Source organism: Paramormyrops kingsleyae, chromosome 20 (assembly GCF_048594095.1).
Source record: "Paramormyrops kingsleyae isolate MSU_618 chromosome 20, PKINGS_0.4, whole genome shotgun sequence".
Lineage (NCBI taxonomy): Eukaryota > Metazoa > Chordata > Actinopteri > Osteoglossiformes > Mormyridae > Paramormyrops > Paramormyrops kingsleyae.
The window spans coordinates 1,652,245-1,796,423 of record NC_132816.1 but is presented as its reverse complement, the minus strand read 5'-3'; the positions used below and the strand labels follow the sequence as shown (position 1 = coordinate 1,796,423).

The following is a 144,179-nucleotide window of genomic DNA, read 5'->3' as shown; positions in this document are numbered from 1 at the left end:
ATGTGCCTAATTAGATTTGTTGTTCTACATGACGCTCTGTTGTTTCCTCCTTTTGAAAGGATGACATCGCAAACATTGCAGGTGGTTGTTGAGCTACCTTGAGTTTCCAATTTAAATTATTTCCACACGGCGGTCATCTTGATAGTTTGTAGTTTGAAGCTATTACGACAGCCGTACTATAGCAAGGGTGGCCAGTCTTATCCAGAAAGCGCCACTGTGTATATGGGTTTTGCCATAATAATTGGATTACTAATTAGTGGACTGATTGGCTGAAGAGTCCTCATACCTGGGTTTGAACAGCTGACCCAAACGGTTAACCCAAAAACCTGCATTCACTCTGACCCTTTGCGGATAAGATTGGCCATCCCAGTACTACACCGTCTGGTGCAACCTTACAATCTGCACAGTTGACGTGAAATAGATGGACATGTGATATTAAGTGGGCTGGATTGGGCTGTGGTAGTAGATGCCAATCAAGTAAAAAATGCCTGTATCTGTCCGAGTTCTGATCTTTGATATCGCCTTGGCACATCACTGACTAGAATAATGGAGATGATTGCTTTGTTTGATTGCATTGGCCATTTTCCGTAATGGAGGACAAGGGATTTCATTGGTTCATTCACCATTTAGAACCTGGTTTCAGTCTCCCAAATCAATGCTGCTTTGCAGATGTCTCACTGCCTGCATTATATGATGTTTGTTACACAGATTCAAAGCATCTTGGGTTGGGACATCACCGACATCATCAGTTTCCCTAAAGATTTGTGGATTTGTGGAGGTTAGCTGGTTATTGATCTTAGTAATATTAGACGAAAATGTCCTGAGTCTTAATACTGACCAAAATTTCTACACCAGTGCACCGCTAATTTAAGATGGACGATAAGTGGGTGCACAGGGTGTGTCGTCATTTGGCCAGCACCGTTTCCTGGAAGCTAATTGAGGGGCTCAGTGAAGTGCATCTTATCTGGGTGCCTGGGATTCCTGTGCGATTGTTGGCATGAGTGCAGCGTCCCTTCTAGCCCCTGGGGAGTCTGCCGTGAGCCTTTCTCACAGCTGCTGTTGGGGGTGAGGAATTTTAATAAGCTGCCTCTCATTGCCGAGACACTAGCACATGTGATTCTAGCAAATAATACCGCAGTGTTAACACAGAGTTCCTATGCAGTGTGGAATTTTTGATTTTAGCATTTTCCAAATATGGATAAGTACAGAAAAGGAAAAAATGGAAGTATTTTGGTGTTTAGAGGCAAATTGCTCTACTATGTTTTCTTACAAAAAATTTGAATTCAATTATTTTTTTGATGAAATCATCAATGTGAGCTGGGTACCAGTGCCAGAATGTGCACAGAGAAAACACTGAAGATCAACGTCCCAATTGACAATGCTCACAATGGGGAGATGCTAGGTTTGCTAATCCCAGGTATTGTAACTGGTGGGCTAAGTGTCCTAAATGTGAACAGAAAGCAAACTGCAAAGTTTCTGTACAGTTTTGACATTTCAACATGGGCTAGGAAGCAGAAACATTGCAGTCTAGATGTGGCTGATGGGGGGGTTCTGGCAAAGGCAAGATAGTCAATTAACCAAGATAGCGACATTTGGGGCGAGGGGGCAACCACCATCCTCCTTGCCCCAACAACTGTTGCCATCCAACCCCCACCACCCCCAGTCTGAAAAAGTATGGGATTTTAAAATTGAAAGTATATAGGGACCATGGAAATATGGAATTCTAAGTAACTGTCAGCTTTACAAAACTTAAATCGTAATTAGCCATTTTGTTTTACGTTAGCTAATCTTGCACCTGCCGTAAGATGATTTAATTAAACCTTCTGGTTATACATTTTAAATATGGTCTTTTCTATTTTTTCCTCCCCCCCCCCCCCTCAGTTTCCCCTACCTGCATGAAGTCTTTGGCAGAGGAGAGGTCATGCTGTCCTGGTTGTGGAAAGGTTGTGTACTTTGGTATGTCACGTCTAGCAGAAAAATAAAGGCCATTTAAGTTATCAGTCTATTAGAGCAGTGTTTCTCAAATCGGTACTTGGGGGATCCTGAGTCCACGTTTTTGGTCCTACCCGGAGCTGGAAGGGAGTAAAAACATGGACCGACTGGGGGTCCCCTAGGACTGGATTGAGAAACACTGCTCTATACTGTAGTAAGACTGAGGTCAGTGCAGTAATTACACGTTGTTGAAATGGCTACTCTTTAATTTATCCTTTGTTTCAGACACTTACAAGCAGCTTCTGAATGTTTTCAGCTTGGTTGAGTTTCAAACCAGAAGCCTGGGATAGCTTTTTTTTTCCCCCGCATAATGCTTAGCTTTACTGAACCATTGTGTTTTGGAACAGGAGTTGGTATCCCAGGGCACAAAATCCCCTCATCTGGCATTTATGTTTACCCCTTTAAACTGATTTTAGGTTACATTCAGACAAAATGCCTACTCAAATTCCTAAGAGCACAAATCTGTCATGGAGTCTCGACTTCAAGGAAAATATTACAGACCCGGTACTTAATTTTGTAAATGTTTGAAAATGTATTTTGCTTGGAAAAAAGCAGCTTTTACCATCGCCAAATAGTTCACGAAAGTAAGTAACTTTAGAAAAACTTGACACAAAGTCAGGGGTGGCCAATCTTATCCGCAGAGGGCCGGTGTGTATGCAGGTTTTTGGGATAACCTTTAGGTCAGCTGATCAAACCCAGGTGTGAGGACTCTTCAGCCAATCAGTTCTCTAATCAATAATCTAATTAGGGAGTTGCAGCAAAAACCCGCATACACTGTGGCCCTTTCTGGATAAGATTGGCCACCCCTGCACTAAGTGCTTTCAGGAATCAAGGCTTTGGGAAAATTCCTCATTTTAGGTCAAGTTAAAATGTATTAAGAAGCTCTTTCTACAGAATATGAAAAGGTCTTCACCTGAAGTTACTCTCACATTAACTGCACACTTCTCAGATAAACTTGCTTTCCGGAGCTATGATTTGCTCTCTTGTGTTCTGATCCATAGCGGAGAAAGTGTCGTCTCTGGGCCGAAACTGGCACCGGCCATGTCTCCGCTGTGAAAGGTGTAAGAAGACGCTGACCCCTGGTGGACATGCTGAGGTGTTGGAATTTTTCTGGCTTGCTGGTTTATAAAATGTTTATACTAATATTTGCTCCACTTTTGATTTATAACACTTATCCTTTATGAACCGTATGCATCGAAACAAGCTCCCTCTGGGGGAAGATGCATGAATTTGGCATGAAAGAAGCCTTGTATTAGTTTTACCAAATGTGTGTAATGTGTGTTTTTTTTCTTTCTTTGTTTAGCATGATGGAAAGCCTTTCTGCCATGTACCATGCTACGGATACTTGTTTGGGCCAAAAGGGGTGAACATTGGAGATGTTGGCTGCTATGTCTATGAAAGAGACAAAGAAGAAGCTGCAGTCACAGACCATTGAGTCGGGTTATGCATAATAATATCCATCACCATATTATCTGCTCATGTTTCGTGAATGCTAATGCTAATGCTAAGTGTACCTTTTCAAAAAAAAAAAAATTCTTTAGCTTAATTTGCACACTTGATGTATAGGATTGTTGCTTTTGTTTGAGATAATAAAATATACATTGTATCAATTTCTAACCTTGTACATGGAGTATTTTTTTCTAAAGTAATATTAAACCTTTTTGATGCAGATAATTAAATATTTGAAAATAAACATTGTACTATTGCTTAAATACTCTTTCTATGTCAGATGGTTCACACCAGGCCTGTTAATCTGCAGCTTAAGGCAGATTCTGCCATTGCTAGAGGAGAGCTTGATGATTTGTATTTATTACCAGATGCTGTTGAGAAAGCAGGGTGTGCCAGCATTCCTGGAGGAACTTGGGGTTAAGGGCCCTGCTCAAGGGCCACTACTGCTCAAGTAGTGATATTATTCAACCTGCCCTGGGATTTGAACCAGCAACCTTCTGATCACATGCACAATCATCAGCCACAGAACTATACTTCACCTGTTGTGATGATGTTGCTGGCCATGGCAGTCAGATGGTTTCTGTCCAGGTGTTTACATCCGGGCTGTCTGGTGCTCTGCGAGGTTGGCATCAGGAGCGAAAGTAAGCGGCACAACATCTGTACACCAGCCTCCCTCTGGACCGCTGCTGCCTGTGGCCTGACGTTGTGCTGATGTAGCGTCGGCTTGTGGTGTTGGCTGTCTGCTCGTCCCAATAACGCCTTGACTGTTGAGCCTGCTTCTGGTGAGGTGGAATGGTGTCAGCCTATATGCTCTCTGCCTTCCTTCCCACATGTCCAAATGCTGCCTGCAGTGGCCCTGGTTTAGTCCCATGGAAGAGTGACTTCGTGGATGTGACTGCAGTCCATGATAGGCTGGTGTGGCTTTGCCCTTGACCACAGTTTACACCTGGCTTTTAGCAACAAAGCCCACTTTTACAATAATGTCAGCATGTCTGGGAGGGTGGGCAGCCAGCTGACCTCGGATGCCCAGAGGTTTTTGTTTTTTTCTCCCTACATGGGAATTTTTAATTCTTCTCTTCTGTTGTCATCTGGCTTTTCTTTCGGTTTTCCCTTTTTCCCTGTTTTTGTATTATTCTTTGTTAATGATGTAATGTATCACAGCACACCCATGTAAAGCACCTTGGGTCGACTGTTGTGAAAAATGTAAAATAAATTGAATGTCAGCCCATACCACCATCTCGTGTCCTCCGAGTTCCTGTCTGAGTGGAACAGGCCGAACCGTGACTCCTAAGAACATAAGAACTATACAAACGAGAGGAGGCCATTCGGCCCATCGAGCTCGCTTGGGGAGAACTTAACTAATAGCTCAGAGTTGTTAAAATCTTATCTAGCTCTGATTTAAAGGAACCCAAGGATTCAGCTTGCACTACGTTATCAGGAAGACTATTCCATACTCTGACTACACGCTGTGTAAAGAAGTGCTTCCTTAAATCCAGTTTGAAATGTTCTCCCGCTAATTTCCACCTATGGCCACGAGTTCTTGTATTTGAACTAATGCTGAAGTAACTATCCGGTTGAACAGCATCCAAACCTGTTAGAATCTTATAGACCTGGATCATGTCCCCCCTCAGTCTCCTTTGCTTGAGGCTGAACAGATTTAGCTCAACTAACCTTTCCTCGTATGACATTCCTCTAAGACCAGGAATCATTCTTGTGGCCCTATGCTGCACCTTTTCTAAGGCCTCAATGTCCTTTTTAAGATATGGTGACCAAACCTGCACACCAAGGAATTGTATAATCTTAGCATTATCTCCCCTGACTTAAACTCCACACACCTGGAGATATACCCCAACATCCTATTGGCCTTTTTTATTGCTTCCCCGCACTGGCGAGAATGAGACATGGAACCATCAACATACACACCAAGGTCTTTCTCATAATCAGCTACCTTTATTTCAGTAGGTCCCATAAAATACCTGTACTTTATATTTCTGCTCCCTACATGGAGTACCTTACATTTGTCTATGTTAAATTTCATCTGCCAGGTGTCGGCCCAGTCACTAATTAAATCAAGATCCCGCTGCTGAGCCGCTAGTTCAGTATCTACTACACTACCCACCTTGGTGTCATCTGCAAATTTCACCAGTTTACTGTATATATTGGTGTCTATATCATTTATGTAAATTAGGAACAATAGTGGTCCTAAAATTGAACCCTGCAGTACCCCACTATGAACACAGGCCCACTGTGACATTGTGCCTCTTATAACTAGTCGCTGCTTTCTATCTGTTAAGCAGTTATCAATCCAGGTCGCTACAGTTCCTAAAATACTTGTCGCTTTGAGTTTAAGTAAGAGCCTCTTGTGGGGGACAACATCAAAAGCCTTTTGGAAATCTAAGTAGATGACATCATAGGCCTTCTTATCATCAACTTCCTGAGTAGCTTCCTCAAAAAACTACAACAGATTTGTTAAACAGGATCTACCTCTCCTAAATCCATGCTGGCTATCCCTCAAAATGTTATTTTAGTCCAGGTAATCTACCATTTTCTCTTTGATTATAGCCTCCATAACTTTACCAGTTATACAAGTTAGACTGATTGGCCTATAGTTTGACAAATTACTTCTATCCCCTTTTTTGAAAATGGGCGTTATGTTGGCATGCTTCCAATCAGAAGGTACCACACCTTCAGATAAGGATTTTTTGTTAATCACCACAACGACCTAACAGCACCACCGCTGACGAGACCATCACCACCTGTCAGGTGTGACATCGAAGAGGCGTGAGGAGAACGCCTCCCACAGGTCACCTCGCAGTGGTGCACCTGCCCGTCACTGTCCTGACATTGATACAGCCATTCAGTACAGGCATCACACTGTTTGGTCTGTCTGCTGTTGGTGTTTCTCGTGTAACTCCTTATTCCCAAACAGGTCGTTTTTACACCCAGAGTGACGAGCCCCGGTTATTTATTACAAATTGTAGTGAGAAATGTCCATTTGCGTGGTATTGTCAGTATTGCATCATTGTGAAATGCAATAATGATGCAATAACGACTGTTTTACTCTCCAGCCTAATAAGCTATTGATCTACTAATTGTATTGCACAAATGGTTTGAAGTGTTTAAATCAGACCTGAATACTACTGTTAGTAAAAATGAAACAAATAACATCAGAATCAAGTCACTAATTCAAAAATCAAGATACCGCTTAGAAAACAATACTGGAGATTCAGAGATATCAGGTCTCCATGTTAATAAGAGAAATGTTTGCCATCAGTTTCAGGGCCGCTAGTTAATTTAGCATTCTGGCAGGTGATATAAAGGTTGTCTCAGCTTTGAGGACATTCTATGTTACTGAATGTCTTCTTGTATGCCTGTCCTCTCTCACTGGCATGCAAACCTGCTCCCCACCTGCTTCTCACTTCCTCACCACCCCTAGGTGCTTCTGTCCAGACTGCATATCCTGCACTAATAGCACAGGTGTGGTGATCCCTCAGTCTGACCTCACTGCACTCCTAAGAGGACTGAATGGACAACCATGAATCCACTCCAACCTTTAACACCTACACATGTATTTCTGAATTTTATCAACAATATAAACATTAATTGAATGATATGTTCATCTTTTCAATAGTCCATTTTGCAGCCCAAAATCAGTCTGTCCATTCCTTTTCTCTCCCACGTTGCTGCAAATTTACCTCTTTCTGTCAGAAATACAGTAAGAAGACCCTCTAATGAAGTTCCATCAGTTGCACCAAAGCATGCAGACTTCATTGTTAACATTCTATTGGTAAAGGGACCCATGTCAGCATTTTAGTCAGAATAAGTCACATACTGATGTTTCCTGTACAGAGAGGAATCAATGATTGTGAAAATCTGCCCCCATTTCTGTAAAAAGAACAGCAACCTTTTTGTGAGCCACATCCTATACATCCCTCTAAATTTTTACTTAACATCTCCTCATTATTCTTCATCTTTCTAAGATAAAAAGTAATGCCAAATCACCTCAGCTTTGGGTTTCTGTCAGGTGGTAATTGTCTTACTAAAAACTGCTGGATTCATGGCTTCAGAAACATATCACATTATATTGTATAATGTACAGACCAACTGCAAAATCAGCTATCTGCATGTCTGTGGAATAGAAGTGGTGCAGGGATTGCGTGAGTCATAGTGTAATCAAGGTGGCAGGTACAGGGTTTGTGGGTGTTCTTTTTTGGGCTGAATCTTCTTCCATGCCACCAGGTTACCAAACCTTGACTTCTGGTACAATTTCCCACCCTGGACAGACTGTTATCGTGCTACCATCCATCTGACAGGATGTAATTTGGCAGAAGCAGCCCTGTAGACCAGTCCTAACCACCCTCTTGATCAGTTGCTAACCCAAGGCATTTACCCACCATGTTCTTCCTATCACAACAAGGTCTTAAATTTCTCCTATCACTGTGTGAAATGCTCATTATTCAATGACATCCCCACCATTTCCCTTTAACACTCCTTCTCTAAATTTATACATAGGAAGCTGTGATGTTCACATTAATAGCTCGTGAAATGACAAGCCCTCTCACACAGAAGAGAGCAAGGTACCCATCACCCACCCAACCCCCCAACACCATCCTCTGAAGATACATTTGCTCATCTTCTTCCTGCAAAATGCAGCCCTGTTGCTGAAATATCTGTCCATGCCCCTGAATTTGCAGGAAAACAAATGAGACGGCTCTTGTTAAAGCTTAAAGCTGCAGGAATTTTAGGAACTGTGGCAGCTTGGATCAAAAACTGGCTAACTGATAGGAAGCAGCGAGTAGTTATTAGAGGCACTATGTCACAGTGGGCCTCCGTTTATAGTGGGGTACCGCAGGGTTCAATTTTAGGACCACTATTGTTCCTAATTTACATTAATGATATTGACACGAATACATACAGTAAACTGGTTAAATTTGCAGACGACACTAAGGTGGGCGGGGTAGCAGATACTAATCTAGCAGCAGAGAGGCTTCAACGGGATCTGGATTTAATTAGCGAATGGGCTGATACTTGGCAGATGAAATTTAACACAGATAAATGTAAGGTAATCCATGCAGGGAGCAGAAATATACAGTACAGATATTTTATGGGTTCCACTGAAATAAAGGTAGCTGATTACGAGAAAGATCTCGGTATGTATGTTGATGCTTCCATGTCCCACTCTCGCCAATGTGGGGAAGCAATAAAAAAGGCGAACAGAATGTTGGGTTATATCTCTAGATGTGTGGAGTTTAAGTCAAGGGAGGTGATGTTACACTTATATAATTCCTTGGTAAGACCCCACCTAGAATACTGTGTGCAGGTTTGGTCACCATACCTCAAGAAGGACATTGCTGCCTTAGAAAAGGTGCAACGAAGAGCTACGAGAATGATTCCTGGTCTTAGAGGAATGTCTTACGAGGAGAGGTTAGCGGAACTGAATCTGTTCAGCCTTGAGCAAAGGAGACTAAGGGGGGATATGATTCAGGTCTATAAGATTCTAACGGGTCTGGATGCTGTTCAGCCAAATGACTATTTCAATATTAGTCTAAATACTAGAACTCGTGGCCATAAGTGGAAATTAGCGGGAGAACATTTTAAAACAAATTTGAGGAAGCACTTCTTTACACAGCGTGTAGTCAGAGTATGGAATAGTCTTCCTGCTATTGTAGTGGAAGCTAAAACCATGGGTTCCTTTAAATCTGAGCTAGATAAGATTTTAACAACTCTGAGCTATTAGCTAAGTTCTCCCCAAACGAGCTTGATGGGCCGAATGGCCTCCTCTCGTTTGTAAATTTCTTATGTTCTTATGTTCTTATGAGACACACATGCAGTTTCTAACTTGTTAAAAAGCCTTTTCCCTTTTGTAGCTTGGTCCGCATTGCCGGCAGTAAGTCGGACTCGTTCCCGGTGAGGGTTGGACTCCGCCAGGGCTGCCCTTTATCACCGATTCTGTTCATAACTTTTATGGACAGAATTTCTAGGCGCAGCCGGGGCGTTGAGAGTGTCCGGTTTGGTGACCTCAGGATTGGGTCTCTGCTTTTTGCAGATGATGTGGTTCTGTTGGCTTCATCAGACCGCGACCTTCGGCTCTCACTGGAGCAGTTCGCAGCCGAGTGTGAAGCGGCTGGAATGAAAATCAGCACCTCCAAATCCGAGACCATGGTCCTCAGCCGGAAAAGGGTGGAGTGCTCTCTCCGGGTCAGGGAGGAGGTCCTTCCCCAAGTGGAGGAGTTTAAGTATCTCGGGGTCTTGTTCACGAGTGAGGGAAGGATGGAGCGGGAGATCGACAGGCGGATCGGTGCGGCGTCAGCAGTGATGCGGGCGCTGCATCGGTCTGTCGTGGTGAAGAAGGAGCTGAGCCAAAAGGCAAAGCTCTCGATTTACCAGTCGATCTACGTTCCTACCCTCACCTATGGTCACGAGCTTTGGGTAGTGACCTAAAGAACGAGATCGCGAGTGCAAGCGGCCGAAATGAGTTTTCTCCGCAGGGTGGCTGGGCTCTCCCTTAGAGATAGGGTGAGGAGCTCAGTCATTCGGGAGAGACTCAGAGTAGAGTCGCTGCTCCTCCGCATTGAGAGGAGCCAGATGAGGTGGCTCGGGCATCTGCTTAGGATGCCTCCTGGACGCCTCCCTGGTGAGGTGTTCCGGGCATGTCCCACTGGGAGGAGGCCCCGGGGAAGACCCAGGACACGCTGGAGGGACTATGTCTCTCGGCTGGCCTGGGAACGCCTCGGGATTCCCCCAGAGGAGCTGGAGGAAGTGGCTGGGGAGAGGGAAGTCTGGGTTTCCCTGCTGAGGCTACTGCCCCCGCGACCCGACCTCGGATAAGCGGAAGTTAATGGATGGATGGATGGATGGATGGATGGAAAATACTTAGGAACATAAGAACATATGAAATTTACAAACGAAAGGAGGCCATTTGGCCCATCAAGGTTGTTTGGGGAGAATACAACTTATAGCTTAAAGTTATTAAAATCTTATCTAGCTCTGATTTAAAGGAACCCAAGGTTTTAGCTTACGCTACACTAACAGGAAAACTATTACATACTCTAACTACACGCTGTGTAAAGAAGTACTTTCTCAAATCCAGTTTAAATCTCAGTTTAAATTCTCAAATCCCACTAATTTCCACCTATGGCCACAAGTTCTTTTATTTGAACTAATATTGAAGTAACTATTTGGATGAACAGCATCCAGACTTGTTAGAATCTTACAGTCATGTGAAATAATTAGGACACCACATTATTTAATTCTTTATTAAGAAATATAAAAATATCAATATTAAATCTTCTTTCGAATTATATCTGTAGATAAAGGTGATGTAATTGCATCACCTATGCAAAAGCAAGAAAGAAAAAAACTTATTTAACAAAGGAAACTAAGTAGTCCCCCCTTGGCTGAAATAACCTCAATGAGACGTTACCTATAACCATCTATAAATCTCTGGCATCGATAGAAGTTTTCCCCACTCTCCAATGCAGAATTCCTTAAGCTGTGTGATGTCTGAAGGGTGTCTTGCATGCACTTCCGCTTCAAATCACCCCACAGCATCTCTATAGGATTCAGATCTGGGCTTTGACTTGACCATTCCAGAACTCTCAATTTCTTTCTTGCAAGCCATTCCTTGGTAGATTTACTGGAATCCGCCACTTCGGCTTCAACTTCTGGACAGATGTTTTCACATTGTCCTCAAGCACCTCCTCATAAGACCAGGGGGTATTTTTTGTACGTGGATTACTCGTTTGCTGATGATTTAGCATGACCCTGGATCTGTCGGTTTTTCAAAACTCATGCTGGATGTGTTGTCATAGCAGCACATCGAAATCCTCAAACCTGCTCGGAGCTGGTTTGTTGTGTGTAAACAAGGGTTAGCTCGCACACGTAATCAGTGTCCGTGCAATAAAATCCAATCAGCCAAGGCCTCGCCATTCATGGATGAGCGACCAGTTCACATCGGTGCGCAAATTATAAGAGAATTTCATACAGAGAGGGTTTTACGCGATCGGCAAGATCCTTTATTGCTCCCGGAGGAAATTGTTTTCTTAAGATACCGTTTTAGCCGAGAGGGAATATTGTACCTCAAAGATTTATTAGCAGCTTATATTCAAAGTCAAACTGGGCGAAGTATATATACATGTATTTAAGTAAGTGTGTGTAGGGCTGCAACAATTCATCGAGTAGCTCGAATAATTCGATTACAAAAAAATCCTCGATGCAATTTCTTTGCTTCGATGCTTCGTGTAATCTGTACGACTATATACCGCTGTGATCAGCGTGTTTCACTCGTAGGATTATTACTGTCACACAGTGTGCTTACGCTGCATTACGTGTAGCAGGTTTGATTTGTTGGCACGTTGGAGGAAGACAGGGAAAATAGTGAGGAAAATAAGAGAAAAAGACGAAAAATGTCTAAAGTTTAGGACCATTTCAAACAGAAGAAAGGCGAAAATACTGTATAGTGTGTCCATTGTAAAAAAGAGTTAGCTTACCACAATAATACGACGTCAATGATTCAACATCTCAACAGAAAGCACCCAGTCTATATGCATCCATTCCACAGAGCGGAACCAATACAAGGTAAGCGCGAGCGTTTCACATTTGCAGCTAAACAAAGACCTGCGATAGAAACGTATTTATGGGCATATGTGTAAATAAAAAAGTATACCAGGATTCAGCCCAAGCAGCCCCCATTTTTCCTCAACAAAAACACCTGATAATACAACAGCAGTGAAAATTATGCTGTCGTAGTTTAATTAACAGAGGCGGCATCTCCTGAAGTAACGGTGTCTAACCGCTTTCAGGTGCTTTCAGCTTTAGAGCCGGAAGAGACTGGGGAGGCAGGTGGGCCCTTGGGCACCAAGGAGCCGCCTAACCCCAGTAGGAGGGAGGTTGTGGTAGTAGGGGATTCAATTATAAGAGGTGTAGATAGTTATGTGTGCACCCGTGATAGAGGGTCCCGTACGGTGTCTTGCCTGCCTGGTGCCCAGGTAGGGGACCTTCCAGATCGAGTGGACAGGCTTTTGGCCCCAGCCGGGGTGGATCCAGTGGTCATGGTGCATGTTGGCACCAATGACATAGGAAAGGGCAGGAGGGCTGTTCTGCAAGATAAATTTATAGAAGTCGCGGATAAGCTTAGAAGCAGAACATCCACGGTGGTATTCTCTGGAATACTTCCTGTGCCACGTGCAAGTCAGGCTAAGTTAGCTGAGATAAGGGGATTAAATGCGTGGCTAAAATGGTGGTGTAGGACAGAGGGTTTCAGGTTTATGGGGCACTGGAAGACCTTCTGGAACAGGTGGGACCTGTTCAAGCCGGATGAGTTGCATCTGAACCATAGGGGAACCAGTGTATTGGGGAGGCGTATGTGCAGAATAGTTGAGGAATGTTTAAACTAGGGACTGGGGGGGCAGGGAGGTCAGTTAAGAATTTATGTGGGGAGACACGGAAAGCCCAAATAAATATTAAAAGTAGACACTGTAAAAGGCCTTCCAACCAAGGTGGTTTACTAAGGAAATTAAGAATAAAGTCAGGAGGAAAAGGGCTCTATTCCACAGTTGTAAAATAACTAATGATTTCAAAATTAAGCAGGAGTATCTAAGTCTACAGGCAGAATTAAAAAATAACATTAGGCTATCCAAGAGGGATGTAGAAAGAAAAATTGCATTGGAGGCTAAGGATGACAGTAAACATAAGAACATAAGAACATAAGAACTATACAAACGAGAGGAGGCCATTCGGCCCATCGAGCTTGCTTGGGGAGAACTTAACTAATAGCTCAGAGTTGTTAAAATCTTATCTAGCTCTGATTTAAAGGAACCCAAGGATTCAGCTTGCACTACGTTATCAGGAAGACTATTCCATACTCTGACTACACGCTGTGTAAAGAAGTGCTTCCTTAAATCCAGTTTGAAATGTTCTCCCGCTAATTTCCACCTATGGCCACGAGTTCTTGTATTGGAACTAATGCTGAAGTAACTATTCGGTTGAACAGCATCCAAACCTGTTAGAATCTTATAGACCTGGATCATGTCCCCCCTCAGTCTCCTTTGCTTGAGGCTGAACAGATTTAGCTCAAATAACCTTTCCTCGTATGACATTCCTCTAAGACCAGGAATCATTCTTGTGGCCCTACGCTGCACCTTTTCTAAGGCCGCTATGTCCTTTTTAAGATATGGTGACCAAACCTGTACACAATATTCTAGGTGAGGTCTCACCAAGGAATTGTATAATCTTAGCATTACCTCCCTTGACTTAAACTCCACACACCTGGAGATGTACCCCAACATCCTATTGGCCTTTTTTATTGCTTCCCCACACTGGCGAGAATGAGACATGGAAGCATCAACATACACACCAAGGTCTTTCTCATAATCAGCTACCTTTATTTCAGTAGGTCCCATAAAATACCTGTACTTTATATTTCTGCTCCCTACATGGAGTACCTTACATTTGTCTATGTTAAATTTCATCTGCCAGGTGTCAGCCCAGTCACTAATTAAATTAAGATCCCGCTGTAGCTGCTGAGCCGCTAGTTCAGTATCTGCTACAGGTTTCTTCCAATATTTTAACTCCAAGAGAGCTCTAAAAGCTGAAATCACTCATTTGCAGGATAGTAAGTACCTTATAATTGATAACGAAATTGATATAGTAAATGAGTTTAATGATTATTTTTCAGGGGTGTTCACAGTAGAGAACACAAGTAACTTACCACCAATTAATACGAATACAGCATCGTCTATGACCAATACTGTATATGTATAACTGAGGTTAATGTGATACTAAGCCTAGCTAAACTCAAAATAAATAAATCACAGGGCCCTGATGGCATCTTACCTATAGTCTTAAAAGAGATTAGGGATATTATTAGCCAACCTTTAACTTTAATATTCCAGAAATCGTTATCTGCGGGTGTGGTACCATCAGCTTGGAAGCATGCTAATATAACACCCATATTCAAAAAAGGGGATAGAAGTAATCCAGCAAACTATAGGCCAATCAGTTTAACTAGCATTACTGGAAAAATAAGCTATAATTCAAGTGAGATTACCTAGATGCAAATAACATTATAAAGGATAGCCAACATGGATTTAGGAGAGGTAGATCCTGCTTAACGAATCTACTTGAGTTCTTTGAGGAAGCTACAAGTGAAATTGATCACAAAAAGGCCTATGATGTGATTTACTTAGATTTCCAGAAGGCCTTTGATGTTGTCCCCCACAAACGGCTCTTGCTAAAGTTTAAAGCTGCAGGGATTTTAGGAACTGTGGCAGCTTGGATCGAAAACTGGCTAACTGACAGGAAGCAGCGAGTAGTTATTAGAGGCACAATGTCACAGTGGGCCTCCGTTCATAGTGGGGTACCGCAGGGTTCAATTTTAGGACCACTATTGTTCCTAATTTACATTAATGATATTGACACAAATACATACAGTAAACTGGTTAAATTTGCAGACGACACCAAGGTGGGCGGTGTAGCAGATACTGATCTAGCAGCAGAGAGGCTTCAACGGGATCTGGATTTAATTAACGAATGGTCTGATACTTGGCAGATGAAATTTAACACAGATAAATGTAAGGTAATCCATGCAGGGAGCAGAAATATAAAGGACAGATATTTTATGGGTTCCACTGAAATAAAGGTAGCTGAATACGAGAAAGATCTCGGTATGTATGTTGATGCTTCCATGTCCCACTCTCGCCAGTGTGGGGAAGCAATAAAAAAGGCGAACAGAATGTTGGGTTATATCTCTAGGTGTGTGGAGTTTAAGTCAAGGGAGGTGATGTTACACTTATATAATTCCTTGGTAAGACCCCACCTAGAATACTGTGTGCAGGTTTGGTCACCACACCTCAAGAAGGACATTGCTGCCTTAGAAAAGGTGCAACGAAGAGCTACGAGAATGATTCCTGGTCTTAGAGGAATGTCTTATGAGGAGAGGTTAGCGGAACTGAATCTGTTCAGCCTTGAGCAAAGGAGACTAAGGGGGATATGATTCAGGTCTATAAGATTCTAACGGGTCTGGATGCTGTTCAGCCAAATGACTATTTCAATATTAGTCTAAATACTAGAACTCGTGGCCATAACTGGAAATTAGGGGGAGAACATTTTAAAACAAACTTGAGGAAGCACTTCTTTACACAGCGTGTAGTTAGAGTATGGAATAGTCTTCCTGCTAGTGTAGCGGAAGCTAAAACCATGGGTTCCTTTAAATCAGAGCTAGATAAGATTTTAACAGCTCTGAGCTATTAGTTAAGTTCTCCCCAAACGAGCTTGATGGGCCGAATGGCCTCCTCTCGTTTGTAAATTTCTTATGTTCTTATGTTAACATGGAGCTGGAGCCTGTCTATACACTAGCAGCATCGAGACGGTTTCGTTACACGGGTAGCGTGAAGGAAAATAACAGCAGTGCTTGTAATTGGTACTAAAGCTGTACTGGTAAAGAGCTGGCGAGAGTCCTTAATCAAACCAGCTGTTCAACAAGCTGAAAGGTGAAGAAAAGCGATGTTTTCAGCTGCTCATATCCACCGCCGTTTGTCTTCCACAGCAGCAAGGCTACAGTAAAGCTATACAAGTTAAAATAGAAGCTGTTTGTATGCAGATAAACTGTTAGCTTAGTTTGACACAATATTTAAATTTGGCAACTTGCAGCAGGCGGCCACAGCCGTCACACTTTGTCACAGTGATACCTGCAGAATGCAGGGGTGAGTCTAAAGGGGAGCATGGGGTGTGCTCAACTAGATCTATTTCAAGGCTTTAGTAATATTATTTTGGATATTTAGATTAATATGAATATTACGTAATAATAATAATATAATGTAAATATTATATAAAAATTAGCCACCCCCCTCCCCCAACAACCTTGGGCCTGTAAAACTCGGAGACACTGAATTATCCGACTGCCACATGCTCCTTTAAAGGCTTACACACGCACTCATTCTCTACACTAAAACACTTAAACACACACACACACTGTCACTCACTTTCACTTACACACACATGAACATGCACACAAAATTCCTACCTCATCCAGGAGATACAATCCTGTCAGAACTTCTTTTTATGCCTCCTATAAATGTACAAGAATACAGAGAGTAAAGGCCATTTATGCCTTAGTTAAGGATATATGTGTACCTTTTTTCAAGAATTTTATTTGGCATTATTTTACTTATTTTTGCATTTAAGAAAGTGTTCTCTGTAAAAAAAACATAACAAATATGTACATAAATGCATTAAAAGAGTTTAGTTCTTTTGTCAGTTGTTGTATGGAGTTCAATTATTAAAAATGTTCCTGAAAAGGAAACCCATGAGTTCTTCATTTTAAGTGACCTGTCTGTTTTTTCTTTTTTGAATAGTTACTATTGCTCTTTAATAAAACAAAAGTATTTCTTATCCGATTACTTGATTAATCGATGGAATAATCGATAGAATACTCGGTTACTAAAATGATCGATATCTGCAGCCCTATGTGTGTGTGTATTTAAATAGTTATATACAGTATTTACCAGTTTGAAGTATATTCTTGTACTTCACTTTAACATGTTCCCATGTTCTCATTGTGCTTATGTTTGATCTGGAATTATGACATACAGTAAAATCCCGTTATAGTGGACTCGCATATAAAGGAATTTCACATATAACAGACAAACAATCTGGTCCCCAGGGCCGCTTTTAGCTGTAGTTTTGTTCAGCTATAACGAGCATGCAGGCTCCGCCCACAAGGCGCGTGGCGTGCTGGTGATATCCAGCGCAGATATGTACTCGGGATAGTCACGCATTAATAGTTTTATTAATAGTCATAGTCAATAGTCAGCATCTGATCAGGTAAAGTTGGTTTACTACCTGTATAATATAATAATCTATACCACAAGTGTGTCTGCTGGAGTGTGACATGAGTAAATGGTGTCCTGTAGTTGTGTTCTGGCCATAGAGCAACTCTGGACATAACGGACTTTGGATATAACGGACTGTTTCACCAGGTCCCTTGAAGTCCGTTATAACTGGATTTTACTGTATTAAATAATAATTAATCTGACACATAGGAAATGAAATGCTGCATTCAGTAAGTACAATGAACACTACTTTTGCATTTAATTTGTCGGCCGTCTTTTCTGGTTTGGGCTGCTTTTGCCATGTTACCCCTTGTGCATTGCATATTGGTTCTTGAAATTCTTCATATCCTTCTAATACGAGGTCCTGCTCCGCTTGTGTGAAAAGGTGCGCCCTTCCTTTTGTCATTTTCTACCAGTCTATCAAAGACTTGCTAGACTCGAACTAGACTCGATATATATGGGCTTTCCAAGCAGCGCGGGCGCGCACAATCATCTCTGATGAATGGATCCAGCTAGACTAATCCACTACACAGCTGCATTTGAAAAACCAACTTATCCCGGATAAATCTCACTCGCATTAACTCATCCAGCATGAGGCATCTGATCTCGGATGATTTAAGCGACGTATGGAAAATACCCCCAGGAATCATTCTTAGAACATAAGAACATAAGAAATTTACAAACGAGAGGAGGCCATTCGGCCCATCAAGCTCGTTTGGGGAGAACTTAGCTAATATCTCAGAGTTGTTAAAATCTTATCTAGCTCTGATTTAAAGGAACCCATGGTTTTAGCTTCCACTACAATAGCAGGAAGACTATTCCATACTCTGACTACACGCTGTGTAAAGAAGTGCTTCCTCAAATTTGTTTTAAAATGTTCTCCCGCTAATTTCCACTTATGGCCACGAGTTCTAGTATTTAGACTAATATTGAAATAGTCATTTGGCTGAACAGCATCCAGACCCGTTAGAATCTTATAGACCTGAATCATATCCCCCCTTAGTCTCCTTTGCTCAAGGCTGAACAGATTCAGTTCCGCTAACCTCTCCTCGTAAGACATTCCTCTAAGACCAGGAATCATTCTCGTAGCTCTTCGTTGCACCTTTTCTAAGGCAGCAATGTCCTTCTTGAGGTATGGTGACCAAACCTGCACACAGTATTCTAGGTGGGGTCTTACCAAGGAATTATATAAGTGTAACATCACCTCCCTTGACTTAAACTCCACACATCTAGAGATATAACCCAACATTCTGTTCGCCTTTTTTATTGCTTCCCCACATTGGCGAGAGTGGGACATGGAAGCATCAACATACATACCGAGATCTTTCTCGTAATCAGCTACCTTTATTTCAGTGGAACCCATAAAATATCTGTACTGTATATTTCTGCTCCCTGCATGGATTACCTTACATTTATCTGTGTTAAATTTCATCTGCCAAGTATCAGCCCATTCGCTAATTAAATCCAGATCCCGTTGAAGCCTCTCTGCTGCTTGATTAGTATCTGCTACCCCGCCCACCTTAGTGTCGTCTGCAAATTTAACCAGTTTACTGTATGTATTCGTGTCAATATCATTAATGTAAATTAGGAACAATAGTGGTCCTAAAATTGAACCCTGCGGTACCCCACTATAAACGGAGGCCCACTGTGACATAGTGCCTCTAATAACTACTCGCTGCTTCCTATCAGTTAGCCAGTTTTTGATCCAAGCTGCCACAGTTCCTAAAATTCCTGCAGCTTTAAGCTTTAACAAGAGCCGTTTGTGGGGGACAACATCAAAGGCTTTCTGGAAATCTAAGTAAATCACATCATAGGCCTTTTTGTGATCAATTTCACTTGTAGCTTCCTCAAAGAACTCAAGCAGATTCGTTAAGCAGGATCTACCTCTCCTAAATCCATGTTGGCTATCCTTTATAATGTTATTTGCATCTAGGTAATCTACCATTTTCACTTGAATTATAGCTTCCATTATTTTTCCAGTAATGCTAGTTAAACTGATTGGCCTATAGTTTGCTGGATTACTTCTATCCCCTTTTTTGAATATGGGTGTTATATTAGCATGCTTCCAATCTGATGGTACCACACCCGCAGATAACGATTTCTGGAATATTAAAGTCAAAGGTTGGCTAATAATATCCCTCATCTCTTTCAAGACTAAAGGTAAGATGCCATCAGGCCCCTGCGATTTATTTATTTTGAGTTTAGCTAGGCTTAGTATCACATCAACCTCAGTTATACATATATTGGTCATAGACGATGCTGTATTCGTATTAATTGGTGGTAAATTACTTGTGTTCTCTATTGTGAACACCCTTGAAAAATAATCATTAAACTCGTTTACCATATCAATTTCGTTATCAATTATAAGGCCCTTACTATCCTGCAAATTAGTGATTTCAGCTTTTAGTGCTCTCTTAGAGTTAAAATATTGGAAGAAACCTTTACTGTCATGCTTAGCCTCCAATGCAATTTTTCTTTCTACATCCCTCTTTGATAGCCTAATGTCATTTTTTAACTCTGCCTGTAGACTTAGATACTCCTGCTTGATTTTGAAATCATTAGTTATTTTCCAGTTGTGGAACAGAGCCCTTTTCCTCCTGACTTTATTCTTAATTTCCTTAGTAAACCACCTTGGTTGGCGTTTCCTAGATTTAGTTTTGCTGGAAACAGGTATGAAGTCCTCTTGCACTTGCAACAATGTGCTTTTGAAAAATTCCCATGCCTCTTCAACTGTTTTGCTATTTAACTCTGTCCAGTTTACAGTTTCTAATTTCCGTCTCATACCATTAAAGTTAGCCTTCCTAACATTGTATACTTTTAATTTAGACTTTGCTCTTCGGACACTAAAATTAACCTCGAATTTAACCATGTTATGATCACTACCGTACAATGGGTCTAAAACCTCTAATTTTCCAATCCTATCCTGGTTATTACAAAAAACGAGATCAAGAAGGGCTTCTCCCCTGGTAGGAGTATTAACAAACTGAGTAAAAAAACAATCCTGTACTAATTCCACCATCTCAAGTTCATTTACAGAAGAGCCAGAGACTGTGTCCCACTGTATCCCAGGTAAATTAAAATCACCCATAACCACCACATCATTTTTATTACTCATAATCCTGATATCATCATATAATATTCTGCTTTCCTCTACAGCTACATTAGGTGCCCTATAACAAACCCCGACAATTAGGCCATTTGAATCTTTAGCATCAAGTTTGATCCATACAGCTTCTGAATTTTTATTTTTATCAGTGAGTTCCCTTGCCTGCAAGTTTTCTTTTACGTATACTGCAACACCACCTCCCTTCTTGCCTATCCGGTCTCTACGGAACAACGTATAACCATCCATATTATATTCATCACCATCATTGTCACTCATCCATGTTTCAGTTATTCCTATAATGTCGTAATTGTCTGAAGAAATTAAAGCCTCTAAGTCATTAATTTTGTTTCTAATACTCCTAGCATTCAAATACAGACCACTAATGGTAGGCCTTTTACATTGTCTACTTTTAATATTTATTTGGGCTTTCCGTCTCTCCCCACATAAATTCATAACTGACCTCCCTGCCCCCCCAGTCCCTAGTTTAAACATTCCTCAACTATTCTGCACATACGCCTCCCCAATACACTGGTTCCCCTATGGTTCAGATGCAACCCGTCCGGCTTGAACAGGTCCCACCTGTTCCAGAAGGTCTTCCAGTGCCCCATAAACCTGAACCCCTCTTTCCTACACCACCATTTTAGCCACGCATTTAATCCCCTTATCTCAGCTAATTTTGCCTGACTTGCACGTGGCACGGGAAGTATTCCAGAGAATACCACCGTGGATGTTCTGCTTCTAAGCTTATCCGCGACTTCTATAAATTTATCTTGTAACCCTAAGTTGAACCATTTCTAAAGCAGCAATGTCCTTTTTAGCCCTTGTGTTGTTATATGCTGGTTTAAGAGAACTGGATTATCCAGAATGTATAGCGCGCTCACGGAGTGTTGGTGCGTTCCATTTGCCTTCGGATCCGGGATCCTCTGTGCTGCTCCGAGATATTTCTCAGATCTCCGAGAAACGGGAGCGCGCATGTCATCACTTCTGGCTTCAAAACTCAGGTTCCGAGTTCCGAGGGCAAATGGAACGCACAATGTACCTGGTGGTTGTTGTACAGGTGAATGGTGGCAGTAAAAGTTATGTTGAGAAACCCATACAGACTGTGTGAGTGTGTCATTTAAAAATGCCCTACACGGCATAACATGGTGTCAGAAGAGGGATAAAATCTACAAGACGAACGAGTAAGACACACTGGAGTGACTTGTGAGCGAGTCTGAGTGGTACAAACAAACAGGCTACTGAGGCCACAAGAGAGCTAGTAAATGCTAGCGACAGAGATTAGCAACAGCGGCGGAAAAAGGAGAACTTGGCGAAAACGTGGGAGAAGACATGCCAGGAGCCAACCAATATCTATGCTGTAGATTTCATCAAAAGAACAGACTGCACGGAGATCTACAGCCATGGATAAGCTAAGTCCACCGTTACCCATGTAGTTTACTGGCATTCTCGCTGATAACTAGAAACGTTTTAAGCAAAGATTTGAAATTTATTTAGCTGCTAGTGGAGTAGGAAACGGAGACACGAAGGTGCAAGCATAAATCTTTCTGCAAGTAATTGGGAAAGATGCACTGGATATATACAGGTATGCAGTATATATAATAGTTTTCATATCGAACCAGCACAACTAATCCTAGAGACAGTGATGCAAAAATTTGAAGCCTACTTTGTGCCTACTAAAAACATAACGTTTGAGAGATACAAGTTCTTTTCCTGTGCCCAAAAACCTGGCAATACTTTCGATCATTATTTAGCTGAGCTACATGAGTTCAAAGACCTCAAACATTCACCGATACAAGATCGCATCGTTTGCTGATTTGCAGACAATGGATTGAGAGTGAGATTGCTAAGGGAGAAAAATTTGATTTTGGACAGGACTGTGGACTTGTGTAGGGCAGCGCAGAGCTCTTGTGACGGAAATGGCAGTGCACACTGTAAAATCAAAGGAGCAGCCCAAGAAATGTCAGGCTAGACAAAACAGAGAAAAGGGGGCAGAAAGCACTTGTAAGAGATGCGCAGGCAGCCATGCTCCAAAATCATATCCAGCCTAAGGAAAAACATGTATTAATTGTGGTAAAAAGAACCATTATGCGAGATGGTGCACGGTTAGTGACGCAAAGAGAAAAATCCATACAGTGGATGAGGAACCAGAGGAACTTTTCGTAAATGTAGTGCAGGCATCCCATGTAGACAAAAAGGAATGGATTATACCAGTGACTGTAACTGGGACTATAATACCATTTAAGTTGGACACCGGAGCCCAGGTTAACCTGTTGTTATTGGCTGATTACAAAACGTTCAAAGTGAAAAATAAAATACATCCAGAAAAGATAAAGGTGACTGGGTACACTGGAGAAAGTGTGCCAGTCAAAGGCAGCTGCATAGCGACTTTTCAACACTGGGGCCAGATCTTAAAGGCACAGTTGCTGATTGTTGAAAAGAAAGTACAACCAATATTGGGCCTAACTGCATGTGAAAGACTAAATTTAGTGAAAAGAGTGTTTGTACCAATAATGATAGAGAAGCACTCATGATAAGAACATAAGAACATAAGAACATAAGAACTATACAAACGAGAGGAGGCCATTCGGCCCATCGAGCTCGCTTGGGGAGAACTTAACTAATAGCTCAGAGTTGTTAAAATCTTATCTAGCCCTGATTTAAAGGAACCCAAGGATTCAGCTTGCACTACGTTATCAGGAAGACTATTCCATACTCTGACTACACGCTGTGTAAAGAAGTGCTTCCTTAAATCCAGTTTGAAATGTTCTCCCGCTAATTTCCACCTATGGCCACGAGTTCTTGTATTTGAACTAATGCTGAAGTAACTATTCGGTTGAACAGCATCCAAACCTGTTAGAATCTTATAGACCTGGATCATGTCCCCCCTCAGTCTCCTTTGCTTGAGGCTGAACAGATTTAGCTCAAATAACCTTTCCTCGTATGACATTCCTCTAAGACCAGGAATCATTCTTGTGGCCCTACGCTGCACCTTTTCTAAGGCCGCTATGTCCTTTTTAAGATATGGTGACCAAACCTGTACACAATATTCTAGGTGAGGTCTCACCAAGGAATTGTATAATCTTAGCATTACCTCCCTTGACTTAAACTCCACACACCTGGAGATGTACCCCAACATCCTATTGGCCTTTTTTATTGCTTCCCCACACTGGCGAGAATGAGACATGGAAGCATCAACATACACACCAAGGTCTTTCTCATAATCAGCTACCTTTATTTCAGTAGGTCCCATAAAATACCTGTACTTTATATTTCTGCTCCCTACATGGAGTACCTTACATTTGTCTATGTTAAATTTCATCTGCCAGGTGTCAGCCCAGTCACTAATTAAATTAAGATCCCGCTGTAGCTGCTGAGCCGCTAGTTCAGTATCTGCTACACCACCCACCTTGGTGTCATCTGCAAATTTCACCAGTTTACTGTATATATTGGTGTCTATATCATTTATGTAAATTAGGAACAAAAGTGGTCCTAAAATTGAACCCTGCGGTACCCCACTATGAACGCAGGCCCACTGTGACATCGAGCCTCTTATAACTACTCGCTGCTTCCTATCCGTTAACCAGTTATCAATCCAAGTCGCTACAGTTCCTAAAATACCTGTCGCTTTGAGTTTAAGTGAGAGCCTCTTGTGGGGAACAACATCAAAAGCCTTTTGGAAATCTAAATAGATGACATCATAGGCCTTCTTATCATCAACTTCCTGAGTAGCTTCCTCAAAAAACTCCAACAGATTTGTTAAACAGGATCTACCTCTCCTAAATCCATGCTGGCTATCCCTCAAAATGTTATTTGAGTCCAGGTAATCTACCATTTTCTCTTTGATTATAGCCTCCATAACTTTACCAGTTATACAAGTTAGACTGATTGGCCTATAGTTTGACAAATTACTTCTATCCCCTTTTTTGAAAATGGGCGTTATGTTGGCATGCTTCCAATCAGAAGGTACCACACCTTCAGATAAGGATTTTTGAAACAGTAATGTTAAGGGTCGGCAAATAATATCCCTCATCTCTTTTAACACTATAGGTAAGATGCCATCAGGGCCCTGTGATTTATTTATTTTGAGCTTAGCTAGGCTTTGCAAAACATCAGCTTCAGTTATATATATATTAGTTATAGACGATGTTGAATTAGTAATAAGAACTGGTAAGTTACTAGTGTCCTCGACAGTGAATACCCGTGCAAAACTATCATTGAACTCATTTACTATGTCAATGTCGTTTTCAATTATAAGACCCTTACTATCCTGCAGATTAGTAATTTCAGCTTTTAGAGCTCTTTTAGAGTTAAAATACTGGAAGAAACTTTTAACGTCATCCTTAGCCTCCAATGCGATCTTCCTTTCGACATTCCTTTTAGCTCGTCTAATGTCATTTTTTAATTCAGCCTGTAGATTTAGATACTCTTGCTTTATTATGTCATCATCAGTTATTTTCCATCTCTGGAACAAAGCCCTTTTCCTCCTTACTTTATACTTTATGTCCCTATTAAACCACCTAGGTTGCAATTTCCTAGATTTATTTTTGCTAGAAACAGGTATGAAGTCCTCTTGTACTTGCAATAACGTGCTTTTAAAAAATTCCCATGCCTCTTCAACAGTTTTGTTATTTAACTCCATCCAGTTCACGGTTTCTAGTTTTAATCTCATACAATTGAAGTTAGCCTTCCTAACATTATATATTTTTGATTTGGACTTTGCTCTTCGGGCACTAAACTTAACCTCAAATTTAACCATGTTATGATCGCTACTGTCAAGTGGTTCTAAAACATCTAATTTACCAATCCTGTCCTGGTTATTAGACAAAACAAGATCAAGAATGGCATCTCCCCTGGTAGGGGTGTTAACAAACTGAGTAAAAAAACAATCCTGTACTAATTCCACCATCTCAAGTTCATTTTCAGAAGAGCCAGCAACAATGTCCCACTGTATCCCCGGTAGATTAAAATCACCCATAACTACCACATCATTTTTATTGCTCATAATCCTAATATCACTGTATAACAATCTGCTTTCCTCAGCAGCTACATTGGGTGCTCTGTAACAAACACCGACAATTAGGCTATTTGAGTTTGTAGCATCTAATTTTACCCATATAGCTTCCGTACTTTTACTTATATCAGTAAGCTCCCTTGCCTGCAAGATTTCCTTTACATATACTGCAACACCACCTCCCTTCTTACCTATACGGTCTTTACGGAACAATGTGTAACCATCCATATTATATTCTTGTCCATCCTTATCACTCAACCACGTTTCAGTTATTGCTATAATATCATAAGAGTCCGATGAGATAAGAGCCTCTAAATCATGAATTTTATTCCTAATACTCCTGGCGTTTAAATACAGACAACAAAGGGTAGGCTTATTACAGTGCCTACTTATAATATGATTTTTTTGGGCTTTCCGTTTCCCCCCAGTTACATACTTAACTAACCTCCCTGCCCCCCCAGTCCCTAGTTTAAACATTCCTCAACTACTCTACAAATACAAGGATGTTTTTGAGGGACTCGGCTGCTTACCAGGTAAACACAAGATGGACATTGATGAGACAGTTACACCAGTAGTGCATACCTGCCAGAAAGTTCCATTTGCACTGAGAGAGAGACAAAATGACGAGCTTGCATGCATGGAAAGGCTGAAAGTCATAAAGAAAATTGATGAACGGACTGATCAGGTGAGTTCACTCGTAATAGTGCAAAAGAAAAATGGTGCATTGCTGATATGTTTGGATCCCAGAGATCTTAATAGAGCAGTCAGGAGTAAGCATTTCAACTTGCCAATGCTTGAGGAGATCATGTCCAACTTTTACAAGTGGTTTAGTAAACTTGACTCATCCTCTGGGTTTTGGCAGATGAAACTCGATGACGCCAGCTCCAGACTGTGCACCTTTAACATGCCAGAGGGGAAATACCAATTTCTTCATCTTCCATATGGAAAACTGTCAGCTCCAGAGTTGTACCACAAGATGATTCACACCATATTCAAACACATTCCAGGAGTTACAACTATGATGGACGGCATCATCGTCTGGGGATCAACAAGAGAGGAACATGACACACGGCTGAGACAGGTGTTAGAGCGAACAAGAAGTGTCAACCTAAAGTTGTACAGGGACAAATGTGAACTGGCTGTAAAGTCACTGACATTCATAGGAGATGTGGTGTCTGAGGAAGGGGTGAGTCCTGACCCGAGAAAAAGCCATAGCCAATATGGAGAGACCTCAATGCAAAGATAATGTGAGACGTTGCTTAGGGATGGTGACTTACCTGGCAAAGTTCATCCCTAGGTTGTCCACCATATCAGCGCCACTTAGGATGTTGCTGGAATAATGAGTAGATGTGGCTACAGCAGCAAGAGGATTGTTTCCAGAAAATGAAGAAGATTCTCATCTCAGAGCCTGTGCTAAAGTTCTATGACCAAAAAAGAGAGACAAGAATTTCATCAGATGCATCACAGTTAATACTAGGAGCTGTCCTTCTGCAGTTGCATGATGAAACATGCCAACTAGTGGCCTATACATCTCGGGCTCTCACTGGGGCCGAGGTCAATTATGTGCAAATCGAGAGAGAATTGTTGGCCACCACATATGCATGTGAATGGTTCCATCAGTATGTATATGGACAGACCATTGAAGTAGAGACTGACCATAAGCCATTGGTCGCTATCATGTCCAAGCCATTGGACTGCCCAATGAGGATGCAGTGCATGTTAATACGCCTACAGAAATATGATGTGAAGATGATGTACACACCTGGAAAATACATGTATGCTGCAGACAGCCTCTCGAGAGCAGTCAACAAACACGAAAGACCTGACAAAGATAAATGTGCTGACATACAGGAATATATGGATATGATTATGGCATCACTACCTGTGTCAAGTGAAAGAACAGAACAGATCAGACAATAAACTGAGAAGGAGGAGGCATTGAAAGAACTCAAAAGGATGACTGCAAGTGGAAGGCCTGAACACAAAAGTGACTGTTCACTAAAAGTTCAAGACTACTGGACATGCAAAACAAAGCTGTCAGTGGTTGATCACATTGTTTCAAAGGCCACAAATTCAAGATTCCATCTTCAATGCGAAAAGACATGCTACAGCTGATACACAAAGGGCACTTGAGTGAAGAAAAGTGTAATCACAGAGCTCGGGAAGTTATGTACTGGCCACGAATGAACCAGGACATTGGCCACGTCACTGATTGATGTGAATTATGCTTGACTTAATGATCAAAACAGCAAGCAGAGCCACTCATGACATACCCAGTGCCAGATAGACCATTCTACAGAGTGGGAGCAGATCTGTTTGACTGTGATGGTAAGAGTCATATACTGTAGTAGTGACAATCTAATTTTCAAACTACCCAGAAGCTGCAATACTTCAGTCAACATCTAGCATAGCAGTCATTACATTCTTGAAAACAGTATTTGCAAAACACAGTGTTCTATTTGAACTTATATCAGATAATGGTCCATAGTTTTCAAGTAGTGAGTTTGCTGACTTTGCCAAAGAATGGGGGTTCAAGCATATAACATCTAGCCCACATTATCCCAGATGAAAGCTCAGTAAAGGTGGTCAAAGGTCTCATGAAGAAAGCACGAGATGGAAAAGAAGACTTTCATCAGAGCCTGATGATCTACAGGACTACACCACTACAGAATGGGTTGTCTCCAGCTCAGGTCAGGTCAGAAGAACTTTGTTTATCCTGTGGGAAATTCTTTTTTCTTAAACATGCTCAGTGCAACAAAAGGAATAAAGATAAGACCATAAAGGGCAGCATGTGGCTCAGTGGGCTAAGCCTGTGTGCCTGTAATTAGAAGGTTGCCGGTTCAAACCCAGCCTCAGCACATCTGTGGGTCCTTGAGCAAGGCCCTTAACCCCCAGTTCCCTGAGCACCCCAACAGGTGGTTGCCCTTCATGGACAACTTACTCTACAAAGAGCAAGTTGAGGGAGATGTAAAAACAATTTCCCCATGGGGATCAATAAAGTATCAATTAATTATTATTAAAAAGAACAGTAGTAGTAGTAGTGCAAAACAGAATAACAAAATAAAAGTAACAAATAACTATAAGATAACAGATAATTAGTGCAAGTGGTTATGAAAAGTGACTTAGCATTTTTGCCATGAATTAAATGATAGCAGCTTGTGATGAGGGGATGAAAACAAACATTCAATAGCATACCAGTGAGTAAATAAAAAGTAATATTGAGTAATGAGTAATATTGAGTGATGAGTAGTATTGTTCAATCCGAATGAGAACCTAATGACAGCTGCAAAAAACACCACACACTCTACTACAGAGTGATAGAACATAGTCAGCATTTTACTACAGACATTGAAAGACCTGAGCCTCCTCAGGAAGTAAAGCAGGCTCTGCTCTTTCTTGAAAACAGTGTCAGTGTTCTTGGACCAGTCCAGTTAACTGTCAATGTGCACCCCAGGTACCTGTAGTCCTCAACCACCTCAACATCCGTTCCTCTGTTGGGTACAGGGGTGGGGGGAGGAGTCTGCCTCCTAAAGTCCACAACCAGTTCCTTTGTCTTTGTGATGTTAATGGTTCCGCTCACACCACTCAACAAAACTGTCCACCACACTCCAGTATTCATCCTGCTGTCCATCCCTGACCGCCACAATGGCAGAGTCATCAGAGAATTTCTGCAGGTGACATGACTGAGACCTGTACCTGAAATCAGACGTGTAGAGGATGAAGAGGAAGGGTGATAGGACAGTTCCCAGTGCTGCTCAGGATGCTATCAGAGTGGCAGCTTTTCAGCCGGACATGCTGTAGTCGATTGGTTCGATAGTCCGTAATCCAACCTACCAGTGGGGTGTACACCAGCATTTCTGTGAGCTTATTTCCCAGCAGTGATGGTCTGATTGTATTAAAAGCACTGGAGAAGTCAAAAAACATGACCCTAACAGTGTTCCCAACAATGTCCAGATGAGAATAAGCCTGGTTCAGCAGGTAGATGATGGCGTCCTCCACACCGATACTAGGCCGGTAAGCAAACTGTAGGGGGTCCAGCCAAGGCTCCACCATCAGACGCAGATGTTTCAGAAGTCGTCTCTCCAGCGCTTTCATGATGTGTGAAGTAACTGGGGGATCTTTTTGGGGACAGGAACCAGACAGGATATCTTCCAGAGTGACGGGGCTCTCTGCAGTTTCAGACTCTTGTTGAAGATCAGATGTAGAACTCCACACAGCTGAGCAGCACATCACCTGAGGGTCCTGGGACTGATGGCATCAGGACCAGCAGCATAACTAGGATGGAGAATACACAGTTGCCTTATGATGTCATCTGCTGAGAGGGACAGAGAGAGACAGGTAGAAGGGGAAGGAGAATGGAAAAGATGATAAGAGCTGAGTGTGGGGGTGATGCTGATGGGACGACGCTTACACACCAACTTAATAATAATAATAATAATAATAATAGACATTTTTATTAATCCCCGTGGGGAAATTCTTTTTACGCCTCCCTCAACTTGCTATTTGTAGAGCAAGCTGTCTGCGAAGGGCAGCCAATACATGCAGATCTGCTGACATCCAAGGGAGCACACAGAATTAAACTGGACAAGGAAAAGGAAAACAGAAACAAAAACAACGACATAACAAAAGAGCAAAGCCGTTACGTGACTTGAAATCAGGAAAACAGGTTAGAATCTGAGATCGTGTGTTCGGTAACTGGAACATGCAGGGTTCAGTGCAGAGAGAGGTGGAACCATGCTCATAAGAGATACAGACAGAGCATGGAGGACCTTTGAGAAGGAATTGCGTTGATCTCAAACCACAAATGTCAAGCCCGACTGGTCTGGAACAGCCCTACAAGGAACAGCAACTAGGAAACAGCACAAGTGACCTGGCTGACCAGACTACAGGGAAGCATGCTGCAGATCCTGAAATGCCAACAAATGGGAATCTCTCTCCTATGAAAACACCTTGCAGACCAAAGTGAGTTGTTCAGCCTCCTAAGAGACTCATTGAAAGCTGTTGATTACTAGAGACTGTAAATATGTTGAAGTGTGATTGCAAAGGTTTGTGACATTACATGTTCAAGTGTGTAAAGTGGAGTCTTACGGTAAGATAAGCAAGGCCTGTATGGTTTGATAGGTTTGGTAAAAGGAAATATGATTCTTTTTCTAAGAGGGGAGATGTGTTGTTATATGCTGGTTTAAGAGAACTGCATTACCCAGAATGTATAGTGCGCTCACAGAGTGTGTCTGGTGGTTGTTATACAGGTGAATGGCAGCAGTAAACGTTCTGTTGAGAAACCCACACAGACTGTGTGAGTGTGTCAGTTAAGAATGCACTGCACGGCATAACGGCCCTTTGAACCCTATACATTTTTTAATGTTTCTCTGTCCCTTTGATTTTAGGCTTATTACATTGTATGTGCATGGGTTCGCCACATATGCTGTATATCTTTATTTTCAGGACATTCTGGGCTACTCAGATATGTCATAATTTGATGTGCAAATGCTGACATAGTCTTGATATAATCCTTTTTATGAGGAAAAACTACTTGTGCCTGTTAAAAATGATAAATTTTTAGTCTCATCTATTAAAAATTGCAGGCACTGCAAATATAATCTTGAAATGTTGAGGCTGGAGTCTTAATGATGTGAGAATGCAGTGGCTTAGTAATACTATGGCTTAGTATTGTGAGGGAATACATAGATAGTTAAAGGCCGAAATGAATATCTGATTTTGTATCCATTTGGTAACTTGTTGAAGTTAGACAGCGATGCATGCTTTTATATATATTTTGTTTGATTTATTGCTTTATTACATCTGAAAGAAACTGAAATAGAAAAACATTGTTTAGTTCATGATGCACTGAAGTGAAGAAATATTGAAACACACACACAAAAGCATTCAACAATGCACACCAAATCCTAATATAAGCTCAAAACAAATACTTTAAGAAGTAACATACATTTGTTTTATTTATATTTACTGTTCTGACAATAGTTGGTAGTGCGAGGATCATTACGAAAGCGAATATGTGCTTTGTTTTCCAGAGTGCTTTTTAGTTGAAAATATTTAAAAGATATGCCTCATGCACACAGGATTACTCTGGAAGACTTCAGCACACAACACTACAACTTGGGCAACCGGATTGAGTAAATTCTCTCAATTCCAAAGATATGTGAAGCATGTCTGTGCGTTATTCCTTTCCAAAGTTACGAGCCTGAGATTAATGGGTGCAAAAATCAAAGCATTTTACATCTCTTGGGTTCTACGGGTTAAGGTAAGGTGACCAAAACTGCACACAATATTCTAGGTGGGATCTTACCAAAGAATTGTATAATCTTAGCATCACCTCCCTTGACTTAAATTCCATACTGCTAGAGATGTAACCCAACATCCTAGCGAGAGTGGGACATGGAAGCATCAACATACACACCAAGGTCTTTCTCATAATCAGCTACCTTTATTTCAGTCAGGTTAGGTCAGGTTGGGGAGCATGCGCTGATGCAGTATGTTGCAGCACCCACCACACAGCGAAACTCCTTGGGATCCCGACTGGATTCCCACACTCTGGAAATGGCCATCCATCTGCTGCAGCCAGGTGCTACTAGGGCGTTCCCTCGGCCTGGTCTAGCCGCTTGGGTCCTCAGCAATGAGCTTCAGTTATACATATGTTACTTATGTATACTTATGTTCTTATGTTCTTATATATTAGTCAAAGATGAATCTGAATTAGGAATAAGAAAATTTAGCTCCCTAAGAATATGACAGACAAAGAGAAAAGATAAAATTTAAAGCAGCATCTCGTTTTTGCGAATGAAGACTGATGCAAAGGAATGCAGTATGATTTTTCCTCTGTAAATGGATTTTACTGCTATGATGTATCACGGTTAAATGACACTGCAAACTTCACATGACTAACAAGTGGGTCCTGCATTTCAGCTCCTGTGCAAACCTCTCTGGTCTTCCAGTAAGTCTGCCAAAGCCTTCTGGCATTACATACCCAGACAAATTACTTGTGCCTCAATTATCAGCACACCTATAATCAGTGACTTAATCAGTTAATCACCTGTTTTAGGGCTGCAGCTATTGCTGGCAGTCACGGATGCTAGTGATTAAGGAGCTGCTAATTATTCTTTGTAACTCTTAGTCCTTTCTGAGTTGGCAGCTGTGGAGAGTGGGTTTCCAGGAGTGAGCAATTTAATCATCTCTCTTTGGATGTGCTCCCAGTACACTCTATATCAGAGCTCTGTTTCAGTGTGGGATGCTCCACAGGGAGTCACAATGTTGACTCCACCGATCCACAGTTTCCTAAATGATGCCCAGAGACCCCGAGTTCTGTCAGTAACACAGACACCATAACAGGCAGAGCCTCCAGTGCTACCGAACCCCCGGGAAGGGAGAGTTACATCCCCAGCTATGTAACACCTTCATTGGAGGCACATCTTCCTGGGCTGATTCCTCTCTATGTTCAAGGACTGCTAATAAAACAGAGGCATGTTGTTGTGATTATAAGCATGAATGGATAAACAGTTGCTTATCATGACTATAAATATCAGGATTAACAATGGGGCAGGATTGGTCAATTTGTCACATGTCAAATGTTGCTTTTCCACTGGCATACTGTCACCAAGCTGTACCCAAGTCGTGCGATGCATAATTATTTACTGTTCACTCAGTGTACATCATGATTTACCATGTGCAATTATTATTATTTTTTCTTACTCTGTGCTAATTTCCACTAACATGTTTGTAAGAATTGCAGTATTATGCAAGCATGAAGCGCTAGCTGAATTTGTCACACCACACGGGGAACATGGATCAGGGAAGTAGGAGAAAGAGCCATAGGATCAGGGAACGAGGGATTTATTAGGAAAACAATACGGAGCATGAGGAAAAAACAGGTAGTAACATCAATGACAGGACTGGGGAAAGACTAACATGGAAGCACTTAAATACAGGAATTCAATTAGACAAGACTAGAAACAGCTGGTAACATAGGGATTCCACACATGGTTAATGAGAGGGCATGGCACATATTTGTTTGCCTAAATTTGCATCATGAATTCATTCCATTCCGCTGTTCTGTAGCACTTTTTTAAGTAGGAAGTTGGAAATTTTCAAGTTCTGAGCTTTTGCGTATTAGCGATAGTACTAATAATGAATAATATATAGGATATACAATTTTTTTTCCCAGATAATTCACATGCAAAACATTGGTGTCTCCATACATTTCAATCAATCAGATGGAGGTGATGGAACCAGCTCCATTTGCTCACACTTTCAGCCCTACCAGTAAGTAGGGCCATGTCAGCGTGGTTATGGCTCGGGTACAGCTCACATTCATTAAAATGCAAAACTGCATATTCACAGTATGGCTCGAGTATGGCTCGGTTTTTAGTGGCAGTGGAACAGCACCAAAAGATGAAAGTTCAAAGGGCAGTGGTGAGAAGAACAACAGGAAATTTACTTCATATAATGCCAATGTAATGAAAACATCCTGGCTTAATCTCTTCTGTGGATCAAGTGTGCAGCTCATCTTGCCTCTCTATGTGTTTTGTTCCTTTTATGTTTCTCAATACATCTAAATCATAGTTCTGAAACAGTGAAAGAGAGAAGAGACATAAAATAGGCTAGACACACACACAGTCTTCTACTATCCATTTCCATAACTTGTAAAATATTTGCATATGTGCACTTTATGGCACACCTACAGTGAGATTTATATCTTCACAGTGTAATCTGTATACAGTGCAATTTTACTTTAAATACTTTATATTTATACTTTCACAGTGCAATGTCATGTATACTTATGTGTAATGTGCAGCTATAACTACATGTGACAAATAAAGAATCTACATCTACATCTAAGATTTGTCAGGCTTTTGACAAACAGATGGACTTAATAAAGAAATCCCCACAGCTGGATTGTGGGTGTTTTCTGTGTTTTTCACTAAAGGTGAAACGCCTGGCACACCTGTCACTGTCTTGGCATTCTCTGCCACACAACCTCTGGTAGGGTACACTTACCTTATATATCCACATACAGTCTTTGCACTGATATGGTGCTTTGCATCCAACAGGTTAACACAGACAATCACACTGGAAAAAATGGTCTAACATTCAACAAATAAATGCAAACAATTCCATTCATGATACTGTTTTACATACAATGGGAAAACATAGACATTCACACTTGATTATTATTATTAGTCAGAGAAATATTATTTGGCATCCATTATTTACTTACTCAAATTGAGAGGGTGCAGTATTTTCATTATGTTTTATTCAGAACTTCAAGATGTAGATGATATTTAATGTCATTGACAATAGATCTCAAAAGGTCACAAATCATCTAAAATGGTCCCCTATGTTCTTTGCTATTGACCATTTGATGGTTCCAGTTCTGCCTGCAGTGATGTCTAATCTCTGAGCCTAGTTTTCGTCTTTTAGTGTATGAGCGAAATGAGCCAGTCTGTTAAATTGAACTGGAGCAAAATTTACCTCTCAGTAGGACAAAGACCCAGTGCTCAGGGCCAAAAATATACCATGGCTGATGGAAAGTAAAGCAGTAAATGTCCTTGAGAAGTTCATCCAAGCCCTGACTAGTGACCCCAAAGAGACACAGGACATCCGGAGGGAATCTGCAGAAGCCGGTGATTAAATTTGAAGGTTATAAGCAGACACTGTGCTCTACTGACCATTCTTCTTATATCTCTGAAGCAGTGCCAGCTGTGATCAGCATCATTAAGCAATCTTATTTGACCTACTGAAAACAAAGCTGTTAGTTCACTGTCCACAAACTGGAAGTAACAACGTGTCTCCCAGTGGACAACCAGAATGATTAGTGCCAAAATGACATGGGTAACATGTTGAAAGATCCAGACTGCCTTTTCATTACTGACTTTAGTAATTATTTTTTAATGTTTAGTTTTCAGTTGCAGCACTAGTCACTAAAACAACTGTTGAGGAGCCCAGGAACCGTGTCTCCCGTGTGTTTGATACATATTCTGTGTTTCTGGTGTCCCCTGTCTGAAGGCAGCCCCCTATGCTGCCTGGGAAAGGCTTCAGGTGACCCTGGTCAGGACAAATGGTTAGAAGATGGATGGATGGATGGATGGATGGATGGATAATGTTAATATTCAAGGTAGACCTATGTGGGTGCTTTTGCATTCTGCTTATTTCTAATGCATGAAGTCTTTTCACAAATCTTAACATTCACCCCCTGAAAGCTGCAGCACAATATATTATAGAACCATAATGGTAACATGTCACATGTATATCAAGTATACCGAGGCCGCACTGTGTATCATTCAGTCTGTGAGGTTAATTACACCTTAAAACACACACTTCACTGGCATGCATTAACTATCATGAATCTTAACAGAACTCTCAGGAGGTGATTTTAATTGAACTTACGAAAAGACTGAACTTAATTATTTATTTCAGATCTTTTCTCCAATTAATCAGAAATGACCCTGACTACTGTCCTGCATTAATTCCTGATTTTAATATGCATCTGTTATATTCCACTGCTCATAGTGTGTGTCAAAGCAGAAAGGCCCTTATGACGACCAAGTGAGCTGTCTGGACAACTCTGTGACAGAATTATGTGGACCAGATCTGGAGAGAGATGTGAAGAAAATAACATTAAGATCGTCAAAGTTACTAGGGACACAGTCAGTAGGTGCTTTGCTATTGAAGTTCAGGAACCTAGTTCCAAGTTCTGAGCTCCTGGGCCATCTCAGCTGGGAACTTTTGCAGTTCCTGGCCATTTTCATGTGTTGCTTTGCCACCACACAACAGGAGCTTTATGCTAAATAAGCACACTAGATGCAAAAAGCTTATCAGTGAAGCTTCACACATTATTTCATATGAAACTACACCTCAACCACAAAAAAAAAAAGAAAAATTAACAAATCATTTTCCATTTCTTCATTTTCCACTTTCTTACATTAAATTTGATGTGGGGTTGAATGGAGTGGTGTTGAAGTTGTTTAAATCCTATTTGACTAATCGATAGCAATATCTTCAAATATCCAATAACTGTATTCCACTGTCTATGTCACTAGACAAATATGGAGTGACACAGGGATCAGTGCTTTGTCCTTTGTTGTTCTCTCTTTACATGTTGCCGTTAGATAACATATCAAGAAAACATAATGTTAATCATTGCTCCTATGCCGACGACATATTTCATGCTTAACAACCCCACATCAGTTGTTATTTTAGCTCTTGGATGACTTGGATGACTGAAATCTTTTTGTCACTCAATGCAGAGAAAACCGAGGTTCTGTAGTTTGGAGGTAAGTCTGTGGATACGTCTGCCATAATCTCCACTCTGATAGGCTGAACTTTTCCCTCAGCAGCTCAGCCCATAACCTAGGCATTACCTTAGATACAAGCCTGTTATTCACATCGTTTGTGGATGCAGTATGGAGTGTGCTTCCTACAGCTGCATAATATTGCCAAACTATGATGTTTTCTTATTATTGAAAACACTGAGAAACTAATACATGCTTTTGTATTACTGACTGCTATAATGTTCTGTCATCTTGCAGCGTTTTCAAAATGCAGCAGCTTGAATTGTCACCAGGAGTAGGACGTTTGAACATGTAACCCCTGCTCTTAGTTCCCAGTCCCAGGTTCAGGACTGACTTCAAAGTTTTCCTGCTTACATATTAAGCACTCAAAACTCTAGCACCCTAACAGAAATGATCCATGTTTACAAGCCAGATCATACACTCAGATTAAAGAATGCAGGCTTCCGTGTCATCCCATGCATAAATGAAATAACTTTTGGTGGTATAGCCTTCTGCTAGAGGGTCCTTATATTGTGGAATAGCCTGCCAGCAGATGTTCGGGATGCCAAATTGGTCTCAGTCTTTCAATTTTGACTGAAGACCTACTACACCAGTTTACCTAACTTGACAAATACGCCGTAATCATGGCTGCTGGTGCTGCTGTACATGCCATTTCGATCTACGATGCTTGTCCATTAATGCGTCTATGGAAGTTCTGACCACCCATGCTCTCTGCCTTCCCACATGTCCGGATGGTGCCCGGGATGGTCCTGGTTCAGTCCCATAGAAGGGTGATATCGTGGTTGTGACTTATGAACCCTGACATTGTGGGTGCAGCCTACAATTTGCTGACTCACGCAGGCTGGCGCGGGGAGCCGACTTGTTGGTGAACTTTGACCATGAACTCAGTGTATATCTTGCTTTTATTAAAACAGACCCATTCTCTCTTTTTTATAACGTTAGCATGCCTGGGGGGTTGGGCAGCCAGTTGACCTTGGACCCCTAGAGGTTTTTGTTGTCACTACTTGAGAGTTTTTGGTTCCTCTCCTCCTTGTTTCCTGGCTTTTTCTTTCTTTCTTTCTTTCTTTTTTAAAAATGATGTGATGATGGACTGACACTCTTGGGACAACTGTTGTGAAGGGCACTATATAAAATACATGACTGAATTATGCAAAGTATCTCAATGGGTAGCATTGTGTCCTCACACCTCTTGTGGGTTTGCGGGTTAGATTTGTACTCAATCCTTTATTCCAAGTCCTAACCACAGAGCAAATTTCCACAACAATCACACAGCATACATTTTCGAGAAATTTCTGTGGACTTCATGAGTTTTGGAAATTTACATGAGGACTGATTGAGTTTTGTTCCCAATATTGTAACAGGAAGCCTGACTTTAGGTCCATTGGTGGTCTCATCTTAATCACAAAAAAATGGACTGAGAGAGTTTTGGAAATTTGCTCCCCAGTTATTCAGACTGGGTTTGTGTGGGACTCCTCTGGCTACTCCAGCTACCTCCCACAATCCAAAGACATTTAGACCAGTGTTCAAAGTTAAAAATACATTTTATTTAGTTTATTTCTGTCATGTCTTCATTCAGTATATGTGTTATTGTCAGTGGTATTACTGACAACATTATCTAAATCCAGGGAAGACACTCTAAGCTCCCCCAAAATCTAACATAATTCGGCTCTATACAATATTAAGATTGTCTAGATTAAATACATGAATGAAAAGGCACAGAAATGCATTGAACAGAACATCTTCCCTCCAATCAGCTCATTATTTTGAATTCTCCCTAAACACTAATCGATGTATTCCATTATGTACAGCAACTAAAATACTATTGCATGCTAATATACAAGTAAATGTAACTATTCTATGATGCATTTATATACATTTGTGAGGTAAAAAGCTTAAACCATGCTTTACAAGCTTTACAGTAATAGAAAACTACTTCTATGTTTCAAGTCAAAAAAGACACCCACGGATCACCCAGCTCAGAATTCTGTGTAGTTGTTTCTGAACCCTAATTATGATGATGCAGATTTTACTGTCATTTCAGGGGCTGCGGGATGGAGAACTGGGCACATTCTCCAAACCATTTGCACAGAATCTGGTGTTGCAGCATAAAAGCACCATAACATTAAACACGACAGCAATGTTCATTAATAAAAATCTAGACAATCTTAAGATTATCAATTAATTTCTAATGTTTTACAGGAACAGAAGCTTGTTTGAAGCATTGTAATATTTAAACACCCCTTCTGTTTTTATATTTTTCTGGTTTTCTTCGTTAAATTTCAGAACATTACTGTTATACAAGTTTAAATGACTCAGGTTAATTTAGGCACCAAGGCAATGATTGTACAGTATGTTACATTATACAGTAAATTCTGTACACCTGTGTACAGATATCTATGAATAATAATCAGTCATCTAATAACAGCAGTGGTCCCATGTAGAGCTAAAACAATGCTCTAGATAAAATTATACATTATATCAGGTACTGGGGTGAAATACTTATATAAAAACATATAACAACTCAGCTTTAAAGACAATATCACTGAAAACTACAAGATGACTTCAGTGCTCTATTCTGACCTGGTTAAGTCTGTGCTGTTTAATAGATAAAGACCAATCTACTGTGCATTGATTTCAAATATCATCCTTAATTGTTGCCCTAAAAATGACCAGATCCACTGAGCTTTGACTGCAATAAGACATAAAAGGGACCTGAACCATTGAGGTCTGAGTTAGATACAAACAGAGCTTTTGTCTCACATAATAAGAAAGCAAGAGAATTCTGGCAGCATTTGCAGAACAAATGATAATTATTTATAAATGCAGTGACTGCAGTAAAATTCACGACTGATCCGTGAGTGTCTTTACCACACAGTAGTGAGCTAGTGTGTAATCGCTTGTTACAACGGATCCCTTCGACACCCTTGTGCCATGGGAGGTTCTACTGAACACACATTCAGAGATGTGCTCGAGAAGCAGCATGGTCACTGCAAATGTGGACAACAAAAAAAGAAAAACACGAATGAAATGAGAGAATGGTTTGAAATCGATACCTTTTACATTTTCAGGTGTAAATTAAGTTTGAATGTGTGAACAAAATGTGAAATATATCATATTATACATGTAAACAGTGCATTGCACATGGTTTAAAATTGAACATACACACAAAACATTTATGTACAGGGTGAAGGATAAAAAATTGTTAAAAACTACAGCAATATTTTATACCTCACCTATAATCTACAATGTAAAATATAAAAGTTGAATTGACTTGTGAGACTCCACAATGACTTTGTTATGGTTCCAAATGATTAGTCTGAAATTCTGCCTGTTATTCAGTGCAGATAAATAAAAAAGCCACATATCACAAAAATGGCCACATTCGTTAAACAGTGGGTTATAGGATACATACATTTTTTAAATGAAAATCTTTGTCAAATTTTAATTCAAATCCCATCCACCCATAAAACAAAACTTGAATATTATTAATGACCGTAATACATTACATAAACGTAACATATAATATAAAAATAAACATTCCATTCAAGGAGCTAAAACATCTGTAGTACTAACAGCTGGAAATAATGTTTATCTTTGTGAACAGTATTGCATACTCTTTCTCTATAGCAGCAACATAATTTGTAGCTGTTGCATGGTTTTCCTACGTCCTGAATACAATTTTCTTTGGAAATGATCATACTGGATAATGGTTTTGCGTTTTATGAAATAAGCTGATTTTACCTTTTACATACGATATGGGATTAATAAATGAAAGGCATTTAATCAGAAACAGTATAGACGATACAATAAAATAGGTTACTGTACAATATGAGCAATCCACTGCGTAGAGAAACAAAATTTCACTGAAATATCAGCCTTAACTGTATTTTTCCACATTCACACAACCAGGGGTGTTTCCCAAAGCCTTCTTGATGCTATGTCGTTCATAAGTTCGGTGTTAAAAAATAGAACTTATGAATGACTTAGCGTTAAAAATTCCTCTGGAAACTCACCCCAGGATGGCGTGAGGTTTACAAGATTTATAGGTTTGCCTATAATAATAGTTTATAAGTAGCAGTATCATGTGATGTAATACCTTTTGCATTCAAGGCTATAAACTATCATTTTATTATTTTGGTGTGGTTGCTAAACGTAACATCTTGGTTTGATGTTTGCCTTATACTGATAATACTGACTTCTTGTAGCGTTGCTATTTTTACAATAACAGCAGGTTGACCGGTCGATATAGAATATCTGATTTGTCATAAAATAACCTCACACTGCTGTTAAATCAAATTAAATTAAATTAAATTTAAATAAATTAAATTAAATTTCAATGGCTACATGGAAAGTTGATCTTGATTTATTTCTTAAAAATACCCAAAATAGACAGTGGTGTAGTGGTGTCTTGGTAGGTGGATTTATAGGTATCATCCGCTTGATGGATGCTCGTTTTACGCCACTTCGGTTTTACGAAAGAGTTACATTAGCAGTTGTTTTCGGTAAATGAAATAAGTCCAAAGAGAATTTTTGCTATTACAAAAAAATGAGAAAAGCGAAAATAGCATTTAGCATTTGTTTATCAGCGAGCTAGTCACAGATATACACCCATTAGCCACATAACAACCTTTCGGTCAACAACGGGCCAAATAAATTACAGTGGGCCCATAAAATTATAATAGATCTGAAACATTCCTATCACCTATTGGCATCATAGCCGTCAGGAAGCTATAGCACTATGGATTACTCACATGTTTCTGTTGATGCTGGTTTATACAAACAAACAAACTGCCAGTGGTATAAAAGTGTAGTACATACAATTATGTACAGCACATAATACAGTCAGACCTCGGACATTCGTGAGGTTAGGTTCCAGAACCCATCGCAAATGAGCAGGAGTCGCGGATGTTTGGTAGAGTCACTAAAAATGGTAATATGTGCTTATTTCTATAGTTTAAACCCTAAATATGACCCCAGTCATGCCCCCAAAACACTTTTAATTTCATTTAAAAGTTAGCTTAATACATTACCTTTTTAAAATGTTTGATGTAAAAATAGAGTACAGTATCGCCTAACGGATATTTGTCACACTAGCACATTTACAGTACAGTATACTAATGTTACCCCTACTAATTCAAAGAACACGGCATTGACTGTCGTTTTCTTTTGTATTCACAGTAAAGTAAAATGAGTAAAGGAATGGGACTGTAAACTTATTGACAGAAGTCATATACATAACCAAGGTACAATTTAAGAAAATATGTAAAGGAAACATGTACTGTACGTACAGGATACAGGTACTGTATTCAATTCAATCATTTAAAAATTACGTAAAGACATACAGAAATAAGTTGTAAAAATACTATGTGTGTGCTAACCATGAAAAAGAGAGATCAAAAATACATACACACATTAAAAATATTTAATAAAAAACAGTAGAATGAAATTTTCGCGGATTTGTGAATTCGCGAATCATGAAGCACGCATGCATGAGGACTGACTGTACTTTATAACATTGGAGGTTCTAGACCATTTTAACTTTGGGGGGGGGGCAACCTGGGGCCAGTTGTTCTGTTATGGGGGCCAGATGCATTTAACCTTAATTTCCTCTGAGCATTACTTATACTAGATTGCCAGCATCAAGGAGCAAAAAACAATTTTGAGAACTTAAGAGTTATTTGTGCAATGCTTTGCTTCCACAAGCCTGAATAATTTTTTCCATCGTTAACTATGCTTTTTACCAACTGAAGCAACTTTACCACCCAGTGCACCCACGTTAAGAGTCTGTCAGGAAAATGTGCTCACGTTTTTGTATCACTTGTTCCCTGTGCACAAAATTTTAGCCCACATACATAAATAATAATAATAATAATAATAATAATATGAATACATTTATTTCAGACCCAAGTACCATACGTATTTAGGGGGGCCACAGGAGGGGCATGCATGTTGTCACGGGTGCAGTGTCCCCCACCTCTGCTTAATAAGGATAATAAACAACTATGTTACTGTTTTTTGTATTTACTGTACTATACTTGTTATCGTTATTTAGGCTACACCATATAACCTAGACGTGCAGCAGGCTATACTATCTAGGTTGGTGTAAGTACACTCACAATGGTGAAACCGCCTAACGTCGCATTTCTCAGAATGTATCCCTGTTTAGCGACAAATGACTATTGATTCTGGTAGGTGAAAATACACCATACATGTCTTATTTCTGCTTGACATGAACTGTGTATTTATCATTCCTGCTTTTACTGAGTTATATGTTATTTTTAAATGTTAGTGTAATTTTCGGTTTATGTGTTATTTGGTATGATTTAGTAAGCCATTTTTTTTGGTCTCGGAACACAAAAAATTCCCATATAAATGAATGGTAATTGCATCTTCGCTTTGCGACATTTCGGCTTATTAAAGGTTTCACGGGAATGCTCTACATTCGCAAAGTGGGAGATACCTGTACTATTACACCGTATACTTGTGTCTACGCACTTCTCCTCTGACTGACACACAGTTTTGGGTTTGCTTATGGTAAATCCATATCTTTAGAGGTGGGTATACCTCCCCCTCCCCCCCACCCTGGTGCCAACACTGCTACTCTGCAGCACCGTTAACCAGACCCAGAATTTCACACATCCAGTGCTCTTAATGGTGTACTGACCTCACTTTTATGACCTTTATTTTTCATTGCTGCCCAGTTTATTTTGGCAATGCCAATTCAAATAAAAAACAAACAATGCAGCAAACCAACAAATGAATCAATCTGCTCTATACATAACAGCGAAATCCAAACCTAAACAAATCTTGAATTAAGGTAAAATCTGGGACCTATAAAACAAAATGGGGTCTTTTCTTTCCAAATCGATAAAACCAATGTATTACATTTCATTTACAATTGAAACAGAAGCTACTCTTCAAGGAAAAGTTACCAGATTATACATACACAAAACGTTTCTTAAAATTTTGTCAGTGTAGCCCTTAATATTGTAAAAAAATGGAAAAAAAAAAGGTTTAAAAGGAGAGAGAAAAATGACAGCAATAAATAATACCAATGGCCCTTCTCAAAACAACATATCAGTTGCCATCATACACATTTTTAAAATAACAGAGATCTAGAAAAAAAAACATGTCCGAAAAAAAGAACAAAACATCTCCTACAATGGCTAAATATTCCAATGTAAGGTGCAGTTCATAGACTTTATGTCAAGATCTACTGATTAGTTTTTGCACTGACGCTATCAGTACAAACAGCAAATGGCTTCCCTGGACAACTATTCATATTTTTTTGTTTGTTTGTTTATTGTGTTTTCCCAGTGTTTTTTCAGAATCTTTTGACCAAACAATAAATGAAATATAATACAGTCTATAGTCTTCCAACAAATGACAGCTTCCTTTAATGAGTTACTTTTTGTATTATTTTAACCTTTTCCAGATGCCAATCACAGAACAGCAATTGTTTCCATTAATCCTGATATTAGAGTGCGATAGAGGGCACTGTATTAAACTGAAACCGCCATTTTGATAGTTTAATATACAACAGTAATATCACTGTAACCATTAATAAATCCGGAGCCCATGACAGCTATATCCTGTTTACAGAGCGAGTGACATCTGGGTACCTTATTCATTCCTGCCTGCCACTCAAGTGCAGGCTCAACGTTATGTTTAAATGATACATTAATGAGTGAAATCAGAAGTTTTCGGGTCTCTTGTTGGACAGCGTTGTATTTTTGTATATTTGCCCAAATGATGTTACCTGTTAGTCAACCTGCAGAAAAACATAAGCACTCCACCCCACTCCTCCTGTCCCAACATTGATCAGGCTCTGCTGTCCAAGCACCAGATTCACATTTGCTAAGTTTAAAGACATTCAAGAGAAATGTTTCAAGCAAAAAAAAACAAACAAAAAAAAAACATCAGATCCTGCATAAAGATATAGTTTACCCATTTAAACTTTTTATCTCAAAGCCTTTTGACAAATAACTCTCATCCCAAATAATGTCGCATTTGGTTGTTTAGGATTTGCTCATATTTTTCTCAAAGTAAATGACAAAAGTTGACAATAAAAAAAGTCAATAATATAAATAAAAGCAGCGATTGTAGGCGATGTGTAGGTTTTGACAATGTCCTTTGACAGTGTTCTTGTAGGTCTTGTAGGTCTTGCCAAATTGTCACACGTGAGCTGACAGAGCCTTACGCAGCTATCTGCGTCACCATGGCAACACAGTGGTAAATAAACATTAACTAACAGAAGTGATGAGGATACAAGCTCTAGGCCGTCCAGGCGATGACAGCTCCTCTCACATCACTCCTCTTGTACATCTCAGGGCTGCCAATTGTCCTTAGTTTCATCTGCCCTGATCTACTCTGTGTTCAACTCCAATGTATAATTAGCTCATAACTGTTATATATTTTTATACATTGGTATTAGATATTTAGTTGTGTATTCAGGAAATCAGTATCGTACATAAATGTGGTATTTGGGGGAGATGAATGTCCATAAACACATTATAACACAACTAAGAATTTATAAATGAGGGAGATGGACTGAAAATCTAGACCCTAACTTCAGCACACCATTGGCAACCCTGTTTGAACACAAGCACCAACTCACGTTCAGACTAGTTACACACATCTCATTACTTATAAAAAAGGACGCTATACAAGAACGGAAATGTCTCTTGGATCACATAGTTATTCCCTTTCATTTAAGAAGTCAGCACCCAATCGATGCCGCGGCACAGCAGGCAAGCACATAGCTGACTTCGCCAAGCCACGCCTGCCCGTGTTTCAAGCTCACTTACGGCACACAAACCACAAACCAAACTTATTGCATGAGTAAGAATTTATTTCGATTCATTGAGGATTATGTGGTCAGGTTGTGGGGGGGGGGGGATGTTAGGCGCCAGCTCACATCTTGTTCAGCAGCTTGGTCAGCATCTGCTGTAACTGTGACCTGGACATGTTGAGGCCTAGTGGCCTGCGCCGAGACGACCCCCCGCCCAGGGCTGCGTGCCGCCGTGAGGTCATGCGCGCCGGGCTGCTCTCAGCTGAGCGGCTCCGCTGGATGAAGGTGCCCCCCGCGTGGGGGTACTGCTCCGTCTCCAGGGTGGATGAGGAGAAGACGTAAGAGGCCAGCCGCCTCAGCTGGTTGGGTCTCGGGGTGGTGTGATGTGATGGAGGCCTCTCTTCCTCCAGCTGGAAAAGACCAATAAGAGTGAGCCTGGGGGTGACATCATTGCTCCTGATATGGTCATTACATTTAAGGCCGTCTCGGCGGGCCGTCATGTGCTGCTCGCGCCTGGAGCAGAATGATCGAGCACGGGTGCAGCGGTGCGTTTAAAACAGGTCACAGTGCCGGAGAGCTGCAAATCACGTAGCCGGGATGGGGGCGAGGGGCAGAGCAAGAGGCAGGGGACACCATTCACTACTTACATCGAAAAGCAACATTCTTGCCACCAAACAGAATGTGATTGAAGTCTTACAGAATTATTTAATATTGGCAATGTGGACCTCGGTATGGTGCTTTTCTACTGTGATGCAGTACTGATCAGTCGCTGTGACACCCACAGCCCTTTCATGCCCATAAAAGTATAAACATCTTAAATCAGTCAAAAAGCTTTAAATTAAGGAATAGAAGGTCACACAGACAGTCACTATTTAAAGATATTTTCTACTGCGGCTGATCTCACGCACATTTTGTATTTTTTGGCAGCCAACTACGATGGCAACTACGAAGTTTTACTGAAGTGCCCTGAAGTAGTACATAACTAAGAAGATATATCATTTTACCTACCCAAACATGTCACCAAAACAAAATTAAACTAAAACAAACTCCAGCAGTCTGCAAGCTGTGCTCATGGTGCTCTAAACAGCTGTCTTCCACTGAATTCAAGGCTCATCAGTTCCTAACTGTTTCAATTGTTTCATGGAGTCACTCATGCTTGTTTTGAAATTTTGGTAGCGGAAAATGAATATTAACCAGTGGTGACGGTAAACACAGCTGTCAGATGAACACCTTCCTGTAACCATGAAGGCTTCAACCACTGAGGCCCTGAAGCCAAACATCAACAGATTGACAGAGCAGTCAGGCATGTACCAAACACAGAAAGTCATTATATAACGTTTTATGGGATTTTCCACACAGAATTGGAGCTACGGAAATTCTTTATTGTTTTTTCAACAGCCTGGTTGTACAATTTGAAAACTGCTCCTAACCCTAAAGCAGAAGACTGCTGTGAGATTACTCTACCACAGGCCAAAAGCTAAACAGTCTTATGATGGACGAAAGACCAGCACAGTGGCTTGGTTGCTAACATGTAGCTACATCCTTGCAGGTCTGTGGTGCTGATTCTTGTGTGAGCGGAGTCTGCATGTTCTCCCTGTGTCTATGAAAGTTCCCTCCAGATACCTTAATATCCTAAGGATATGGTGTCTCCCTCAAAATGACCTGGTGTGTATGTCAGTCTGTTCTGGGATAGACTGCACCCATCCAGCATGTTGCCCTGTCTTCCTGGCTTTTTGCAATCCCCCCCACCCCATTGAATAAACAATGGATCTATTTTTCACTGCATCCACTGATCCAAGGTGCATCTGATTGGGCTGGATGAATTCACCCCCAGATGATGCAATGTGACCAGATCAGAGTAAAGTTCAAACAAGTAAAGGCCCAAAAACCTTTATGAATGTCATTGCACATATAGGGTCTGACACAGCACTGATGTTTATATGTAAATCAGCAAATGTAACACATAAACAGACACAGGAAAGTACACAGGACACCACCACACGTGGGTGCAAACATCACATATCATTCATCGCAGAACCTGGCCCCGGTACCTGTCTCTGAGGCCGAGACGGATCGGACTCCCTCCTCTTGGGGCGGGTGGAAGGCAGTGTGTGGCAAGGCGACTGGCTGGCATGTTCGGGGGGGGCCTCTGGCTTGGCCTCAGATGCCGAGTGCCCGCGGCCATTGCTCCTGCGGGACGAGTCCTCCTCAGCCACAGTGAGCATGGCGCGGCCCCGGAATTCACGAGTCCTGGGGCGCACGGCCACCTCGGCGCCCAGGCCGCGCCTCCTGCGCTCCTCATTCTCCTCAGCAAGCCGCAGCTCCTCGGGCTCCTCGTCTGTGGTGCCGGAGGTGGTGGGCTCGGCGCCCGGCTGGAAGTCCTTGAGCTCGGTCTCCTTGTCAATGATGACCCACTCCTTGCTGTCAAAGTCCTCCTCCTCGGCCAGTGGCACGGAGCGGATGAAGGCGTTGCTATGCGCCTCGTGGTCCGCTGCCGACACCTCCAGACGCCCACTGGCCTGCCGCTCACCCTGCCCTGCATCCACGGAGAGCATCTGGGCCGGTTGGGAGGAGTACACCTGGCGTGACGGGGATAGCAGGGCGTCCACACGGGACCTGGCACAGAGTGACCACCAGGGGGGCGTCATTTCACACCCAGGACAACAATCCCAAAACTAATCACACTTTAATTATGGAAGTAATACACATCTGAGACTGTTCAGAAAGAGGGATGACCCAGGATCATACCTGTTTTATGAATGTCTAATTGAGAAGTTGTTTTTCTATGAAATCCATTAATGAATATGAAAAATCAGTGTTTTTATCCTAAAAATCTTTGTTAATTTTATGTGAATTTTCCATAATTTGTTAAAAACAATAATATCAGGTTATAAGTTCAAATACAAGGCAAAACAGGACAGAACAGCACTATAACTGGGCCCCTGCCCTTGAAACGGGGCTGCACTCTGTAGACTTAAGGAGCCACACATGGATCTGCAGGTCATATGGTGGGAGGGTGTCCAGCTCGGCCCGCCGCCACTAAGCTGTCCTCCCGAAACATCCGGAAGCAAAATAAGCCGCGGCTGGCAGCCCTCCCCCCCAAAGGGTGTCTCAGTCATTTGGGAGACACTGCAGGGGGTGGAAAGAGCCAGGCGGGTTTGCGCTAATGCTCCTGATCTCCCGCCATACACAGAACACCCTCCCCCCGCTCATCTGCAGACAGCCTGAGGCTGCAGACGGCCTCCCCAGCTTCCACCCCCCACCCCCCGCGGACCCCTCACTGTTAACCTATATTCCTCACCACCTACCTACCTGTATAACAACAACTTTGTGTACTAAATAAAAGCAGTTTTTCTTTTTTTTACAGTTACAGTTGCCTCCAGAGTCTAGATCCCTCTGCCTGTTTGACCGCTGTCTCCGACCCCTGTTTATTTGATGAACAAAAAAAAAACTGCAGAACTGCAAATATGTTTATATGCTCACATTGTACTGAAAAATTCCCAGTCTGCCTTCACTCACAGCTACACCACAAAACCTGCTCCAACCGCAGATGTCAGTGATGTACTGCTATCCACTGATATACAAACTGCAGTTCAGCTTTTGCTGTGATTGGCCATTTCTTCTTTAAGTTGTCCTCAGATAAATCACTGGAATTAAATTCAGAAATGTAATAACTGCACTCTGTTGCTGTTCTAAGTGGTAAAATACAGAGTTGCATAAGGATCTGTTTCTGAATCAGTATTATTTGTTCCAGAACGATATATTTTGGGATCAGTGTTATTTGTTCCACAGGGATCAGTTTTGGGATCAGTCTCATCTGTTCCACAGGGATCAGTTTTGGGATCAGTCTCATTTGTTCCACAGGGATCAGTTTTGGGATCAGTCTCATTTGTTCCACAGGAATCAGTTTTTGAATCACTCTCATTTGTTCCACATGGATCAGTTTTGGAATCATTCTCATTTGTTCCACAGAAATCAGTTTTGGAATCACTCTCATTTGTTCCACATGGATCAGTTTTGAGATCAGTCTTATTTCAAAGTGATCTGTTTTGGGATCATTATTATTTGTCCTTTGTATGGAGTTAATTTAGTGCCAAAAGTACCAATCAAAATTTTGAAAACCGCAAGCAAATCATTAAGTATCAGAATGAAAATTTGTATTCCAAATATCAAAAAAGTCAAATAAAATAATTTTATCCTTCTTCTTCTCTAATTTGTTTTGCTTTTGGAATGTTTTTCTTTGCTTTTGGGATTTTTTTTTTTGCTTTTGGAATATTTTTCTTTGCTTTTGGATTTTTTTTTTTGCTTTTGACTTTTGGCACTGTTTTAACGGGTGGGCGGGCCTTAGCAGCTTACACGTCTATTGGTCAGCTGGAATTTGGAGTGAACACGCCTTTAACCATCTGAGCACGTCCACTCCATGACGCATCAGAACATCGCAACATAGCGGGAAGCTCCGGAGCCAGTTTACAGCATGGAATTGCATCTTTGTAGTTGTATAATAGTGTACTTTTATTAGGAATCTGTGTATGCAACACATATTTCGCGTTCATAAAATGTCACCAACCCATCCAATTCAGTAACTTTCGCTATTCCACCAACGCGCTGACCAGGGAAGTTTCTAGCTATTGAAAAGATGAGAGGCTAAGTCAAGTTTACCTGGGGCACCGCAGTTAAGTTAGCTTCATATTCGATATTCAGTTTTCAGGCTTTAATAACATTTAACGGAAGTAAGGTGGGGCGTTTTAATGTCAGAATCTTGATGTCCAGTACACAGACAACGATGCACACCGATTCAAACCATTTCGTGATTTGTGCAAAATCGTGTTAATAGCTAATATAATAGGCCCTGTCAGCTATAATGACATGGTGGTTTAGCATTTTGGGCTCATGGTGACTGTTGCACACCCCTTTCTTTCCCAGATTGCTTTACATACGATTTTTAATTAATTTTTGAATGTTCGAAGGTATCCGTATAATGTGCAATGGGATAATACATGAATGGGTTAATAACTTTAAAACTAGATAAGACAGGCACACATCTAGTGAAGTGTGCTTTGATCAGTGGACTACAGGGAACAATGCACACCCCTTGGATTTTCAGATTATTTTTGTCTGTAATAGTTACTAATTATTATATTGCATCCATTTAAAGTGCAATGGAGCAACACACTATAAGGGGTTAACAGCTCTGAAACAATTTTAAAATGGGACAGCCATGTCCTATGAAGTGTGCCTTGATCAGTGGACTCTGGAGGACAATGCACACCTCTTGCATTTTCAGAATAACTTATATACATATATACAGAATAAGTTATTAATTAGTACGCTGTATCCATATTATATATGGTCGATACCCGATATAATCATGGGCGTCGCCGCCATTAAATCTCAAGGGGACGTGTCCCCCTCACATTCCATAATTATTCGTTTGGACCACCCCCCCCCACATTTAACATAAAATATTAGTTTTATGCCAGTGCGTCCCCCTCCCCCCCTCACATTCAAAATGCTTCTGACGCCCATGGATATAATAGAGATAACACATATTAATCAATAAATAAGTTGTAAAGTGTGATTAAGGCAGTGCACCGTACGTGGGACAAAGCAAATGTACCGCAGCTGAATTGCTTGATTATGTGTTTCGTCACATTTAATACATTAGCAATAAGCTTTAGTGTGTTGCCTCAATGACATGTAATATGGATACAGCGCACTAATTAATACCTGTTAGAGAGAAAGTTATTCTGAAAATGTAAGGGGTGTGCATTGTCCCCCAGGTTCCCCTGATCAAGGCAAACTTCAGCTGGAAGCTAGAAGCTTTAGCTAGAAACTCCCTGGTCAGCGCGTTGGTGGAATAGCGAAAGTTACTGAATTGGATGGGTTGGTGACATTTTATGAACGCGAAATATGTGTTGCATACACCGATTCCTAATAAAAGTACACTATTATACAACTACAAAGATGCAATTCCATGCTGTAAACTGGCTCCGGAGCTTCCCGCTATGTTGCGATGTTCTGATGCGTCATGGAGTGGGCGTGCTCAGATGGTTAAAGGCGTGTTCACTCCAAATTCCAGCTGACCAATAGACGTGTAAGCTGCTAAGGCCCGCCCACCCGTTAAAACAGTGCCAAAAGTCAAAAGCAAAAAAAAAATCCAAAAGCAAAGAAAAATATTCCAAAAGCAAAAAAAAAAATTCCAAAAGCAAAGAAAAACATTCCAAAAGCAAAACAAATTAGAGAAGAAGAAGGATAAAATTATTTTATTTGACTTTTTTGATATTTGGAATACAAATTTTCATTCTGATACTTAATGATTTGCTTGCGGTTTTCAAAATTTTGATTGGTACTTTTGGCACTAAATTAACTCCATACCTTTGGTACTTCTACACGGGAAGGTCATTCAGACACATGAAGTTAATTTTCACTAATTGTCTGAGAGCATCTATATCAAGTGTCTTGTCGTGTCATCTCCTAATTCTGAAGACTATTTTACCAAGCTGACCTTATCACAGAGGCAGGTCTTTCAGCAGAAACCAGTTAACTAATGTTAACACGTTATCACAGTCATGCCTCTGTGAGCTCAGAAATACTGCAAGTCTTACAGAACAGATAACAATAATAGAAATATATAAATATGTCTACAGGTGATTACACCACTGCAATGGTTTACAGTACAGATCACACACCATCTTTAGCAAATTAAAAATGCAACACAATTTTGAACAGAAGCTGAAAAATGTGATCACATTGGATCACATCATCACTGGTTTCCCAAGAAATTCAGACCAAATGTTAAAATGATTCTCCATCCTTTTATGGGACAGAAAAGCCTGTGTCCTGCTTATCTAGCTCTGCAGGACATGGAGAACACTCTCAGATCACATGATGCAGGCCTCTACCACAGCTTGAGAATACGAAAAGTCAGCCATAAAGCCTTCAGCTATTGCACTTACAGGTAATGGAACAGTCAGCCAGACAACATAACGGATGCCACCCAGACTTAGGATTCAAACTGACATATTACTTCACTGCAGTAGTCTACTTTGAGTTTAGCTTACTTTAAATAAATCTAGTGCCACTATATGTATGTCTATCATATATCAACATCAATACATCAATATCAGAGCATTAATCTTTCCATATTTTGGGTGGTATGCAGCTCAGCAGGTTAGTGGTCTTTGCCCATGTCCAGAAACTTGTGGGCTCAAATCCCAGGACCGGCAGAGTAATCATATCATTGGTGGGTTCTTGAGCAAAGCTCTTGGCCCCAACCACTCCAGGGATGCTGGCTGACCCAGCTCTCTGACCACAAATGTGTGCCACCTGGGATAAAAACGTCTGCCAGATAAATTACAAGCGTACCTGTACTTTGTTGCTCTGCAGTGTTAGGTCCGCTCACATTAACCTATGATCTGCTGATGCTCATCATGCACCATATAAAGAAACAGCACTGAAGCAGCTCCCAAGGGCCTCACCTTTGCCCGTGGCCCTCTGGTCGTCCCTCAGCCGCGGAGAGGTGCTCGGTCTCAGGGCTGTTAACCCGCCGGTGCAGGGGGGAGCGGGCATTGGCCGAATCGCTGGCCGCCAAGCGTACTGGAGAGGTGGGACAGCCCCCTCGGCCAGCTTCCTCCTCGAGGGTGCCCTGCTGCGGAGACACAGGCATCATCGTGCTCATGCTCGCATGCACTTCTGAAGGACCCATATTCACCCTTCGCTTTACTTTCTCTGTAACATAAATATCTCTTACAAAATATCATAATATTACTTCAGCAGAATCCTGATACTTTCAATTTTAATAACGCTCTGTGCTAAATCTACTTAAAACAAGTGTTTACAATGTTTCTAAAATATGTTACAGATTAATAAAAAAACTGCAACATGTGTAAGAATGAGTCGGAAGATGAGCAGACCCATGAGGTATGGGAAGGACTGGGTAATGCCAAAAGGAAGCTGTTACAGAGCCACAAATACACAAAGGACACAAAGCAGGTGCTGGGGTGTGGGGCGCCCCCTAAGGTTGGATTTAGGGATGGATATCACTGATTTATATGGACCAGAAGGAGTGAACTGGCCAACTGAATGAGTGCACTTATCACCTAACTCACACTGCCCTGGGATGCCCTATAATACATTTATTTTTAGAAATATTATAGTCCAGACACCAATAGTATCAATAAGCATTTAATATAAGGAGGTTGGTGTAATATTACTACTCTCCAGACACAATTCAGAAATTTGCAACACTACACATTTATGCTGTATTAATATGAGGTGTCTTAAAGGCACAGTGCTCTTTTTTCCACTGGCTGTTATAGTCTCCACTTTACATGGTTGAAGAAAAGCACCTTTCCGTTGCTGACCCTGAGCTTGTTGCGGTTGATGTCGGTGTCCTCCCAAGCCTCTCCCTCGGCAGGCAGCTGGCCGTTCTCTCCGTGACGGACATGCACCATGGGCGGGGCATTGTCCTGGTCACTGAGGTGCTCGTCCTGAACGACGTCCTCGGTGTTCTCCCTCTGAAGGTCTCCAGGGATTGGGGTCACATTGACAACCCTGCAAACAACGGGCAATCATTTCTACATTATAATAGAATGCAACAGTCAGCTTGACCATACTCTTTAGACTGCATGCACACAGGGATCGATATAAGCATACTAATCATTCAAATCAGGACAGTAAAATTCAAAGTGTCATTGTCTCAATTATACAGATAAATTTCTGTACAATGTACTAAACCTGGTCTTGGCTATAAGCCAGAATACAAAGCACAGAGTTTACAGTACATAAAATTAATAGATGAAAATTGCAACATAGTAAAATTCATTCCAATTGCTCTTTTGAGATAATATCTAGGGGTGGAATGGTGGTGCAGTGGTTAGCACTGTTGCTTCGCACCTCTGGGACCTGGGTTCGAGTCTCCGCCTGGGTCACGTGTGTGTGGAGTTTGCATGTTCTCCCCCTGTAGTCGTGGGGTGTACTCCGGTTTCCCCCCACAGTCCAAAGACATGCTGAGGCTAATTGGCGTTGCTAAATTGCCCTTAGGTGTGCATGTGTGAGTGAATGGTGTGTGAGTGTGCCCTGCGATGGGCTGGCCCCCCGTCCAGCGTTGTTCCCTGCCTCGTGCCCGTTGCTTCCGGGATAGACCCCGGACCCCCTGCGACCCAGTAGGATAAGTGGGTTGGACAATGGATGGATGGATGGAGATAATATCTAAACCAGGGGTCTTCAACTCTGGTCCTGGGGAGCTACTATCCAGAAGGTTTTCCATCCTACCTGGCAACACCTGTTCTCAGATAAATACCAGGAACAGTTATGGTTCATTAGAAGCCAGGTAGACAGAAAACCTACTGGACAGTAGCTCTCTAGGACTGGAGTTGCAGACCCCAGATCTAAAGAATACACACTGATATAAAAACAGTCATGTACTAAAAACACTACATAATATAAATAATATACTTCTTGAGTAATGCTATTCTGCTGTGAGAGTAAGTTTGCATGTGTGGGAGTATATAAGTGCAGTTCATTGTATCTGTTATAATTCTAATCAATTAAAAATTTCAGGCATCAGCAGGACTCAGTGAAACCCCGTAGTGCTGCCATAGTCACAGGGGCGTATACAGGGGTGGGGCCACAGGTGCAACTGGCCCCAGTGTGCCATCTCCCCTGTCACTCACAGATTCAAAACATATCATTGGCTAATGAAAAGGTTGGCCCCTCTCTATGAATCATGGCTGCTATTATGCCTCCCACCATTAAGGAATCGTAGAATCACTCCTATATAGTCACACAGATGCAGTATAAATGCATAACGCAGGGTTGTGCCGCCCTAATGGCCTCCGGGTCCGGCGGGGCAGCGCTCACCCCACCATGGCGGCCGTCTGCCTTGTGTTCTGCTGCGGCGCGGTGGACATGCTGGTGGAAAGCAGGGCCTCACACTCCCCCTTCTCCCAGTCGAACGGCTCGTTCTCCAGTATTATTCGCTCCCTCATGCTGTCATCAAATACCGACATTAGAAGCTGTGAAAAATATTAAGTAAATTAGATGAATAAGTGACAGACAGTAGAGCTTTAGTGCATCGCTGGCAGATTCAGGTCCTGATTAGGCTACTACGTTCATGTTTATTTCCAAATGTATGTTTTTTATAGGTGAACTTATATAATACACATATATAAATTATATAATCTCCCTGCTGCAGGACATCATAACTTCATAAGCTGTAAAGGAAGTTGATTTTTAGAGAAAACATCACAGAACTGCATTGAGAGTGTGACACATTGATACATTGCAGGCTGACAAAGGGCCCAAAGGAGCATGAATGATTTAGAGGGGATGTCCGTTCCCCCCTCCGCGGCACACCCCGTGCTACCTGCATCATTCTGTGAGTGCACAGCTAATTTTTGTTGCACCATGAATGTTCCAGCTCTAGACGATATGTCACTTGAAGTTAGCTGAATTACTTTACCGTGACAGCTTCTGCCCCCAGGACATGAACAACGAGAAATATCTCTGGACTGTGGAAGAAAACCCACATGCCTCAGGGATAATCAGAGGTGGATAATTGAGGTGCACAAAGTAAAAGTCCATGCCAGGGGTTTGTTTCAACCAACCAGCTGAGTACTCTGTGGCTGTGACCCTTTACTCAGCTGGTTGGCTGAAACAAAACCCTGGTCTGGAATTTTACTCTGGATCTGAACTACCCACCTCTGGGGAGAATGTGCAGAGGTCACACACACAATGTGCAGATTCGAACCCAGGACCCCAAGGGGTGAGGTGGGAGTGCAAACCACCAAGCAACCCCCAATGGGATATGGCAGGTAACCAAGTATATTTCTGAAGGACACCAAAAAGGCGGAGTGGTACCTGGTAATCCGGTTTGGTGAAGTAATCGAGGCTGACGACATGATCGAGGAACGTACAGAACTCAGTGGGCATGTGCTTCAGCAGCACCTTTTGATCGTATCTTTCTTTTATTTGGCCCACTTGCTCCTGTTAGAACATAAACACAAACACTCATTACTGACATTTAAATGACTTTTAAGTGATCAGATAAACAGGTAAAGACCTGGGCCGGTATGCATAAAGCTTCCTAAGAATGGTCTTAAGAATGGTCGTACACTTTGACTTAAAAGTTAAAAAAGCTGCTAAAAGTAACTTTCAGCAAAGTCTAAGCCCAATTCCTAAGTGCTGACGGAGCCAGCATTTAAGTGTCGTGAAATGAGGACTACAAATAAAATCCCGCCCCAAATACTGAGTTCAACCAATAGAGAAGCTGCACGGTGAATATATTAGTGACATTAAACCGTTAATGTAGAGCTTTATACAACATACCTTTTTGTGATCATACCTTTAATTCGTTGTACGAAAATCTACCTAGCACACCACCAATCAATTTCCACTAATAGATGCACATGTAGTATACATTATGGGTCAAATGCAAAACTCATAGCAAGACATTGGATCCTAAAAGAAAACCAACTAAAAGAAACTCCGTAAATGCTGCGTCACCTCGGACAATGCGTTCATCAGAGGAATGTGAAAAAAGGTGGTATAATGTTCTATTGACCTCGCGAAAGGAAATCACAGTTTATAAAGCAAGCATGCAAGCTACAGGTTTGTGTCATTACTTATACTGCTCTTATGACCCTCGCTATAATAGATGATGATGATAATAATAATTATTATATTTTTCCAGTTGCCAAAAACGTAGCATCATTATCACCTTCAGATCAACTGTAAGTGCATTTTTAGGTAACGTAGGAGATTGTATCCGGTTCCTAATTAGGTTGGTAACAAAAAGAATGCCCTCATGATCGAGCCTGTACCTTTTTATCAATTCATTATTGGCGTACGTCTGCAGTACGCCCTTTCTTTGACGGAAAGTGCGCGGTCTCCGTCTTCGGGCGCGTAGTGCAGCTGCCGTCATTCAACTCCTAACTGGCTTAGGAGTCCTCTCCAGCTCTCTTAAATAATTTAGGAGCTGAGACCAAGTCTTAACACTTAAGAATGTTTATGCATGCCACTCATTCTTAAGTCTGGGAGTGGGAGCAAAATCACGTCACTCTTAGAATTGTGACGCATTTAATAGTGAAATTTTACTCTGAGAAGTTTTATGCATACCGGCCCAGGTGCTCGTTTATTAGGGAAGCTAATATTCAGCTATTGGCATTGGTGCGCTGGCATGGAAGTGTGCACCAGATACAATTTGGAATGATCTCAGGGCACATTAATTCTAACATCCTTATACCCGTAAAATCCAATTTATTCATATACAATTATTAGTAGAAGCCCTATGCCATTATTATTTAAAAATGTGAACAATAATTTTTGAACAATAATTTTATATTTAGATTGATTCCCCCCCCCCCCCCCCCAACTGCTTCTCAAGCGCAATCTCTCTTCTCCAGTTCTCCGCTACTGTCAGTGGCCAATTCTCTGCACGTCTCGCGGTCAAGTCTCGTGCGACTTGGAGGCGTGTCTGGCGATGCATCATACTGCATCGTGTTGAATCAAATTGTGTCAAATCCCACTATATCGCAATAGGAGTGAATCATATTGTATCGCATTTGTAGTTGCTTAATACATATCTTTAATCTATCAGATTGTTAGGCAACTTGCACCGAGATGTGAATGGCATCGGCCTCAGTGGGTGGTCTAGTATACTTACCTTATCTTTTATTTTCCGCCAAGGCAGCTGGCCAACCACAAACTCTACTAGCATGTAAAACAAGGACCATAAGTCGTCATGGCGACCCATCTCCTGGTAGAACAAAAAAAAGGAAAGATTAATGTTTTGAAAAAGAATGGTGTCTAAATTAAACTCCAAAGCAGCAATCATAGGTAAAATCCCACATTCTGAGCTGTACACCTTTCACATATTTCAAATGATAATATTTCACTATTTAACAGCATTCGCCTAAATGTGACCTACACTTATTTCAGAAAGAGTTCAGCACTTTGAATAAGTGCAATTTGCATTACATCACAATGCTTTGAAATGGCTTTATTTTGCACTAGAAAGTATGTCAAAGAACGTCCAGAAATATGTTGGTTTCATTATATAAATATATTTAAAAAATAAGAACAAAAGTAGATTTATCTAGTCTATTACACTGTCACAGTTTTTCTGCTAATTATGGTGCATGCTCTAGGTGACCTCCCTCTGAACAGGAAGTTCAGATTATGGGTCCTACTCAGATTGAGCAGCACACTCTGCTTACAGCTTGTTCGCTCAGTTCAGTTGCTAGACTTCTCTTCCCTGGTTAACAGAGATGATTCTCTTCATTGGAGTTCTATCTCTAGGTCTGTCTCTCTTCTTTGCTGGTGTGGCATTTGGATTTGTGGTTCTGTTGCTCTTGTCTTGTTTCTACGTTTCCTGGAGTCTTGCACACATGGTGTTAGTTTGAGGCCTGTCTGTAGGCTTTGTAGTATTGTTTTCAGTTCTTTCTTTGCATTTCTACTCCTCGGCTACTGTGTTGAAATTCCTGTTCCTCCTGTACTCCATGTTCCGGAGCCACACAACCCATTTCCTGCGGTGCTATTTGAGACAGATTCACAAACCATTGGTTGTGATTCCTGCCATTAAAGGTGTTAATGGTCCAGTTCATGATGTTCCTTGTATTTCCACATTTGTGTAAGTTGTGGAATAAAACGTTTTAATAAAGTCATTAATTTTCAGAAGCAGTTACTTCTTCTTGGGAGTGTCTGTATCAGCTTGGTAACAGCTGTGTTAACTATAATCTTCAGATCTTTCCATATATTTTCAATAGGACTGGTGCATGGCCTTTAGTTGAGCCACTCAAGGCCTTCCTGTTGCTTGATTTGGAAGTCTAGGCTGTCTGATTCACCTTATTGTCCTGTTGGACTCTGGAGTGGCTTCTGTTAAACAACCTTCTCATACAGGCTAGAGCTGCAGTGCTGCAGAGGTCATTCTTCTCCAGATGCTCTCTCCACTCAGCCATGGAACGCCACTGACTTCTCACTCACTTTTCTAACTTGCACTCTGCCTTGGACGGCCAGCTCCAGGAGAATTCTGGCTGGATCATTCTCTTCTTTTGCTACCGATGGGTGTGAAACAGTAAACCGTGGCTTTTATATTTTGTTCTGTTAGCCAACTCTTTCATACCTTGAGGGGTATGAATGTGCCTGTTCCTTCATATAAAAATATCTCCATGTATCATGGATGTTTGCCATCATAAACAGGCAAATCTTTCAGAAAGGACAAAACTGTGCTCTGAGTAACTTTGGGGAAGAACATGTATTTTTTCTTTACATCATTCTCCAGGTTGTCACAGAGATGAATCAACAGCTCCCTTGGTTTTCATGGCAGCATCTAACTGTACACTCTCAGAAGTGGAACCTTACAGAGGGGTCATGTGAACCCATCTAGTCAATCAAAGGTGACATTAATGCCAACCGGGCTGAACCTGTGCTCATATTATCAGCATTATAGCAAAAATGGTATTTGAATGTTCTACATGTATTGTGTGAATTATGTGAAAATTAAGTTATTTAAAACAAGAATAAAAGAAGCTATTAAATTTATACAAAATTAAATTTTGTCTAGGGGTGACTACTTCATGAAGTTGCTAGATACATCGAACTATAAAATGATCAATGCCATGTTTGAGTGTGTGTTCAATATTATGTATAGCACACTGAGCCATACAGGAAGGCTGTACAGTATGTTAACATTACAGCACTCTCATGATAATTTGCTAAAATACCCTTTTAAAGGCATTTGCCGAATTCTTGCTTGACAACATTAAATCCTAAGTTACTTATAAAAGAGTATAAATGTTGCAGAGATTGATGGGACATTAAAAAGATTAAATGGATTACACCAGAGTCCCATTTATATAAGATTAACCACACAAATGGATTATAAACGAAACCGCCAACAGTCATGGTACCATGAAGAATTATAAATGTTTGACTTTTTTTAAATTTTCCATTTCATAAAACTTTAATCAAATCACAAAAAACTCTTGATGGGGCCATTAGGAAGATGAACTGAAAACTGTTTTTAATATCATCAGCGTAGTAACCGCCCGTGAGTTTTCAAGACAAACAGAATAAAGAACAGCACGTGTAGCAGAAAGAGCACGTCTGCAGTGCCTACCTTGTTTTTATGGGCATTTACTGAGGCATAGCGTACAGTCCCACGGAATCCTGCTATAGGCCTGGGCTGAAATCAGAAAACAAAAATAAACAATCAATACAGCCCTGTAGGCACATGCACACACAAGCAATCACTAATATTAATACAAAACAAATATGCACACACACAGAGTAGGGCTGCTATGGTACACATACATCGTTTTTGGGTCGTATGCACAATGAAACGAAGGAAAATAATTATTGACATGGGTGGAATCTAAATTTATATTCACTAATTCTGGCTATAAGTTAGTTACATCTACTGCCGATGACATTCAGTATTTATCAGTGGTTAGGAAACATTTTGGTTTCCAAATAAATTACACCAGTACTGGAGAGAGAGTAGCTGATTAGACTGTCGGTTTTGTTATACCAAACTCAGATATGTTGCAGAAAACACATCCAACCTGCTAACTTATTTGTGACTATCATGTGAGTGTGTGTACGACGGGAGCAAGACGGAAAACAACCTCTGCATGTTAGTCTCTCTGTAGCATTTAAGGCGCTTTTGCCTGGAAATTTAGACTACAAAATAATTATGGCTGTGGGGGTGTTTATCGCTACAGATATATGACCATGCTCTGTAGCAGAGAACACAGTATTTAGTTCATTATGATTATTATGATGTTTATATATATATATATAATGAAAAATAATGAGCAAAGAAAAAGGTATTTTGAATGGGAGGTTCAGCTTCAAAACTCAGATGGGTCAAGACCAAACATACAGTTACTGTTGATGTGAAATAAGTTACCACCTAAGTACATCTAGTCTTAAATACCATAGCAGGCTGTGGCTCTTCTCAGAACGACAGACGCATTCGCATTTTCATGTCTTAACATATGATAATACTTTTGTAAATATAAATTATTTATTTATGGGTTAATATTATTTTTCATTTAAGTATTTCAGCTATATGTGAATGATGCGATCCGTCGCGCACTTCTGAGATGTCTTAACAGCATAATTTACTTTTTCATCAAAGTCATTCTCTGCAAGAGTACATCTCCGGTGAAATGGTATGCTTTCTTCTTTCTTGGATGTAGGCTTATTAAGTTTATTGGGATTCCTAATTTTCATATACTTTTCGTAGTAAATCGTCACCAAGCCTTCCCTGATCTTCGTAAAATTATTATATTTTCTCAGATTTACATATTATAGCCAGCTGATTTCAGGACATTTTGCATTGCTCGGTCAGCACAGTTACAAGTAGTGAAGTGAAGGGCAGACAACTGCGGAGCCAAACGAACTTGGATGAGGGTGTAGACTATCGCTACAGAACTGAACGATATTGTGATATTAGTCACCTTTGCGCTGTTATGCGTCCGAGTGATTTAAAACTGAGAGCCCCCTCCCCCAAAATTGTTTTTCTTTATTGTTTTTGTGTTAAATGCATATATACCGATATTGCATTAAAAATCATAGCGAAAACCCTCTTCTCTATCCATTGGGGTTCTTTGTAAATCTTAAGTCAGACATTTAGGATAAAATGGCTTTTTGCTTTAAAAAGGTTGCTAACCTCTGATCTGTACTTAGTTATATGACTAAGTAATATGTAATATTTAGCAGGTCAACGTGCTAATCTGTTGTTGGGCTTGAGTTTTTCTTAAGTGATGAAGGGTTTCTGATGACCTTTGGACAATCTTTGTTGTTGCTTATTTTTGGTGATTGATTTCCAATAATAAATGCATACATTTGCATAAAGTAATCATGACTTGCCAACTCTAATATTGACAAGAAAATTAACACCTGAAAAAATCCCTTAATGGTAAATGTTGAATAAATTCATGATTTAATTTGTGATTCATTTGTGATTAACTATGGACAGTTGTGCGATTAATCATGATTAAATATTTTAATCTATTGACAGCCGTAATATATATCTAAGTTTTACATATTTGTTTTTACAACTTATTGTTTATAGCATTCAAGTAAGTAAATCTTAGGTTTTGCTATTCAGACATGTCGAGACACATTGCTTTTGGTTTATAACTGTTCCTAATTAATTGTACTTTAATAATAAATATTTTCTAAACAAATTCTGTTTTCCCTGCTGTACTGAAACTGCACTGAACCGTTAACCCAAAACTAAGGTTTGTACAGAACTGTAAATATTGTGTACCGTTCCACCCCCAAAATACAATATAATTCAGAATGAAACACTCAGTATTCTGAGTATAGTACACTGACACAGTGCTGGAAAAAAGTATTTCTTCTATTTATGTATGTCACTTGTTTTGGATCTTCAAAAAAATATATGTATAAGACAAAGACAACCAGAGTAAATACACAATACAGTTTTAAAATGGTAATTTTGTTTACTGAACAGCAAAAAGGTTATCCAGCACCAACCAAGTAAAGGTCTCTGCAGGCTGGAGTAGTGGGCACGTCGAATGGTCTGTGGGCATGTTGAAAGGTCAGTAGGTGTGTCGAAAGGTCTATGGGCATGTAAAAAGGTGGGTCAAAAGGTCAGTGGGCATGTGGAAAGGCCAGTGGGCCTGTCAAAAGGTGTGTGGGTGTGTCGACAGGAAAAGTGTGTGGTGAGGTGGGTGAAACCCTATGTGTAGTTTCCATTGCACTCTCTGGAAGTATGCCAGTAAACGCAAGTAAGCATAGGAAATGTCTTGCGCTATATGAACCAATATGAAACAAGCATTTCATTATAGATGTCATTGCTTGACCTACAATATGTCTGGTGAACGCCTGGTCTCTATCTGAAATAACATTTATTGACAGTAATTTTGGCTAATAGATATAAACTCTTAACACACCTGTGGCCTGTACTACGAAGCAGGGTTACTGGCTTATCGGGGTAACTATCGGGGTCGGATTTAAGGTACCACAGTTTAAATGGACTTCATATTCGTTCACTTACATTTCGCCCAGACTACCTTAAATCCGACAAGTTACCCCGATAGGATAGCAACCCCGCTTCGTAGTACAGGCCACTGCTCTATTGCACACGTCACCTTTCGACACGCCCTCTACTCCACCCTGCAGAGACGTATGTCTCGCACCAACTGTCCCTGGAAGACATAGTGAGACTCAAGCAACCAATTAACCAAATTTAATAGATGACTAAATTCAATGACACTAGACGTATCCAGCCTTGATTACTGCCAGGCTGTTGAATTTAAACATCACTTAACCTTTTTCAGCAATGTGAAATAGGCTAAAAAGTCTCAACCATCAGCATACTATGCTGCGATCAAAAGAAGTCCTGAGAAAGAGAGGAGAAAGGAAGTTAACGAATTGTACACTGGTTACAAAGCTATTTTTAAGGCTCAGCGACTCCTGTAAACCACTGTGAGAGTCACTGGCCCAATTTCAATGTCCTTAATCATGAAGGTGTGTTCCCACCAAGTCTGTGAGGTCTTAGGGCTGTCCCACTGTCAAACTGTCAAGTACATGAGGGCTCTCTCACAGGTATTTTGAACCTTTTATGCACACTTTCTGTAAGTCTGCATATTTGTAGACTTTGCTTGAGGGAATTACTCACAATTTGAATCGTTGTCGCATGAGACACAGGGTTATCAGGGGAAGCCCAGAAGCGTACTGTTTACTGTTGCTGTATTGACAACAGGATTAAATTGATTATTTGAAAATTACCTCTCATCCACTCTGTATGCCAAGAGCCTGGAACATGTTCAGATTAGGAGGATGATCCATTGACTGTCTTGACCATGAAGAAAATGCAAATCACAAAATAAAATTTTCCAAAACCACAACAGAAACACGTTTTGGCATTGTCAAGGCAACGTCACAATGTGCTGGCCCATTCCTGTTCATGCCATTTCATGCCCTTGCAGCCTCTCGCACTCAGTCACTTACCAGGTCACGTCAGTTAAGTCTGGAAGAGTTTAGGAATTAGGTCTTAGAGGGGGTATTGGGATTGGGCCATTATCTGGAACAGTGGTGAACCTTCCCAGGAGTGGCTGGCCTACCCAAATTCCTCCGAGAATGTGCTGAGTCTCATCCAGGAAGACACAAAAGGGGAGTTCTGCTTATGCAAAAATGTTGAGGGCAGAATGAAAAATGACTTGTTCAGAGAAATAACCAATCAGATCGTAGAGGTAGTGGGTTCAAGCAACTAGAGGAGGTGAGACTAAGATATCCTATTGTGTGGGTCCACCACCTTTAGTTGCTTGGACCCACCTCCTCTACAACCTGACTGGTTATCTTCCTGAACCAATAATTTTTCATTCTGCCCTCAGAACATTTTTGTGTAAGTGAAATTCCCATGAGCCAAAAGGACCAAGACTAGCATCTATGGAAATGCAGGCCACGATCGGCTCAGGTCATTTAAGAACTGTATTTTGTGTTTACTGAGGTTGTCTTTGTCATATAAATTGTTCTGTTTGAAAATCTGAAATAATTGTGACAAATATGCAAAAACAGAAGAAATAAGGAGGGGAGAAATGGGTAGAAATGCAGTAACAATTGTATACTCAACATTCTTCATGAAGAAACGGTGGTAAAGTCAAAATTGTTCCAAGGCCCTGGACCCATTCTAATTCTGATTAGCGCTCAGCAGTGAATGTGTACATTGCCCTTTGTACAGTGCACGGAGACATCCCTGAGACGGCTGTATGTGCGGAGCCCTGCTGTCCCCCGGGCTTGAGGGAACAGGACGAGCGGCGGGTGCAGTCCCTGCCCCGTGTGGCGCAATCGATGGAACTCACAAACAGCAACAGTACTGGACTGTGACAGGGATGGAAGCAAGCAGGAGACGGATGGAACGAGTTTCATGCATGCTCTAAAAAAAAGAAAACAAAGAACAAAAGGAAACTGTAAAACAAAACCAAACAAAACAAAAAGTCAGACAAAACAAGTTTACAAAAAAAAAAACCACATGATGTATACGCAGCAGTAAAACTTATCAGTAATGTCTAGGTAAGATAAATAAAAATGGCATAGTATCTCCCTATAACTTAACTTATTAAACATTTAAATTTACTCATTTAGCAGACGCTCTTTTCCAAAGTGACATACATATAAGAATGCTGTATATATAAACAATTATTCTGTGATCAGCAGAATGATTTCACCATGTATATATTTGCATATGCATGTGCATGTGTATGTATATAATATTATGACCACCCCCATGTGATGTGAATAATGTTGACCATCTTGTAAAAAGGTCTGGGGTATATTAAGCAGTAAGGTAACATTTTATACTTGTAGTCAATGTGTTGAATGCAGAAGAAATGGGCAGGGATAAAAATCTGAGTGACTGTGTCAAGGGCTAAATCGAAATGGCCAGAGCATCTCTGAAAGGGCAAAGCTTGTGGGGTGCTTCTAGTCAGCAATGGTGAGTATGTGCTGAGAGTGATCTGAGGAGGAAAAAAGCATGACCTGCCAACAGGGTGCTGAGTGGCCAGGACTCATTAATGTGGGATGTGAATGAAGGCTATCTCATCTGGTACAAATCAAGAGAAGAGTTTTTGCAAGACACCGGCCTTCTCGTAGAGGTGGTCATAATGTTTTGGCTCAACAGCGTATGTATGTATATGTATATGTGTGGTTTAAAAAAAATCATGCTTATTTTCATGACACAATAAAAAGAAAAAAATGTTCATGTTAACCAGAGGCGGCACTCTGCACGGGAAGTCCGCCTGGGCCGCTAAGCGCCCGCCCTGTAGGTGGCGATCTGCGCTCTCCACCCCCCCACCTCCGGGAGTATCGGAAGCTGGACGCCTTCCTGCTCCGCAGCACAGCCGAATGTCCGCGTCCAAATCCGTGCCGAGTCAAGCCGCACCCAGAACCGACAGCTGATGCTATTTTAAGCATGCATGCAAAGCCCCCACACAAATGTTCACTCTGCGAGGGAATTAAATCATCCCCGAAACCATGAAACATTACCCTACGCATTTGCAACGGAGATGCTGACTCTGCGTGGTCGTGTATGATGCACCCTTCCTTATTTCACGACGTTCATATTTTAGTCAACGTAAATTTACTGTAAGCATCAGGGTGACAAGCAGAAAATAGATCCTGCAAACCACGACGTTACGCACATGATATCTACAATAAGCGTGCCTGCTGCTACGAGCAATGTCGCTCCTGCTATGATTTATTATAGTTTTTTTTAATCTGATTACAGGCCGTTGTCTGCGGCGTTACCCGCACCGCCGGCCGAGGGTAGCTTTCCCCACGGGTGCTGTGTCACCGTGACCCGGGCGGAACTCCGGCCGTGACACCGCTGGGCGGCCAAGAGCCGGAGATGTGCCGCAGTAACGCCGGGAGACGGGTCGGGATTCTCCGTCACAGAGCAGCAGCTGAGTCAGCGCCGGAGGGAAACAAAAAAAAAGACGAAAAAACAGCGCAGCCCGCTTACGCATACAGGTGCATTAAATATTAATGGAATGCAGCTGCAGCCAGCTGCGCGGTGCAGGGAAGCTGGCCGGGAGGCTTCATTCATACGGCTGATGTGTATCGGCAGCGGGTCTTCGCCTGGATCCCCGTGGTCGCGTAAATCGAAGTTTTAGCGATACTGTTTAAAAAGCCCTTGCAAGACTTTCTGAAATTATAACATTAATAAGACGGTGTCAGATTTGAGGTTATTCAGAAATTCATTAATTCATTTGTGACTTACGTGACGTTACATTTTGATTAGGGGGGTGCAAGATTAGATTCTCCGGAAACTCAATGTTGAAGTTTTAGCTCTGTAACTGCAAGTGATTTCGATATCCAAATAACGAAAGAAACTATGTTACTGTTAAGGTAGATCTTCAAATTCCTACAAGAACCAGAAGATCTCTGAACATGCTATATTTACAAGGTAATATTTTTAAAAGATATCCTTGCCTGTGGAATGTTTCCCATAAAATCACCAAAATGTAACAATTTCTGTCACCCACCACGTTTATAGCGATAAGAATCTTTAATAAATGACGAGAGAAAGGTGAGCATTATCAGTGAATAGCATGTTCCTTATTAAATGGCAATTTCCTGCTTTTTATTATACCTATATACAGACATATATATTCAGGATATGGAGCTTACAGGCTTATAAACTATACACCGTGATGAAGGACTGGCATTATAAGAGGATGAAATCATCGACCAGCAGAAGGAAAACAGTAACACTGATATTGACGCTAAAATCAGAAAATGCGAATCATCTACACATCATAACCCGTGCTCTGGTGGCTCAGTAGGTAGGTAGTACTGTTGCCTCACACCTCTAGAGCTGGGAGTTTGAACCTCACGTCCAGTCTTACCATGTGTGAATGTGGGAGTCTCGTATTGGATTGGGATCCTATTCTGGCGGTAGTCCAGCAGTGTGCCCTATGCTGCCAGGGATAGGCTCCATCCCCCACCCCCCCACCCCAACCACATGGTTAGGAGATTGATTGGATGGGTAAACTGCTCTCTGTGTACTCCCAAAAAAATCTTGAGAAATGTCTCCTTAATGACACAGTGCATTTCTTTTGGGTAATCAGGAAATTATCTGTTTATGGATGGTATTCACCCTTAAGACATATCCTACGTATATGGGATATAATCCGACAGAGCTGTCAACATTTCACACCAGTCAAACAGATATACACAGCATCACCAGAAACCCGCACACACAATGTCAGCTAAAAATCATAAACTGTGATATTAAAAGTGTTATATTTATATGCAATTAACAGTTCAATTTTTTTAAAAAAAAAACATTCATATAAGACTTTCATAAAGGCCAATCTCGGGGTCACACTATAGCCCCTCGCCTCCTGAGTTAGGGGTTTAAATCCAACCGCTCTCTAAATGCCTGCATGGAGTTTACATTAAATCCCGCCCACAGTCCAAAAACATGTGCTTCAGGTGAATCGGAATCTGTAACCTGCCTGGCATGTGTCACTGCAGGAATGTGTGTGTTTGTTTTGTGCGAGGTTGGCGTCCTGTCCAGGTGGTGCCCTCCTTCCTGTTACCGGTTCAGGGTCATAGCGACCTTGTACTGGCTGTGGAAGATGGAAGAGTGGCTGTGGGTGATAACCTGCTTCAATAGGACCATGGTCTGATGTGCCTTTGTGCAAGTATAATATCCAGATTTAAATACAATCACTGCTTCACATTCACGAAATTTGAGGCAGAAGATCCCCATGAATGTGACAAACCGGGAATAATACTTGGCCACCCCTAACCTCAGCCCATAACAGGCTGTTAGGCTGAATGCTACCAAGAAAAGTCTACTTATTACCAATTTCTCAGCAGCTACTACTGTACTGTATACGCTGCATGTTAAATTGCTTTGTCATGTCTTATCTAGACCTTTTTATATAAAATACAAACCATCTAAATTATGCCCTTGTTTGGACACTGTTACTGCTGTACGGACTCATTATTAATAACGCAATGTTACCGGCATTGAAAATCTACCGCAAGAAAAGATTTCACGGTAACAAAGGCAGTTAACACATGAATGAGGCTGGTTGCTGAAACAAATGATGCACGGCGTAGCTAAGCCAAGACTTTTAATATTAATGATAAAGCATGCACTTACACTAATAAATGTTATTAGTGATCCAAATCATCTTCAGTATTTTTTGGCTTATGTGTCATCTGTAATCTTTCAGCAAGCTCCATAGATAGTCTTTTAGTTGTTCACAGCCAACTCGCAAATAACCAAAGCCGTGAATATCAAGTCCGTCAATATGAAGAGGTCACTGTAATTGCCTTTTTGTATTTCATTCTGTATTTCTGTTCATCTAATTCTGCATATCTCAGAATAATTTTTTTTAAACAAAATAATTCCTTGGGTTTATCAGTGGAATGTTTGCCCCATCGATAAAGCCTCTGAATAAATAAATACCTCTGCTCATTAAGTGATTACTTGATGGCTGCATTTATCTGTGAACATGCCATGTACAATCCACATCTTTTTCAGTTAGAACTGGAGCAATTAATAGTGCAATGAGCTTATCAATACCAACTGGATTTATATTACACTAGTGTTTCTCAACACGGTCCTTGGGGACCCCCATATGACGCAAGTTTTTGCTCCCCGCCAGCTGCCTATCAGACAGTTCACATTTTTGCTTTCTACAGGAAGCTGGAAGGGCGAAATAACATTAACTGTCTGAAGGTCCCCGAGGACCATGTTGAGTCACTGTGATAGGCCACTGCTGAAAAATCTCTTGGTAGTTGACTTAACCCTACAACTCAGGGGGCCTGTGATAGGTTTGAAGGTAACTAGTCGTCAGTAATTAATTTTGCTTTTTACACCCTCAGATAATCTGGGATAGGAGGTAATGGGGTCGTGACCCTAGTGGTAATAAATCTATCTAAGCTCAGATCCCAGCATCTATTTTGTTTGATTTGTTTAAGGACAGGAGGGATAAAATAGGTAACATCCATTCATTTATTTTCCAAAAATGTTCACCCATTAAAGGTCACAGCAGGCGTGTGCCCGTTACAGGGAGCGCGGGGCAGGAGGCAGGGGACACCCTGGGTGTCACGCCAGTTTGGCGACCATTATAATAAGTGTGTCAGGAGTTGGCCCTCTAGGGAGCATCCAGTCCAAATTCTGCTTCAAAGACATGCTGCTGCAGGCATGATTCTCCTCCACGGCCAAAGCCACCCCCTAACAGTCTCATTCACTAACACCTGCTGTTACTCAACATATTCAGGTTCACTCTGGATCTCAAGCTTGCCATTCTGGTTTCATGTTTTTGGGATCTTTCTCCTTTATCTGTTTCTCGATTGTGGATTTGGATTTATGGTTTCGACTCTGCTTTTCCGAATGAGCTCGGTGTGGCAGATTCTGGCTGCAGTTTGCTAGATCCCACTCCGGGTCCCAGTCTCATTGCCTGCACTTGAGTCCCATCGAGCTGCTTCGTCTGCGCAGCTCAGAGCCAATAGCCCTGTCACTACTCATATCATCCTAAATAAATACAAATATCTGCTTATCCTATCAAAGAGGGGAAAAAGAGCCATAAGACCTGGCACCATAGCTGTGTAAAGGCTGCCACATGCCCATTTTCACAGGATTCCCATCTTCATAATAAACCTTTTTTTTTAGTCATCTGGATCCATACTGCATTTTCTGACAATCTGCTATGGCACTGACTTTAGACATCCATCCATTTTCCAACCATTTATCCCAGTCAGAGTCACAACTCGGTCTGGAGCTTCCGGCCCAGGATGAGGTTCCAACGCTGCGCAGACATCTAATCAGTAATGAGACACCATCTCACCCAGTGGCATGTCTTAGCACCACCAGAGAAACCCTACATGACACGGGAAGAACATGCTCACTCCATACACATACAGGCACGTTTGTATCCATATCTTTGGGACTCTCCATCCGTTTATATGGGGAAAATCCTAATCCCAACATGATGACCTTAACCCCTACCCAGGCCTAACCTTAACCATAAGTAACCAAACAAAATACGAGACTTCTGGCATTTTTAGTTTTTTGATTGCAGTCACAGATTTTCAGAAAATTGAATTTCCTCTTGTGGGGACCAAAAAGTAGTTCCCACAACATCAAAATAATAGGTTTTTATCACACTGGGGGGACATTTGGTTCCAACAATGGAAAATATACAGTACAGAACCCACACACACAACAGAGATGGGATTCAAACCTGCACCCCAGGAGGTGTGAGGCAGCAGTGCTACCCCCCATCTTCAGATATCATGGACTGAAATAAAATACAACATAAAACAACTTGTGTACAAATACATACTACAGCTTCCAAATACAGTCAGCCCTCCGTATCCGCAGGCTCCACATCCGTGGACTCAACCAACCGCGGATCGAAAATATTTGGGGTGAAAAAAAATCCAGAAAGTTCCAAACAACAAACCTTGAATTTTCCGCACACCGAGCATTAAGCGTTGAATTCATGTGAATGATGTGTTGTGTAGTTCTGGGTGTTGGTGAATGTTAACACATTGCAGGCGCGAGCGCGCGCGCGCGTGTGTGTGTGTGTGTGTGTGAGAGAGAGAGAGAAAGAGAGAGAGAATGAATGTATATTTTCTCCATCTATAATTATATTTTCTATATGTACTATGATAATTGTGTCTGTATTAAACATGTCATTAAATCTTGTCATTATTCCCTAAAAATGAGTATAATAACCATTAACAGAGCATTTACATCATATTAGGTATTACAAGCAATGTAGAGATGATTTAAAGTATATGGGAGGATAAGCGTAGTTTACATGCAAATACTGCGCCATTTTATATATGGGACTTGAGCATCTGTGGCTTTTGGTATCCAAGGGGGTCCTGGAACCGATCCCCCATGGATCTGGTGGGCCGACTGTACTATATTCTTCCCTAGTGAAGGAAATGTGAAATTAAAAATGAGCAGTTTTTGGGCACAGCTAAGCTGCTGCAGCTAACAGTGCTACAGGCTGTTAGGAAGCAGCCTAGTACAGAATCGCTCATGGTCAGTGTTACGCTGCCCACTGCAGAGCCAGTGAGCATGGGTACTTAGGTATTACTGGGCCCCCCATAGTAACGTTCAAGGTATAAGCTGAGCCAATTTGATTTTTAAAATATGTAGTATTTCATAATGTAAAATGTAGGTAATATACTACTAATTTAAGCATGAAAAGGACAGAAGTATTTTCTAATAAGAAAATAATATTGTAGAATGCCACGTTAATACTGTACATCTAACTACAGGCAGCTGCATATATTAAAAAGTGTAAATGAAATTAATTCAATTACACAACAATGAGACAAATCACACAAAGCCTTATCTGACATCATAATAAAGCACACATATTCCTTCCACTAAATGAGTAAAACTGTACATCCAATAATGAGATTGCTGTTGTAATTTCTTAAAATACTGACAAAGCAACTAAGCTGCTGTAAACATATTAATTTTAAAATTTCTCCCACCGAAAATTTCTCAAAAACTTTCTGATACAGAGAGTCACGGCTGAGAAAACATACTGACTCTTACAGGAAATCCTCAGGTTACAAACGACATCTATCCCGAGTCTGTCATGAAGTGTAATCTCAAGCATCAGTCCATTGGCAAGCTGGAAGTTGTTTTTTTCGCATGCAGCATGCTAAAACTTAATTCCTTAATTTTTAAGGGAAAACATCATTTATAAAATTAACATACAAAATGTTTAACATTCAAGGATTTTTTTTTACCAGTTTCCAATAAAAATAATGTACAAATAATAATATTGTATAATGTTTCATAAAGGCTGCCAGGTAAAATATGCCTTCCGGTTTCTTTACTTGTATAGAATGCACCCACCTCTCAAAAGTGACCATTTTTCAAAATCCATTGTCATTCTTTATCCACAAAACAAGCTAAATTTGCCAAACATTGCAAAAACTACTTCTAAATATAATGTCCCACTCACACCTTGCACTTTAGGGAGGAAGAGTGGAGGTGGGGGTAATACGAGTAAAAAATATAGGTCAATACAAACAAACAGAAGTTTTTATTTTATTTCAATGGTATTCTAAGTAATTAAACATGAGGGAGATGAAATAATGTGAAAAAAGCATTTTTTTGTTCAAGCGTTTGCAAATGCGGCACTTAAAAAGCGCACGTAAAAATACAGACACTTTATCAGAATGTGGATTTTTTCTTTTTAGCAAATAAATAAATTGCCATAAATTTGGTAGTAAATTGACTGAACCATATGACCCGAGGAGAACTGTAAACGATTTTAATCGGGTGTATCAACATGGCAGCAGTGCAGCTAACTGTTATCACGAAGCCGTTGATAACCAGAACAACATTGTCGTTACCCCGCGTCAATAGTAGTTGACAAAATCATCAGTGATTAATTATAAACATTAACAGCTAATACCGAGCACATACACAAAAACAACATAATATTTAGTATATTAATGACACCTAATGTATTAAATGTTTTTTTTAAATATATTTTATCAACATACCGCTTAAAAGTGCTTCGTTAGCAATGGAAGTGAACGTGTTTCTATGCCGTGAATGTCAACGTTTGGAACTATTCAACGTCCCCAAGACCCGGAAATTTCCTATGTCCCTATGGGAGTTTCGCCACTCTGTTTTTCTTTCTTTTTTTACCACTCTGCTACACGTAATGCGCCGTAATAACACTGTGCGACAGTAATAATCCTCCGTGTGAAACACGGTGATCACTGATGCGTACATAGTTTTGTGGATTAAACAAACCATCGAAGCAAAGAATTTGCATCGAGGATTTTTTGTAATAGAATTATTTGAGTTACTCGATGAATCGTTGATGTCCTGTATTATTGCTTTGCACTTTTAAACTTCACTAAACACAAAATACTTAAATTTGTCAAATTCCAAAATCAATATCTTCTCAAAACCTCAAAGAAGACAGATTTTCATTTGTTTGGCTAATAAGTAGCAGAACAAGTAATTATTACAGATTATTGAACATTAATTACTTAGTACCTTACTGATGCTTATCAAACACTGATTTATCCAAACTGAAATAAATCCAACTTCTTGACAAATTACCCTATTAAAGTTAAGGCATGTTTTCTTCTTACGGACACAAATATACTAAAAATAGTCCATCTCTCCTTGCAATTAAGTGGTGCAATTAGGTTGCTGCTTCATAACAGGCCAATAAAATGGAGTTAATTAAGAGCCTGGTCAGAACAGAAACCAACACTGCGAGCAGAATCCCCCAGGAGCAGATCTGAAAGGTACCGCACTGGGCCAGAGCTACTAATGCACTGGGCTGTCAGGGTAACTCTGCTACTGGTAAGCATTAGCCCACATTACAATAGCAGGTAAATAGCTGGAACAAGGTAACTTACAGGTCTGACTTCTCCACTTGTGTTTGTGTATTGTCTCGCAAGGCCGAAGTCCAGCATAAAACACTTCCTGTATGTAGATGGCAACCGTCCCATTGCAAAGTTCGACTGTAAATGAAAGAACAGGATTTTTAAAATGATAATCATTCATAAATAAGTATGAAAATAAAGAACACTGGGAGCAAACTTTGATGGCCTTGTTTTCAATAGTGCAAGCAGTTATTTATAAAGACAAACCAATCTCATTATCATGGTTAACTAATAGATACCTGATGGGATCTGTCTCTGCGATTACACAAAACACAAAACATAACAAAATAGTTGGGACAACCAAAAATAACACATATTAAGTCCCACCCTAAAAACATTGAAAATGACATACAGTACAATCACCAACTAATGTATCCCCTACATTGCCTGGGAAGACGGGTGGACAGAGATAAACATATTTATAATTTCGGGGGGGCGGGAGTATAAAATGTGTTGATGATTTTGCCTTTAGGGTTTAGTCAAATTAGGGCATTTTTAAATAAAAGTGTTTTATTGCTGTTGTTAACAGTGCATAGAGTACCATTTTCTCTGGATACAAAGGAAATCATATGACAGTGAATAAAATGAATCAACCCCCACATTAAAATTTTATTAGCCTAGTTTAAAAAAATGTACACTTCCATTTATCATAAAAGCCCGTTTGTCCATTTAGGGTCTTGGTGATCCAGAGTCTAACTAATGATATAGGTCAGGATACACCTGGAAAGATCAGCAGTCCATTTCTCACACACACACACACACACACACACACTCGCACATGTAGGGTAAACATATACTTATGCATCATTCATTTCAATGGGAAAAATGCTAACGCTAACTATGACAACCTTAACCCCTACCCTGCCCTAACGATAAGTAACCTAACAAAATACAAGAGTTTTTGCATTTTTAGTTTTTTCATAGCAGTCACCGATTTTTATAAAATAGAGTTTTCCCTTATGGGGACCAGGAAACCGGTCCCCATAAGGGGAAAAAAACGGATATTTATCACGTTATGGGGACATTGTGTCCCCATAAGGATAGGTAAACCCGCTCGCACATATGCACACACACACACGCACACACACACACATGCACATACACTCATCACACAGGACCCCTGACATGAAAGGTGTGTCTTTGGTCTGTACAAACATAGCCATACAGATTCTTCTGACATAAACTTAGACCAGATTGAAGCACTCCACACCATGACATCTAAATCCACAACATCACTTACCGACTCCATTTTGGTCCAAATATTATGGTAATTCATCTTTTTTTTCTAACTATACAGATCATACAAAAATCATCACTTGAAGCTAATGTAACAAATTGTTTTTTATGACTGTACTGCTTGTTCCATACCAAAGCTGAGAAATGACAATTTTATGAAGAAATGTTCATCTGAAATGGTTTATAATGGAAGGTGTTCACCCTGCTCCATGTATCACATCCAACTCATTTACTGAGAGGATAAAGTCACAAAAGCCGGTTCTCTGGGACCTCATGCTCCATTTCTGAGGTGGCAGCAGCCACCCTACGGCTGGTTTTATGAACCTCTGGACCTGCGGCGTTTATAGAAAGGAAATTTGCAGAGAATTCAGACCCGCAGATTTCTGCCTTCTTCGGGGGGAGGTGGGGCTGCTAGGGTCAGCAGCATGAGACAATCCAAGGTGACTGAACTTCAATGGGATTATAACAAAGAACTAAACGGACCCCAAAATCTGCAGCTACTGCAGCACTCTGTGGGTTTGATTGAGCGATCACGTCGTTGTGATTATCGATACACATACACATGAGGAATCCTCCTCATAAGAGCTCATAGGCCGTGTCTGCAACTTATGAGGAATAGGAAAGTTGTCCATCTTCCATAACCTCTTATCCGCTACAGAGGGGCAGTGAGTCTGGAGTCCTTCCCAGAAAACACAAGGGCACAACGCAGGAGACACCCTGGACACAATGCCAGACCTGTGTGAGGCGCGCGCACACACACACACACACACACACACATCATTATGGGAATTCTTACCCAGCCCTAACCTTAACTATAAGTAACCTACCTAAACACAAGACTTTTGACATTTTCAGTTGATTTTTAGTTGACTGCATTTGCATTGGTCCCTCAATGTCAAAATAATAGGTTTTTATCACAGTGTGTAGACATCTGGTCCCCACAATGTAATATATACCTGACTCACACACACTTACCACTTACACACACACATACATATACTCGGACATTAAAGGCAATTTAGAGAAGCCAATTCACCTAACTCCTAACTGACTGTCATTGGACTGCTGGAGGGAACCGGAGTACCCAGAGGAAACCCATTGGTAGCACAGGGAGAATACGCAGTCTCCACCCACACTGAGCATGAGAATTCAGAACCCCAACGCTGGAGGTGTGAGGTGACAGTACCCACTGAACCACTGCACCATCCTGAATCTAGGATCTCACTGAAAAAAAACTACAAAATAAGAATTTAAAATAAACATAATTTACAATTTTCCTTGGGATGACATGCTCCACACAGCACCTTCACAGTTGTCCGCTTCCTGTCTGTAGGTTCCAGTTCACCGAAAGAGCAGATAACAGAGAGCTACTGGGCAGCTTTAGAAAAATACCAACCGGTTTGATGTCCCGGTGCAGGAACCCGACAGAATGAATGGCTTCTATTGACTCGAGGATCTGCTTTCCTAATCTCAGGGTAGTGCTCATGGTGAAGATTCCCCGTGGCTGGCTTCTTCTGAGGTCTGCAAGGTTTCTACCCTGGAGAGGAAAAGCGCGGACCCTTCTCACATGACGCTCAACCTATGTCAACTCTGTATACAGTCAAATGTCTGTTTTGAAGGTTGTTTTCTAATGCTGGTCCATTACTTTCCACTAAAGATAACCACACTGAGAGTAACTCAATCAACATTTTGCTCTTCAAACATACAGTCAACCAGAATGAAGCTGTGCTGATGCTAAATCTAGCAGCTGTACCTGACACTTTATCATCCTGCCCAATTCTAAACAGTGTCTCTTGGCTTATATGAACCATCTTAAGTCTGGATAACCTAAATCATAATAAAGAATATAAATAAAAATTCTAACGTGTCTGAAGTACTCAGCTCTTTGGAAGCCAATTTTCTAGTATGACTTGCCATCTTATACTCAAACTTTGTATAAAAATAATATAAATAAAAGGGCATTTTTGTTTATATGATACCATGCTATTGAAGGGGGCAGGGAAAATGTAAGTAAATGTACCTCTTAGGGTACAGAATTGGACTCTGAGGAACGTCCCCAAAATGGGTTTGTGGATTTGTGTTCTTGTTGCCCAGGGACTTTAATTAGATCATTTTCTTTTATTGCTTTTAGTAATTTTGTTTTGGAGCCAAAACACATACATTTGCTACTGAATCCACTGACATTCAGCTGTTTCTTCGTTCATTATCATTTCCTAATGACTGCTACGGTCTCATTTCTGTGGTTTGGTCAGCTGCTTCTGTGAGGAGAACAATGGCTTTCCTATTATTGTGGTTTGCAAATACGTATTTAATATGCATTTAACAATTGTCTGCAACATTTACCATTTAAGAGGCTTAGAGACAGAATACAGCATTTCTGAAAAGAGGTTATAATGTAAAAAACAAAGTAACACTTTATCCACAAATGCACAATTAAAAAAATTCAAATAAAATAATTAAAAAGGCAAAACTTTTAAAAGGAAGTACAAGAAGCATAAAATCATGTACCTGAAGTTGCATGACTACGTAGTTGAACTTGTCGTTTCTCCCACATCCAATAAATTTACAGACATGATTTTTTCCTGAAACACAAAAATTTTCATTAAAAAAAACATAGAAATATAAAAACACAACCATGAACCATAGAAACAAAAAAATCTTTTACGTTTCTCTACATTCAATTGATGCTTAATATATTCAACAGAGATGGTTGGAAGGTGGGTGGATAAAAAATGTTGTTGTATGTCTGATGAAATTAAAGTTATATAACATATAAACGTTTCATAATTATTATAATGCTTAAAACACCTGTGCCCAGATGCAACAAAAACACAAGAGGCCCTTCCTCAGGTTAACCTGAAAGCATGGCCTGGGTAATTGCAGCAGCTCTGGCCCAACTTGCCTTGCAGTTTCTTCAAAACCGCCACTTCCATCTTGAGGACCTGTTTGGGCTGTTGGGCGGATTCCACTTTCAGGGCCACGATCTCTCTCGTCAACAAGTCAACGGATTCGTAGATCTCCCCAAAACCACCTCCTCCAATCTTCTTCAACTGAGTGTGTCAGAGTTAAATATCCACTTCAAACCCCACAGTTCGCTTCACAGGCAAAGCACCCACCTTGGCAGCAGATCTGGGCTAACAGACACCATTTCCACATCCCTCTACTATTTCCTGAGCTGGTAGCACCTCAGTATTTCTTCTGAAACTGCATCTTTTTGTACGAAATTAAATCATGGTGTCTCGTCCCACAGACGTCTGCTTCAGTGTAGCTTATTAAAAGGCCTGTTTTCCTGTGGTACCGTGGCTGTGCATTTCTACTGCCCTCAAGAAATCGTTATAAGTCACTTCAAGGTCCGTTCCACTGAGGACCCCTCCTAGTGAGTACGTGTTGAAAAAAGGACCCATACTGTTATTCCACAGCTCTGGATTTCCATCTAGTTTCAAAGGGATGATCTTAAGCTTCTAAGAGTTTTGGGTCTTTGTAGTTCACTTCTGGCATAAAGATGGTTTTTCTCTCGTACTGTCCCATTTAAAAAAATCTTAGGCTAGTAGAAAACATGCTATTCTAAGAAATACTGTGCTTTTGTTCTGGTACAATAGAGATGCAGATTTCATCGCTTTCTACCTACTGGACTAAATGCTAAATGTACAGTGTAGATTAGACTCATCTAAACATCTATTGATGATGATTTATAAAAGTAAACAAACTGAAATGAAGATCTGTACCCACTGTAATCATCTCCATATTTATCAATACACAGAACACTAAATAGTACAATTAGCGTAAAGCAACTAAATGTTACCCGAACATTCACACACGTTATTCAACATATGTCAATGCAATCAATTCTCATTTGTTTTATATAATTTTACACAATAGAATATCTATTCTCTGATTTAATTTTAAGCATTTTTCCAATTAATAATGATCCATGTTTCATTATTCATTGCTAGGATACACCTAAGTCAAAGTTTCAGAAGTAGTTTGGCATCTATTTACTCTTTTTGTATGTTTATGGTATATAACTCAGTATGCAATTAAGCATACTAGAATTTTGGTAACTGTTCAATGAGTCCTACATTAATTTAGCCATGAAACACACATACTTTAAAGCACATTCTCTAAAGCAGGATGACCCAGGGTCTCTGACAATGGGAAACGGGAGTTTGCAGCTACTGACCACTTTCCATCGGTCCCGGACCATACAGTTGGGTGCCAGGATGTCCGCCTGTTCCCCGGCACCATTCATGTTTTCTTGATCCTGGTTGGCTGGCTCTTGGCGCTGCATTTGCCGGCCAGTGAGTCCTCAAGCAGCTCCACACTTAAACAAGCCACATTTACCTGTAGGGAGTTCAGCAAGATACCTCAGTTTTGCCCGGTCATCCTCTGTGAAGCAAATTAATGCACTTAGGGTGTGTTTCCTTCTGTTATTGAGCGCTAGGTCATTTTCCATTCACCTTCTCCATTTTAAGACTCGGAGCACATTCATCTCTAATGGCACAGTAGTGATCAATTACAGATGCATTTGTTTTGTGCATACCCAAAACTGGAGCAAATATGAAAGCCAGTCAATGTAATAATTTGGACAGGGGTAGCTGCACGAGGTCATTCCTGCATCCCATCCGGGGTGCTGGATACAAGCCTACAACCCTGATGAGGATGAGCAGTTGGAAGACAGATGGAAGTTGAAATCTACAGGTGCTAATTCATATGATACAAGCTAAAGCTTTACACAGAGAGCTCTCCAGTGCAGTTCCATAATGAGCATGAAGTGTATCCCAGAATGCACAGGGCATGTGACACTAGGATAAGAATCACATGGTATAGAGAGAGTGCAATTCAAAGATACCATCCAAACTAATCCACGTGTTTCTGGACTGTAGGTGGAAACTGATGTACTCAGAGGAAACCCACACACAGAATAACGTGCAAACTCAACACACAAGCTGGACTCTGGAGGCTTGGAGGAGAAGATGCTCCCCACCGAGCCTCCAGACTGCCTCAGGAGCCTCAAAGCTCTATACAAATTTATATTATTCCCATCTCAAGATAAACACCTCACCCAAGTATATGTCTGCTACCTATGAATATATTATTGTCATATTTTGGCATTCAAAACACAAGACTGGACTCTCCCTTCCACTTTTAGTTTCAAACTTTTTGTCCATTCAGGATTGCATACAAAAATACACAGTAAAATCAGTCATCAATACCGTTTACCATCCAGATAATGAACAGATAATAAGAATTATAATAATGACTTTGTTTCTAGTGCAAAAATATTGGGTGGAGCAGAAACCATATAAAAACTAAAAAATGCAAAAATCGTGGTGCTTCACTGCATCCTGGTAGTGGTCACTGCTAAGTCCAGTGTACAACACCATTAAACACTGGTCTATAAGATGGTAGAGAAGTTATTGCTGATGTAATAGAATGTAACAATGTCTGTTGGTACTTTCATTTAATGTTAAAGTGGCAAGTTATAAAAAAGCCACCAGTCAGGCTAATATAATCTTACCTCAACATGCACATGGATCGCATTTACAAAAAATAATTATGTCTTGAAGGCCAAATAACAGAATATGCAAATACAACCTCTTCAAGCTTAGGAATTCAGCATTACAAAATACCAGCCTGATAGTGTCAAGCACGAACTTGCGTAGTAATTTTAACACTTTATTAATATCGTAAAGAGGAAGTATCGGATCGCTGCCGTTGTCCACCTCTTGTAAAACAGGACACTGCAGTTAGTTAAAAAATGTAATCTTCTAAATTCTGTTTACTATGTGTATGGCAGCTAATGACGATATTATCTCATGGGAAAACACACTGCCCTCCCACTGTGAGTAAAAATGCAATACTAATCAGGAATTAGTATCAGGTAACTGAGGACCCCCTTTCCTGGTTTCACAATCAACCATCTGATATTTTAGCAGGTCAAACAACCGTAAGCAAAGGTCAGGAAATCTGAGACACATATTAATAGGCTTTGACAGGAAATGAGGTGCATGAGGATGATGCAGAGACGCCATATGAAATATTTTCGGCTAAACATATAATGATCCAGCCTCTAAAACACGTATTTCTTGCAAACAGGTTTTGTGTAAACTGAGCAAGATCATGAATTTCTCTGAAAACCTCATCATACTGAAAAACTACATGTTTTTCACACAGTCTTTCGTTCCCAGTTACATTCCAGGCTGAACCTTTCACTGGGCAGGCCAAAAGTCGAGGCTACTGGAACATCTGTTAAACTCGCTAACGTATCATACCCACGCGGACTGAAGACAGCTACTAGTATCCTTTCTAGATGTACAGGGCTAAGAGAGAACCAGGGATAGTTAAAAATACTTAATACACACTACTTAATATTTTAGATATACTGATATACTTCCTTACCATCACTAATATGTGTTTTTATTTATGTACATTAATATTTTCAGTATAGGATAACAATGATGTTACACGATTGATCAGTGGTAAACCACTTTCTGTTTGATAGGAGCAGGTGTTTAATGAATCATTGTCAGTTTATTTAATCAGTGTACTTGTCCATTTTTATTTTTAAAGTGCTTTGATGACTTATTTCCGATATTTCAAACATCACAATTTAGTGACACTCAGTATGGACAGTAATGATCAGGACACTCAGAACACAGTAATCAGAGTACAATAACCATATTACAGATCAGGACACAAGGGACATTGCTGTATATATTTTATAGTTAAATTTAACAAAAACAAGACTGGAAAGATGGAAAAAGTCGTTTAAAATATTAAATCAATAATGGTCATAAGATTTACCTTCAATCACAAAGACAATAGCTAAATAAAATGCCATAAATATGATCATTATTCATGGCAGCACAGTACTTAAATATTAATAAATATTCACACATTGCTAGATTATAGCCGTGTAACTAGGCGGACACTTGGCCCATTTGTAGTTGTGACCATGCCATCACTATCTGTACTCATGATAGCCCATCGCTGCCTGCAGAGTTTACATGCACCGTAAATTAAACGCCTACAAAGCATGACATCATGCATGTTATACTGAATGGATGCTTAAACCGCCACATTAGGATACTGATCACCAACCGCTACATTTACGACTGGATCAGCATTCACACCCAATGCAACTTGTTTCACCTTACAGATGCGTTAACCTTCAAGTGCATGCCGGTAAAGGACGCATATGTCCCGTTAGGTGTGATCTTACCTGGCGCAGAGAATAAGGAAGTCGGGCGCTGCTTTCCGTCTTCTTTTTGTAACCTTCATTTGGGACTTCATGGGACCGCGAAACGTCAATGCAGTTTCCCAACACTTCCTCTGTCTCCCATTGACTTTGAACCAAAAACGGCCCCTCTGCCAACTAATCGTTGGGCTCATTCAATTTCGCACGATCGGCCGGATTCATTTTAATAAAAGAGAGGTCAGCTCATTCAACCGGAGGAAACTAAAGAAAAATCTGAATCAAATTCGGCAAACAAGCAAAAACGCATGCATCTCTAGTCATTGTACAATAGTGCAGGGCTATACCACCTAACGTGGAAATACGTGAACACTTCGTCTAACGTAATTTTAAGGAACAAAAATCAGCGACTGCCATAATAACAGAAATCAAATTTGCTAGTAAATATCAAGTGCAGATATCAAATCTGGACAATGCATATTCAGATCAATTCAGGAAAATGTATTTTATTGTCAGCTACAATCTATAATGAGCACCACGCACATTTTGCGGTAAGATAAAATAGTTACCAAGTTTATCCTCATTGATATCTCTGTTACATATTTAAAAATCTACTGGCCACATAATAAATGTCAGTATCATTACCTCACTCTTTTACTGAATATTAACGCTGCCGCCTCAGTAAAATGCTCCCTTCACGCCTGAATCTTAAATCAGGCAAGGCGTGTTTTAAAAAGGACTGAGATGTAGTGAAATAGGCGAATCCTCCTGCGTTTTACTTCCCCTTCTAATGTCACAATTTTTGTCCGCACTGCAGCGCAGCATCCCGTCCGGCAGACACCCAAGACACCAGCGACTTGTGCGCGACAGGCGGCGCAAGAGGACACCGCTTCCCACCCCCGCCACCCCCAGCTCCCTCACAAGCCGCCACCCCCACCCCCATACATCGAGCCCCTCACTCACATACACACTCACGCACGCACATGCGTGAAGCCTCCGTATCTCACACATACAATGCCGGTCCCCGCCTCTCATAATAGCGCAGAATCAAGCCATATAATAATAATAATGATAATAATAATAATGATAATAATAATAATAATCGCCTGGTCAAAATTAACTTCTGCTCTTGGGTATATGTCGTTCATTAACAACGTATGTGACTCTAGGACTACATTCCCCAAAACATACCGCCACTAGGTGAGTTTAAAAACACACAATTGCAATGCAGTCTCCATAAAACAGAGGGACGTGTCTGCCACGGAGCTAAAATATTAGGCTTCTCTTAGTGGCTTTTTGAAATTATTTTTCTGTTCATGTGTAATAGGAAACATGCTGCATGTCGCTGTTACACAGGCATGTGGCTCGGAGAGTCACACTGCTCCGAGAGTTACCACTGCTCTCTGCCGCTTCTTGCATCATTTCCCAGCCTTCTTTCCTTCCTCTTATAACAGCGTCACATGGAGAACCCACAATGCAACGCGAAGCTCTCCCAAATGTTACATCATGTTATACACCTTTTATACAAAAATAGCCTGCAGTTGTAATATGGAGAAAAATATTTTAATTTGGTCCACCAGTGTTTCATTTTATGAAATTGCAAGTAAATATTTCCAATGAAATATTGAATCCTGAAAAAGAAATGTTATTCAAATATCAAAAACAGTATTGCACATGAAATACATTAGTTACTTAGGGCATCGTTTATCATGCAGTAGGCAGCAGTGTTGAATGGTTTAGTGTCTTTTGAGTGCTTTTCAATGTACTGGACTGGTATCCTGTGCAGGACGTACCTCTGCCACGTGCCCTTTTACTGCCTGGCATAAGCTCCAAACCCTCCTGTCTTCCTGTCCTTGATTGATGGAATTATTTGGTGCAAACAATATATCACAGCCATGATTGATAATCCATTTATTTGTCAGTGGGGTAACACTGGCATGTTATGATTTGTTCACACTTTACCAGGGAAGTTGGGGGGAGGGGAATTTTTCTTCTGTGAAATTTAAGTCAACTCAGTGAATGGTGCACTAGAACTCATTCACCTTCCCAGAAAATGAAAGGCCCCCAAGTTCTGGGTCATTGTTCTGAAAGGTGGAAACCTGTCCTAGTTTTAGGTGTCTGGGCCTAACAAGCCACTAGAGTAGGTGGCGGGGAAGGGGGCAGGCGCCAGCAGCTGGCTGCTGATTAATCTGCCAGAGACACAGCCTCACAGCTCCAGAAAAGCAGCTTCCTCCACCACCATGCTCTGCTTCAGTCACGGTGTTGTCTTACACTTCCTCTACCCAGAATCCCCCAGGTCTCTCTTCTCAGGACCCAACTAAATAGTTCTGTTCACTTAAAAAGGTTTTTAATTCGGCTACCTGGCTATTGACATGAATCTGGTGACTGTGTTTGATAACAATATAATCAATATCATAATTTAGTCCTGCGCTGCTGCTCTGACTTATGAAAGCTTACAAAAAAAAAGAACTGATTTTAGTATTCCAAATTTGATATAACTTTATTGCGTATATTTTCTTAAGGTAAATAAAAGTCAAATCAAACAAACACTATATTATAACACATAATATGCTAATATCCAGTCATCTACTACAGATGACATTAACCTGGTTAGGTTTTCCTCAGTTTATGGCATGTATTAGCTTTGCTTTACAGTGTACTGTATGTGACAAATTGTAACTGCGTGCATGTATTCCTCCAGGCAAGTGAAATATGTCAACTCTCTGTAAATAACTATTCTGCTCAACTAGGAACAGCAAAGAAAATACTTTTTGAATTAATTATTGAATTTTAATATCATTCAAAAAATTATACTGAATACTGAACCTCATTGTCTTTTCTGGTGTTTTCTACTCACACCTGAATTTTGAATTTGAATTATTTTAGACTTCATTAAAAGATTACATAAAACATATCAAATATTAAAACCTTTATATAAAGCCAAAGAAAACTATGGCATCAGCATCACTGAGGGAAAGCGCAGTTTCTATATTTATTTATACATATACAGCTCTGTGAAAAATACAAAGAGGCTACATCATGATTTTTTTGTTTCACTCATTTCTCAATTTATGGGTGTGTATCTGTGAAAAATACATATTTTTTTGCAAACTGCAGCCTGGTTCTTCCCTATTTCTCATTAATGAAGGGCTTCTTCCTTGCTTTATGGGACTTCAGTCCTGCTTCTAGGAGCCTGATATGAACTGTCCTAGCAGTGCACTTCACACCTACACTTCTTTCCCATTCCTTTTGAAGGTCACTTAAGGTCATTCTCTGATTCAAGAGAAACTGTCAGATAAGTTAACAGTCACCTCTGGCATTAGAAAGTTGCTTCCGTCCTTTACCGGGCTGGTTTCTGGTCATTCCAAGTGTTTCCTGTTCTACCTTTTTCTTGTGTACTGCTGTCTTAGAAACTTTGAACATGGAAGTAACTTGCTGCTCAGAATAGCCTTCTGCCAGCATTTTTATTGTGCATTTAAAAATGCATAATAAAAAGAAATATATTGAGTGGTCTCAATTTTTTCCAGAGCTGTATGTACATATATATATATATATGTGTGTGTGTGTGTGTGTGTGTGTGTGTGTGTGTGTGTGTATGTGTGTGTGTGTGTATGTATACACACAAATACAAAAATAAGCAGATTAACAGTATACTGTAACATACATTGCAAAAAGTATTCCATTAATATACAAAATATTCCATTTCATTGACTATACAATATATGTGCATTATGCTGATTCCACATAAAAACAGGACACAAAGTGAATATACATATATGTATATATATTTATATGAATATGACAAGGTACACTTTTTAAAGCATTTAAACCCCCTTTGGTGAAAGTCATGTGGTGTTGAAGGCTGGATTTGGGAAACTCAACTCTGGAGACAATGAATTATCGTGATCTTCATCATCTGCATCGTCCTCAGGGCTGAGGTCAGCTTCGAACATCCTTTGTAACAAGGCCTCGATGGTTCTATACCCTGGGGGACAGAGCAGTGGAAGGACAGGCAGATTATAGAAACGATGTTCTATGCAACCAAACACCCATATTTGTGATGCCAATTCACTGAAGAGATGATAAAAGGTCTCATAATTCCATGATGACGAATCAAGCCACACTCACTCTTTGAAGCAATTGTGAACATGACTGAAGGCTTCCCCTTATGCTCTCCAGAAGGACCAAGGTCATTGTCATTGGTTTCCAAGTTCTCAATCAAGTTTCCTTCCAGCTGGTCCCTGATTTCACACAGACAATGACACAATGGGACCTCTTAAAACAGCCAATTGAGGTCTTCAAACAAACATGGAACTTGTGCTAATTTCTCTAGCGTATAAATGAACAAAAACATACTTTTTGAGAATTTTACAACTGAAACAGTTTGGTCACGTGTTTCCTGTGGAGCTCCACTTTACGCCCCTTAAAATAACGTATTTCCAGTGAAGGTGACGTATTTCCGGTGGAGCTCCACTCTACAGGCGTCTGCAGCTGGACACTCTTGTGCATCTTAAGTGTTACGTGGCGTAAGTTTAGGAGGATGCCTGCAGGTCCTTCGGACGTCCTGCCCACTCGCCGATTGGTCAACCGCCCCCTCGACTCCGCCCTCTGGACCTGACCCCGCCTCCCTTGCCCTCGGAGCAGTTTCCGGTTCATCGGCTGAAGAGATTGCCGCTTCGTCCCTTCGTCTGCCCGCTACTTGCTTCTCGCCTGCTAGCTCGCTCTACTTTGTATGACTGATTTGCCCTCGACTTTTGATTCTCGCCTCGCCCTTATTTGTACTTTCGCCTTGGTTTCTGATTGCTTGATTGGTTTTGGACTTTCGCCTGTGTTTCGACTTCGCCTCTCGGTTTTCCCTTTTGATACCTTTGCCTTGGCTTTGTGTTTCGTGTTTCACTAGGTGTGTAGGCAGTGTCTGCCTTTTTGTTTATTCGTTAACGTGGGGATTATTGTTTGTTTGGTCAGGGAGGTAGATTTAGGCATTGTTGTTTCGTTTCACCATTTTCTTTGTGTTCCCTTAGGTAGTTCAGCTTGGGTTACTGTTTGTTTGTTTCTTTGGCCTTTGTCACTCCTGACGTTCGTTACACCTAGTGTTTGTACTGTGTTTGTGAAAAACTATAAAAAAAGACTCCCTCTGTGTCCCGTGTTCCCTTCTCCTAGCCCTAGTTGTCCTGTCCTCCCCAATCCCTCCTTCCCTTTCACTTTGTTGCGGTCCAACCCTAGACTGGATCGTAACATAGATTATCTGCAAATACACCTACTGATCTATACCAAGCTCCAGTTCCTTGATTTTCTTTTCCAGCGATGTCTGTAAACCACTCGTGCTGACGTTGTACTCCACAAAGAAAGCCTCCAGTACAAAAGCCACAAAAATGCTGAGGACAGAACAAATATGGATTACTTTCAAGTCTTTCAGAATGACTACTGCAATATTTTGCAAATATTTGCTAAATATTGACAACAGATTCCACACATTTAACACACAAAACAACCAACCAAAGTAATAAAGTAAATAGATAACAAGAGAAAGTAATAGGGAAGTTCGAACTATTTTGGGGGTCAGTTTAAACCATATGCAAAGATGCAATCAGTGGTCACCTTAAATATGCCTAGTCAATACCAGGAAGTACTCGGCCTGGGCTATATGGCAAAATATTTTATACCGATAATTTTTTTTCCCCTAACATCAAACAATATTGATAATTATCACAATGTAATTGAAGTCGTTACTTCTTCACTTCAAAGCTCAATTTTTTTATTAAAAATCCCTTAGAATTGCCCTTAAACAGATTCAAAACATGAAAACTTTCACAGTGCAATGTTATGTTATGTATACTCATGTGTATTATATATATATACACATACTATATGCACTTTATTTTTCTGTGATGTTGGTACTGTATAGCACAGCCGGGGTACTTTTTGCCAGAAAAAGCATTTCACTGTATGTTGTAGCAGCTATAACTACATGTGACAAATAAAGAATCTACATCTACAGGTTGCAAACTTACGGAAGAGGATTAGGGCCACCATGAAAATATTATTTGAATTCTGACTTTAATCTCAGAATTCTGACTTTAATCTCAGAATTCTGACTTTTTTCTCAGAATTCTGACTTTAATCTCAGAATTCTGACTTTAATCTCAGAATTCTGACTTTAATCTCAGAATTCTGAGATTAAAGTCAGAATTCTGACTTTTTTCTCAGAATTCTGACTTTAATCTCAGAATTCTGACTTTAATCTCAGAATTCTGACTTTAATCTCAGAATTCTGACTTTTTTCTCAGAATTCTGACTTTAATCTCAGAATTCTGACTTTTTTCTCAGAATTCTGACTTTAATCTCAGAATTCTGACTTTTTTCTCAGAATTCTGACTTTAATCTCAGAATTCTGACTTTAATCTCAGAATTCTGACTTTTTTCTCAGAATTCTGACTTTAATCTCAGAATTCTGACTTTAATCTCAGAATTCTTACTTTTTTTTCTAAACTCAGAATTCTGAGATTAAAGTCAGAATTCTGACATTAAAGTCAGAATTCTAAGAAAAAAGTCAGAATTCTGAGATTAAAGTCAGAATTCAAATAATATTTTCATGGTGGCCCTAATCCTCTTCCGTACAAACTGAATGAACTGCATACTGAAATCTAAATTTAAAAAGTAAATCATAACAAAATAAACTTTGTCATAGGGCGTAACACTAGAAAATGTTGACAGTATGTTTTGTTGTTTGTTTTTTTCTCTGATTGCCTAGCTGTTCGTTCCTAGTAATGGGTTTTGATTGAAGAGCTGTTCGTTCCTAGTAATGGGTTTGAGTAGGGCTGGGCAATATGCCCTAAAAATATCACAATATTCTAATATTTTCGCATTATTGATATTTATCACAATATTCTAATATTCATATGTAGAAACCAGTAAAATATGACTAGTATTTTTGAGTTTTTCTGATCACCGTTTTACTGTAATAGTTATGGAGCACGTGACAGGTATGCAGTAACCCTATCACATTCGCGAGGTGTAGAGGCACACCAATGTGAAAATTAAGGAATACCCGGGCCCCCTAACCTCTGCCCATAACAGTCTGCTATAGCCTGAACGATAACATAAAACATCTATTAGCAATTTCTAAAACGGTGCTGTACAATTCATTTGTCAAATTACTTTTATGTGCCTATATAGCAAGACTTTTTTCGACATAATATATAAACCATCTAAATTATGCCCCAGCCAGGGGCGGATTAAGGTGCACAGAGGCCCCTAGGCTACAGTAGTCTGTGGGCCCCCCAACCCCGCCCCCCTCCGCGCCAATGGGGCCCCCCTTGCAGGCTGGCACACGTGGGGCCCCTAGGCTTAAGCCATATCTAGCCTGTGCGTTAATCCGCCCCTGGCCCCAGCATATAAAAAGTCACTACTGTACATACTGGGAGCACTACATTTGGACCCATTATTAAAAATACTAAATTACCGGCAGTGAAAATTTCTGGAAGTTACTACGAGAAACGTGAGATTTCATGGTTGCATAAACATGTAACACTTGAGTGAGGCTGTTTGTCGAGATAAAAGATGCGCGTGGCACCCAAGCCTCGACTTTCAATATTAAAGATGAAGCATGCATGTACACTAACAAATATTATGTATTACTAATAATGCGGAATAATTTTTAGTATTGCTTTTGGCTTACGCGAGTTTCTGCGATCTTTCAGCAAGCTCCCAAAACTATTCCTGTTTAATTGTTCACGGCGAATTCGCGAGTTGTAATAGCGTGAATGCGTATACATACATATTTTATGTGCATTTGCGCCGATATGACAAGAAATTATTGTGCATTTTAATCTTTGTATGCTAATTTGTACTTCATTTGCATTATAGAGGTTAAAATGCACGATAATGTCTCGTCATATCGGCGCAAATACACATAAAATATGTACGCATTCACGCTGTTACAATAATCGATTGCCGCACGTATCGCTTTTTAAAGGTGAAAGCGTACCAGCTATGTCAATCCCTGATTAGAACCCATTTTTTCTTCTTCTTTATGTCTCAGGCAGATTACAATATAATTGGAATTTGTATATTACATGCATATAAGGTAGCCTAATAAACCGGACAGCGTCGCTATTATACTTAATGTTATTGACAATTTCAAAATACAGTACAGCTTTTTGAACTGCTTTTTAAATTATAGTATTGTACAAAATGAATTACAGAACTTGTATAATTCAAATACTGTACGCTATAATACAGTACGTTATATAAATATTCAGTTCAATTAAATTTTATTTATACAGCGCATTTTCACAACATTACATTATCTCAAAGCACTTATTGTAGTTTGGCTGCTCCATCTCGGTGGCTCGGTTTTGGCAGTTTAGCATGTACTTTGATGAGTCTATATTTGTCATTTAGAGAAAATGACTTTCTTTTTCCTGTTATGTTTTCTGTGCACGCCACATTAGCCTCAGGTATAGCTACCCAGAAGCAGACTGGTTACCACAAGGCAGTTTTTTTTTTTTTTTTTTTTTTTTAAAACAAGAATTACCGCAGTTTAAATTTTTTTCCATATGTTCTCATGCTTAAAAAGCCCCAAAGTGCACATGAAGTGGACTATTTGATTACTGTAAGCAAATTATTTAAATGGTATTTGTACAAGAATGATTCTGTTCCAAGCTTTTTCATCCATATATGCGGTTGATCACTATAACTATATAAGCAGTTTCCACCGTATAAGAATTAAAAAGTTTGAACACATTCTACTGTATTCCCTTCACTGAGATTTCACTCCCATAATCAATAAATTTGAAGAACTAAGATAATATGTCGTCTATGGTGAGCTGGTTATAGTTATGACACATTGTCCAATCTGAGTAATGCAAAGTTGGCCTTACTTTATGATGATGATGACCACAACGATGTGGAACACAACAAAGTAGATCCTGGCAGCGTTACTCGTCACTGTGGTAAAACCGCTGGCCAGAAGTGCACTTGTATTAAAGACAAAAAACTTCAGTTGTTTCCCCACTTGTTTTTGAGCTAGTCTTTCCTCATATTTCAAGGGTGCCTATCTCAATACCATCCCACATCAATGTTGACAAATAAGGATTAAAAACACACAATAGCTGATATTTCAAAAGATAACTTATATTCGCAAAATCTACCAATTCCAACAATCCCCAAATTAAATATTAACCATGCTTTCTGTTGCACTGGGTAGTTCCAACATCAAAAAGGATATCGTGCCACTGGTTGACCACTGTGAGCTCGAAGAGGAGAATGAAGGAAGAAATGACATTGTTGAAGTTGTTCCTGCAGTAGTTGTTCTTTGCAAATGCAGATCCATTCAGAAGTGGGTTTCCACAGAACTCGTGTCCAGGCTTTAAGGCACCATTTTCAAAAAACTGGATTGTACCCTTGAAGAGTTCCATTCCCACCATGGCAAATATGTAGTATATCACCTACATGCAGTACCACAGGCAATTAATGAAATTCATTGTAGTTCATTGTAAAATAGGTAATATTTCAGTGTATATGAATCAGAATGTCTGGAAAATGCTGTCAATTTACGTTAAAATTAAATAGGATACTTACAATAATAAGCTGTCCAAATGTGAGAATCGTTGGGCCAATTTTAATAAGAGTATTAATGATGGCCCTGAACCTGAGAGCAAGGAGTGACAGAAAAACACATGTAACAAACATTTATCGGGTAACATGTGCTCTGAATTGGCTACTTTTTCTCTGTTTCTACAGGCTAATGTTTTAATATTGGGATGTACTCACACTAGGCAATCCCTGGCGTGCCCAAGCACGTTTTGACCCCCAAAGTCCAATGTGATTGCTATACCGTGTCAGGGCCCACCTTGCTAACAGTGCCTGAGCACGGAACTCAGACATGACGTCAATAATGTGACTGGCCATTTATCAAATGTGATTACTTTGGTCTACAAAAGAGGTGCAGTGTTTGCTGGAAATCTGGGCTGATGAGAGTATCTAGGAACAACTGGATGCAACACACAAAAAACTCCAAGATATTTGGTAAAGTGAGAGGGAAAATTGCTGCATTGTGTACTTGATAAATCTATTAGGGAGTCGTGTGTCATCAGCTTTTCAACAGAAAAAGTTGCACGGTGATGATAAAAGCATGTTGGGTCCATCTGTTAAGAGTATTGTGACCGCAGACGAAAAGGGGAGTGGGGACAATCGTGCTCAGGCACAGTACAAGGCAGCCAGGCATATTGTTAGTGGTATCAAGGCCATCTTCAACCATAATAACCATAAAAACCTCAAAAAAAGGTAGTAAGATATTAAAGTCATCTCAGGTCATGAATATCTCAGGTCTGGAAGTCTTGTTCAGTTACTGTCTATTGTAATTCCATCCATCCATCCATCCATTATCCAACCCGCTTATCCTACTGGGATAAGCCTAGAGTCTAAGTCTAGAGCCTATACTGGAAGCAATGGGCACGAGGCAGGAAACAATGCTGGACAGGGGGCCAGCCCATCACAGGGCACTCTCACACACCATTCACTCACACATGCACACCTATGGGCAAATTAGGAATGCCAGTTAGCCTCAGCATGTTTTAGGACTGTGGGGGGGGGGGGGGGGAACTGGAGTACCTGTAGGAAACCCCACGACGACATGGGAAGAACATGCAAACTCCACACACATGTAACCCAGGCGCAGACTTGAACCCAGGTCCCAGAGGTGTGAGACAACAGTGCTAACCACTGCACCACCATGTCACCCCCCCATTGTAATTCCCAATCCAATATATTTTAATCACATAAAAAAAAACATTGATTATTAGAAACCAACTGCTTACCTTTTAATGCTGTCCACCACACGGATGAGCCTCAAGACACGCAGGATGAAAACGATATCCAGGATTTCACGGCTGTTGTAGTTGCTACCTGAAAGGCGACACAGTGAGTACAATTTGTCACCACATTACAAAGGATTCTGAAAGTGTGCACAGACAAGCCTTTTCTTCAACAGTAGAAAGGTATGAACCATTTACTGCCTGGATTTAGACAGGAGAAACCTTTGAGAGGTTGCTTCAACAGTGGGAGGACTTTTCAGATGCATCACACAAGGGAAACCAAATGATGCTTCTGAGGTATATACGAAAGCAAAGCCCAATGCCACAAGAAAAATATATCCTCAAATAATTCCTTTTGAAACCAAAGGACTCCTGACCCTGTAGGAACTGACTACAGAGACTACCATGGGTATATTACCGGAAATAACTAAGTTGTCACCAGGGGCTATGTTGGAAAATTTTCAACAGAACATCTGAAATCAAACAGTTCAACATCATTGCACAGACATCAACATGTTGAGTTGTATTCAGGTAGCTGCAGGTAATGCTCAAACTAAGTGACACAGATCATAGTCTGAATATGTCAGTCCCCAATATACTGGCCTCCTTTTACTATAGGAGGAAAAACACAGCGTGCATTAGGGGGGGCAGTAGAGAGCAGATAATTTCTCCTCAAAATGGGTGCTTTTCCACTGCACCAAGTATGGTACCATCAGTCCTTGCGCTTTTCCATTGACTTCCAGTCAAGTGTCAGTACCAAAAGCTCCAGTACCGAAAGTGCCAAACCAGCAGGGGTACTTCTTGGTGCTTCGGTACTTTGGGGTTGGACTTGAAGCGCTTTCTAAGTGAATTGGTTATGTGAATAGCCTGCTGCTGAAAGACAATACAAATGCTGCCTTGAAAGCAGTTGTGAACTCAGAAAATAATTTTAAAAAATGCAATTTGGCTGTAAGAACATATACAACAAAAAGATCAGGATGGCATGACAAGAAATTAAAAAGTACTTTGTTGAATAGACTAATACAGTAGGCATATAGCGTGTAGTGATGTGATTTTGTTGTAATAAATATTGGGGTATTTCTAAAACAAAAAAGTTTTTTTGTAAATTTCTCACAAATCTGTCAAGTGATTTAAATGGCAAGGACGAAAATTATTACGATTGTCTCAGAGCAGCGGAGGTAATACTTTAAACTGATTTTTAAAACATGGAAGAATCAATAAAAAAAAAATTATTGAAAGCTTTACTATGACAGAGTAACAGAGTAAAAATATTTTAGCGAAACTTTAACCCTCTGTGCTATAATGTCCATACAGAATTGAAAGTAAGAAAGAATCTTATTTTAATATAGCTGACTAGTGATGTGAGAATTGTATGTGCATAATATGCAATGCTGTTATTAATATTGCACATTGCCAAGCCGAATAATATGTTACAGCCATTTTTCAAATTCAGTACAAAATACCCCGCCTTGCATTGTGATGTCATTACTTTCTCAAAAGTACCAAAAGAACAGTGCCTGGTGCAGAGGAAAAGCACCCTAAGTGATCCAATATAGCCACTGGTAATCCATGGTGAAAGCATGAACAAAGCAGGAGAGGACCAGAACCAGAGAAACAGACATCAGCTATCATCTGAATCCTGACAGCATATTAAGCTATCAGTGCGGAGAAATATTCAAGACAATAATTATTTACTGGATACCCACTTAAGAATGACAGAAACACTACAGGTAAGTAAACTACTCCAACATCCAGAGGTTTTAGGTACTGCAAGCCAAACCTAAAAAACACACATTTGGGGGGCGGGGGGGTGGTGGCTTTAGCATCACTTTTGGGAGAGGAACCCAGCAGAAGCATCACACAAAGGTTAGCAGTTCCATCACCATATCAGTCGGCACCACAAATAAACACCCCACGAGACCATCTCACCTTCCGCCTCTCAGATTTAGGACTCCATACCTTCATTTTAAGAAATATGGGAGATAGGCTGCAAGTGGGTATGTTGGACTGGCACTCAGCTGCTTCACAAACAGCACAAACTGTTCTTTTCTGACTCTAGTTGTTAAAAAATGCACTTTCAAAAGACTATATGCAAAATTCATTTTCTCACTATACACACTAAAAGCAGCTCAAAACTAACAAATACATGCAGCATTACATTCTTTAACATCTCTTTGGCAAAGTATTACTATTACAGTAATTGTAATGCTATAATTCAGCCTATTCAGCACCTGATGATGAATTGATATGATGCTTGAAACTAGAACTGATTGAAATTAAATTTATTCAGCAATTTCCTGAATGAATCACCATTTGTGAATAGGACTAGCCACCTCAGTCTTCAATTTGATAGGATGATAACATGTACTCACTGGATTTTAGGGCTGAATTCAGTATGGTAGCAATTAGTGCACAAATGATGATGATAGTATCAAACCTGTGGAGGGAAAGGACAGGTCAGGTACATTTTAGGTTTTGTTGACTAACAACAAATGAGCCTTTATAAGATATATGACTGAAAAATGACAGTCTGCTTAGCATACCAGAAAGTATTCAACAGGATCCATCCAACTGCTGTTCGAAATACACATCTCATTCCAAATGATGCATCATTCAGAGAAAACATCTTTGCAACCACATGCGTGAGAAACAAGACTGCGCTGTGACAATTTTGACTGTTTCACATTTTATGTAACACTTGGCTTTCCAAACATATGAACAGCAGATCAGACGTGTTCTGACAAGATTCCCAGCTCGGAAAATGGCGGAAACACATCTCCGAGGTGTGAAAATCTGTCACGGCACATATCTGCAAATTGAGTGTCTTGAATGCAGAGACTGGCGAATTGTATTTTACTACAGATACAGTACTGGCATTTGGCACCAGGCCCAAACAGACAACATTGTCTCCTGTTCTGCATCTTCTACAAGGTTCAGATGTACCCAGCCAACAATATCTGTGCACATGAGCGACATGTTAGATTTTTTTTACTCCACTTAACACATGTGTTAAAAGCCATTCCAGCAATGCTTTCTGTTTATAAAAGATCATATCTATCAAGTAAGCAGTGGGGGGGGGAACCAAATTTGTCCAAGTGGCAAAGAGGGTGAGGTGGGGGGTTTATATCGTGACATCACTATGGACACACATGCAATAGTCACGTTGTGAAAGGATATGATGCAAGATAGATTTTTAAATAATTTCAGACTTTAAAATAAAACAAACACTGTTTCGGGTAAAATTTCAAAACTAAACATGAAAATAACATCCGTATGATAAAATGATTTTGTCTGATACAGGACCACAATCTTCGTTAGGTATATGTTTTGTCCTCATGCTCTGCCTGCGCAGCTAATTGCCCTCAGTAGCATGGGGATTCATAATTAAAGATAAGGAACATGCTCATATTTATATATGGTTATTGATTGATTGATTGATTGATTGGAAGAGGGGCAAGTGCCCCCCACCCCAACCCACCGACCCACCCTATTCTGAGGATCCTGCAAGTAAGGCTACTAATAAAACTCGGTGAAAGTATGAAATTTACATTCCTGTTAATGGTATAGAATTCATATCAAAAGCAATAATGAGTGTTTATGTTTGCTGTGTGATGAACATCCCTTCTCTCCTCGAATTCCGCGTCTGAGTTATAATACTACGGCTGACAATGTTTCTCATCCTGCCCCACTGACACAAAGCAGCCAGAAGGTGGCGCTCCTCACCAGTTCCAGAACTGATGCCGGGCATAAAACGCCCGCGGCTCGAAGGCATACAGCTTCAGGAGAATCTCCAACAGATACAGCCCCAGGAAGACCCACTCGGAGTACGAGATAAATGGGTTCTCCTCGTCAAGTCCGATAAACACGGCGTTCACTAGGATGATCAAATCATACACATAGACAAAGAACCTGCAAAGAAGGAAATTGCCAATTAAATACGTCTGACATTATTAACAACATCTAATCACATAAACGAGTAACGATTTAAACTGATCTCCGAGGGCTACAGAGACTCACCGGTGCTGCACCACACAGCGGGTGCACCTGCTGGCAGCGGAGTTATAAATCCCAGGCAGATATATTTGCAGGGGGTGAATTCGGGACTTTAGAGTTATCACCTGGATGTTCAGAAGGTCAGCCAGCTGGATGAAGGCAGGCCTCCCTAGAAGCATAAAAACACATTGAAAGGACTGAAGTTATACAGCCCTGCCTCCTGAATAAAGCTGGCTGGTCAATAGCATGGGATATTTTAAATTATGCAAACCTAATTTATATGAAGCAAATGACTGATAGTTATGAAGAGTCCTGTGTAAGGACAAAGTGTAGATGAGTATCTAGGTAAGGGGTGTCAAATTGCAATCCTGGAGGGCCGCAGCCCTGTGTAGCTTAGTTCTTTCCCTGTTCCACCACAAATGATTCCGCTCAACAGCTATGTGGTAATTAGCACAAGAAGTTGAATCAGGTGTGTTAAACGAGGGGACACCCAAAAATGTGCAGGGCTCTGGCCCTCCAGGACTGGAGTCTGACACCTGTGGTCTAGGTGGACCAAATTTTCCAAGGGCGTAGATTTGGGTATGGACAGTATGGACATGTCCCTACCTGGAAGTAGTGTGTGTTCAGGGGGTGGGGGAAATTGGGGCTGATTTGGGGCCTGTATCACGAAGCCAGATTTTTTGCTTAGCTGGATAACTTGTTGGATTTGAAGTAGTCTGGGCTATTTGTTTGGGAGCGAAGATAAATTCCATTTAAAAAGGAGTACCTTAAATCTGGTAAAGCAACTAATATTGCTTCATGACACAGTCCATTCGTCCCTATCAATGTTGAAACCAAACCTACGCCCTGAGCGTTGACACACACAAGAACTAGAGATGCACCGATACTGATATTCAGATCGGTATCGGCGCCTATCCAGACCTATATGACGGATTGAGTATCTGCCATGCGTGACTGATCCACGTCCTATACTTACTTATTTAGTTTTTGGCAATCAATCACACAACAGATCTTTTCCATTTTACATGTGTTTTTTGTGGCATTCAAATCGAACGCTATCCCTGCCCCTCAGTCTTTTTTGCCACTCAGTGGGTGTGAGTACAGTGACTTCCGCCTGCTGAGACGTCATGCGCATTACCCTTCGCAGTACAAGGAGCGTAAGATAAGACATGACGATCTGGGATTATTATACGCTTTTAACAGAAACCAGCAGCACAGCGATTTGCAATCTATGTAAAATAAAGTTTTGAGGTGGGAATAGCGTTTAATGGACAATCCCATTTAACAAAGCGCACGCAACTGTGAGACAAAACAAAGCAATGGATGATTTGGGAGTCGCCAACTTAATTGGACTGTTTTGCGAACTCGCTGCAGCTTGTGATACAAGAGGGGCTGCCATCGCAACAAAAGTGTAACTGCGCTGACACCAATGGGAGAAAAACTGTTAAAATTTTAAGCATTCACCACTTGTGTATAATTGCTTTGAAGTAGGGGTGCAACGATTATTCGACATTGTCGACAAAAATCGACAATAAAAATAGTCGCCGACGAATTTGATTGTCGATAATTGTCGCCAGACGTATTTTTAAATGGAGTGAGACGTTTTCCTTCCTTTATACTTGTGCAATACTACCACTTTCCAATAGACTGCACCAATACACCACACAGGTGAGATTCGCTCTTGCACATTCAGCAACAGGTAGAAGAATGGTGGCCACAAATCAGGCATATTAAACGCTCTAAAGTCTCAAAGGCTTTTATGTCCGAAAACAAAGACGAGATCTACAAAAGGGTGAATAGCACGGACTTCTTGTCTGGCGTATCTAATAATAATAATAATAATAATAATAATAATAAATAATTATAACAACAACAACAACAACAATAATAATAATAGGGCATAATAGACTAGTAGTAGTATATTTTACATTTTCAAAAAAGATCAGAATAGAACGTATTTTTGTTTGGAAGTCGGTGGTGTGTCATGAAGTGTCTCATTCGCTAAAAAATTAGCTAATAAAGGTCAGAAAACAGTGTAGAAAACCCATTGCTTAAATAAAGAAGCCAAAACTCTGAAGCTCAAGATTCAGGACAGTGGCTCCAATGTCGCAAGTGCTGCGAGAGCTTATAATCCCTTAAAAATAAATAACAGCAGTTTAAGTCCGTTTTCTTGCTGTTAACAGAGGAATGGCAATGGGAAGCTGCTCTAAATTTCCTGTATTTTGGGTCAAGATCTTGGGATTTTTCAGCCTGCTTTAAAATGAGTTTTTATTTGTAAACATAGGCTATATAAATATAGCTTATATGACAAGAAATTACCGTGCATTTTAACCCCTATACCGCAAATGAAGTACGAATTAGCATATACAGGTTAAAATGCATGATAATTTCTTGTCATATCAGCACAAATGTACATAAAATACGTACACATTTGCACTGTCACAGCAAAAGATTGCCGCACGTATCGCTTATAAAAGGTGAATGCGTACTTGCATACCAGTTATATGCAGCCCTGATTATAACAAATATTGTATCAGAAATTCGGATCGGTGCCGATCCAGACCTATTTGACGGATCGGGTATCAGCCATGTGTGACCAATCCACATCCTATACTTACTTATTTAGTTTTTGCCAATCTCTAAAAAGAAACCTCCCATTTCGTGTTAAATCTATTTGCACAATCAATCGCACTACAGCTCTTTCCCATTTTACATGTGTTGTCTTGCGGCATTGATGTCGAACAATAACCTCATGCTAAATGTAAAAGCTGGTAGCTAAATAGGAGCCATTTTATAATTATGCAATATATAATCCGATTAGTCGACTAATCGTTTTAATAGTCGATGACTAGTCGACTATCAAAATAGTCGTTAGTTGCAGCCCTACTTTGAAGATATTCATATTGAACTGCAAATGCCTCAAAAACGCTTAAAACAAACGAGGTGGAACAGTACGTTATGCATGTGTGTAGTAGCCTAATTAAATATTTTTTGTCATACATTTTTTCCATCTGTATTTACTAGCTTAAAAAAATTCATATATAAAGTATAACAAAGTAAAAAGAGCTCTTGTATCGGAATCTGTATCGGAATCGGCAGTTGTGTATCGGAATCGGATCAGAACTGAAAAAATGTGGATCGCCCATCTCTACCAAGAACATAAGAAATTCGGCCCATCAAGCTCGTTTGGGGAGAACTTAACTAATAGCTCAGAGTTGTTAAAATCTTATCTAGCGCTGATTTAAAGGAACCCAGGTTTTTAGCTTGCGCTACACAGGAAGACTATTCCATACTCTAACTACAAGTTGTGTGAAGAAGTGCTTTCTCAAATTCATTTTAAAATGTTCTCCCACTGATTTCCACTTATGGCCACAAGTTCTAGTATTTAAACCAATATTGAAATAGCCATTTGGCTGAAGAGCATCCAGACCCGTTAGAATTTTATACACCTGGATCATGTCCCCCCTTAGTCTCCTTTGTTCGAGGCTAAACAGATTCAGCTCAGCTAACCTCTCCTCATAAGACATTCCTCTAAGACCAGGAATCATTCTTGTAGCCCTACATTGCACAGCAATGTCCTTTTTAAGGTATGGTGACCAAACCTGCACACAATAGTCTAGGTGGGGTGTTACCAAGGAATTATATAGTTGTAGCATCACCTCCCATGACTTAAACTCCACACACCTAGAGATCTAACTCAACATCCCATTGGCCTTTTTCATTGCTTCCCCACACTGGCGAGAGTGGGACATCAACATACACACCGAGGTCTTCGTCATAATCAGCTACCTTTATTTCAGTGGAACCCATAAAATATATGTACTTTATATTTCTGCTCCCTGCATGGATTACCTTATATTTATCAATGTTAAATTTCATCTGCCAGGTATCAGCCCAGTTGCTAATTAAATCAAGATCCCGATGTAGCCTCTGTGCTGCTAGTTCAGTATCTGTTACACCACCCACCTTGGTGTCATCTGCAAATTTCACCAGTTTACTGTACACTCACCTAAAGGATTATTAGGAACACCATACTAATACGGTGTTTGACCCCCTTTCACCTTCAGAACTGCCTTAATTCTACGTGGCATTGATTCAACAAGGTGCTGAAAGCATTCTTTAGAAATGTTGGCCCATATTCATAGGATAGCATCTTGCAGTTGATGGAGATTTGTGGGATGCACATCCAGGGCACGAAGCTCCCGTTCCACCACATCCCAAAGATGCTCTATTGGGTTGAGATCTGGTGACTGTGGGGGCCATTTTAGTACAGTGAACTCATTGTCATGTTCAAGAATCCAATTTGAAATGATTCAAGCTTTGTGACATGGTGCACTATCCTGCTGGAAGTAGCCATCAGAGGATGGGTACATGGTAGAGGTCGACCGATATATCGGCCGGCCGATATATCGGGCCGATATTTATCATTTTTTAATGTATCGGCATCGGCCGATATCCGAGTGCACTACGCCGATTTTCAGACAGGCACGTCTGCGGGCAGCCCAGTGTTATTGTTGCTGTGGAACACGTGACCCATGCTGCCTTGTGCAGGACCACAGCCAGAAGTTTTGGAAGAGTCCTGGGATAAAACGGTAAGGCTTAAATTCTGATCTTTCAATGACCTGTTTATTTAAGTAGTTTGCTATGAAATGTTGCTTTAAAAGAAAACGCGAATTACGCTATTGGGAACTGGGGTAATGATAATGAGCCTTCAACCAACTGTAGCTTACAGGTAACATTAAGGATCATTGATTCTAATAGAGTTCGTTTTGTGCGCTTATTGGTGGGCTCACAGACGTTTTTTAATCGTTAAAAATCATTTTAATTGTTAACATTTTAATTATTACCATATCAGCCCGATGTTATCAGTTATGTTTTTTTTCTTGTGTCGGAGAGTTTCACTCTGAGTGTGTGGGGCGGAGCGGGCAGCTCTCAAATACTGCAGCGTGTGTGAGAGTTGCGTTACTCTGCCCTGATCACAGACAGCGCCGTCCTCGGAGACACAGAGCTGCTAAGAACAATGTATGGGAGAAAAGTGTTTGTTCGAAAGCGTGGTTACCATTTACTTGAGCTGATGCTGACAATGGTCCTTCTGTGCAACTTTTTTTCATTTGAGACCGGAGATTCAAACAATTTGTCAGACGTCTAGATAAAAAGTGCATGACTTTGCGCAGTTAGTTTCCTCATTAAACATGTCTATCCTTTATACGGGCTTATACGTAGACAACGTCACAATCACTAGGGGCTTATGTTGTCCTTGCATACAAGGCTGTGCAATACGACAGTTATTTTATTTTATTTTCCGGGATCACTAGATTCTGATTGTGAATTTGGCTTTAAGCTATCTGTCTGCTAACAACAGAAACAACATGTTAGTGTACACTACTCATCATACCATGATGCACTTAGTGTTTTTTTTTTCTTCAAAATGTATTAGAGTGTAATTGTTTTAATATGCATGGAATACTGGAATTGTAGAATGAATTGAAGATGAAGGTACTATAATAAAAATTCTAACCTTGCATTTATTCTTCTGTTTTAGTAATTGCTGTCTGATGGGTGAACAAAAATCTAATCCTGTATGGCACCATTTCAAAGCCAACACCAGGAAAAGCCAGGTGCAATATCTGCAGCAGACTGGTGAGCTTGGGAGCTGAAGAATGAGTTTGCTGCTAAAGTGATTCTGATGCTGCTATCTTTATTGTTTATAAGTTTAAGTTGTTTATAAGTTGTATTGTGTTTTTGTTATTTAAGTTTATATTTAAATTTACACAAGTCAGTATTCAATAAATGCTAAGTTGAGAAATTTTGTGTATCGCTTGTTATTATTAATGTGATATTTTATCATGCAAATAGAGCAGAAAACGTCCAATTTTCGGCCAAAAAATATCGGCAGCATATATCGGCCATCGGCTGACCCTGACTCCTAAATATCGTCATCGGCATCGGCTATTGAAAAACCCATATCGGTCGACCTCTAGTACATGGTGGTCATAAAGGGATGGACATGGTCAGAAACAATGCTCAGGTAGGCCGTGGCATTTAAACGATGCCCAATTGGCACTAAGGGGCCTAAAGTGTGCCAAGAAAACATCCCCCACACCATTACACCACCACCACCAGTCTGCACAGTGGTAACAAGGCATGATGGATCCATGTTCTCATTCCGTTTACGCCAAATTCTGACTCTACCATTTGAATGTCTCAACAGAAATCGAGACTCATCAGACCAGGCAACATTTTTCCAGTCTTCAACTGTCCAATTTTGCTGAGCTCGTGCAAATTGTAGCCTCTTTTTCCTATTTGTAGTGGAGATGAGTGGTACCCGGTGGGGTCTTCTGCTGTTGTAGCCCATCCGCCTCAAGGTTGTGAGCGTTGTGGCTTCACAAATGCTTTGCTGCATACCTCGGTTGTAATGAGTGGTCATTTCAGTCAAAGTTGCTCTTCTATCAACTTGAATCAGTCGGCCTATTCTCCTCTGACCTCTAGCATCAACAAGGCATTTTCGCCCACAGGACTGCCGCATACTGGATGTTTTTCCCTTTGCACACCATTCTTTGTAAACCCTAGAAATGGTTGTGCGTGAAAATCCCAGTAACTGAGCAGATTGTGAAATACTCAGACCGGCCCGTCTGGCACCAACAACCATGCCACGCTCAAAATTGCTTAAATCACCTTTCTTTCCCATTCTGACATTCAGTTTGGAGTTCAGGAGATTGTCTTGACCAGGACCACACCCCTAAATGCATTGAAGCAACTGCCATGTGATTGGTTGATGAGATAATTGCATTAATGAGAAATTGAACAGGTGTTCCTAATAATCCTTTAGGTGATATTGGTGTCAATATCATTAATGGAAATTAGGAACAATAGTGGTCCTAAAATTGAACCCTGCGGTACCCCACTATGAACGCAGGCCCACTGTGACATTGTGCCTCTTATAAGACAGCGCTCTCCTTGCCATGCCCCATGCCGCACAATGAGCCCCGCCACACGGGAGCGACAATGAGCATGTTGGCCCTGACAATGCAACAGGAAGCCTTTGGCAAGGCTGTAAGCAGAACTTCCACCTCCAGCACCAAGAGCCCCGATAAGCAATGAGGTGAGCTAACGAACTCAACAGCTAAAAGCAGGAAAAGGCCAGACTGACCGATATAGCCTCTGTTGTGCTCGTCAGACACATTCCACAGGAGCTCACGGTGGACAGCGCTGATGCCAGGCTGCACCGCGTGCACCAGTCGGTTCCACGTCTCCCGCATCACCACGGGCTCATCACCGCGCGGCTCCTGCAGCAACCGGAAGGCCTGCACCATGTTGCGTCGCTTAGCCCTCACCAGCTGACGCACCTCCTCCTGCAGGGGTGGGACGGACATGCAGTGAAAGGCTCAGAGGCCCCCCGAAGGGTAAGGGACCCCCAAGGGGGCTGAAGTGGTTTAAACTTGAAATAATTCAAGAACTAAGTCAAAAAGGCACAACAGCCACCAGGAGACAACACTGCACACAGCCACCACAAACAGCCGGTAAACCACCACTGCCTGCAACCCGAGCCTAAAAAAAAAAGTGTCAATGGCTTCCAACTCTGTATGATTCATCCTACTACATAAATGGAGTTCCTTACACAAATGCATCAGTGTCTTAATACTAATGATTATTTGATGCCGACGTGCCAGGGGATTCAGTATTTGCCACTTTCCGCACACATTTGAGGCGGCAATAGGAAAGTAAAACTTCATTAAATCATCAATATCTAAGTTACTAGCACTGAATCCAGTGAAAGAGGGCTAGCACCCAAGAACTGTAAACACATTTTGAAAGAAACACGTTGGTTTTCGTGGGGTGTAGGATACCTGTGGGCTGAGGTTGCCATTGACTTAGTGATTTTACAGAAATCAAGCCCAAAATCACTTATTATAACGGGACTTGGCAACTGTTCCCATCCTGTGCTACTGCTAGAATAGGCAGTGTCTTATTTGGCATACAGGTGGGGGTGTCACTGATAATAATAAATAGATATTTTCAGGCAAACAGTGAATTCTCTGGGTGCTTGGAATTTGAATTGTACTCTACAATTCATTTGTTTGAGTTTTTGCGGATGATTACAAGAATTAAAATTGCATCACAGAGTCACCACTGAGTTAAGAGGTAGTTAATTACATGGAATGATTGTAATTGTGAGTCATTAGGGATAAAAGTGTTATGGACACCAAGACAAAAATGCGTGACTAGATTCAAAAAGAACAATATTGAGTGACACTAAGTATCACTGGGATCAGCAGCCCTGGGGGCTGTCATCCTAACTGCAAAGTAGATTGTTCTGTTATGTATGTCTGACAGCAATGCAAGCCAAAAGTACAGGTGAATGCCAACACATGGCGTATCGTTGATTTACCTTCAGGTGCTTCTTGTAGTTGTTGTAGACGACAGCCAGGAAAACGGACATGAAGATGTAGGTATTTATGACGATATAGATGATGAAGAAGACGGAAAACATGATGCCATAGTTGTAGGCTGGCATCCTTCATAAGGAAGAAAAAGAATTTTAGGAATGCTTCAGGAAGGGTTAATATTGGTAGCATTGGAAGCACATTGGTAACATTTGATGCATCACAACACACCCATGTAAAGCGCCTAGGGGCAACTTCTGAAATGCACTATATAAAAATAAACTGAATATGTCTGAGTTTATTTAGGCTAAATCATTTACATATACAGTGGTATGCAAAAGTTTGGGCACCCATCAATAAATAACACATTTTGGTCATTTTTTAATGGAAAAGATGTCTCGGTAGGAAATGGAAAAAATGCACAATATTTTCACCAAACATTGTTGCATAGTTACTTTTTATGTCATAAATTGAAAAAAGATAGAAAATAAAAACATTATTGTGGCACTCTGCAAAAGTTTGGGCACCCTACATAATCAGTACTTAGTAACACCTCCTCTGGCAGATATCACAGCTTGCAAATGCTTTTTATAGCCAGCTAAAAGTCTTTTCAATTCTTGTACTTGGGATTTTCTCCCATTTTTCCTTGCAAAAGGCTTCTAGTTCTATAATATTCTTTGGTCGTCTTGCATGCACAGCTCATTAAAGATCTACTCACAAATTTTCAATGATGTTTAAATCAGGGGACTGTGATGGCCATTCCAAATCCTTCAGCTTGCATCTCTTGAGGCAGTACATGGTGGATTTCGAGGTTGTTTAGGGTCATTGTCCTGTTGTAGAAGCCATCCTCTTTTCAGCTTCAGCTTTTTTACAGATGGTGTGATGTTTGCTTCTAGTTCTATATTAGCTTCATCAGTCCACAGCACTTGTTTCCAAAACGCATCAGGCTTCTGTAGATGTTCTGTTGCATACTTCTGACGTTGGATTTTATGATGGGGACTGCTGACTCTTCCGTGAAGGTCTTGTGGAATGGTGCACCACCACTTCTGACTCTGCTAAATGTTCCTGCAGGTTTTTTTGCAGTCAAATGGGGGTTTTGATTTGTCTTTCTGACCTGCATACGAGCAGTTCTCTCCAAGAATTGTCTTGGTCTTCCAGATCTCATCTTGACCCCCACAGTTCCACTGAACTGCCATCTCTTAATTACATTGCTCACTGTGGAAACTGCAAGATGACAACGCTTTGCTATCTTCTTGTAGCCTTGTCCTGCATTGTGGGCATCAATAACTTTCATTTTCAGAGTCTTACACAGCTGCTTAGAGGAACCCATGGTTGCTGAGTGTCCACAAGTGTGTGCACAATGTTTGAAGAGTCAGAGTATTTGTAAAGTTTTGAAATTGGCACCAGCTGACATTTACTAATGACAGCTGTCGCCATGCATCAGATCTAACGAGCTGATTAAGGTCTGAAACCTTATAAAAAGAATCTGAGACTTTGGAACTCTTAGGGTGCCCAAATTTTTGCACAGTGCCATAATGTTTTTATTTTTTATCTTTGTTCAATTTATGACATAAATAGTAACTATGCATCAATGTTTGGTGAAAATATTGTGGATTTTTCCCCCCATTTCCTACAGAGACTGTTTACATTTTTTCAATTAAAAAATGACCAAAACATGATTTTTATTGAGGGGTGCCCAAACTTTTGCATACCACTGTATGTATGAATTTCAGGTCTATAAGATTCTAACAGGTTTGGATGCTGTTCAACCGAATAGTTACTTCAGCATTAGTTCAAATACAAGAACTCGTGGCCATAGGTGGAAATTAGTGGGAGAACATTTCAAACTGGATTTAAGGAAGCACTTCTTTACACAGCGTGTAGTCAGAGTATGGAATAGTCTTCCTGATAACGTAGTGCAAGCTGAATCCTTGGGTTCCTTTAAATCAGAGCTAGATAAGATTTTAACAACTCTGAGCTATTAGTTAAGTTCTCCCCAAGCGAGCTCGATGGGCCGAATGGCCTCCTCTCGTTTGTATAGTTCTTATGTTCTTATGTTCTTATCCATGCACTCAGGGACAGAGTGTGGCAGAATTTCAACCAGGAAATGTCACTGTCACACACACACAAAGTTGGCGGGGGGGATATGGCAGGCCAGGCTAAAAATAAAAAAAAAATGGATGGACTGCAAACTGAAATATAATAAAAAAAAAAAAAAATCATACAAATGAAACAGTTTGTTAGTGTGTTTGTTCTATGGAACGAGTTTGACATTGCCGGTAAACTTAGCACCCATCCTGTACTGATAATTAAAATGCTGGGTCCCATTGTCCCAGATTTCTGTAGATTGAAAGTGGAATTTCTGGTGTCTGTGACTGTAATTGAATTCTGCATGTTCTACTGGATGGCAGTGTTTCAGATGGTGAAAGTTTACAGTATTTCTAGCTGTAGGCATAAATTTTCGGCAGAGTTTACAATACAAAGAATAAGTCTGTTGTGTTTCGGACTTTTAAATTGCCAAAGCACCAATGTCGTTTTACCATGTTTATCCACAATATCCCCATTTTTAAAAGATGTTGTGGCTGCAGAGCTACTGCTTTCTTTACAGACATTTGAAGTTTCCTCTGAAGGAGCGCTTACCACTTCTATGATATTACCAAAACAGTGATATGTGGTGTGCTCCACTGACTCAACCAACCTTGCTGTGCGTTTGCTGGGCATAGAAAAGACTAACAAATGATTACTTGGAACTACATTTGTTTCTGTGGTGTTAGGCTGATGTGTGCTATTAAGTAATGTCTGCCCACGATGGATATTTTTTTATCATATATTATGATAAGTTGATGCCTGATTTTCATCACCCACTCATAGCCCCAGGCAATAAAATTTGCTGAGCAGGGGGACCCTGACGATACAAATATTTTCCCCCACAGCCAGAATTCACAGCACAACCAGGAATTCTCCTGATTAACTACTCTGGCACTGGATACATCCACACATCTTCCTGTACAGAACCATAGCAAAGCTTAGAGCCTCTTCCAGACAGGATTTGGTACAAGCAAGGGGAATACAGGGCTTACACATGCACACCACAGCCTATTGTAGAGATACCGATTCACCAAACCTACATAACATGCAGACACTGAGCAAACCCCCGACCTAGGATGTCTGAGGCAAATATTCAGATATATATAGTAATTTCCAGTTCATATAATAAACTAAAAAAAAAACACTGAAGCCATATTGTTATTATTGGGTAAAAACACCACCTACATGACATCAGGACTGTTAGCGGTGGTGACCAGCACGTAGAGGTCAAAGACGATGTCAAGGTAGTCTGTGAAGTAGGCACGTCCTTCACTGGTCACAAGGCCTCTTAATGAAGGGAGAAAATGAAACTACAGTAAATAAAACCTAAAATAGCTAGACACTTTTTCTATAACAGTACAAAAAGAATAGGTGACATTTTACTTGAGGGGGCACAGATAACATAGTAATACACTTTTACTTAATGCATTAATTAACCAGAAAGTGCTAGTTATGTACTGATCCTATGCTCATTCAGCATTAATCAATCATAATAATTCATGCATTTCATGCAGGAACTATATTTGGTCATGATTTGTACTTCAGAAATAAGCAAGTTATTTGTGTCCCTTCAAGAAAAGTGTTACCAAAAAAAGTGATTAATATTGCGATGCTGTGTGGCTTAATCACTCGCAAACCAGCATGCATTGCAGCAGACTGTACATAGTGTAAATATTTGTGTAAATAAATGTCCGTGATATGTAGTAACGTCAGTGCATGGAAATGTGCTGTGTTCTCATTTAGTGTTGGATATAATAATGCCCCATTGTGGTGTGCATACTGGTGACCTTCCCTGTTCATGTTGCTACTGATACTCTCTCTCTCTGGCAGTTGTGCTAAATAAAAGTGTTAACTGTTAACCATCATCTGCACTTTTATGAAGCATGTCTCATCGTGCTGACAATCGCAACAATATTAAATAGTAATAGGTTTGCATGTGTCTTTCAGAGATACACTATATGAACAAAAGTATTGGGACACACGTCTTAATCACTGAATCCAGGTGTTTCACTCGAACCCAAAATCAAGCACCTAGCCATGTAGTGAGGTTTACAAACATTTGTGAAAGAATGGGCTGTTCCAAAAAGCTCAAGTATGGTACTGTCATAGGATGCCACCTTTGCAATAAATCAGTTCATGAAATTTCTTCCCTGCTAGATATTCCACTGCAAAAGTAGAAGCATTTAGGAACAACAGAAACTCAGCCATGAACTAGCAGGCCACGTAAAACAGCAGTGCGGGGGTCACTAAGAAACATAGTGCGTAAAAGTTGCCAATGCTCTGTTGACTCAATAACTGCAGAGTTCCAACCTTCCTCTGGCATTAACCCCAGCACAAAACTGTGGCCATTCATGGAATAGGCTTCCATGGCCAAGCAGCTGCATGCAACCTTCACTTCACCAAGCGCAGTGCCAAGTGTTGGATGGTGTGGAATAAAGCACACCACGACTGGGCCCTGGAGCAGTGGAAACATGTTCTGTGGAGTGACAAATCATGCTTCTCTGTCTAGCAGTCTGATGAAGGAGTCTGGATTTGGCAGATGCCAGTATGATTGCATTGTGTCAACTGTAAAGTTTGGTGGAGAAGGGATAATGGTATGGAGTTGTTTTTCAGGGGTTAGGCTAGATCCCTTGGTTCCCATGAGAGGACATTTTAATGCTTTAGTATACCAAGACATTTTGGACAATTCTATGCTTCTAACTTTGTGAGTAGTTTGGGGAAGGCCCTTTTCCGTTACAGCATGACTGTGCCCCAGGGCCCAAAGTAAGATTAATGAAGATATGGTTGGATGTGTTTGGTGTGGAAGAACTTGACTGGCCCGCACAGAGCCCTGACCTCAACCCCAATGGACTCCTTTGGGATGAACTAGAACGAAGATTACAAGCCAAGCTTTCATGCCCAACATCAGTGCCTGACCTCACAAATGCTCTTCTGGATGAATGGGCAAAAATTCCCACAGACACACTCCAAAATCTTGTGCAAAGCCTTCCCAGAAGAGTGGCAACTATTATAGCTGCCTATGGATTTAGAATATGATGTCGTAAATGTTCCTGTAGGTGTAACGGTGTCTGAGGATACCTCCTTCACAGGAACCACCCGAGCATGGCAGATATTCCTCAGATGCACATACGAAAACCTGACATTTGCAGAAGCTGCTGCTTTGTTGAGTGAGAATTAGAGGAGTGACACTTACGGTCAAAGCATGAATTTAAAAAACCTAAAGTGTGACACAAACTATTAAGAAACTTTGAAAAAAAACCAGCCAGAGAAATGAGTAAAAATATAATGGACCTCAAAATGGTGACACGTCTGAGCCGGCACTTGCCTCTTCCCAAAGAGCTTCAGGGCCATGAGGGAGAACATGAGCACACTGAACATAAACAAGAAGAAAACGTAGAGGACGTGGGGCAGGGCGTTCCTGATGCTCCGGAAGGCCCTGCGGAGCTACAGGACACGACAGGGTTAATGCTTCACAGGCCAGATCACGCGCCAGCAGTGACTCCGCAGCTTATAGCTGCCCCTCCCGGTGACTGACGCGTCCGTGATTACCTGCCGGCTCTCTGTGATGTTCACCAATAGCAAGGGTCTCAGAACCCTCGACCACCGGACACAGTAGAGATGCATCTCTGTCAGGATGCCATATATAATCATGTCCAACAACGTTAGCTGGAGCAGAGAAGAACAAGTTTTATAGCGCAAAGACAGGCAGCTACACAGTTCAAACACAAGACAGTAAATGACATGACTAGGCTACTTATCATTTATCTGGCATGTATATATTGTGAGCTAAGAGGAATCTACCCAGAATCCCTCTGGTGCATAAAAAGTAAATAAATGCAAAAAGATGTTTGCTGGTCTAAAGAGTAGGAATTTAATATACAGCCAACACTGTAAAAGCTGGAAAATTCCAAAAATCATATGTTCAGAAGCATGCATGAAATCTACATTGCAAAATTTGAAACATTCCGATATTTATACTTGGTTAAAAAAAAAAAAAAAAAACGTTGTGCCATGCTATCCATAAATATCCTTAAAAAAGCCATAGATCATTCACAGAATAGCTTATGGCTGTCAGAGGAACACACAGTCCAAAGGTAACTGTGGAATGCTGTCAAGCAGGTTAAGTGCATGTCACCTTAACTAGTCACTCAGAAGCTCCGTAGCAGGGAAGAATCTAGACAACAAAAAATCCCAATATCTTACATATGATAGATGGTTGACAGAAAAACACCCAAATTTGGCTGGCAGGAAAAAAACACCTAAAGAAATACAGTGATTGTGTTTTGAGAATGGAAAGAACACAAAGACTTACAAAGATGACGACGATGATGCAGATGTTTTTGGGGTCCTTCCAGAAGTTGGACCAAGGGATGACTTTAGCATAATGTATAAGCCGTGCAGTGAAAGCAACAAGGCAGGTGACCTCAATCACGAAGTTGGCCTGGGAACCAAAACCATGATGATTACATGAGTTCAAATGTCAAAGCCATTCCCCCATTACCCAGAAATCCTCAGCAGCTTCAGCATAAAATGTTCACTGTGTGGAGTTGAAAAATTACACTGATAAGTAAAATAGATAAAGACTCAGAAGTCCCTTATGGTCTTAGCTGACATGATGTGGTTTTGATACTGTAATTTAATACAGTAAATGGTCTTCCAAAATCATAAAAAATAACCTTTGGAGAGAGAGCTAGATATTAACCTTATTTAATCTGCCATTATTTAAACTAACATGCAGAGTAGCCCATGGAGGACAAGAAGGAGATGGCACTATTGAAAAATAAGAGAGACAACATGGGAGAGAGGGTAAGAGAGAGACATGAGACAGATCAACATAACTCAGCACAGTGACAACAGAAAGCAAGGATATTAAGCATAGCAACAAGTGTGCCTTTGTTTTGGATCCATAATAACGTTGTAAAGGGGTAACGGTATTTACCCATAAAGGGAAGGGGAAAATAGCCGGTTCTTCAAATATAGCCAAGGCCAGGTCCACAAAGATGAAGAAGAGAATTATTATCCTCATGCAACTGTGGATGTAGAACTTGTATAACCTACAAAGCACAACAGGCAAGAACTGAGTAAGGCTGATAGAACATGATCGCAAATACGGCTACTCGTCATCTGAAGTGTCCATCTTAACTTCCATATTCTGAATTGTGCTGATCCCAAAACATCCACCCCATGCAGGCTGCTCTTGGATGTCCCAGCTGCAGTGTCCCTTATTTGCATCAGAAACTCAGGGGTGAACAGGAGAAATATCCATCCTCTAACACTATTCTGTGATACAAACGTTATAATGCAGCCATGCTAGCTGTGCAAGGGAACTGATTAAGAGCCTGCAGGCAGCTGCCGTGTTTGCCACCACTTAAACCACATCTCTTGTCAATGGTCACTGATGCCAAAGCTGCATGTTCTGTTAACCAATTAGCTAGCAACAATCTTTTGACTCTACTTGCAAGCTATTATGTTTTTGAAATATCTGATTTTTTGAGGGGGGGGGGGTGCCAGAAACAACAAACTTGCCCATGAGAGTAGCGCCACGATGTGCCGATGCCAAGGATCAGAGAAGAATCTATTTATGACATCACCATGCCATGTGACTGTACTCCTGAAAGGACCACCGGTTTCATTCATGAGTGTTGCCTCATTACCTGATCCCTTGCGGTGAGGTACTGAAGCAGATGTTCCTGTTGTACTGGGCATCAGACACGTACACCGCGGCCAGCTCAATCTGCATTGACAGGGCGACGGGGAACAGGATGGAGAAAGATCACAGGCCTAAGTGTAAACCCAGGAAAGAAACCACAGCTGCTGTAGAGATCACACATCTGCCCTTGAGAGAGGAAGATGTGCATTATTACTTTGTGGTTTCTCTCTTAAAACCACAAAAGAGGAAGTGGTGAAACTTCAGCACTTGTCTGAGCTTGGAGACAGTACAATATCAAAAGCACACTGCTCATCCAGTTGGCGCCACTAATGAATCTGCACTGTGAAAGAAACACTCTTTTGAAGAAGCGCAGGTGTTGAGTCCAGCTCTCAGCTGTGTATTCGGACCTAGCTCCACGTCCATCTGACCCATAGTTCCAGTGAAAGGGTGAGTCCTGACTGAGATTACTTGATAAAAGCATGCACCAGTTATGGCCTGACCCATGATCAACCATCTGCCTGAACATGACATTAGATTAAACCAGGGGTCTCCAACTGTTCTCAAGTAAATACCAGGTACAGGTGTGTCTCATCAGAAGCCAGGTAATAGAAAACCTACTGGACAGTAGTTCTCCAGAGACCCCTGGTTTAAACCACAGCTAAAAACAGGTCTGCAGCTCAAAGAACTTGTCAGCTGTGAATCTTAAGTGACACTATGCAAAGTGGCCAAGAGTAACGTGTGACTCAAGGCAGCGTCTCATGAAGGAGGGCATGGACAGCCATGCAGGAAACAGAGCCACCCCTCCCAAGTCCAGAGGCACATGAAACCCACAGCAGGCTGCCAGATCAGCGTTTTCTGGGGGACCAGTATCTTGAAAAACGCATGAAGCGAAATGTTAACTACGCATAGAAATAAGCGTTACTATTTCCTAGGAGAAGGAGAACAGAACAGCGGAGAGAAAATGCATTGGTAGAATACTAAACCAAAATATAGTCTTGCGTTTCAAATCAGGAGTTCTTTTTGGATTTATGATGAACTAAGATTTTTTCGCAAGCTAAACAGTACATATACTATTTACAAATGCCCAAATACAATATTGCTGTCTTTTTAGGTCTTGATTTTCCACGTGATTTATAATACTTTCTGTGATCGAACCAGATAAACTTGCAAATCTCAGTGTCCCGTTTACTTCTGATTTCAGGTTTGTGTAAAATATATTACAGCCGGAAAAATGAATTTTAAATATTAGGCTAACGGAGTCTCTATAGCAATCCGGAGAGTAGCGTATTTAACAGAGCTCGAACAATGGCAAAGCGAAAACTATTCGGACAATCTAAAACAAAAAAAAAACAAAACAAAAAAAAAACACCAATTAACCATAAAATGAAAACCATACAAAAACCTCAAAGACAAAAGAACCCATCTACCTCCACCCCAAGTGTTTATGCATGTTTTGGCAAGTATTTCATTGCAGTAACAGGAAAAGGGGCATATTTTAAACACTACAGACATCAGTAGCCTAGGTATACTCATTATAAACTCTACAAGCACACATATAGCAAGCTTGTCATTCACCAAACGTCAGAAGCATATATCCTACTTCTATTTGTATTTAAGAGTCAAGTATAAACACATAGTTTTGGAATAACATAAAATACAGCAACACCATCAAACTATTAAAAATGTTTTCAGGAATTAGTTTTTTGGGGATAGAGTGACACCAAAAAGCTGCGATTGCAGTGATCAAAGAAACGTGAAGCGCAAAAGAAAAAAAAAACACACTTACGTTTCTGTTTTCGCCATTCTGCCGGTCCGACGAGGTTCCCCCGTTAACAGCATTTTGATCCGCCGCTACTATTTCGATCTTATTGCTATGTGACATGGCTTTTAATTATCCTTATTATCCTCTCAGAATTTAAGTCGAAACGTATCCTTGCATTCCCTTTAAATAGCACGAAGGAAATTCCTTACTTTGGCATGGGATGGCAGTTTTTGCTTTCCAGGCTGCGATCCAGTGTACGAGTTATCCAGTGAGTTATGTAATTAAAGCCAAAAAAATCACAAAACTCCAGCGCTAAGCATGATGCATTATCGGATACTGAGCCTTCGTAACAGAAATCATCATTTGACTTATTTATTTCTTTAAACCGTCATGTGACACAAAAATGTGGCGGAAACAGCAAAGGAACCAGAAAAAAAGAAACATTTCTAGGATCAGCAGTGAGTCCGGAGCGAACCACGTGACCAGTAAAGTTCCTTAAGGGATACTGTGGTGCGGAGATCTCTGGTCTGACGGTCAAAAAACACACGTCCACGTACATGATTTAACTTTACTATACAAAGAATATACATGTGTGATTATGACGTAAAGATATTTTATGAATAAGAAATGCAAGAACCACATTACCGCAGTAAAAATGTAAGATAATCTTTCTTACTTTATTAAACTGTATAAAAAATATTGCAATCTCTCCCGTTAATTGTTAGTTAAGCAATAACATACTAGGAGTTAGGTTTATCAACAGTTGTGGTTCGCTCGTAGGCACGAGGCCGCAGGCCGAGTATATGTTATCGCCTTTATACAACAGTTCATCGAGTAGCATTTACAAGATAACAGTAATAAGAGTATATTTTGTTTATTTAAACATTTACGGGCCTCTACAAAAAAGTTCCCGTAACATAAGCGAATGTGGGACGGGCTATCGCTCCAAACCTTCCGCATACCCGGAAAATTCACTATAACCGATAGTTTTCTGTGATATCGCCGGTGCCAGCAGTGAAACAACTAGCCAGCTTATTAGCGGAATAACGTACATTATAAATTAAAACCATGCCGCAGGTCTTATAAATAAAATATTGTGGCGCTCGAGTAACGAAGAGGTACAAAAGTAACGAAGAGATCATGAGGCGGACATCAAAGTTCAGTTATTAGCGGATTCTTTTTTTTTGCGTGATTCTATAAATGGTCAGCGGTAAAACAACGAGAGAGAATAAAGAATAAACTCACTTACACACAAACGGGGGACCCTTTAACAGACAAAAGTGGATACAAGCAGTAGAAATAGAGCGCAAGGAGTCATACTCTGAAAGTGTTTTTTTCTGGCTCGGCAGCTTATAAAACGTTAAATCCGAAACATTACAATAAATCCAACAAAAGGGAATATATATGAACCTATACTTCGCTCTCACTTCCGTCTATGTTAAATTTTGAAACCGGTGGAAATATTCTAAAAAGGCAACCAAGCGAGAATCAGCCCATCACCGGCTCCGTGTTGGTGTACATGAGGTATATATGTGTAACGGTTTTTAGGAACACCTATAAAGAGGACTGATACAGCTGATGTGAAATGTCCGAGTGCATTTATACTCTGATAACCGCGCTCACAGATGGCCTCTTGGTCGTACAGTAACTAACTGTTGTATAAATGCAGTTTATAAATAATATAGAGCAGCGACTTCGCAACTACATCCGTAAAAGAAGGAAGCTGCTTATTCTTACTTAATGTGATGGTTAACGAGTTAATCACTTTTGCGCATGAAGTTTATTATTTTATCATTTCATATAAATGTTTATATGTGTAATTTAGAGATTAAATTTTAAATAATGAACACGTGGCTTTTCAGTTGGCTGGGTTATTTCTGCCATACTAAAATTGGCAACCGTGGAAACAGGACGTCTAAGATGAGTACAATGAGATAGTTTTCATTTTTAAATTTTAAATGGTCTTCAAACTGATATAAACCTCACAGTGCGAAACTATTGATTTGCCATTACAACCATATAAAGCTGTAAGTGTGCGTACTGTATGTGAGTGAATTTCTGTCAGCGTGTGAGTGAATTTCTTTGTGAACGTGTGTGCGTGTATGCCTACATGTGGAGTTTGCATGCTCTCCACGAATAATGCTGTTTCCTCCACAAGATGTGCAGTTAGATTGTAACTGTGGGTCCTACGATGGACCAGCACACTATCCTTCACTCCTGCCTTCCGCCCTCTATGACCCTGATTAGGATAAGAGGTCGGAAATTGCATAGATGAATATAAGGAGAGGGAAACATACTAAATGTGTTCTGTCTCAGAGTTGATTGGAGAGTGGGCATGGCTACAAATGTAGCACCATCAGAAATGCACATATTTATAGGAATACCCTCAAATTGTTAAATGATGATAATTTAGGGTACTGCAGTATGATGACTCGGTGGGGAGCAGCATAGCCTGATACCTCTAGGGTTGAGTGTTCAGTCCCTGCCCCCGGCTCTGTGTGGTTGTGGGCTTTGCGTGTTCACACAAGTTTCCCCCTGCAGTTGAGAAAGTTTTGGTTAACTTGTACTGCCAACTTGTCTAATGCATGTCTTGTGATTGACTGGCATCCTACCCTGGGTGTCCCAGCTTTGTGCCCTGTGCTGCATGTGATAGGTTCCGACCACATTGGTAACCCTGTACTGAATGTGCAGTTATGGAAGATGAAACCATTTATAATAAATAAATAATCAATCTTAAAAACAAGGCATTTACCTTGTTTTGACCATTGGAGCATCTGAAGATACATATCATGTGGTCTCATTTCAACTTGAACTGGTATAATAATCCATGTGGTACCTTGGTTTTTAAGCATGAGGTAACTTGTACTGGAGAAGTGCGTGTCTCTCTTAACAGTAAATGGGATCCAACTGTGGAGCCTTGGGTGGAGAATAAGGGGATTGTACATGAACGGGAATCTGTAACAAGGTGATGTGTATGTTCAGGGCAGTTGTCCTCCAGCACTGCCTGCGGGGCCTGTTAAGGTCCGCCAGCAGAAGCACGCAAGCCTCCCTCCTTCCTGGTTTCTACCCACCATGGATTAAGCCCTGCCAGGGAAGATGGCAGCCATGTCTCCCTGACTCTTGGGGTTGATAGTTAGGAAATCAGTTACATGACTGCCCCCTACTGGGGAACAGCAGCTTCCCAACAGACTGTGACATCACAATGCAGTACTGTTTGTAGCATTATATTAAAATTCATTTTTAGCCTGGCTGTAACTGTTAGGTATGCTAAGCGATTTAGCCAGATGTTACCTTTGACTGTCCTTGTTATGGACTAATGTATAGTAAATGTGTACCCTATGGCAGACATTCGATTTTGGGATTTCCTGTCTGGGAGAATGTCAGTAGACAATGTTATGATGAGAATGGAGAGATTAGCTTAACACCAACACTGCACAGACAAAGGTGAAGTTATTGGAATGTAGCAGAAATATTCAGGTTAATAAGTGATGTGTAATGGGAGTGTGTAATGGTCCAGGGTGACACAGGGAGGTGCAGTTTTACGATCTACAGCTTCATTACAAGCGTACACATTCACTGTGTCGCTGCCTTTTGGAAAGAAACTTATTGCCAGTGTTGTGCATTGAAGCCCTACAGCAGTGCCGACATGGGTCACTCTTTGCCATTGTACTTTCCAGTGACGCAAGCATACACTCTGGTTCTTGTGCCTGATTCCCAGACAGTTTCCCCTTTGTGACTGCGATTCCCTGTAACTTTATTCTGAGGAATACATCTGACACCCCAGGTGCCATAGCAGAATTACCATGAGAGCTTTTCCAGATCAGGTTCAAATGAGGGTCATTGTTTAGACTCAGACTACAGTCCTACAGACTTTTGAATATGAACGACCCGGAAAATTATGGGCTTTTTTTAATATAAAAAGGGAAATATCAGGACAGCTTGTGTGTCAGTGAACTTCAATTCCAATTAAAAGGTCCACTTAACAATACCAGTGGATATGTACAATTTTGCCCATAATTTTTCCACATGTGAGCTGTGCTACACCTTCGACTGTGCAGAAATACAAAAAAATTAATTAAGTGTAAAAACATATAACTCATTTGCTGAGTATTCTTTCGGCTGATACCAAAAGTAGCATCACTACAAGAAACAATGTCAATAGAAAACAATTTTAATTACTTGTTTCAACTCAATGAATTGTAACACATGATTTTAACAGATTTTCAGTGTAAATCTCCTTTACAGTGGAAACAATTGTTTAAAAAATTTTAAATCCTACTGATTATTAAGTTATATTAATGCAAACAGAAATTACATTTCTATTAACAAAAACAGATATATACCATCTAGTGTATACAAGTGTTACTAAAATGACTAAATAGTGATAGATCACTTAATCTGCGAAATTCAAAAAAGTGCATCTGTGTCACTGAATGATCTGCTAATGATCTGACATATAGTTTCCTAGATTTGCAATTATCATACATTTTTATGTTTTACTTTTCTATTGATTTCTGATTTGATTGCATTACAAGGCACTTATAATTGCACTATTACATTTGCACTTTTCTATAATAGCTCAAACTACTTAAAGCTGGGCATACACTGTGCGAGTAGCGCTGAATTTCAGCTTGATTGTGGGTCGTATATCGTATAGTGCACAGGATGTAAGGAGCACCGATTCACCCCTCCCGACCAGGTCCCAACCGGCAATTGGATGATCGTGAGAAAATCAAACCTGTTTGAAATTTTGGTCGCCCGTAGTGGGGATATCGCACTATGGAAGTAGAGCCACGAGCCGACTAACTTCAACCTGAGTGGGTTGTCCTCACTGCGCACGTGCGAACACAGAACTGAAGTACTCAGAAATGAAATTAGATAGCCAATGTGCGCAAACTTGCCTGTTGCCAGAAACCGTATTGTAACAGAAAGCCTGTCCTTGGGGCTGATCGCCTTTCTTAGGTAGGTATCCCTCATTATGTCATGTGGACTTACCCTGTCCAGGAGGAAATTGAAGTCCTCCACAGACATTCTAAGAAGGTCCCGAAAACCCTTCATATCATCAATCTATTTACACAAAACTTATATTAATACAGCAAGGCAGTATAGGTGTTGAATGTTATTATAGCCAGTTGTCTGAAATTGATTGGCGGTGGGATCTTATGTGCTACAGACTAAACACAACATTGAGATTTAAGGACTGTGATAAATTGCACTTAAATAAACACAACATAACTGGCCTGAACGTTTGAACAAGCAAGAACAAGCAGGCATGTTATTGTTTGCATTACAAGTTCTGTGTAGGTATCAGGCTATCTGCAATGTAATTTATCTGTCGCTGCTTCCCTCCAGTTCTTGAAAAATGGACAGGCCGTATTGTCCACATCTCCCCAGCCATCTTCCTGTCCATACACGCCGGCGCCTCTTTTTGGATTTTTCTGCACACAAAATTGCACAAATGGCCAAAGCAGCACGTTTCGCTTTGGTGAGCATCGCCACTGATGCAGGTTCTTCTTCTGCTGCTTCTTTTTTGACATTTAGAGTTCCGGGTACAGCAGTCCGACGTGTTCATATTGCTGGTGTAGTGTGAGCAGTCAGGTCGCATCCGAGTATCGGACCGTATAGTGTGTGGACATAAATCGTGAGGTTTGCCTTTTCATCGCATGCGATATAGTCATACAATTTGAGCTGGGTGTTTACAAAATGACTGTAAAAATCATACAGTGTATGCCCAGCTTAAGACACAGTGTTTGGATCGACTGAAGTATCTTCACTATAATAATAATTTGCATTTGAACTGACCTTAAATATATCTACCCTTTTACATTCAGTGTAGTGAAAGTGTTACCAAAAACCATGCAGACTGCTGGAACTTTCACGGATGCGCTGGTTTGGTTTTAACACTATTGCTGTGTTTACCCACTTCTAACTGGCACCCAGAGCCCCTCACAATAAGCGAGGATGGGATGGATTGGTCCTGACAGAGGAGAAAGCACCGATGTGTGTGATGAGATTGGGCTCCAGGCTGTGTGCCCTCTCTCCCCCTATCGATCTCACGATGTGGTAAAGGACCGTGTCCTTCGCATTGCCCCTGAAGCAGAACACTTGGTCGAGGTACTCGGCAACCCTGAGAGAAGCGTTGCCAGGAAACAGCATGGCCGGAGTACAGCACTCAGTTGCCGGGGAGACGGCATACAGCTGAGGGGAGAGGCGGCGTGCTTCCAGGAGGTAGTGTCTCCCCAACAGCTCGACGGCAGCCATGACATACAGAGTGAGAAAGAGGAAATGGGCAGTGGAGAAGGAGAATGACAGAGCAGCACAGGCACTGAAGAACAGCAACAGAGCAGTGGCCCCAACCAGGCCCAAGCCCACCCATTCCAAAATCCGGTATGGTTCTGGGTTCCAGTATCGCTGTAGCCTCTCAGGATGATACAACTTAACGTACAACGTCTGTGAGGAGAACCGACGGGACAGCAAATCATTTATCACTGGAAAAAAGTCCACTGTTGGCAAAGCGTCATCCTCAAGGACTACAACATTTTTTGGCTGGATTAAGTTCCACCCTTTCCTCAGGCAAAAAACATAATCTCTTTTCTCCTTCTCGAATATGTTCAGGTATTTTCTTATATCCTCCAATTCTTCTAAGGACCTTCGAACAACTTGGACCTTTGTTTCCAGCAGTCTGGCATCCTCGTTTTCCTGGGGACTGCTTTCCACATCGCACACTAGCACCTGGACGCAGCCTGGCCTTTGACAAGCCGCTACCAGTGACACAAGCTGCTGCATTACTTGCAGCAAATAGTGGTACTCACCACCCTGGGACCGCAGAGTGGTCACCACCGTCACCAAGAGCTCTGGTTTCTCCTGATTGTCGCTGTTTACAAATCCCGCCGGCAGAGTGGAACCCTGGTCTTGCCAAAATTCCAAGGCTTCCTGCCCTCTCCTGTAACTCTCCTCCAGAGCCTCATCACTCATGGAGTTCAGGTACCAGGACTTAATGAAGTAATACGAGTAAAGCAACCTGTGGCAGGACAACGGCAGCAAAACAGCAAACGTAAGAAGGCAGAGGACAAAGCCCTGCCATACAGGACTGGAACATCGTGAGTGTCGGCTTGTCTGGACCTTCCGTCGAACAATTTGGAGAGAAAATTTGGAGAGGAGCCAAATCATTTTTACGTCTAGACGACTTTTCAGTTGTTGTGTTTATCCTTGTTTAAATGTTGTTGATTTGACAGTCCTTGGAGTAGTGATATGTTCCATTGTCAAAGTCTTTTGTTGCACAAAGTGCACCAAGAAGTCATCTGCAATGAGCATTCATTCATTTTCCCCTGGACTCAACAGATCCCTTGGCTCTAGTTCAGTTCTCAGATTTCCTCTGGACAATTTCTTAGTTGTACCTAATGAGAGAATTTAAATTATTCACACTGAACTTCAACATATCACACTAACACATTTCCATTACCTGAACTGAACAAAAGACATGGTATTGTTTTGCAATTAATATAACACATTGAACACATCACACATTTAAAGTAAAATGCTTTCATAAACATCTACAAGTACAAAAAGGCTAAAGTGGAAACTTTAAACTGACTGTAAGCTGCAGTGGGTAAATAAGAATATACATGTCTGCTAAACTTCAATTGGTTAACTTAACTTAAATTTTAAAATTATTATAGCCTGTGCAATTGTCAAAAGAAACAAGGGTAGTAAAGGTTAGCAAAGGGTTTAAAATGTCCTTTTGAAAAACGTGAAGTTCCAGTAACGCTCACAACAAACGTAAACCAGTGCTGGTTTAAATGTTAGAAATGACATTATTACTACCAGAAACGATGGGGAAGAAATCATAAGCTTATTTTGTTAAAACGTTTTAGTAAAGCTGCAGTAATATTACGTTGAAGTAGAATATACTTACGTATATAGTAGCCAAAACGTTAAAGATGTGCACGATTAAGGGTCACAGAAAACATATTTCTATAGACAGTAATTATACAGATAACGTGTTGGCGCAGACTCTATGTAATAACATGCAATTGGAAAAAATGTTAAAATAATTAATGCTTAGGCTATACTTTTTCATGTCTATGATATATAGCCTATACATTGAAACAGTAGTGAAAGGTGTCAGTTATGTAATGTTTTTGTCATGATGTGAATATGACTATTAAAATATCTTGTAACCATCTATTTTTGCTCAGAACCGCTTAACTCACGTGCCAAAAATAGGCGCCGCTGCTGCGAGGTGCGAGCCGCATGGTTTCACTGTCTGTTATTACGGGCGCCGAAATGAAGATCAACACTTCCCGCAGCCGCCACGCACATGCCACGCATCCGATGTGTTCCAGGTTTTATTGAGCAAGTTTTTTAAAAGCGACAAAAGTAACTTGCCGTAAAATGCCCACCCTGCGGTTTGCACTGATATTGCGTTTATGAAATATATTCAATAACTACGTAGTTCGTTCAGTGTTTTGATTGTAAACGGCATTACATTATAAAATCAAATGAGAATCAAATGAATGCATTTTCCAGCAGGTAGGCTGACATAAAAAAAAAATCTTTTTTTTCGCTATTTCAGATTATTATCCCAGAAATTTTTCTTAATTATGGAGAAAAAAAAAACAACATAGCTATAGATAGTGGTACCAAATGTTTTTTTCGTACTGAAAGCCAAGGCCTTGTTCATAGACTAGTAAACTGAGTTTAGTACTATAGCTTAGACTAATATATAAATAAAATGTTCTCGATCGGGGCTCACCGTTTATCATATAGTTTATCATCACCATATGGGTTATTGTGATATATTTCTTTAAAATGTGCCAAGACAATTTCTTATTTTTATAGTACTTTAGAAGGACGGAACTACTTCTTTTGCCCCTTCGAACGAAAAACAGCTGCACTCGCTTCCGACAGGGGCTGCATTTCACGGCAGGGTTGCCGAATCGGGCTCAGCACCACTATCTATAGCTATGTTATGTTTTACCCGCCATAATAGACATCTAGTCGTTGTTGGCAAAAAAAAAATGTAATAAAGGAGGAGAATAATAACCATCGACCATCGAAAAGATCAATCTCAGGTAATAAAAGAATCATCACATGGAGCCAAAGAAACTAAGTATATAAACGCTGGCATTAAAGGGAAAAATTAAAATGTAAAGTTGCGTAAGGGATAAAATGATATTATCATCCGTACCTTGATCCCATTAGGTATGTTGCTCCCCCTTCGTTACAATTCTATGACCGCTTTCACTTTTAGAAAATGCGCACGCATTTACCGTAAACCGTAGAAAAACGGGACATCATCATTAAGCGCACGCGAAAATGGCCAGTTTCTCCGAGCATCAGGAACCCCATACTAATCCTTACTTAATTCAAACTTTCGTGGGAGTCATGACATGCTACCCTTGTCCTCATTTAATATTTACAAGATACGTTAATATGTTAATCTCACCTGCTTGGCTTAAAATCTTGTCCGTTTAAGGCCCAATCCCAATTCTACCCCTTACCCCTACACTTACCCCTACCCCTCCGTTTGGCGCGTTCACGTGTAGGGGTAGGGGTGTCTCAATTCTCTTTTGATTGGAGGGGTAGGGGTAAGAGGAAGGGCTAGATAGCCCTCGAAACGAAGATTTTTCGTGACCTCACTTCAAACGAAGGGCTAAGAGAAATTTACAACATGGCTGCCCACTCGAGCATGCAGACCCATAAATGTTAAGTAATTTTTGCCATTAATAAGGATTTTTATGACATTTTTTCATTACATGTATATTACCATCAATCTTGTGTTTGTGTTTACGGTGATGTTCTGTAAAGAAACGTTTGAAAAAAAATCGCTAAAGTTTGCTTGCGGATAGCACTGATTAGGAAATATATTTTTATGTCATATAACGTTACCCGGTAACTGACTGCATGTTGTAACGCGTTGTTTTGTTTTGCTTACGGCCATATGTGTACATGTAAATGAACGGTGCTTACACTATTCGTACTTATTGCAACATGACAACATTTTTGTAAATTATATTCTGTATAGGGACAGCTGAGGAAACCCGAAGGCTCATACGTTTTCAAGGTGAAAACGAACATCTGTTTTTAAAGTCCAAATACGGCGCAAAAAAACTTTGGGAGTGAGTAATCTTTACATGCTACGATGCTGACGGCGACATCTTGGAATTTGTGATAAACGTCAGAGCATGTCCTCTGACGTAACGTTAGAAGGTAGTGACAATGGATGATGACGTATAACAGTGTAGTAGTGGTGTCCCATTTCTTAGGGGAAATTTTTTAACCCTACCCCTTTCCACTTCATTTCAAGGGGGAAGGGGTGAGGGGTAGGCAAAGGGGTAGAAAATAGAATTGGGATTGGGCCTAAGACAGTATAATAAACTGCTTTGCGCTTGTCTACTCACAAAGTGTACTGTCTTTATCAATATTTTTCAAACGTATTTTAGTATATATCCATTCATACATTTTCTATATAATCTTGCGCTGTGCAGGCTCGCGGGTTACTCCCTGCCTTGCACACCGTAGCTTCTGATATTTTAATATACATACATTTCTATTACATACATTAGCCTTCCCATATGGTGTCCCCAAGGTGAGTGAGATAACAAGCCATATTTGACAACACTACTGGTGGTAAATAAGGCCAGTAGAACCAATGCCCCAGCATAATCCGTTCCGTACAGTAGTCATTAAAGTTTAGATGGCTCCTTTAAAGGGGTTCTATCGCGCGACCGACACTGTTACAATTATAAAGTGGTGACAGTTACATTAAGGGTCACTTACAGCTGAAATGTCACTAAATTGAACCATATAAGAAATACAAAATATCTGTGCGGATAACAGATGAAGTGACTCAACTACCGCGGTGCCCACCGTAAAACCAGAGGCACTCTTCTTTGAATCCCTCCTGTATAGCATAAATGTAACAGATATTTTCCTGCGTGGTTTGTTAGAGTTTACGTGTTAGTTATGTTATTTTTCCTTTAGCTCTTATTATACTTTTTTTTTATTAAATATCTCAGTTACTAAATCACAATTTCAATGCAGTCATTTGGGTAAAATTAGTGGTCACTGAAATCTTTTAAATATTAAGTATATTTACATTATTTTAGGAGATACTTTTATTTTATCTAATTTTTCTGAAAGTGAGATCAGACACCCTTGCTCAAGCAACCAACAGCAGAAATGCTCTGCTCACCCTGGGATTTGAACTTATAACCTTCTGATTACAGACACAGCCTCCTAACCTGCTGATTCACACAGCCCCCTATTTTACATATATAGAATAGTATTGCATTGATCAAATCAGACATGCGGCTCCTTCGTGTTGAGAGAAGGTGAGGCGATTGCTGTTCTGGGCACATCCTGCTGGGCAGGGGCTCTAGGAAATTTCCAAGACACCCTGAGGGATTATATCTCCCGGTTGGCTTGGGAACTAGAGTCTATGGCTTTTCAAAGTGATGTCTGGTCTGACCTGCTTGGTACAATGCCACAATGACAGCAAACAGCAGGGAGAAGTTGAAATCAGGGCTGGACTGAAACTAAAAACCAACCCTTGACTTTTGCCCATATAGGCCCACCATGATGAATTTGTCAGAGTGACTGTCACCTGATACTAGAGCTGGGCGATATGGCAAAAAAAATTGACCGAGATCGATAATTATAAATATTATAGCTTCACAATGCTGTTCCATGTAATAATCAAAATAATAATGAAAATAACCCTATTCTGACAAATAGAATGAATACATTGAAATAAACAATATTAGTAAACAAATATTTATTTTCCAACAAAAGTTACTGTTTACAAAATTCCCTTAAAATTACAAAAGGTTATTGATTTTCAAGTATTCAAAGAAACATAGCTCAAATGAACAAAACCATATAATAATGTAACAATGTGCAAAACAGTATAATATTACAAATATGTTAAAGGGCAAACATAAGCTAAAGCAGGACAGAACTGACTGCAACAAGTATCTGCCTCTATTCTTGGTCTCTTAAACACTTTTTAAAATTCTGAAAAGTATCTAAACCAAACAAACAACACTTATTAAAAAAATGCCAAATCATGGTTAGATTTTTTGTCCGGCGCTGCAAAACGTCACCACGCCTCACCATGTCACAGGGTACAAAATCCTCGTGAGAGCAAGATGACTTAAGACAGACCGTGCAGCACAGCACTCTCAGCCGGCTGCACAAACTGGAACTGCCTGTCACGACAAAACTTTGCCCTTATTGGCTGAAGAATTTAGTTATACGCATGACGTTTGTATCCCCGGAATCTGCTATTTTTCCCGAATAGCACGTGAAGCAGTGAGAACTGGTTTTTAGTTAATTTACCTGGTAAAGTACAGTTTAAATAAATGCTCTAATAGTACACGTAAGTTAGTGGTTTATTTATTGTTAGTTACTGCAATGTCGCGCTGCTTTATTTGTTTAATCGTCTAGTCTGTGAAGAAGGCATTCAAGTAAGAATTGAATTGTACTCTGTACATGACAATTAAAACTTTGAATCCTTGAAATACACGTATTTGATCTTTTTCCTGGCAGCAATCTTTTTACACAGGGCCACTATACACGTTAGTTTATATTTTTTTTCCACTGCTAACAGTTTGGATCAGGAGTTGGTTATTATAAAAGAAGTAATGTGCATGCAGGTGATATTTGTACAGCTTTATCTACACTAGGGGTGCCCACACTTTTTCAGCTTGCGAGCTACTTAAAATGACCAAGTCAAAATGATCTACCTTCTATAAAAATGCAAAACAAATATTTATTTATAAATATATTGAGCATTATTTATTATTATTATTATTAATTTCCCTTTGGGATAAATAAAGCATTTTTTAATTGAACTAGGATTTTAGTTCCTTCACCTTTCTCAGCTCGCTTTTCGGAGGGAAGTTAATGTAGCTTTTATGAACAGCCCGAAAATGCCGCTCCACATTTCCCTTCTTCGGAATAGCAACGGTAGACTGACAGATGAGGCAAACGCACTTCGAATATAATATGCTGAAAAAAACAGTCCTCCTCCCTTTCCGTATGGAAGTGGTAGGTTTTTGGCTTCTTACTTGGTCCAGCTCCCCAATTCATTTTTATACCCTTTCTTGGGTTTATTAGAAATAAATTGGAGGCTAGCTAGGCGACTCGGTCGCTTGCTGGAGTTTTTCAGCAGCTGGCGCGGTTGAACGCGTCATCCATCCTCTATTTTTATGCCATATGATCTACCCACACTATCTTTGTGATCGACCAGTAGATCTAGCAGTGCTGCCATTGCAGTCAAGTCTCGCAGACTACGAGGCGTAGAAGTTGTCCGACTTGGCTGCAGTAGTTCATACTCCACCCCTGCAGCCACCAGCAGACCTCGCTCCACGTCACATCAGCTGCAGACAGACCCAAGTCGAGTAGACCCATTGCTTCTTTAAGGGAGGATGGGCAAAATTACAACGTCGTCGGTGATTGGCTGTTGTGCTGGCGTTCAGTAAACCTCTTCTCGATAGGCGAAAGGCATCGAGTTGTCTGTCTCAGCGCATTCTCTAAAACTGAGCAAACTTGGTTGATCAGTTTTATAGTCTGTGTGTATCATCGTGATCGTCCTCATTTTTTATCGATAAAAAATCGAGATCGTTTTATCGCCCAAAACTACCTGATACAAATGAAATGCAATTTGCAAGACTAATGCCAAAATACAGTTCTTAATTTCTTAAAAGTCGAACCAACCAGTTCGAAAAAAAATGACCTAGAACTCTATCTGAATCTCAGAAGTCAAACCGTGAACGCCACCTAAGACAACTTGTACACGCCGGGAAATTAGTCACGTGGCACGTCTCAGAGGAAACATAGGGTAACGCTTCAGTCTAAGCCTCGAATTTGCATCGTGCATGTTTACACTAACTGAATACATATAGGCCTATTTAGACAGTAAAAATACATTTAGACAATTATAGACAGTAACAGCAATTATTATTATATAATAAGATACATTTAAAAATAAAGATTTCTTATTGATTATTTTAATATTAATAATAAACCATTAATAGGCCTACATTTAATTATAATAATATTGTCCTGCTGAGCGCGGACGGAACGGAGACAAAGGCGCAGACGTCAGGGTATCGGGGAAAACGGGGTTTAATTACAGGTAAGGCAGGCAAAACACAGACAGACAATACAATGACCGGACTGGGGAAACAAACTGAAACGCGGATGAAATACAGAGGACTTATGACAACAACCAGAAATAGCTGATCACACGGGGATTCCACACGGGGTTAACGAGGGGGCGTGGCACACGGAAGGAGCGGACTATCGGGGCAGGACACGTTGTTTGGATATACAGTATTTATTTTCTTACTTTACAAATTACTGTTTTGATAAATGTGCTTAGATGTGTTTAGTACAGTATATGCTCTTCTTGTTTTATCCGGTTCGTTTTTTGTTTAAATGCTAAAAAAAAAAAAAGAAAAACATATTTAGATGTAATTTTTTGGGGCCGGGAACCAATTAATTGGTTTTCCATTATCTCTTATTGGGAAAATTCGATCACAACTCGAACTTTTTAGGATTCGATCAGGAGTTCTCAAAGGATTAAATTCGAGTTCTGAGGTACCATTGTATTCTCAAAAGAGCTGGGGAATAGTATATAGGTAGCCGATATATCGATAGAGAATAATAAATATTAAAACAATGAAAAAAATTAAACACAAAGTGCAAAAACAATTAAATCTAAATCCATTATCTATACCGGCTTGTCCAAAGCAGGACCACAGGGATCCGGTAGCAAAATCTAAGTGACACTAAATAAAGGAGACGGACGATGGCTTTGTACCTGATTCCTGTCCCTGGCAGATTCCCATCAGCTTCTCCGGATTCCTCCTGTAGTCCAAGTATGCTGTGTGACTGTGTGTGTGCGCTCTGCGATGGACTAGCATCCTGTCTGGGGCGTCTCCAACCCTGTACTTCCTGGGAAAATCTCCAGACTCGGTGTGACCCTACACTGCATAAGTGATTACGCAGATGGAAAGGCCAGGATACTACAACATCGGCAGCGAGGATGTTAGAGAAAAGGGAAATTTAACGCACTGCCACCAGATGGCACTGTAACCCAATAATTGACGTGCACAAAACTACATCTTTGCATTGTATTTATTCAATGCTTTTACTCAAAGCACTTTACACTAGGGGTTGCAATTTATATGTGCTCCATGGGATTTGAATGCATGACCTTTGTGGTACTTGTCGAGCTGCAGGAATACTTCTGTTCAGCAAGATGGTATAAAATGATAGTGTATGGCCAAAGATTTTGTTTGGGTGCTCATTACTGTAAATGTGCTGCATATTTAAAGAAAAAACTGTCAATGAGATGTGTGGTTTTTAATTGCTTTAGATAAAGATGTTATTATAAAAGACACACATTCATTGTAAATGTGTAAGGCTGCCAGCATGTCTCCATTCACACGCCAAACTCAATTACATTAAACCCAAGAGTCAGGTCAGGTGTGATGTTCCCCGTGAGCTAATGTCACCATTGCATCACAGACACGAAGAGCATGTGCATGGAGATCCTTACACAATCGGATCAGCTTCAGTAGGAACAGGAACCACAGGCTGCAAAGGAAAAGAACCAGGATATTATGCAAGGGCAACATTTAGTTAAGGTAATGTGTGGTTCAGTGGGCTAAACCTCTGTGACAGCAATCAGATGATCACTGGTTTGAGCCCAGCTTTGCCCCAGCTGCATGTCCTTGAGGAAAGCCATTAACCTCCAGCTCCCTGGGCGCTGCAACAGGAGGCCCTTTGTGGCCAGCTTGCTCTCACCTACAGAGAGGAAGTTGGGGGAGGCATAAAGAGAATTTCCCTATGGGGATCAATAAAGTATCTAAGTTAGAAGATGTTGCTTGAAAAGAACATGACACACCTTTTTCCCTATGGTTTGCCTATTGACTCCCTACATTTATACATAGTCGGTTCAAATTGCCTAATTAGTCTCAGCTCTAATTATGTATGACCAAGAAAGATTCTAAATTACTCTCCAGTGGAACGCGCAAGTATGCATTGTGATGTGGGATGAATGCCACTACCAACCAGAAGCTGACAGGTGCTCCTATAATGGGATTCACTATAGGATTGTCATGGAATGGGGCGGTTCAGGCACGAGAATGAGGCATGGTGCAGGCACACATGGTGGACGACCCACTTGTGACTCAAAGGACCACAAGGGGCCAAAAATAATGGGGATAAACAGAGGGCGGACAGGCAGAACGTACATCTAACACCAAAGATTAACCATTACAATCAACAGAACATTCACAATCAACGAACCACTGAGGAACAGAATAGAAGCAGGGACTTAAATACTGAAACTAAAACTGGGTAACAAGACTAACACAGAACAGGTGAGACTAATTAACACAAATTGGGAAAACAGGTCACAGGTGAAACTAATTAACTCAAAGGAAGTAAAACAGGGAAACTAAGAACTAACCAAGAAAACAGGAAACACAGAATCTAACACTGGGAGTAACAACCCAATAAAACATAACTAAGGCTCAAAACAAGAAACCAAAACAGAATACAAAAATCACCAGACACAGGAACTAGGAAAACTCATACAAAAGAAACACTAGGGATCAAAATACAAAAACAGAGGAGGCGGGATTCAAATACAGGACAAAGGGATTTGCAAGTAGCTACATGCTTAACACATTGAGCCATACAGCTCATATGAAACTGGGGAAACACAAAGACTGACAAGAGGGACAGGATGGCCAACGATGCCTGCTGGCCAAACGGGGAGGGGACACAAAAGACTGAGACAACAGGAGCTGACCCTGACAAGGATGCATTACAGAGAAAATTGATGGGTTGTTTTATATTGTTATGGTGATAAATCAGTGGGTCTGATTTGATGCCTCAGTTGAGGAGGCCCAGCTGGTTAGAATGATCATCTGGACTTGGAAGTATAAACTAGGACAGCTGGATGAGGTGTTACATTATTAGCTGAGTAGATTTATATTTAGTTTGAACACCGTTTTTAGTTTGAAAACCTTTTGAGTCTTGCATTCAACGATGACGAGATTGAGCCCCAGCGATGATCGCGGGCCAGTCTAAATAAGACGGCAAAACAAGCAAGTTCTGGTTAAGACCAAAGTCTCACAGACCTTGTCCAATCCCATGGCTGACCACAGTGCAGGTGTAATTAAGGTCTTAAGTGGATTTTACAACTGGGTAGGAGTATCATTGGTATGTGGATTTTCCAGTTCTGCAACCTGATTCAGTTTTACTCATCAAAAGACGCCTGTGAGCTTGTGGGCTATGGGAGGCCAAAGAATTCACAAGCTTACCCAAACTGCACTTTACTTGAGAGGGCACGAATAATATAGTATTATACCGTTCCTTATATAGTAATTAACCACAAAATCTTAGTTACTTATTGATCTCATGCTAATTCATCAATAATGAATCTCAACACATGTTTTATCTCAAGAAGTTACTATATTTGTTACTATATCTGTTAATTCTGTAAACCTTTGTGAAATACTGAAAGAACATGTTATGATTAACATAAGTTAATGAATCATGATAAGTCTTTTATCTCAAGTAGGGACTATATTTGTGCACGATTTGTACTTCAGGAGTTACTGAGCCATTACTAAGTATTTGCTGTGTACTGTGTAGGTTGTGTCTATCTTGGCCAGGATAATGAATTGTTTGCCCTACCATAGTGGGCCACCTGCATAGACAAGACACTCCCACAGGGGGCTGCAATTGGTGTATATTTCCTTTTGGCCAATGAGAGAAGAGAAGAGGTTCACCTCCATCAAAGGAGGTTTCCAGCTGAGGCTGACGCTTTGGGAAGAGAGGATGCAAACCCAAACTTAACTGTAAGTTCAGAATGGGGAGGATGTAGACCTCCCAGGGCTGGATGAAGGTGACAGGTTCACTTCTGCCATCTTCCCGAACTCTACATAAGACTGACTTATGCTTTTTCCTCTCACACACAGTAAACGTACCAAAATAGTCACCTCTTTTGTTCTCCTGTAACATTTTGCTAAGCTCATCCCCCGTCCCCAAATAAAGTCGTTCTTCCTTCCTGCCATGTGTCACGGTAGCCGGCGGGCGAGCGGTGAAGCAGGAGAGTCCAGCCGGTGAGACGGGCAAACGGGGTTTATTGAACGCACAGAACTGAAAGCGACTACACATAGTAACAATACAATGACGGAACTCGGGACTACTGACTTAGACACGGACTAAATACAGGAGACAGGCTAAGGGTAACGAAGCACAGGTGAGAACAATCAGGGAATCACATGAGGTAACGAGGTGGGCGTGGCACACATCGGGATCGAACGGAGCGGATCGTGACATAACCACCCCCCAAAGGCGCGCACTCCGGGCGCGCCCCAAAGGGAGGGGACGAAGGAGACCAAACCGGGGAAACAGGACCTGGAAAACAAGAACAAAACCATCAACGATACCAGGGAAACAGGACCGAGACACAGAACTGGAACAAAGACCAACCGAAAGACAGGACGCGACAAAGAACAGGAAACGCAGAAAGACAAACCAGGAAGGGAGACACGGGGGGCACAGAAGGAACACCCACAGGCGACACAAAGGGGCCAGGGGTGAACAGAGGCGGAACAGAGGGACAAGGGGCAGAGACAGGCGGGACGAAAGGAAAAGAAGGAGGGAGGAGCGAAGCCCGAGGGAGCCCAGACAGGCGACGGGCAGCGGCCGGAGGGGCCGCAGGCAAGGGGAAGAAGGGAGCCGGAGGGAACCATATAGGGGCCAAGGGGACGGGACGAGGGAGAGATGGAGGGGGCATGAAGGGAGCAGGAGGGAACAGCAGCGGAGGCGGGCAAGAGGGGGAAGCCGCAGCAGGCGACGGCGCAGCCGGAGCCGGCGCAGGCGCCGTCCGACAGGCCGCCGAAGCAGGAGGGCCCGGATGCGACCGACAAGGCGCCGGAGGCGTGACCGAGGACCGACACCGAGGCACCGTGGGGGGACCCGGAGGCGACCGCCGACCACGAGCCGGAGGCGCAGCCGGCGACCCCGGAACCCCAAGCAAGGCGAGCGAGGGCGAGCGAGGGCGAGCAAGGGGGCAGGGCGGGCGGTGTAGTGTCCAAATCCAAAAATGGAGCCTAAGGTTGATGCTTTGCTCTCTCTCTCATCCAAAAACGTAAGACAAAGAAAAGAAGCGGCGACAAAAGAAATACGCAAATCCGTTCGCTTAACTTAAAACTGTTTACTAAATCGAATAACACTACAATACACAAAGTTTTCCGTATATCAAAAGAAATACTTCGAAAATCAAAAATAAAGGCAGAATTCCAAATCAAGAGAGACAGAGGTCAAAAAACCGTGCCGCTCCGTCCTTCCCTAACTCCTTAATGACCTCTACTCTCACATGACGCTCTTAAAGGTACAAAATTTAACTGAACAAACTGATATTATTAAAACTAATAATCTCCATCAGCAACATAAAACCCATTATATTTTCAATCCATAAACACAAATTAATATCCAACTCAAATTATCAAAAATATAGTTTTAGGCTCCTACATTACCGGCCCCTAATTGTTATCAAGATGCTTGAAACAATTACAAAACAGAAACATAAACATACATCGAAGGAGCCTACCAGTTGCACTAACTTAACAAATATCTGAATGTCACTGTTAACCAAAGAATGTCCTTTGCCCTTTGTCTTCTTTTCCAACCTCACCTTGTCCTCAAGAAGGACTCGCTTCAGATCCGTCTTCTGCTTCTTGAAGCAAACAGAGCTTTGTTATTGGTCGACAAAGTTCATTAGTCTTGGTTTTGACCCAGACTTGCCGAATAAGGCCTTTCTTGTCAGACAGAGTCTCTATTACCCGTCCAAGAGGCCAGGAATTTCTTGGAGAGGTGTCATCCACGATCAGCACCACATCGCTGACTCTGAAGTTCCTTCCCGCAGTGCACCATCTTTGACGTTCTTGAAGCTGCGTAAGATATTCTTTACACCAACGCTTCCAAAAGACATCTGAGAGGTACTGTACTTGTTTCCATCGGCGACTAGCGTACTGATCATTCCCGTCAAACACTCCCGGTGGTAAATTAGGAGTTGGGAGTTAAGGCCTCCAGATCATTTGGGTCAGAAGAAGCCTTTGTGATAGGCCTGCCATTTATTATGGCTTCCGCTTCACATAATAAGGTGTGTACACCTTCTTCATCCAAAGATTGCTCCTTTACAGTGGTATTCAGAATTTTTCTTACGGAGCGAATCAACCGCTCCCAGCTTCCCCGATGATGAGATCCTGCAGGCGGATTGAAGTGCCAAAGGATACCCTTTTGTTGACAGTGTTTTTCAATCTTCTAGGTGTTCCATTCTCTGATTGATTTCTTCAACTCACCATCGGCTGATGTAAAATTGGTTCCATTATCAGAATACATCTCCTTCACTTGCCCCCTTCGTGCAAGAAATCTTCGAATTGCATTAATGCACGCATCTGTGTCAAGTGAAGATGCGACTTCCAAATGTACAGCTCGTATTGCGAGACACGTAAAGATAACTCCATACCTCTTCACTTGAACTCTCCCTCGCTTCACAAGGAATGGGCCGAAATAGTCCACACCTACTCGAGTAAACGGTGGATCATCTGGAAGGACTCTGCACCTTGGTAGGTCAGCCATAAGCTGCTTTCCTGCAGATCCGTGCAGTCGTCTACAAGTAGTGCACTTAGAAAGCATTTGTCTGATGGCACCGCTTGCCCCTGGAACCCAAAAACGCTGACGGAGCTCAGCCAGCATATGATTCCTTCCAGCATGCCCTATAGTTTCGTGTATGTGTCTCAATATTACATTCGTAACATGCAAATCCTTTGGCAGTATGGCTGGCTGCTTCCAATGCTGTCAGGCATTGCTGCTCTACTCAACCGTACTCTCATGACTCCTTCTCGCAACACAGGATTTAATTTGCGAAGACAGCTTCCTTTCCCTACTTTATGTTTTCTTCTTAGCATTGCCAAGTCACCTCCAAATTTTTGTCTCTGGCAGTATTTTACAATCTCCAATTCCGCATTATCTAGATCTTCACAAGTTATGCCCTTTCCTTCGTAAGATTTTTTAAACTTGTTCATTTTGGTCTGAATGCCTTGTTCCGTTTCAGCTGAACCCTTTTTGTCCATCATACTTAATTCCTTTCTCTTTGTTTTCAGTTCCAACAGCATCTCTTTCCACCTAAGAAACCAAGCAACGGCACGTTTCAGCTTCATCCAGGACGAATAGTAGTTCATCATCCGGTCCATGGAATCTTGGGGCTCCTTTACTTGTACGCCATGTACTTTGATTGCTCGTTTGACCTCAGGGTCATCAATGTCTAACATTCCAGGATCTGGATTCTGCGGCCACTCATTTTCTGAGCAGTGCAAGAATTTTTGTCCAGAAAGCCAACTGCTGTTTTTTAAGAAGGCTTCGACAGTCTGTCCTCTTGAGACATAGTCTGCAGGGTTAAGAGTCATATTAACATATCTCCACTGTGAAATGTGAGAATGCTTCAGAACTGTTGATATTCTATTAGCTACAAAGGTCTTAAATCTGGTGCTTTCACTTCTCAGGTACTTAAGTACAGCTGTGCTATCAGTCCAAAAGACTGAGTCACGAAGCTCCAGATCAAGTTCCTTTGTAAGTAGCTTGTCCATCTTGACTGCTACGGTAGCAGCAGTCAATTCCATTCTTGGAATTGTTGGTGCCTTTAGTGGCACCACCCTAGCCTTTGCCATCATCAAGGTAGATTGAGTCTGGCTGTTTTCATTGCCTAACAGCAAGTAGCTGACTGTTCCATACGAATCCTCACTTGCATCCGCAAAATGATGCAGCTGTGCAAAGGTTGGCGGACCAAATTCACTCGTCTTGATGCATCTGTTGATTCCAAAACTGTCTAACTGTCGCAAACCTGAGACCCATTTTTTCCATCTCTGTATAACATCATTTAGCAAGTCTTCATCCCAGCTGTATTTTTCTCGGCAAAGGTCTTGAAGGATTCTCTTAGCTGATAAGAGAACAGGAGCAAGGAAGCCCAATGGGTCAAAGATAGAACTGACAAGAGAAAGTAGGCCTCTCCTAGTCAATGGCCGATCCTTAAGACTAATCTTGAATTTGAACTGATCTGATTCGGCACACCATTGGATTCCCAATGTTCTCTCCATTGGTAAGTTGTCTTGATCCAAAGCCAAATCTTGAAATCCTTGCGCTCTTTCTTCCTCAGAAAATAAGGTGAGCAGTTTTCGACTGTTGCTTGACCACTTTGTCAGCCGGAAACCTCCCTTCATCAACATACTCCTCAAATTGGAGCATAGAGCAATGGCCATATCTTCATCTCTAACTGACTTAAGGCAGTCATCGACATAAAAATTCCTCTTAACTGTCCTAGCAGCTTCTTGACCAAATTCTATCTCGAAATCAGAGCAAAATTTGCAACACTAGGCGATGAAGTTGCGCCAAAAATGTGGACCACCATTTTATATTCAGCAAGCTCTTCCTGATAGTTCCCACCAGGCCACCATAGGAACCTCAAGAGATCCGTGTCTTCGTCCCAAACCTTGACCTGGTGGAACATAGCTTCCACATCTGCCATCATAGCCACAGCCTCTTGTCGGAACCTCATGAGGACCCCCACCAACGAACTTGTTAAGTCAGGACCTTGCAAGAGTTGTTGATTTAATGATGTTCCTTGGTAGCTTGCGGCACAATCAAAAACCACACGTAGTTTCTGCTTGACGGGATGTCGGACCCCGTGGTGAGGCAGGTACCATGTCTTTCCTTTCGGAGGTGCGAGCTGGCTCTTGTCAAGCTTCACCGCATAACTCTTTCGTAGAATGTCACCCATGAACGCAGCGTACTCCGTCCGAAGCTTGACATCTCTCATGAACCTTTTCCGTAAATTCAGTGCACGTTGTTCAGCGACAGATCTATTGTTTAGCAGACTCAGCGATTTGTTTTTTATCGGAAGGGAAATACTGTAATGACCATCAGAAAGTCTTAATGACTGAGACACCATGGCCATGAACAAGTGGTCGTCCTTAGACATTTCGAATTCTTCGACTTGTTCTGCATCAGGGAAATCTTGCTTAAACTGCAGCTGCCAGAGGTCGTCTAACTTTGCTACAGAAATTCGATTCGCTGCTACTTCAGTTCGCTTCCTTGTTGCTGTGCTACATCCACCTCGGAGTGGACCGTTCACCGTCCAGCCCAAAAATGTACGGCATATGGCCCATTACCTATGCTGCTGACAACTCCATAGCCTTAGGTACATTTGCTCCTATGAGCAATTCAATCCTACTGATTTCCATCCCAGTAACTACTCAGGTGCGGACCACTGATTCCCTTCCCATTGTTCTTAAGAGAATGGTTGTGCTCCGTCCACTCACATTCAGTTCATTAATCAGTGACTCCGTACAAAAAGTAGCGGTGCTACCGGAATCTAAAAACGCATATGTAACTACTGTCTTTGTTCCCTTCTGTGCCTTGATGCATACTGGAACAATCGAAAGTGCACAACCTTCCTTACCGGCCCCAGTGACACCAAAACTTAACGTTTGCGCAAAAGCACTTGAGACTGATTGCGCTTCTCAACTTTCTTTTGTCATTGTCTTGTCCGTATCTTGTGTTGAGCTGCCCTTGAATTTTATGTGGAGTAGCGTGGGATGTGACCGAAAACATTCTTGACATTGCGCTCTGTCTTTGCAGCTGCTGCTCATGTGTCCATGTTTTAAACATCCAAAACATAAACCTTTAATTCTCAAGAAATCAATCTTTTCTTTATGAGACTTGCTCTGGAGTCTTCTGCATGCTGCAAGACAGTGTTGCCCTCCATTGCAATAAGCGCAAGGCTTGCTGCTGGCATCAACAGAAAAAGTTTGCATTTTAGGTGGTGCTTGGTTCTCCTCTTCTTCCTTATTTTTCTTCCACTGTTTGATTTCCTTTTCGTTTGGAACTGCAGTTGTAGCGAAGGCCTTCTTTGTTGCACCTTTCTCCTTAAATTGTGGCCTTGCCTTTGGCTTATGCTGTTCTTTCTGGCTCTCCTTTAAATCGCCATACAGCGGATGCAGAATGTACTTAACTTGCTTAGCGACAAAGTCCACAAAGTCTTTGAACGTTGCTCTTCTGTTTGTGTATTCTTGAATATCACATGCTACCTTTCGCCACCTTTCTTTAAGCTTGTATGGCAATTTGTTTGCCAGTGCCCTTAAATTAACTGCATTATTCAAGTCTTCCATGTAGCTTATGTCAGACATTGTATTATAGCAGCCCGTCAAAAACAGTAAAAAGGACTGCAGTGCTGCACCGTCTTCTGGCTGTAATCTGTCCCAACTAAGAGCCTTGTTGATATAAGCTTCTGCTATTGTATAATCATCACCATAATATTCTTTTAACATTTGTTTGGCCCTCGCATAACCTGCTGAGGGTTCCACATGAATGCAGCTTCCCAGTAGTTCGTGTGGCTGACCACTTGTATACTGCTGCAAGAAGTAGAGGCGATCTCGATCATTATCTGAACGATCTTCTACGGCGTGCTGAAAGGCTCTAATAAACAGCTTATATTCAAGTGGGTCACCATTAAATGTGGGTATGTTTATATCTGGTAACAAGGACGCCTTGTGGTTCTTCACCAAATATTCTGTTACATTAGCTTGCTGGGAAATTGCTTTACATAAACTATCAAGCGCTGGCCCAACATTGGATTCCACACTAGAAGTGGGTGAGGCTTTATTCTGCAATTGTGTTTGGAAAACATTTTCAACTTCGATGTTACGTTCTGATACTGGCAGAGAGGTCAGAATATTGCTAAATTCTGCCACACTCCTATCAGTTTGCCTAATTTAATATTTTAGCAAAACCTCCATTTTTGCATCCACTTCAGCAATTGCAGTCTGAAGCTCATGCATCTGTTTTCTAGCCTTTATGCTAACTTCTCTCCTCATTTGTTTGGCTAGCCATTCTGCTTCTTCCCTTTCAATAGCTAATTTTTTCTCTAAAGCTGCAACCTTTACTTTTAATGCAGCCTTCTCCACGGCTGCTTTCATCTTAGCTGATGAAGCAGCAGACGCCATGCTTCCACAGTGGGAACCTTGCCTGCTAGAGCGCTTAGTGGTTAACCTTAATGTCGTAGACACACTATCCGCAGGGGTTACTTGTGCATTGCACTCTTCAGCTTGTGTAGATCGCTTTAAAACATTATTCATCCATCCTTCACATATCCAGAAAAAATCATCCATCGCATTTACCTTCGGAACGAACCAATTGTTTTGATCATCCGAATATTCCTCTTCGGTCATAAGCCCTTTCATATCGAAATTTATTTCACAAAATTCCCTTTGCAAATGAACAAAGTCATTCCGTAATTTTTCCTTAACAACATCCACGTTTACATCCTCCTCCATTAATCGCTCGAGGTGTTTTACAATGCTAGTTACCTGCTCTTCTGGTATGCACATGTCTGGACACGTTTTCCTCCCGGGCCTTTTCCGTCATTTTTACCATCCATTTTTCGCTGTATGGCCTATCCATACAAGCAAAAATTTCCCCAGGTACTTAAAGCAAGGTATCACGAAGCACTGTTGTAAAGGAAAAAGAGAAAAACTTGACGCAGACAATGCTTTCCTCCTCTATATTCACCGAATATAGTCTGTTGAGCTTTCAAAGTCAAAGTCAAAGTCAGCTTTATTGTCAATTCCTTCTCATGCACTGGACATGCAAAGGAATCGAAATTGCGTTTCTCACTGTCCCTCGCGCAGACAAGACAAAAGACATGACAGGATAGGACAAACAGTGAAGTGCTCAAGCACAACAAAAAACACATCCTAAGTACTGAGTAACAGTATATAAAGTGTATAAAGTATATAAAGTGCATGCAGCTTAAGGCATATACTTTTGGTACTGAGAGAGATATATAAAGTGTTTCCAGTTTTGTAAAAAGTGTTTCTGTGCAGAGAAATTCAATAATAGTAATGCTAGTAATAGTAATAGCAGCTGTAATAGTAATAGTAATAATAATAATACAACAATAATATAATAATAATAATAATAATAATAGTAGCCGATTGTGCAATTTGTATATTTCAGAGGTAGTGCAGAGGTAGTTTCAGTCGGGGGAAAGAGTTTAGTAGTCTCACAGCCTGGTGGATGAAGCTGTTGCTGAGTCTGGTAGTGCGGGAGCGGAGGCTCCTACAGGTATACCTCCTTCCAGAGGGCAGGAGGCTGAACAGATTGTGTGCGGGGTGGCTTGCGTCGCTCACAATTGTGATGGCTTTGCGGGTGAGGTGGGTGGTGTATATATCCTTCAGGGAGGGAAGTGGTGCACCAATGATCCTCTCAGCTGTGCTCACAATGCGCTGTAGGGCTTTCCTGTTGTATTCAGTGCAGCTCCCACCCCACACAGTGATGCAGCTGGAAAGGACGCTCTCAATGGTTGCAAGATGGTCATGATTGGTGGTGGAGCTCTTGCCTTCTTGAGTTTGCGCAGGAAGTAGAGGCGCTGCTGGGTTTTCTTTGCCAGTGTTGCAGTGTTGGTGGTCCAGGAGAGGTCTTCACTGATGTGCACCCCCAGGAATTTGGTGCTCCTTACCCTCTCCACAGCAGCACCGTCGATGGTCAGTGGCAGATGTTGGGTGTGGTCTCTCTGGAAGTTGACAACAATCTCCTTGGTCTTGCTTACATTCAGCAGGAGGTTGTTGTTCTTGCACCACGTGGTCAGAAGATCGACCTCTTCCCTGTAGCAAGTCTCATTTCCCTTGGTGATGAGCCCCACCAGAGTTGTGTCGTCCGCAAACTTCACAAAGTGATTGGAGCTGTAGGTTGGTGTGCAGTTGTGTGTCAGCAGGCTGAAGAGCAGAGGACTGAGCACACAGCCTTGTGGGACTCCTGTGCTCAGAGTGATGCTGCTCGAGGTGTTGTTGCCGACGCATACTGCTTGTGACCTTTGGCTGAGAAAGTCTAGCAGCCAGTTGCAGAGGGAGGTGCTAAGGCCCAGTTTGGCAAGTTTGCAGATGAGTTGTTGTGGTATTATGGTGTTGAATGCTGAACTGAAATCTAAGAACAGCATTCTCACATATGAATCTTTCCTGTCCAGGTGAGTGAGAGCTGGGTGGAGGACAGAGCAGATTGCATCCTCTGTGGATCGTTTGGCTCTGTAAGCGAACTGGAAGGGGTCCAGGGTGGGGGGGAGGATGGATTTGATGTGTGACATGACTAGCCGTTCGAAGCACTTCATAATGATGGGCGTCAATGCCACAGGACGGTAGTCATTGAAGCAGGATGGTAATGATTTCTTTGGCACAGGTATGATGGTGGCAGCTTTGAAACATGATGGTACAATGGCTTGCTTCAGGGAGGTGTTAAAGATGTCTGTAAAGACATCCTTCAGCTCCTCTGCGCAGTCCTTCAGCACTCTACCAGGGATGTTGTCTGGTCCTGCTGCTTTCCGGGTGTTGATGGTGGAGAAAGTCTTTCCTACGCTGGCAGCAGACAGGTACAGAGTCTGGTCATGCGGAGGCAGTGGGGTTTTCTGTGGTCGGGTGTTGTTTTGTGCTTCAAAGCGTGCAAAGAAGTTGTTCAGGTTATTGAGCAGAGAGGTGTCGCTCTCACAGCTCTGTGGCGCTGGCTTGTAGTCTGTGATGACCTGAATGCCCTGTCGTAGGCTCTGTGCATCTCTGCTGTTCCTGAAATGGGAGGTTATCTGGTGTGTGTACTCTTTTTTTGCTTTCCTGATGCCCCGAGACAGGTTTGCTCTTGCTGTTCTCAGGCCAGATTCATCCCCCGTTCTGAAGGCGTTGTCTCTGGTCCTCAGCAACCGGCGGACTTCCCCTGTCAGCCATGGCTTCTGGTTAGCCCGAGTGGTGATGCTTTTTATGTGGGTCACATCATCAATGCATTTAGTGATGTAGGAGATCACTGTGTCTGTGTACTCCTCAATATCTGTGCTGTTGTAAGTGGCTGCCTGCTTAAACATCTCCCAGGCTGTTGTTCCAAAGCAATTTTGAAGAGCAGAGGAAGCTTCCTCTGGCCACACTCTTACTTGCTTTAGAACCGGTTTGGTGACTTTTACTCTCTGTCTGTATGCTGGCATTAGCATAACAGTGATGTGATCAGAGAGGCCGATGTGGGGGAGGGGGGAGGCTTTGTATGCTCCTTTGTGGGAAGTGTAAACCAGGTCCAAGATGTTATCTCCCCTTGTTGGGAAATGCACATGCTGATGAAATTTCGGAAGGACAGTCTTGAGATCAGCATGATTGAAATCTCCAGCGAGGATGATGAAATCATCTGGGTGTGCTGTCTGTTGTTCGCTGATGGCCTGATACAGTTCATTAAGTGCTGCGTTTCTATCCCTGTTGTTGTTAGTGGGAGGGATATAGACAGCGACTAAAAAAATTGCACTTATCTCTCTGGGGAGATAGAAAGGACGGCACTTAACGATCAAAAACTCCGCCAGTGGTGAACAGTGTTTGCATACTACAGTGGCGTCCCGGCACCACGCATCCCGGATGTAAACACAGACTCCACCGCCTCGTGTCTTCCCTCCATCTACGAGTGCCCTGTCCGCTCAGTAGCATGCTAGCTGCTCCAATTGTACAGCGGAGTCGGGAATGT

The 144,179-nt window shown here is 41.1% G+C and overlaps 4 protein-coding genes across 12 annotated transcripts in view; 1 reads left to right on the top strand and 3 right to left on the bottom strand.

Moving 5' to 3' along the window:
- LOC111853466 (cysteine-rich protein 3-like) overlaps window positions 1-3,609 on the top strand; it is a 10,395-nt gene extending 6,786 nt beyond the window's left edge. Inside the window, exons 4-7 of one of the 3 annotated variants that reach the window (XM_023830391.2) lie at window positions 709-778; window positions 1,882-1,956; window positions 2,994-3,088; window positions 3,296-3,609. In XM_023830391.2, the coding sequence (XP_023686159.1) occupies window positions 709-778; window positions 1,882-1,956; window positions 2,994-3,088; window positions 3,296-3,427 (372 nt within the window). In that variant the 3' untranslated portion in view covers window positions 3,428-3,609. The remainder of the gene's footprint in view (window positions 1-708; window positions 779-1,881; window positions 1,957-2,993; window positions 3,089-3,295) is intronic. The other 2 variants (XM_023830389.2, XM_023830390.2) reach the window with 2 other exon arrangements.
- A 37,646-nt stretch (window positions 3,610-41,255) lies between these two features.
- ttbk1a (tau tubulin kinase 1a) lies at window positions 41,256-83,733 on the bottom strand. Of its 5 annotated transcripts, XM_023830384.2 has the most exons (15): window positions 83,502-83,733; window positions 82,884-83,120; window positions 79,842-80,002; window positions 78,564-78,711; window positions 78,170-78,243; window positions 77,058-77,198; window positions 74,399-74,503; window positions 60,603-60,668; window positions 58,149-58,241; window positions 56,345-56,470; window positions 55,346-55,500; window positions 53,833-54,037; window positions 52,963-53,132; window positions 47,536-48,100; window positions 41,256-45,894 (listed from the first exon to the last, which is right to left on the bottom strand). In XM_023830384.2, exons 3-15 carry the CDS (start codon window positions 79,947-79,949, stop codon window positions 45,607-45,609), a joined length of 2,244 nt encoding a protein of 747 aa, XP_023686152.1. In that variant the 5' UTR covers window positions 79,950-80,002; window positions 82,884-83,120; window positions 83,502-83,733; the 3' UTR covers window positions 41,256-45,606. The 5 variants fall into 5 exon arrangements, with proteins under 5 accessions (XP_023686152.1, XP_023686154.1, XP_023686155.1 ...); XM_023830386.2 differs by having other exon boundaries at window positions 52,963-53,129; window positions 82,884-83,733; XM_023830387.2 differs by having other exon boundaries at window positions 53,848-54,037; window positions 82,884-83,733.
- A 1,891-nt stretch (window positions 83,734-85,624) lies between these two features.
- tpcn3 (two pore segment channel 3) lies at window positions 85,625-117,071 on the bottom strand. Its single transcript, XM_023830415.2, has 19 exons — window positions 115,575-117,071; window positions 113,793-113,872; window positions 113,078-113,192; window positions 112,451-112,579; window positions 111,688-111,804; window positions 111,464-111,582; window positions 109,324-109,425; window positions 106,056-106,182; window positions 104,817-105,018; window positions 97,691-97,835; window positions 97,397-97,582; window positions 96,046-96,110; window positions 93,677-93,764; window positions 92,439-92,508; window positions 92,086-92,305; window positions 91,739-91,829; window positions 88,118-88,231; window positions 86,985-87,097; window positions 85,625-86,841 (listed from the first exon to the last, which is right to left on the bottom strand). Exons 1-19 carry the CDS (start codon window positions 115,668-115,670, stop codon window positions 86,702-86,704), a joined length of 2,319 nt encoding a protein of 772 aa, XP_023686183.1. The 5' UTR covers window positions 115,671-117,071; the 3' UTR covers window positions 85,625-86,701.
- Window positions 117,072-119,703: 2,632 nt separating this feature from the next.
- pgap4 (post-GPI attachment to proteins GalNAc transferase 4) lies at window positions 119,704-125,093 on the bottom strand. 3 transcript variants are annotated; one of them, XM_023830398.2, is made up of 2 exons: window positions 124,999-125,093; window positions 119,704-122,947 (listed from the first exon to the last, which is right to left on the bottom strand). In XM_023830398.2, exon 2 carries the CDS (start codon window positions 122,718-122,720, stop codon window positions 121,497-121,499), a length of 1,224 nt encoding a protein of 407 aa, XP_023686166.1. In that variant the 5' UTR covers window positions 122,721-122,947; window positions 124,999-125,093; the 3' UTR covers window positions 119,704-121,496. The 3 variants fall into 3 exon arrangements, with proteins under 3 accessions (XP_023686166.1, XP_023686165.1, XP_023686167.1); XM_023830397.2 differs by lacking the exon at window positions 124,999-125,093 and adding an exon at window positions 124,741-124,955; XM_023830399.2 differs by lacking the exon at window positions 124,999-125,093 and adding an exon at window positions 123,764-124,734.
- Window positions 125,094-144,179: the final 19,086 nt, after the last annotated feature.

Bases quoted from the DNA above. Each gene is read 5' to 3' on its own strand.
- pgap4 (XM_023830398.2), bottom strand. From the start codon at position 122,720: ATGATTTGGCTCCTCTCCAAATTTTCTCTCCAAATTGTTCGACGGAAG.
- tpcn3 (XM_023830415.2), bottom strand. From the start codon at position 115,670: ATGTCACATAGCAATAAGATCGAAATAGTAGCGGCGGATCAAAATGCT. The intron at 109,426-111,463 runs GCAAGTGCCGGC...CCCTTCATTAAG, and splicing joins CTGAAGCTCTTTGGGAAGAG to AGGCCTTGTGACCAGTGAAG. The intron at 86,842-86,984 runs GTGAGTGTGGCT...TCTGTCCCCCAG, and splicing joins GTTCACAATTGCTTCAAAGA to GGTATAGAACCATCGAGGCC.
- ttbk1a (XM_023830384.2), bottom strand. From the start codon at position 79,949: ATGCAGCGCCAAGAGCCAGCCAACCAGGATCAAGAAAACATGAATGGT. The intron at 78,244-78,563 runs GCAAGTTGGGCC...TTTGTGTTTCAG, and splicing joins GGTTTTGAAGAAACTGCAAG to GAAAAAATCATGTCTGTAAA. The intron at 56,471-58,148 runs GTAAGTATACTA...ATGTTCTAACAG, and splicing joins GGCGGAAAATAAAAGATAAG to GAGCAAGTGGGCCAAATAAA.